The following is a 144,179-nucleotide window of genomic DNA, read 5'->3' on the forward strand; positions in this document are numbered from 1 at the left end:
CACAAGGCAATTCAAAGTGCTTCACACAATATGAAAAAAATGCATTCAAATCATAAAAAAATACAGAAATCACAAAACAGTTTAAGACATGAAAGAGAAGAGTGCAAAGAAAATCCTTTTAGTCACATGCACAGCTAAACAAAACTGTTTTTAGACTAGATTTGAACATTGTCTGAGTTGAAGCCTGTCTCACATCCTCAGGAAGAATGTTCCAGATTTTAGCTGCATAAAACTGAAATTCCCATGTTTAGTCCTGACTCTGGCACAGCAGGAGGCCGGTCCATGTTTAGTCCTGACTCTGGGCACCAGCAGGAGGCCGGTCCATGTTTAGTCCTGACTCTAGCACCAGCAGGAGGCCGGTCCATGTTTAGTCCTGACTCTGTCACCAGCAGGAGGCCGGTCCCTGAGGTCCTCAGAGTCCGAGATGGTTCATATGGCACTAACATGTCTGAGATGTACTTTGGTGCTAGGCCATGGAGATACTTGTACACAAGCAGAGCTGCTTTAAAGTCTCTTCTCTGAGCCACAGGGGGCAGTGCAGAGACCTGAGAACAGGACTAATGTGATCATACTTCCTGGTTCTAGTCAGGACCCGAGCAGCAGCGTTCTGGATGAACTGCAGCTGTTTTACATGTACCTCCTCTGGTGGTTTGGGAAAAACAGACATGTCAAAGAAGTGAAATGAGCAGTGAAATGATGGAGAAATGATCAGACAGAGCAGCATCGACCACATTGACATTTGAAATATTTACCCCCTTTGTAATTATGAGATCTAGTGTGTGCCCTCTGATGTGGGTGGGGCCAGTCTGCTGTGGGTGGGGCCAGTCTGCTGTGGGTGGGGCCAGTCTGCTGTGGGTGGGGCCAGTCTGCTGTGGGTGGGGCCTCTCACATGCTGAGTAAGACTGAAGGTTTCAAGGACAGCATCAAGCTCTTTAGCATTTCTGTTACAAATATTATCAACATGCACATTGAAATCACCTGTAATGACCAAATCATCAAGACTGTGCATATGACTGAAACATCTCAGTAAAATCATCAATAAAACGTTGGCAGTGCTGGAGAGGCTTGTATAAAACAATGAAGAGAATGGATGGAGACTGTTTTAGCTCCATTTTAAAGGACACATACTCAAATGATGAAAACAAACCAAAAGACAACCTGCGGGTGATTATTTAATATCTAAAAATTGCACAGACTCTGCCCCCTTTTTTGTTTTCTCGTGTTTCAGATTCAAACCTAAAGTTTGAATCTAGTTTTCTATTAGAACTACATTTCCTGTGTTTTTGTCAAGACATGTTTCCGTTAAAAACATAAAATCAAGAATATCAATCAAGAAGAAATAAAATTATTAATTAAGAGTGAGTTTGTTACATAAGGATCTGACATTTAGCACAGCAAGTTTCAGACTAGTTTCAGTGGGACTGGGCTTTATCTTTTCACAGAGATAATGAATCACATTTCTCAGATTGGGCAGCCTGACTCGCATTTTGTTTTCCCATCTGTGTGTTGTGACTACAGAAATGAAGCCTGCGTAAATTCAGCCTGGAAGACCTAACTCCTTCCTACATCAAGGCCACCATGGAAGGACCCTGCTCCCCAGCGCCATCATCGCACTCAAGCGGGCGCCCGCCTGTCCGTCTGTGAGAGTCAGATCCCTCCTTCACCATGGACTCTCCCAGGTTTCTGCGCTTATCCCAAAGAGGTTATGCAGTTTTTCCTGGCCAAAGAAGGAGGGTGAAAGGTCAGGGGGCGTCTGTACCATGGCCCTCGCACCTGCTCCTCATCCCCAATCAACGCTCCCAGTGACTCCTCCCTGCTCCCAATCAGCACCAGGCGGTGGCATTTAAGCCCTCAGGCAGATGGCTCGGCCGCTCAAACCGTACTGCGACCCACCACCTCCCCAGCTCCTCCTCTAAATTCCCCTCATCCTCTACCTCCTCTTCACATCTACCACCACCAGTCTCCAGGCTCCGGGGGGAGACATCTAATACAAATAGATCATGGAGTGCCCATGATTGCAACGTCTTCCGCCGGGGTCTGAGCGCCAAATAACTCGCAAATAAAGCTTGCTAAACAGTCCATTCTCGTGGTCTCTTTGTCTCTCCAGGGTGAAATAGAACTAGCTATTTTTACATAGGGCCCCGGGTTGGTTTGATTTTTAATATGACAATAAGTCCCAGCAATGCTGAGACACAGTGCATCCTATTTATGGGAGATATGGGTGGTGGGCCTTTTGATGATGTAGCAGGAGAAAAATTGATTTTGATATAACGCTTGATCTTGCTATATTGGGCCTGATTTGAGAAGACGTTCAAGGTGGCTGGGAGGGCTCCTGGGAGTGGATGGGATGGAGAGTGAGGAAGTGGGAGTGGATGTTGCATAGGGAACCATGGGCTGCTCTGAGGGCAGGGGCGATGACAGGGATGCTGTCCAAGGCCTTTGATGGGGACCCTGTGGGGAATGACTCCTGCGCTGGCCGCGGTGAAGATTGTTGTGGTGCTGTTGCTGATAAGTCCTGAGGCGGTGGAGGTAATTGTGGAGCAGCTGGAGCTGAATCCTTTTCTGGTGGTGGTGGAGCGGCTGCTGATGAATCCTTTGGTGGAGGCTTTGGTTGTGGTGCTTTTGATGTTGAAACATTGGCTCTGTCTCTGGCTGATGGAGCAGGAATTCTTCTCTCATTCCTCTCTTCTCTAACTATCTGCTCAGGACCCTGTCCAGGCCCAGTCCAATGCCTCAGAACGTGGAGCAGGTTCTCTGTCTGCACCCTCACTCCACCTCTGCACCCTCACTCCACCTCTGCACCCTCACTCCACCTCTGCACCCTCACTCCACCTCTGCACCCTCACTCCACCTCTGCACCCTCACTCCACCTCTGCACCCTCACTCCACCTCTGCACCCTCACTCCACCTCTGCACCCTCACTCCACCTCTGCACCCTCACTCCACCTCTGCACCCTCACTCCACCTCTGTAGTGCAGTCCTCTCGCTGCACACTCTTTGGACAGCCATGTGTTCAGCTGAAGCAGCCGGCTAAACTTGTTTCTCTTCCTGTCGATGTTTGGAAGAGGTCCACTTATGAATGTTTTGATTTCCATTTTATCAAGCACGTCGAATAACGTCAAGTCTCTTTTCAAAACTTCAGTCTGTTCTCGCTGCATGTCCACTGCACCCATGTGCACAATCAGCTGTTTAACTCCTCGACGTTTGGCCCAAACATTAGGAAGGACGTTATGTCAGAAACAGTGGCGCTGGGAAAAGAATTTGTGTTGATATTTACGTGCATCACATGACGTATTGCAGCATCTCCAATCAGGACAGCCATCTGCTGCCTTTTGGCAACGTCATGTCTTTTTTCCCATTAGTTCAGACTCTGAAAGTGATAGAATTTAGTTTGTAACCTGTATTTTAGGTGACTTTACGTTATCTTTGTTCCAAGATACAGCCTGGTCTTTCTGGTCTTTAAACAATTTTGTGAATGACACAGAGTCCCTCCGGTTTAGGTTGAAAGTAGCTGTTTTTCTTGTAAAACAAATGTGGACTTCTTACCACTGAATGACACTGAAATTGTATCCTGAAGTCCTTTTTCAGATTATAAAGGGAAAAAAAGTCATAACCAATAATGTTTGGAAGACAAAAACTGACAAAAAAGCAATATAAATAAGGAAAGTAGCAATAGCAAGCTGGAGCAAGCAAGAAAGCGTTTGCACTCTTCAGAAGCAGGAAGTGTATCATAAAGTTAGACACACTTTATTGATCCACAAGTGAAATGACCTGGACACAGCTCACACATTACAAAGGGCAATAAATAAATACTAACAAAACATTTCAAAATGATTGAAGACATGTGTCAACGTACAAATCTGTTTGTCCAGAAGCCTAACGCTCTCCACCACATGCTTTTGTTTTCCATTTCCTTATTTAAAGGTCACAATAGACCTTTTAAACTTTGAATTATATTTGATATAACTTTCAGTCTGCTTTAAGAAAAAACACAGTGATCACAATTGCTTTCCCTCTGGATGTGTCCAAGGGAGTACCTCTTTTAGGCCCAATTTTATTTTCCATTTATGATCCGTCCAATGTCATGTACCAGGTCTTTGTCTATGAGACAGAACTTTACTGTTGCTCAAGTGATATTATATACCACTGTATTGTTCCACTGCATCAGTCGAGCTCAACCTTTTTCCTGTACTTCTTGTGAAAGCCACATTTGTGTGGTTTCTGTGTTTGTCTGTGCACGGAAACCAGCAGTGGGACTGTGCAACATGATTCAATGAATCTCTGAACTTTACAGAGGAGGCAGGATTGTTTATGAGTTAAGACGTTTTGTTTGTCTAGTTAGCATTGTTTTGTTGTTTTATTTTTGGTCAAATCTATCAAGAACACAATAGCCTGTGCCTTATAACCAAGTAAAAGTACAACGTGGTCCCAGAAATTACTTAAATAAGAGAAAAATGTTTAGGGAAACTGCTTCTCAAGTAAGAGTGACTGAGAAACTGTCTGGACTAAATATCTGATTAAAAATGTCAAAGTTATTATAGTCAACATGAAGCTTCTGTCACTTAATAACAGTGGAGTTAAGTTACTTCAATAAAAAATGTTACTCAAGTAGGGTTAAAAGTAAGTAGCTGAAAAACTAAAAAGTAAAAGAAAACCTTTATTTTTAGCTGAGCAATTTCATATTTTTGCGAAAAATTGCCTTTATTAAATATACCTTTATTTATCAGCAAGATCACACACTTTTAATTACTGTCAAAAGCACAATTACTCGTCACAAATTCACCATAAAGTTAAATAAAACATTTGATTAATGAATTTTTTTAGTAAAATGTAAAGCAACAAAAAAGTAGACCTCTAATTGATAAAACTTTGAATTAATAGTAGCAATAAGAAAAGTAAAACAACTCAAAAATAGAAATTATGGTTGAAACATTTTTTTTTTAAATTAAGGCAAAAGTAGATTTACTTCAGAATCACATCACGGAAGTTGAAGTGAAAATACTTCACATCATTCATAAAAGCGTTTGGAGTCAAGTCTTCAAAATGTGATATAATCTGGTAAAAGAAAAAACTGCTTTACAGTGTATTTATTGCAATTTAAAGGGCAAAAAAGTACTGCAAAGACTGTGATGCAAATAAAAATGGAGGCACAGAAAATCACGGTGGAAATGATGTTCAGAGTGCGCGCGGTCGATCCGTACGAGCGGGCGCTTTCGATGTGCCCGCCACCTTCTTGTCCCGCGCCTGGACAGAGGAAACACTGCACATTAGGAGATGTCCTCCTCTTCTCTCTTCCTCTCCCCCTCTCCTCTCCTCCCCTCCTCTTCTCTCCTCTCTTCTCCTCTTCTCTCCGCTCCTCTCTTCTCCTCCTCTCCTCCCCTCCTCTTCTCCTCTCCTCCTCCTCTCTCCTCTTCTCTCCTCTCCCCTCCTCTTCTCTTCCCTCCCCTCCTCCTCTCTCCTCTTCTCTTCTCTCCCCTCCTCCTATTCTCTTCCCTCCCCTCCTCCTCTCTCCTTCTCTTCTCTCCTCCTCCTCTCTCCTCTTCTCTCCTCTCCCCTCCTCTTCTCTTCCCTCCCCTCCTCCTCTCTCCTCTTCTCTTCCCTCCCCTCCTCCTCTCTCCTCTCCTCTTCTCTCCCCTCCTCCTCTTCTCTTCCCTCCCCTCCTCCTCTCTCCTCTCCTCTTCTCTCCCCTCCTCCTCTTCTCTTCCCTCCCCTCCTCCTCTCTCCTCTTCTCTTCCCTCCCCTCCTCCTCTCCTCTCCTCTTCTCTCCCCTCCTCCTCTTCTCTTCCCTCCCCTCCTCCTCTCTCCTCTTCTCTCCCCTCCTCCTCTTCTCTTCCCTCCCCTCCTCCTCTCTCCTCTTCCCTCCCCTCCTCCTCTCTCCTCTCCTCTTCTCTCCCCTCCTCCTCTTCTCTTCCCTCCCCTCCTCCTCTCTCCTCTCCTCTTCTCTCCCCTCCTCCTCTTCTCTTCCCTCCCCTCCTCCTCTCTCCTCTTCTCTTCCCTCCCCTCCTCCTCTCCTCTTCTCTTCCCTCCCCTCCTCCTCTCTCCTCTTCTCTCCCCTCCTCCTCTTCTCTTCCCTCCCCTCCTCCTCTCTCCTCTTCCCTCCCCTCCTCCTCTCCTCTCCTCTTCTCTCCCCTCCTCCTCTTCTCTTCCCTCCCCTCCTCCTCTCTCCTCTTCTCTCCCCTCCTCCTCTTCTCTTCCCTCCCCTCCTCCTCTCTCCTCTTCCCTCCCCTCCTCCTCTCTCCTCTCCTCTTCTCTCCCCTCCTCCTCTTCTCTTCCCTCCCCTCCTCCTCTCTCCTCTTCTCTTCCCTCCCCTCCTCCTCTCCTCTTCTCTTCCCTCCCCTCCTCCTCTCTCCTCTTCTCTCCCCTCCTCCTCTTCTCTTCCCTCCCCTCCTCCTCTCTCCTCTTCCCTCCCCTCCTCCTCTCTCCTCTCCTCTTCTCTCCCCTCCTCCTCTTCTCTTCTCTCCTCCTCCTCTCTCCTCTCCTCTTCTCTCCCCTCCTCTTCTCTTCCCTCCCCTCCTCCTCTCTCCTCTTCTCTCCCCTCCTCCTCTTCTCTTCCCTCCCCTCCTCCTCTCTCCTCTTCTCTCCCCTCCTCCTCTTCTCTTCCTTCCCCTCCTCCTCTCTCCTCTCCTCTTCTCTCCCCTCCTCTTCTCTTCCCTCCCCTCCTCCTCTCTCCTCTTCTCTCCCCTCCTCCTCTTCTCTTCCCTCCCCTCCTCCTCTCTCCTCTTCTCTCCCCTCCTCCTCTTCTCTTCCCTCCCCTCCTCCTCTCTCCTCTCCTCTTCTCTCCCCTCCTCCTCATCTCTTCCCTCCCCTATTCTAGTTCTGACTTTTAGAGCTTTAAATGGTCAGGTGCCATTGTACATCAGCGATCTGTTCACATCGTACGCTCCCTCTCGCTCACTGAGGTCTTTGGATCAGAAACTGCTGTTGGTTCCTCGCACTCGTTTTCGGACCAGAGGAGACGGATCCTTCCAGGCTGTGAATGATCTTCCGCTCTCTCCACTGGACTCTGTTGTTGCATTTAAGGGTCAGCTCAAAACCTTTTTATTCAGTCGGACTGATTTGACTGTATATTGTTGTATGTGTATTGCTCACTGGAAGTTTTATGTGTTTTTTATTGTTTTATTCTGTGCTTTTGTGAAGCACTTTGTGACTTCTGTCTGTGAAAGGTGCTTTACAAATCAAATTTACTTACTTACTTAAAGTTTGACCTGAGGTGTGTTAGAGCTCTTTAAGTGTAACCTGAGGTGTGTTAGAGCTCTTTAAGTGTAACCTGAGGTGTGTTAGAGCTCTTTAAGTATTACCTGAGGTGTGTTAGAGCTCTTTAAGTGTTACCTGAGGTGTGTTAGAGCTCTTTAAGTGTAACCTGAGGTGTGTTAGAGCTCTTAGTTTACCTGAGGTGTGTTAGAGCTCTTTAAGTGTAACCTGAGGTGTGTTAGAGCTCTTTAAGTGTAACCTGAGGTGTGTTAGAGCTCTTTAAGTGTTACCTGAGGTGTGTTAGAGCTCTTTAAGTGTTACCTGAGGTGTGTTAGAGCTCTTTAAGTGTAACCTGAGGTGTGTTAGAGCTCTTTAAGTGTAACCTGAGGTGTGTTAGAGCTCTTTAAGTGTAACCTGAGGTGTGTTAGAGCTCTTTAAGTGTAACCTGAGGTGTGTTAGAGCTCTTTAAGTATTACCTGAGGTGTGTTAGAGCTCTTAGTTTACCTGAGGTGTGTTAGAGCTCTTTAAGTGTAACCTGAGGTGTGTTAGAGCTCTTTAAGTGTAACCTGAGGTGTGTTAGAGCTCTTTAAGTGTTACCTGAGGTGTGTTAGAGCTCTTTAAGTGTTACCTGAGGTGTGTTAGAGCTCTTTAAGTGTAACCTGAGGTGTGTTAGAGCTCTTTAAGTGTAACCTGAGGTGTGTTAGAGCTCTTTAAGTGTAACCTGAGGTGTGTTAGAGCTCTTTAAGTGTTACCTGAGGTGTGTTAGAGCTCTTTAAGTGTTACCTGAGGTGTGTTAGAGCTCTTTAAGTATTACCTGAGGTGTGTTAGAGCTCTTTAAGTGTAACCTGAGGTGTGTTAGAGCTCTTTAAGTGTAACCTGAGGTGTGTTAGAGCTCTTTAAGTGTAACCTGAGGTGTGTTAGAGCTCTTTAAGTGTAACCTGAGGTGTGTTAGAGCTCTTTAAGTGTAACCTGAGGTGTGTTAGAGCTCTTTAAGTGTAACCTGAGGTGTGTTAGAGCTCTTTAAGTGTTACCTGAGGTGTGTTAGAGCTCTTTAAGTGTAACCTGAGGTGTGTTAGAGCTCTTTAAGTGTTACCTGAGGTGTGTTAGAGCTCTTTAAGTGTTACCTGAGGTGTGTTAGAGCTCTTTAAGTGTAACCTGAGGTGTGTTAAAGCTCTTTAAGTGTTACCTGAGGTGTGTTAGAGCTCTTTAAGTGTTACCTGAGGTGTGTTAGAGCTCTTTAAGTGTAACCTGAGGTGTGTTAGAGCTCTTAGTTTACCTGAGGTGTGTTAGAGCTCTTTGTTTACCTGAGGTGTGTTAGAGCTCTTTGTTTACCTGAGGTGTGTTAGAGCTCTTTGTTTACCTGAGGTGTGTTAGAGCTCTTTAAGTGTAACCTGAGGTGTGTTAGAGCTCTTTAAGTGTAACCTGAGGTGTGTTAGAGCTCTTTGTTTACCTGAGCTGTGTTAGAACTCTTTGTTTACCTGAGGTGTGTTAGAACTCTTTGTTTACCTGAGGTGTGTTAGAGCTCTTTAAGTGTTACCTGAGGTGTGTTAGAGCTCTTTAAGTGTTACCTGAGGTGTGTTAGAGCTCTTTGTTTACCTGAGGTGTGTTAGAGCTCTTTAAGTGTAACCTGAGGTGTGTTACAGCTCTTTGTTTACCTGAGGTGTGTTAGAGCTCTTTGTTTACCTGAGGTGTGTTAGAGCTCTTTGTTTACCTGAGGTGTGTTAGAGCTCTTTGTTTACCTGAGGTGTGTTAGAGCTCTTTGTTTACCTGAGGTGTGTTAGAGCTCTTTGTTTACCTGAGGTGTGTTAGAGCTCTTTGTTTACCTGAGGTGTGTTAGAGCTCTTTGTTTACCTGAGGTGTGTGGGATAGAGCTCTGTTCCCATGACGTCCAGAGCGTTCCAGGCGATGACAGAGACTCCACTGAAGACACACGAGAGCAGAAGAGTGTGGCCTTTGGTCTTCACCAGGTAAATGAGGAACACACTGATGCTGGACAACACCAGGCTGAAGGCTGAAGGTGCAAGAAGAACCACAAAGAACCACAAAGAACCACAAAGAACCAGCGAGAACCACAAAGAACCAGCGAGAACCACAAAGAACAGTTATATCAACACCAGACCATGCAGGTGAACAGTTCTATAAACACCAGGCGATGCAGGTGAACAGTTCTATTATGATCAGACTCTGCAGGGGGAAAGTTCTATCAACACCAGCCCCCGCAGGTGAACAGTTCTATCTAGACCAGACCTTGCAGGTGAACAGTTCTATTAAGACCAGGCCCTGCAGGTTAACAGTTCTATCAAGACCGGACCCTGCAGGTGTTGGCGGGTCACTTTGTTGTAACGTCAAAACATGACTGGACTTGTGTTCAGCTTCAGTCACGCTCCTGTTTGCGAGCTCGTCTTCTCCGCTTCTTCTCTGAGCCTCGCAAAAAACACTCAGTTTCAAATTTCCCAGACTTGTGACGTCATAGGTAAAGATCTGGAGGTCTTTTGTGCTGTTTTTAAGTCCACAAATCATCTCCAGACTTGCTATGAGCATTTCTGGCTCGAATCACCTTCATTACAACTGTGTGCTTGCATTAGCATGTCGGGGCAAGCTAGCTTTTGTTTATTTCCTTCTGCTGCCAGTAGATGGAGCGCCTGACTCAGCTTTTCAATAGATTCAGTGTTTTAAGCTCTGAAATGGCCAAAGCAAAGGAACAAGAGCCGGTTTAAAGACCAAGAACAAATGATGAATAAGGTGTGGTTTGAAGGTAGCGTGAGAGCAGCCCGAGCTCTGTCTGTGGCAAAGACAAACTACAATCACAACTGAGATTCCAGCGCCTTAAACAACCTGCACAAAGGTCTCAACAAAACAGTCATTTTGGTCAATAAGACGAGCAGATGAACCCACATCTCCTCCTGAGACGCTCCTTCTCTGTGAGGAAAAGCTACAAAACCCAGTGGGAAAACGCAGAAACCTGGAGGACAAGCAGAGTGAAGAGAGCTTTCCTCCCACAGACTTCACATGTGACAGAGACCGTTTCATCAAACTCTTTCTCTTTGTGAACTCGGCTCTTCAAACGGCCAAGGTTTTAGATCAGATGAATGGAAATTAAACTTTATTTGCCGACGTGATTATAATCGTCAGTTTTGTTGGTTTATTACAGTAATACATAATAATAGTAAGTATACAACATGCACATGGGCCTGTGTTTTTCACCACAGACATCTTACTTTAGTCATTCATCGTTCAATTCATGAAGATTAGTTTCTTTGGCCCAAAAAGAACCAAAACTCTAATATTAGAATACAAACAACAACTTCCCAACGATTTGTAATTAAAATCCATATTTGGTCTTTGTTGTTGTTTGTCACTTCTAATGCAAATAATGAATTTTGTCTTTTTCTGTATAATTGTTCTGACGTAAATAAATAAATGAATAAATAAATAGACCTACTTCATATCTAGAGAAACAGATAAGTCATGATCTTTGGCATTTTTGAAGTAAGTAAATGTCGACAAAACTAGGCACCGACTTTTCTCGTTTCAGAGCAGATCAGAAACGCCCGATCGTCCGAAACGTTTTTCGAAATCGGTGGAAAACGAACAAAGTCGCGCAGCGTGGACACGATCTCTGCTGTGAATTAATTGCTTGCGTTTTCTTTGCGACCTTCAGGTTTTTAAGATTGACTACTTGGTGTATTTATACTTGTTGTACATATATATTTTAGTTTTACACCGATCGAGCAGGTATTTGTGGAGGAAACTTTGAAATATCTGTAGAAAATGACAGGAAGTGACATCACACCAGGGACACTCATTCCAGTCAAAGTTTATGCAGAATTTACACAAAGAAACAACTTTTTTGACTCTCTAAACATGAATTAAAGAAAATAAAGTCGCTCTCATATATATTTATTTGTCAAATTTAAAGAAATTGTGACATTAGATGATTTCCCAGTGTGATGTCATCAATTACAAACAGGAAGTGGAAGTATAAACCTAAAACATGTTCTATTCTGTGATAACATTTTAATCATTTTCGGCAACATTTTAAATACATAAAACGTAAGTGTATTTGAGTTCGATGAGTGGTCCGACCTGTAGGGGGCGCTTTAAACACCGGCTGTATTTACACGCAGGCAACAGAAGATCCTTGTCTGATTTCCGGCGTAATTGGATTATTGCGTTTCCACGTGAACAGCTGATGCGAGCGATTTGTCTGGATAAAATATGTGAAACAAAGTGTAAAAGACATAAATGTCAGAGAAAATGTTACAGATTGAAAAGGTTTTGTTAGAATCTGTTGTGCTTTGTCTTCTGCACAAAAGTCACTGGAAACGTCCACAAACGAGGCGTCGCCGAGCGCTTTGGATGATCACAAACCAGAGCAACTAACGACCAAACAAAGGTGCAAATATAAGGACTGAGGATTTACCTCAGTTATTGATGAAAAGTATCAATGCTTTAGTATTTTTTTGACATAATACCAATGTTTTTGTGATAAAATGGTCTTTTCATACGTGTTTATCAGAATCAGAAAAGGTTTATTGTCGTTGTCAATGAATTCACAAACATAGAACTTGTCTTGGTGATCGATGCAACATAAAACAATGAACAATGAATAAGTCAAAAGAGAAACAATTTAAATCTGTTATGGGACAAGAATAACAATAAGCTATAGATAAAAAATAAGAATAAAAATCGACTTAATAAAAAATAGTATTAATATTTACACAAATGTACAGTTGAATTTACAGATGTAGAGCAGAAAGTGACAGAGTTTAAGAAGTGTTCATGAGTCCAACATCAGAGGGAAAGAAACTGTTCTTGTGGAGGGAGGTTCTGGTCCTGCCTGAGGGGAGTGGCCTCCTGCCTGAGGGGAGTGGCCTCCTGCCTGAGGGGAGTGGCCTCCTGCCTGAGGGCGTAGCCTCCTGCCTGAGGGGAGTGGCCTCCTGCCTGAGGGGAGTGGCCTCCTGCCTGAGGGGAGTGGCCTCCTGCCTGAGGGGAGTGGCCTCCTGCCTGAGGGCGTAGCCTCCTGCCTGAGGGGAGTGGCCTCCTGTCTGAGGGGAGTGGCCTCCTGCCTGAGGGCGTAGCCTCCTGCCTGAGGGGAGTGGCCTCCTGCCTGAGGGAAGTGGCCTCCTGCCTGAGGGGAGTGGCTTCCTGCCTGAGGGGAGTGGCCTCTGGCCTGAGGGGAGCGGCCTCTTGCCTGAGGGGAGTGGCCTCCTGCCTGAGGGGAGTGGCCTCCTGCCTGAGGGGAGTGCGGCCTCCTGCCTGAGGGGAGTAGCCTCCTGCCTGAGGGGAGTGGCCTCCTGCCTGAGGGGAGTGCGGCCTCCTGCCTGAGGGGAGCAGCCTCCTGCCTGAGGGGAGTGGCCTCCTGCCTGAGGGGAGTGCGGCCTCCTGCCTGAGGGGAGCAGCCTCCTGCCTGAGGGGAGTGGCCTCCTGCCTGAGGGGAGTGGCCTCCTGCCTGAGGGGAGTGGCCTCCTGCCTGAGGGGAGTGGCTTCCTGCCTGAGGGGAGTGGCCTACTGCCTGAGGGGAGTGGCCTCCTGCCTGAGGGGAGTGGCTTCCTGCCTGAGGGGAGTGGCCTCCTGCCTGAGGGGAGTGGCCTCTCAGGTGACACTTTCAGAGCCGTTAGAGGTTTGTCAAGACGAGAGATTATTTACTGTGTTGCCATGGACACGACAGTTATTTTAGATGGAATAACTTCATTTGCACAAATAAATCTTTTAACCTTAAACAATATTCATCTTCAAATACACACATAGTCATGCAGTACTACAAAGTATTTGGCTTAACATTTGATTAAACTAATGATTATTGGTCTGAACACCAGAGTCACTTCTTCACTGTGGTGAGGACCAGAGGAGCAGAGTTTAGACCATTATAGTTATAATAGGGATTTAAAAATGGAAACAGTTTCTCTTTGAAGCAGCAGCCGGTGAAGGAGTAGATGAGATCTGCAGAATCAGCATCATAAAAGGAGACCAGACCTTTGTCATAGTCCACAAACACACCAACCTTCTGAGGACGAGACTTCAGAGACAGAAGGACTGGAGGATCAGTACAAGCCTTATACTTATCTGTGTTCTCCTTATGTAGGCACCAGTATCCATATTTACTGTTCAGAGCCTTTATGTTCTTTCTTTCTACAGACTCTTTGGCCACTCCTAAAATCCAGGAAGTTTTGCTTTTGACTTGAACCTCAAAATAGAACTTGCCTGAAGAAAAACTCTGTTTTGTTAAAACATTGCGCCATAAAAATCTCTGAGGACTGTCTGTGAAGATTCTGTCATCCGTGTGATGAACCTGCTTCAAATCTCTGGACACAAACAGTTCAACATGTGCAGTGTCTGGATCCAGAGTGAGATCCACAGCAAACTGTTTGAATGTCTTCAGTTTGGCCTCAGACACCTTCTCACGTTCTTGAGTGAAAGTCTCCTTTAGTCTCTTCTCCAGCTCAGACAGAGCTCGGGCTGCAGTTCCCTCATACGACTCGGTCTCCAGTGTCTCACTGCTCCAGTCCTTCAGGCCTGTAGGGGGCGTCAGTTTAGTGCAGTGCTGGAGGAAGTGCAGGTGGTCTTCAGAGCGTTGGAGCTGCTCTGCCTCAGTGCTTCTCTGCTCCAGCTCACAGATCTCCTGCTGCAGCTGGAGGACCAGAGCTTCAGGCTGTTTCTGGCTCTGTCTCTGTCTCTCCTGGAGCTCTTGTATGAAGCGCTCTCGGCTCCTCTGAACAGACTCTATCAGAGCGGTGAAGGCCTGCAGCCCTGTGGCCCTCTCTGTGTCGACTGCTCTCTGACTGAGCTGCACTGAGCTCTGGACCTCCTGGATCTTCAGCCTCCTCTGCTCCACCATGTTCCTGCTCTGCTCCTGAGTCTGCTGCAGCGAGGCCTTTCTCCGGTGGAACTCTTGCTTCAGAGACACAAACTTATGAGACTGGTGCTCTAAAGCTGCTGCAGAAGAGCTCCAGAGGTTTGTGGTGTTGGGGACACATCCTCTCCTCTATGTTCTCCACAGGCTGGGTCAGCTGGTGGCTCCTCAGCCCGGGCACGCTCAGATGAGGCTGAAGGTGCGTCTCACAGTACGAGGACAGACAGACCAGACAGGACTTCAGAGCCTTCAGTTTGGGACTGGTGCAGTAATCACAGGACACTTCTCCAGGTCTGGACTCTGGTTCAGACCTACTTCCTGCTTCCTGTTTGAACTGAGAGACCATCTCTGAGACGAGCGTGTTCACTTTGGGCTCTGGTTTGATGTAGAACAGCTCATTACACAGAGGACACCTGCAGGGGGCGCTGGTGTCCCAGTGCTGGGAGAGGCAGCGTTTGCAGAAGTTGTGTCCACATGGAGTGGTCACTGGTTCAGTGAAGAGATCCAGACAGATGGAGCACAGGAACTGGTCCTCAGACCTCAGAGCCGCCATTCTGACCCTGAGGACAGAGACATATTGGGTGAAAAAGTGTCTTTGCGTCATATGAAGCTGATAAACCTGTAAAATCCTACAGTCACTGTCTCGGAGCAGCTCAGATCATGAACAGAACGTAATGATGAGGGTTTGTAGTAAAAAGAAGGATGAATCCAAGAGCTTGATGATGGAACTCTCCACCTGTTTGTAGTCGGTTTGAGCTGACAGAGAAGTGGGCGGGGCCACGATTCTGACCCTGGAAAAGCCAAAGTTAAACTAAACTCAACATGTTTTATGGACTGAACAGAACTTTTGGTGCTGCCTGTGATTTACTCATTCAGTCAATACAGCGACACAAATGCATAACTCAGTAAAGAGTCGTGAGGGAAAAACCCATAAGATTTATTTGAAACATCTAAACATTTCTAACACAATTCTATCTTGGTGATTGAAAACGTCACTTTAAAACTCCTGCATGTTGTTTCCAGTGTCAGTGTGAAACTGGCAAAGTGACGAGACCAGCAGAGCCTTAAAGTGACAGCACCTGATATAAGAGAAAGAGAAAGGAAAGCTGTACTTTCAAAAGACTGACAAAAGAAGTATCATATTCTATCCTTGCATTGATCAAGTGGAGATACTTTTTACACCTGCATACAATATTTGTGAGTGTAAAGACAGTAGCCTCCTCCATGTTCATGCATGTTTGAGAATGTCCTGACACTGAAGTCTTAACCTAAGACAAGAATCATTTCAGAACGTGTTTGTGGAGGTTTGAACTAAACAGAAAGCAGTTTGATTTAGTATTTCATGGTTTTACACTAAAGGGCAGCGTTTCTTTCTCTAACGCTCATACGCACTAATGGATCAGAGAAATGTAGAAGAACGACATCATCTAAATACTTGTGTGACTTTCTCGTGCTCATTCATGTTGTGTCCATGACGACGGCTGTACTCACCACAGTCACTGCACTCGTTAGGGTCCAGTCTTTTCTGAGCCGCTCGTGTGTCACCCTCTTGAGCTAAAACGTCGTCTGTGTTTGAGGAAGTGTGAGGATCTAATGTCAAAGGAATGCAGTGTTTCCGGGTCAGAACTGCTCAGAGCCTCGGCCGACACAGGGTGTGGTGCAGTGGAAAGATCAAAGTTTAAAAAGCCAGAGCAAAGCTAGGTTCAAACCCAAACTAATCAGAATCAGATTCAGAAAAGGTTTATTGTCATTGTCAATGAACAAAATTCACAAACATAAGAACTTTCTTTGGTGATTCAGTGCAACATAAAACAATGAACAATAATAAAACAACATATATAAAATCAAAAAGCTCATGCATTAAAGAAGTCAAAGCTCCAGGTTCAAAAAGAGATTTACAAAGAGAAGCTGAACATGTACAACCTCCTTTTATGTAGAACAAGGGAAAGATATTTCTCTGAAATTATTGGAAGCTGCAGTAACAACTGGTGTGTCCTGTTTGCCACAGTAACAGATGAACAAACCCTCCAGCTCAGCTGCCGTTAGAACTCATTTAAGATATTCCTTTATTGTCCCACATGGGGAAATTTCATTGGTGCAAGTGTAATGAGTTTGCATTATTCTTTAATGACAAAGTTCAGAGCATTAAAAATGCAATAAATCCCACAATGCAAAAAATTACCCTAAAACCACCGAGACACTTAGAGCTAACTCACTTTGCACCTGTAACTGACAAAACTGTCCATGAGATCATCACCAGTCTGAGTTCATCTACAGCTGCCTCCATGTGTTACCCACCAGATTTCTAAAGTCTGTGCTGAACAGTTTGTTAGCACCACTCACTCCCATAGTAAACATGTCGCTTCAATCTGGAACATTCCCAATGTCTTTGAAAACTGCGGTCATAAAGCCTCTCCTAAAGAAGAGCAGTCTTGATGCTGCAGTCCTGAGTCATTACAGATCCATCTCTAATCTACCATTTTGGGGCAAAGTCCTTGAAAAGGTTGTTTACAACAGTCACAGATTTCCTCTTAATAAACAACTCATTTGATGTTTTTCAGTCAAGTTTAGACCTCATCACAGCACTGAGACTGTTGTTGTCAAGGTGACAAATGACATCCGCCTGAACACTGACACGGGCAAAGCCTGAGTCTTAATTCTGTTAGATCTGAGTGCTGCTTTTGACACTGTCGATCATGGGATCCTCTTACAGAGACTAGAGGACTGGGTGGGCATCACCGGCCCCGCCCTAAACTGGTTAAGGTCCTACCTGGAAGACAGCAAGTACTTTTTTGAAATTGGTAACTGTGTCTCAGACCACATGACCCTGACCTGTGGAGTGCCCCAAGGGTCAGTCCTGGGTCCCCTTCTGTTCAACCTCTACATGCTGCCGTTAGATCAGCTGATACGCAGTGAAAATGTGTCCTATCACAATTATGCAGACGAGTCAGATCTATGTTTCACTATCGGCAGGTGACTATGGACCAGTAGATTCACTCTGTCACTGCATCCAACAGATCAGTTTGTGGATGCAAAACAACTTTCTCCAGCTGAACTCAGACAAGACTGAAATCATTGTCTTTGTCACAAAAACAAAGAGAAAGTGTTAGCGGTCACCTCCAGAGTCTCGCTCTAAAACCTACAAACCAAGTCAGAAATTTGGGGGTAATAATGGACTCAGACTTGAACTTTAACAGCCACGTCAAATCAATAACATCAGCAGATTTTTACCATCTAAAAAACATTGTCAAAATCAAAAATATAGTGTCTAAACCAGATTTGGAGAGACTTTGTCTCTGGTAGATTAGACTACTAAAACGGCCGCTCACTGGCCTCTCCAAACGAGCTGTAAAACAGCTGCAGTACATCCAGAACGCTGCTGCTCGGGTCCTGACTAGAACCAGGAAGTACCATCACATTAGTCCTGTTCTCAGGTCTCTGCACTGCCCCCTGTGGCCCAGAGAAGAGACTTTAAAGCAGCTCTGTTTGTGTACAAGTCTCTCCATGGCCTAGCACCAAAGTACATCTCAGACATGTTAGTGCCATATGAACCATCTCGGACTCTGAGGACCTCAGGGACCGGCCTCCTGCTGGTGCCAGAGTCAGGACTAAACATGGACCGGCCTCCTGCTGGTGCTAGAGTCAGGACTAAACATGGACCGGCCTCCTGCTGGTGCCAGAGTCAGGACTAAACATGGACCGGCCTCCTGCTGGTGCCAGAGTCAGGACTAAACATGGACCGGCCTCCTGCAGGTGCCAGAGTCAGGACTAAACATGGACCGGCCTCCTGCTGGTGCCAGAGTCAGGACTAAACATGGGCCGGCCTCCTGCTGGTGCCAGAGTCAGGACTAAACATGGACCGGCCTCCTGCTGGTGCCAGAGTCAGGACTAAACATGGACCGGCCTCCTGCTGGTGCCAGAGTCAGGACTAAACATGGACCGGCCTCCTGCTGGTGCCAGAGTCAGGACTAAACATGGGCCGGCCTCCTGCTGGTGCCAGAGTCAGGACTAAACATGGACCGGCCTCCTGCTGGTGCCAGAGTCAGGACTAAACATGGGCCGACCTCCTGCTGGTGCGAGAGTCAGGACTAAACATGGACCGGCCTCCTGCTGGTGCCAGAGTCAGGACTAAACATGGACCGGCCTCCTGCTGGTGCCAGAGTCAGGACTAAAGATGGACCGGCCTCCTGCTGGTGCCAGAGTCAGGACTAAACATGGACCGGCCTCCTGCTGGTGCCAGAGTCAGGACTAAACATGGACCGGCCTCCTGCTGGTGCCAGAGTCAGGACTAAACATGGACCGGCCTCCTGCTGGTGCCAGAGTCAGGACTAAAGATGGACCGGCCTCCTGCTGGTGCCAGAGTCAGGACTAAACATGGACCGGCCTCCTGCTGGTGCCAGAGTCAGGACTAAACATGGACCGGCCTCCTGCTGGTGCCAGAGTCAGGACTAAACATGGACCGGCCTCCTGCTGGTGCCAGAGTCAGGACTAAACATGGACCGGCCTCCTGCTGGTGCCAGAGTCAGGACTAAACATGGACCGGCCTCCTGCTGGTGCCAGAGTCAGGACTAAACATGGACCGGCCTCCTGCTGGTGCCAGAGTCAGGACTAAACATGGACCGGCCTCCTGCTGGTGCCCAGAGTCAGGACTAAACATGGACCGGCCTCCTGCTGGTGCCAGAGTCAGGACTAAACATGGACCGGCCTCCTGCTGGTGCCAGAGTCAGGACTAAACATGGACCAGCCTCCTGCTGGTGCCAGAGTCAGGACTAAACATGGACCGGCCTCCTGCTGGTGCCAGAGTCAGGACTAAACATGGACCGGCCTCCTGCTGGTGCCAGAGTCAGGACTAAACATGGACCAGCCTCCTGCTGGTGCCAGAGTCAGGACTAAACATGGACCGGCCTCCTGCTGGTGCCAGAGTCAGGACTAAACATGGACCGGCCTCCTGCTGGTGCCAGAGTCAGGACTAAACATTTGGGAATAAGACACAAAAAATGACAAATGTAGAAAGAAAAACAAAGAGTTTATTTCAACCAAACTCTTAATTTGTCCAGTTGACGCTTGAACAAATGCAACAGGCTGAACAAAGACACATATTTTTGAACAAATATCATGTAATTTCCACAGAACAAACACAAATTTTACAGACTTTAGTCATATTTACTAAATGTTTGAACGGTCCACTGTGCAAATGTAATAAAGGAACATATAAAAGATAGAATTAAGTCTCTCTAGAGCACAAATACAAACTAAAACTATTGAGCCACATCACAACTAAACGTACAGTTTAGTCTAATTATACAGCAATAATGACTCTGTCAGAGATTATTTATTAAAGGTCAGATTTAAGTCATGTTTTATTACAACATTTGGCCTCGTTTTAATCTCGATTTGTAATTTGACACAAATTGACTGTAAAAAAAAAACACTGAATGTTTTTATTTAACTTATTTAACTGAACTTTCTGTGTAAAAAAAGGGAAAAAAGAAAGTTTATACATTTCATTTCAAGTCTAAATCGGACTCATTCAAACTCGAGGAAGTTTTAACCCAAAAAGAAAACTTGTAAAAATGTAAAGATACAGCAGTTTGTCACATGGACCACTAGAAAACTTCAAGTTCATAGGATTTACAATTTATTTTAAAAAAAATATGATTAGATTTATTTTTGGCTTGGTCCAGGCCATAAAAGAGCTAATTATAATAAAATGTATGAATGAGCTTCAGATGCAAGAAAGATGTAGATTTATTTAGAAAGTCCTCAATTTTGAGCTCCTTTAAAATCGTTTAAGTCCTTTTTAAAACTCTTCTCAGTATTTTTTTAATTGTGCGTCAGTTTTATATTGATTTAGTCCAGGTTTAAACCTGGTTTAGACCTGGTTTGGACCTGGTTTGGACCTGTTTTAGACCTTGTTTGGATCTGGTTTAGACCTGGTTTAGACCTGGTTTGGACCTTGTTTGGACCTTGTTTGGACCTGGTTTAGACCTGGTTCAGTCCTGGTTTAGACCTGGTTCAGTCCTGGTTTAGACCTGGTTCGGACCTGGTTTAGACCTGGTTTAGACCTTGTTTAGACCTGGTTCAGTCCTGGTTTAGACCTGGTTCAGACCTGGTTTAGACCTGGTTTAGACCTAGTTTGGGCCTGGTTTGGACCTGGTTTGGACCTGGTTTGGACCTGGTTTAGACCTTGTTTGGATCTGGTTTAGACCTGGTTTAGACCTGGTTTGGATCTGGGTTGGACCTTGTTTGGATCTGGTTTGGACCTGGTTTGGACCTGGTTTAAACCTGGTTTGGACCTGGTTTGGACCTGTTTTAGACCTTGTTTAGATCTGGTTTAGACCTGGTTTGGATCTGGTTTAGACCTTGTTTGGATCTGGTTTGGACCTGGTTTGGACCTGGTTTAAACCTGGTTTGGACCTGGTTTGGACCCGGTTTAGACCTGGTTTGGACCTGGTTTGGACCTGGTTTGGACCTGGTTTGGACCTTGTTTGGACCTTGTTTGGACCTTGTTTGGACCTGGTTTTGACCTGGTTTAGATCTGGTTTGGACCTGGTTTGGATCTGGTTTGGACCTGGTTTGGACCTGGTTTGGACCTGGTTTGGACCTGGTTTGGACCTTGTTTGGACCTTGTTTGGACCTGGTTTTGACCTGGTTTAGACCTGGGTTAGACCTGGGTTAGACCTTGTTTAGACCTGGTTCAGTCCTGGTTTAGACCTGGTTCGGACCTGGTTTAGACCTGGTTTAGACCTTGTTTAGACCTGGTTCAGTCCTGGTTTAGACCTGGTTCAGACCTGGTTTAGACCTGGTTTAGACCTAGTTTGGGCCTGGTTTGGACCTGGTTTGGACCTGGTTTGGACCTGGTTTAGACCTTGTTTGGATCTGGTTTAGACCTGGTTTAGACCTGGTTTGGATCTGGGTTGGACCTTGTTTGGATCTGGTTTGGACCTGGTTTGGACCTGGTTTAAACCTGGTTTGGACCTGGTTTGGACCTGGTTTAAACCTGGTTTGGATCTGGTTTGGACCTGGTTTGGACCTGGTTTGGACCTGGTTTGGACCTGGTTTGGATCTGGTTTAGACCTGGTTTGGACCTTGTTTGGACCTGGTTTGGACCTGGTTTGGACCTGGTTTGGACCTGGTTTAGACCTTGTTTGGATCTGGTTTAGACCTGGTTTAGACCTGGTTTGGATCTGGGTTGGACCTTGTTTGGATCTGGTTTGGACCTGGTTTGGACCTGGTTTAAACCTGGTTTGGACCTGGTTTGGACCTGGTTTAAACCTGGTTTGGATCTGGTTTGGACCTGGTTTGGACCTGGTTTGGACCTGGTTTGGACCTGGTTTGGATCTGGTTTAGACCTGGTTTGGACCTTGTTTGGACCTGGTTTGGACCTGGTTTAGACCTGGGTTAGACCTTGTTTAGACCTGGTTCAGTCCTGGTTTAGACCTGGTTCGGACCTGGTTTAGACCTGGTTTGGACCTGGTTTAGACCTGGTTTAGACCTTGTTTGGATCTGGTTTAGACCTGGTTTAGACCTGGTTTGGATCTGGGTTAGACCTTGTTTGGACCTGGTTTTGACCTGGTTTAGACCTGGGTTAGACCTGGGTTAGACCTTGTTTAGACCTGGTTCAGTCCTGGTTTAGACCTGGTTCGGACCTGGTTTAGACCTGGTTTAGACCTTGTTTAGACCTGGTTCAGTCCTGGTTTAGACCTGGTTCAGACCTGGTTTAGACCTGGTTTAGACCTAGTTTGGGCCTGGTTTGGACCTGGTTTGGACCTGGTTTGGACCTGGTTTAGACCTTGTTTGGATCTGGTTTAGACCTGGTTTAGACCTGGTTTGGATCTGGGTTGGACCTTGTTTGGATCTGGTTTGGACCTGGTTTGGACCTGGTTTAAACCTGGTTTGGACCTGGTTTGGACCTGGTTTAAACCTGGTTTGGATCTGGTTTGGACCTGGTTTGGACCTGGTTTGGACCTGGTTTGGACCTGGTTTGGATCTGGTTTAGACCTGGTTTGGACCTTGTTTGGACCTGGTTTGGACCTGGTTTGGACCTGGTTTGGACCTGGTTTAGACCTTGTTTGGATCTGGTTTAGACCTGGTTTAGACCTGGTTTGGATCTGGGTTGGACCTTGTTTGGATCTGGTTTGGACCTGGTTTGGACCTGGTTTAAACCTGGTTTGGACCTGGTTTGGACCTGGTTTAAACCTGGTTTGGATCTGGTTTGGACCTGGTTTGGACCTGGTTTGGACCTGGTTTGGACCTGGTTTGGATCTGGTTTAGACCTGGTTTGGACCTTGTTTGGACCTGGTTTGGACCTGGTTTAGACCTGGTTTGGACCTGGTTTAGACCTGGTTTAGACCTTGTTTGGATCTGGTTTGGACCTGGTTTGGACCTGGTTTAGACCTGGTTTAGACCTGGTTTAGACCTGGTTTGGACCTGGTTTGGACCTGGTTTGGACCTGGATTAGACCTGGTTTAGACCTGGTTTTGACCTGGTTTAGACCTGGTTTGGACCTGGTTTGGACCTGGTTTAGACCTGGTTTAGACCTAGTTTGGATCTGGTTTGGACCTGGTTTGGACCTGGTTTAGACCTGGTTTAGACCTGGTTTAGACCTGGTTTGGACCTGGTTTGGACCTGGTTTAGACCTGGTTTAGACCTGGTTTAGACCTGGTTTGGACCTGGTTTGGACCTGGTTTGGATCTTGTTTGGACCTGGTTTGGACCTGGTTTAGACCTGGTTTAGACCTGGTTTAGACCTGGTTTAGACCTGGTTTGGACCTGGTTTAGACCTGGTTTAGACCTGGTTTGGACCTGGTTTGGACCTGGTTTGGACCTTGTTTAGACCTGGTTCAGTCCTGGTTTAGACCTGGTTTAGACCTGGTTTAGACCTGGTTTGGACCTGGTTTAGAACTGGTTTGGACCTGGTTTGGACCTGGTTTAGACCTGGTTTGGACCTGGTTTGGACCTGGTTTGGACCTTGTTTAGACCTGGTTCAGTCCTGGTTTAGACCTGGTTTAGACCTGGTTTAGACCTGGTTTAGACCTGGTTTAGACCTGGTTTAGACCTGGGTTAGACCTTGTTTAGACCTGGTTCAGTCCTGGTTTAGACCTGGTTTGGACCTGGTTTAGACCTGGTTTAGACCTGGTTTAGACCTGGTTTGGACCTGGTTTGGACCTGGTTTGGACCTGGATTAGACCTGGTTTAGACCTGGTTTTGACCTGGTTTAGACCTGGTTTAGACCTGGTTTAGACCTGGTTTGGATCTGGTTTGGACCTTGTTTAGACCTGGTTCAGTCCTGGTTTAGACCTGGTTTAGACCTGGTTTAGACCTGGTTTGGACCTGGTTTAGAACTGGTTTGGACCTGGTTTGGACCTGGTTTAGACCTGGTTTGGACCTGGTTTGGACCTGGTTTGGACCTTGTTTAGACCTGGTTCAGTCCTGGTTTAGACCTGGTTTAGACCTGGTTTAGACCTGGTTTAGACCTGGTTTGGACCTGGTTTAGACCTGGTTTAGACCTGGTTAAGTCCTGGTTTAGACCTGGTTTGGACCTGGTTTGGACCTGGTTTGGACCTTGTTTAGACCTGGTTCAGTCCTGGTTTAGACCTGGTTTAGACCTGGTTTGGACCTGGTTTACACCTGGTTTGGACCTGGTTTGGACCTGGTTTGGACCTTGTTTAGACCTGGTTCAGTCCTGGTTTAGACCTGGTTTAGACCTGGTTTGGACCTGGTTTGGACCTGGTTTGGACCTGGTTTAGACCTGGTTTAGACCTGGTTTAGACCTGGTTTAGACCTGGTTTAGACCTGGTTTGGACCTGGTTTGGACCTGGTTTGGATCTTGTTTGGACCTGGTTTGGACCTGGTTTAGACATGGTTTAGACCTGGTTTAGACCTGGTTTGGACCTGGTTTGGACCTGGTTTGGACCTGGTTTAGATCTGGTTTGGACCTGGTTTAGATCTGGTTTGGACCTGGTTTAGACCTGGTTTTGACCTGGTTTAGACCTGGGTTAGACCTTGTTTAGACCTGGTTCAGTCCTGGTTTAGACCTGGTTTAGACCTGGTTTAGATCTGGTTTGGACCTGGTTTAGATCTGGTTTGGACCTGGTTTAGACCTGGTTTTGACCTGGTTTAGACCTGGGTTAGACCTTGTTTAGACCTGGTTCAGTCCTGGTTTAGACCTGGTTTGGACCTGGTTTAGACCTGGTTTGGACCTGGTTTAGATCTGGTTTGCACCTGGTTTGGACCTGGTTTGGACCTGGTTTGGACCTGGTTTGGATCTGGTTTGGACCTGGTTCAGACCTGGTTTAGACCTGGTTTGGACCTTGTTTGGACCTGGTTTGGACCTGGTTTAGACCTGGTTTAGACCTGGGTTAGACCTTGTTTAGACCTGGTTCAGTCCTGGTTTAGACCTGGTTCGGACCTGGTTTAGACCTGGTTTAGACCTGGTTTAGACCTGGTTTAGACCTGGTTTAGACCTGGTTTAGACCTTGTTTGGATCTGGTTTAGACCTGGTTTAGACCTGGTTTGGATCTGGGTTAGACCTGGTTTGGATCTGGTTTGGACCTGGTTTAAACCTGGTTTGGATCTGGTTTAAACCTGGTTTGGATCTGGGGTGGACCTGGTTTGGACCTGGTTTAGACCTGGTTTATACCTGGTTTGGACCTGGTTTGGACCTGGTTTGGACCTGGTTTAGACCTGGTTTAGACCTGGGTTAGACCTTGTTTAGACCTGGTTCAGTCCTGGTTTAGACCTGGTTTGGACCTGGTTTAGACCTGGTTTAGACCTGGTTTAGACCTGGTTTGGACCTGGTTTGGACCTGGTTTGGACCTGGATTAGACCTGGTTTAGACCTGGTTTAGACCTGGTTTTGACCTGGTTTAGACCTGGTTTAGACCTGGTTTAGACCTGGTTTGGACCTGGTTTAGACCTGGTTTGGACCTGGTTTGGACCTGGTTTGGACCTTGTTTAGACCTGGTTCAGTCCTGGTTTAGACCTGGTTTAGACCTGGTTTAGACCTGGTTTGGACCTGGTTTAGAACTGGTTTGGACCTGGTTTGGACCTGGTTTAGACCTGGTTTGGACCTGGTTTGGACCTGGTTTGGACCTTGTTTAGACCTGGTTCAGTCCTGGTTTAGACCTGGTTTAGACCTGGTTTGGACCTGGTTTACACCTGGTTTGGACCTGGTTTGGACCTGGTTTGGACCTTGTTTAGACCTGGTTCAGTCCTGGTTTAGACCTGGTTTAGACCTGGTTTGATCCTGGTTTAGACCTGGTTTAGACCAGGTTTAGACCTGGTTTGGACCTGGTTTAGACCTGGTTTAGACCTGGTTTAGACCTAGTTTGGATCTTGTTTAGACCTGGTTTGGACCTGGTTTGGACCTGGTTTGGACCTGGTTTGGACCTGGTTTAGACCTGGTTTAGACCTGGTTTGGACCTGGTTTGGACCTGGTTTGGATCTTGTTTGGACCTGGTTTGGACCTGGTTTAGACATGGTTTAGACCTGGTTTAGACCTGGTTTGGACCTTGTTTAGACCTGGTTTGGACCTGGTTTAGGCCTGGTTTAGACCTGGGTTAGACCTTGTTTAGACCTGGTTCAGTCCTGGTTTAGACCTGGTTTGGACCTGGTTTAGACCTGGTTTAGACCTGGTTTAGACCTGGTTTAGACCTGGTTTGGACCTGGTTTGGACCTGGTTTGGACCTGGTTTAGACCTGGTTTAGACCTGGTTTGGACCTGGTTTAGACCTGGTTTTGACCTGGTTTAGACCTGGGTTAGACCTTGTTTAGACCTGGTTTAGACCTGGTTTGGACCTGGTTTAGACCTGGTTTAGACCTGGTTTGGACCTGGTTTAGACCTGGCTTGGACCTGGTTTAGACCTGGTTTAGACCTGGTTCAGTCCTTGTTTAGACCTGGTTTAGACCTGGTTTGGACCTGGTTTAGACCTGGTTTAGACCTGGTTTAGACCTGGTTTAGACCTGGTTTGGACCTGGTTTGGACCTGGTTTAGACCTGGTTTAGACCTGGTTTAGACCTGGTTTGGACCTGGTTTAGACCTGGTTTAGACCTGGTTTAGACCTGGTTTAGACCTGGTTTAGACCTGGTTTGGACCTGGTTTGGACCTGGTTTAGACCTGGTTTAGACCTGGTTTAGACCTGGTTTGGACCTGGTTTAGACCTGGTTTGGACCTGGTTTAGACCTGGTTTAGACCTGGTTTAGGTTTAGACCTGGTTTAGACCTTTGGTCAGGACACTAAAGATAAACATGTTGGATATAAAAATAATCATAAAAGAGTTTAAAGAACGTGTTTCAAATCCAACAGTTCCATTATTTTAGCTGCAGCGTGACAGTTTTTCTGAAGAAAATTTAAATATATTTCCATTTACTGGGGAAATAATTCAGTCGGGAGTCAGTCCAGGACTCTGTAGATTTCAGCAAAAGTCCATCTGAATTTAAAGCAACATTTGTCTGCATTAATATTTAAAAGTAAATTAATAAAGTTTTGAGATGTTTAATTTCACTTTAAATCAAATCAAGGTTGAAACATGAATAAAAGGCTTCTAGATAGAGACAATTCATGATTTAAGTCCAATTTGGATGAAAACTAGACTTTTTAAATTGATTTGAGACATTTTAATTAAATAATGCCACTGTCTTTTTCATAAAAAGCTCTTTCCGTGTGTTTTAGAGCTCGTTTAGTCCAGAGAACGACTGCGATTGTCAAATGATTATTTTAATAGTCGACGAGTCACAATGGCAATTTAGAGTAAACAACAAACTGAAACAAACGATTTAAATAGTTCATGTAGTTTAAATCACAATTGAAGCATTTCACTGTTACAAGTAAAAATGCTTTGAACTCTTTAAGGCAAAGAAACTGTAAAAACTGGATTCACCAGGTGTTTTTTTTATTACCGAGGCACAAAATCACCTGAATATTTGAGGCATGGAAATGAAATCGCACACGTTTAAAGCAGAAAAACGTGAACGGCGTTTGGACCCGACTCGGCTCTTTCACGCCGCGATCACGTGAGCTCCGTCTGTTTGGTCTGAGGCAGGAGCAACGCGGCGAATCCTCCGCTCAGCAGCAGCACCGACACCAAGAGCACCGGCACCGCACAGTTTGTGTCCACCAGGCGCCCGAACACCACGTTACCCATGATCGCTGCCACCCGAGCCACGCCCGTGAAGAAGCCCAGAGCGGTCGACCTGGAGGAGCGAAATATACACCTTATTATGTGTTAGAGCTCTTTAAGTGTAACCTGAGGTGTGTTAGAGCTCTTTAAGTGTAACCTGAGGTGTGTTAGAGCTCTTTAAGTGTAACCTGAGGTGTGTTAGAGCTCTTTAAGTGTAACCTGAGGTGTGTTAGAGCTCTTTAAGTGTAACCTGAGGTGTGTTAGAGCTCTTTGTTTACCTGAGGTGTGTTAGAGCTCTTTAAGTGTAACCTGAGGTGTGTTAGAGCTCTTTGTTTACCTGAGGTGTGTTAGAGCTCTTTGTTTACCTGAGGTGTGTTAGAGCTCTTTAAGTGTAACCTGAGGTGTGTTAGAGCTCTTTAAGTGTAACCTGAGGTGTGTTAGAGCTCTTTAAGTGTCACCTGAGGTGTGTTAGAGCTCTTTAAGTGTAACCTGAGGTGTGTTAGAGCTCTTTGTTTACCTGAGGTGTGTTAGAGCTCTTTGTTTACCTGAGGTGTGTTAGAGCTCTTTAAGTGTAACCTGAGGTGTGTTAGAGCTCTTTAAGTGTAACCTGAGGTGTGTTAGAGCTCTTTAAGTGTAACCTGAGGTGTGTTAGAGCTATTTAAGTGTTACCTGAGGTGTGTTAGAGCTCTTTAAGTGTAACCTGAGGTGTGTTAGAGCTCTTTAAGTGTAACCTGAGGTGTGTTGGAGCTATTTAAGTGTTACCTGAGGTGTGTTAGAGCTCTTTAAGTGTAACCTGAGGTGTGTTAGAGCTCTTTAAGTGTAACCTGAGGTGTGTTAGAGCTCTTTAAGTGTTACCTGAGGTGTGTTAGAGCTCTTTAAGTGTAACCTAAGGTGTGTTAGAGCTCTTTGTTTACCTGAGGTGTGTTAGAGCTCTTTAAGTATTACCTGAGGTGTGTTAGAGCTCTTTGTTTACCTGAGGTGTGTTAGAGCTCTTTGTTTACCTGAGGTGTGTTAGAGCTCTTTAAGTGTTACCTGAGGTGTGTTAGAGCTCTTAGTTTACCTGAGGTGTGTTAGAACTCTTTGTTTACCTGAGGTGTGTTAGAACTCTTTGTTTACCTGAGGTGTGTTAGAACTCTTTGTTTACCTGAGGTGTGTTAGAGCTCTTTAAGTGTTACCTGAGGTGTGTTAGAGCTCTTTGTTTACCTGAGGTGTGTTAGAGCTCTTTAGGTGTTACCTGAGGTGTGTTAGAGCTCTTTGTTTACCTGAAGTGTGTTAGAGCTCTTTGTTTACCTGAGGTGTGTTAGAGCTCTTAGTTTACCTGAGGTGTGTTAGAGCTCTTTGTTTACCTGAGGTGTGTTAGAGCTCTTTGTTTACCTGAGGTGTGTTAGAGCTCTTTGTTTACCTGAGGTGTGTTAGAACTCTTTGTTTACCTGAGGTGTGTTAGAGCTATTTAAGTGTAACCCGAGATGTGTTAGAGCTCTTTGTTTACCTTAGGTGTGTGAGAGTTCTTTGTTTACCTGAAGTGTGTTAGAGCTCTTTGTTTACCTGAAGTGTGTTAGAGCTTTTTGTTTACCTGAAGTGTGTTAGAGCTTTTTGTTTACCTGAGGTGTGTTAGAGCACTTTGTTTACCTGAAGTGTGTTAGAGCTTTTTGTTTACCTGAGGTGTGTTAGAGCTCTTTGTTTACCTGAAGTGTGTGAGAGCTCTTTGTTTACCTGAAGTGTGTTGTGTGTTAGAGCTCTTTGTTTACCTGAGGTGTGTTAGAGCTCTTTGTTTACCTGAGGTTTGTTAGAGCTCTTTGTTTACCTGAGGTGTGTGAGAGCTCTTTGTTTACCTGAGGTGTGTTAGAGCTCTTTGTTTACCTGAGGTGTGTTAGAGCTCTTTGTTTACCTGAGGTGTGTTAGAGCTCTTTGTTTACCTGAGGTGTGTTAGAGCTCTTTGTTTACCTGAGGTGTGTTAGAGCTCTTTGTTTACCTGAGGTGTGTTAGAGCTCTTTGTTTACCTGAGGTGTGTGGGATAGAGCTCTGTTCCCATGACGTCCAGAGCGTTCCAGGCGATGACAGAGACTCCACTGAAGACACACGAGAGCAGAAGAGTGTGGCCTTTGGTCTTCACCAGGTAAATGAGGAACACACTGATGCTGGACAACACCAGGCTGAAGGCTGAAGGTGCAAGAAGAACCACAAAGAACCACAAAGAACCAGCGAGAACCACAAAGAACAGTTCTATCAACACCAGACCATGCAGGTGAAAAAGTTCTATCAACACCAGGCCATGCAGGTGAACAGTTCTATTATGATCAGACTCTGCAGGGGGAAAGTTCTATCAACACCAGCCCCCGCAGGTGAACAGTTCTATCTAGACCAGACCCTGCAGGTGAACAGTTCTATCTAGACCAGACCTTGCAGGTGAACAGTTCTATTAAGACCAGGCCCTGCAGGTTAACAGTTCTATCAAGACCGGACCCTGCAGGTGTTGGCGGGTCACTTTGTTGTAACGTTAAAACATGACTGGACTTGTGTTCAGCTTCAGTCACGCTCCTGTTTGCGAGCTCGTCTTCTCCGCTTCTTCTCTGAGCCTCGCAAAAAACACTCAGTTTCAAATTTCCCAGACTTGTGACGTCATAGGTAAAGATCTGGAGGTCTTTTGTGCTGTTTTTAAGTCCACAAATCATCTCCAGACTTGCTATGAGCATTTCTGGCTCGAATCACCTTCATTACAACTGTGTGCTTGCATTAGCATGTCGGGGCAAGCTAGCTTTTGTTTATTTCCCTCTGCTGCCAGTAGATGGAGCGCCTGACTCAGCTTTTCAATAGATTCAGTGTTTTAAGCTCTGAAATGGCCAAAGCAAAGGAACAAGAGCCGGTTTAAAGACCAAGAACAAATGATGAATAAGGTGTGGTTTGAAGGTAGCGTGAGAGCAGCCCGAGCTCTGTCTGTGGCAAAGACAAACTACAATCACAACTGAGATTCCAGCGCCTTAAACAACCTGCACAAAGGTCTCAACAAAACAGTCATTTTGGTCAATAAGACGAGCAGATGAACCCACATCTCCTCCTGAGACGCTCCTTCTCTGTGAGGAAAAGCTACAAAACCCAGTGGGAAAACGCAGAAACCTGGAGGACAAGCAGAGTGAAGAGAGCTTTCCTCCCACAGACTTCACATGTGACAGAGACCGTTTCATCAAACTCTTTCTCTTTGTGAACTCGGCTCTTCAAACGGCCAAGGTTTTAGATCAGATGAATGGAATTTAAACTTTATTTGCCGACGTGATTATAATGGTCAGTTTTGTTGGTTTATTACAGTAATACATAATAATAGTAAGTATACAACATGCACATGGGCCTGTGTTTTTCACCACAGACATCTTACTTTAGTCATTCATCGTTCAATTCATGAAGATTAGTTTCTTTGGCCCAAAAAGAACCAAAACTCTAATATTAGAATACAAACAACAACTTCCCAACGATTTGTAATTAAAATCCATATTTGGTCTTTGTTGTTGTTTGTCACTTCTAATGCAAATAATGAATTTTGTCTTTTTCTGTATAATTGTTCTGACGTAAATAAATAAATGAATAAATAAATAGACCTACTTCATATCTAGAGAAACAGATAAGTCATGATCTTTGGCATTTTTGAAGTAAGTAAATGTCGACAAAACTAGGCACCGACTTTTCTCGTTTCAGAGCAGATCAGAAACGCCCGATCGTCCGAAACGTTTTTCGAAATCGGTGGAAAACGAACAAAGTCGCGCAGCGTGGACACGATCTCTGCTGTGAATTAATTGCTTGCGTTTTCTTTGCGACCTTCAGGTTTTTAAGATTGACTACTTGGTGTATTTATACTTGTTGTACATATATATTTTAGTTTTACACCGATCGAGCAGGTATTTGTGGAGGAAACTTTGAAATATCTGTAGAAAATGACAGGAAGTGACATCACACCAGGGACACTCATTCCAGTCAAAGTTTATGCAGAATTTACACAAAGAAACAACTTTTTTGACTCTCTAAACATGAATTAAAGAAAATAAAGTCGCTCTCATATATATTTATTTGTCAAATTTAAAGAAATTGTGACATTAGATGATTTCCCAGTGTGATGTCATCAATTACAAACAGGAAGTGGAAGTATAAACCTAAAACATGTTCTATTCTGTGATAACATTTTAATCATTTTCGGCAACATTTTAAATACATAAAACGTAAGTGTATTTGAGTTCGATGAGTGGTCCGACCTGTAGGGGGCGCTTTAAACACCGGCTGTATTTACACGCAGGCAACAGAAGATCCTTGTCTGATTTCCGGCGTAATTGGATTATTGCGTTTCCACGTGAACAGCTGATGCGAGCGATTTGTCTGGATAAAATATGTGAAACAAAGTGTAAAAGACATAAATGTTAGAGAAAATGTTACAGATTGAAAAGGTTTTGTTAGAATCTGTTGTGCTTTGTCTTCTGCACAAAAGTCACTGGAAACGTCCACAAACGAGGCGTCGCCGAGCGCTTTGGATGATCACAAACCAGAGCAACTAACGACCAAACAAAGGTGCAAATATAAGGACTGAGGATTTACCTCAGTTATTGATGAAAAGTATCAATGCTTTAGTATTTTTTGGACATAATACCAATGTTTTTGTGATAAAATGGTCTTTTCGTACGTGTTTATCAGAATCAGAAAAGGTTTATTGTCGTTGTCAATGAATTCACAAACATAGAACTTGTCTTGGTGATCGATGCAACATAAAACAATGAACAATGAATAAGTCAAAAGAGAAACAATTTAAATGTGTTATGGGACAAGAATAACAATAAGCTATGGATAAAAAAAAGAATAAAAATGTAAAATAGGCTTAATATTTACACAAATGTACAGTTGAATTTACAGATGTAGAGCAGAAAGTGACAGAGTTTAAGAAGTGTTCATGAGTCCAACATCAGAGGGAAAGAAACTGTTCTTGTGGAGGGAGGTTCTGGTCCTGCCTGAGGGGAGTGGCCTCCTGCCTGAGGGGAGTGGCCTCCTGCCTGAGGGGAGTGGCCCCTGGCCTGAGGGGAGTGGCCTCCTGCCTGAGGGGAGTGGCCTCCTGCCTGAGGGGCGTAGCCTCCTGCCTGAGGGGCGTGGCCTCCTGCCTGAGGGGAGTGGCCTCCTGCCTGAGGGGAGTGGCCTCCTGCCTGAGGGGAGTGGCCTCCTGCCTGAGGGGAGTGGCCTCCTGCCTGAGGGGAGTGGCCTCCTGCCTGAGGGGAGTGGCCTCCTGCCTAAGAGGAGTGGCTCCTGCCTGAGGGGAGTGGCCTCCTGCCTGAGGGGAGTGGCCTCCTGCCTGATTGGTCTGAACACCAGAGTCACTTCTTCACTGTGGTGAGGACCAGAGGAGCAGAGTTTACACCATAAGAATTACTACCAGGATTTAAAAATGGAAACAGTTTCTCTTTGAAGCAGCAGCCGGTGAAGGAGTAGATGAGATCTTCAGAATCAGCATCATAAAAGGAGACCAGACCTTTGTCATAGTCCACAAACACACCAACCTTCTGAGGAGGAGACTTCAGAGACAGAAGGACTGGAGGATCAGTACAAGCCTTATACTTATCTGTGTTCTCCTTATGGATGCACCAGTATCCATATTTACTGTTCAGAGCCTCTTTGGCCACTCCTAAAGTCCAGGAAGTTTTGCTTTTGACTTGAACCTCAAAGTAGAACTTGCCTGAAGAAAAACTCTGCTTTGTTAAAACATTGTAGAATGAAAATCTCTGAGGACTGTCTGTGAACTTCTTCTCATCCGTGTGATGAACCTGCTTCAAATCTCTGGACACAAACAGTTTAACATTTGCAGTGTTTGGATCCAGAGTTAGATCCACAGCAAACTGTTTGATTGTCTTCAGTTTAGCCTCAGACACCTTACGTTCTTGAGTGAAAGTCTCCTTTAGACTCTCCTCCAGCTCAGACAGAACTCGGGCTGCAGTTCCCTCATACGTCTCTGTCTCCAGTGTCTCACTGCTCCAGTCCTTCAGGCTTGTAGGGGGCGTCAGTTTAGTGCAGTGCTGGAGGAAGTGCAGGTGGTCTTCAGAGCGTTGGAGCTGCTCTGCCTCAGTGCTTCTCTGCTCCAGCTCACAGATCTCCTGCTGCAGCTGGAGGACCAGAGCTTCAGCCTGTTTCTGGCTCTGTCTCTGTCTCTCCTGGAGCTCTTGTATGAAGCGCTCTCGGCTCCTCTGAACAGACTCTATCAGAGCGGTGAAGGCCTGCAGCCCTGTGGCCCTCTCTGTGTCGACTGCTCTCTGACTGAGCTGCACTGAGCTCTGGACCTCCTGGATCTTCAGCCTCCTCTGCTCCACCATGTTCCTGCTCTGCTCCTGAGTCTGCTGCAGCGAGGCCTTTCTCTGGGTGAACTCTTCCTTCAGAGACACAAACTTATGAGACTGGTGCTCTAAAGCAGTGCACATGGTACAGACGCAGCTGTGGTCGGTGCTGCAGAAGAGCTCCAGAGGTTTGTGGTGTTGGGGACACATCCTCTCCTCTATGTTCTCCACAGGCTGGGTCAGCTGGTGGCTCCTCAGCCCGGGCACGCTCAGATGAGGCTGAAGGTGCGTCTCACAGTACGAGGACAGACAGACCAGACAGGACTTCAGAGCCTTCAGTTTGGGACTGGTGCAGTAATCACAGGACACTTCTCCAGGTCTGGACTCTTGTTCAGACCTACTTCCTGCTTCCTGTTTGAACTGAGAGACCATCTCTGAGAAGAGCGTGTTCACTTTGAGCTCTGGTTTGATGTGGAACAGCTCTTTACACAGAGGACACCTGCAGGGGGCGCTGGTGTCCCAGTGCTGGGAGAGACAGCGTTTGCAGAAGTTGTGTCCACATGGAGTGGACACTGGTTCAGTGAAGAGATCCAGACAGATGGAGCACAGGAACTGGTCCTCAGACCTCAGAGCCGCCATTCTGACCCTGAGGACAGAGACATATTGGGTGAAAAAGTGTCTTTGTGTCATATGAAGCTGATAAACCTGTAAAATCCTACAGTCACTGTCTCGGAGCAGCTCAGATAATGAACAGAACGTAATGATGAGGGTTTGTAGTAAAAAGAAGGATGAATCCAAGAGCTCGATGATGGAACTCTCCACCTGTTTGTAGTCGGTTTGAGCCGACAGAGAAGTGGGCGGGGCCACGATTCTGACCCTGGAAAAGCCAAAGTGAAACTAAACTCAACATGTTTCATGGACTGAACAGAACTTTTGGTGCTGCCTGTGATTTACTCATTCAGTCAATACAGCGACACAAATGCATAACTCAGTAAAGAGTCGTGAGGGAAAAACCCATAAGATTTATTTGAAACATCTAAACATTTCTAACACAATTCTATCTTGGTGATTGAAAACGTCACTTTAAAACTCCTGCATGTTGTTTCCAGTGTCAGTGTGAAACTGGCAAAGTGACGAGACCAGCAGAGCCTTAAAGTGACAGCACCTGATATAAGAGAAAGAGAAAGGAAAGCTGTACTTTCAAAAGACTGACAAAAGAAGTATCATATTCTATCCTTGCATTGATCAAGTGGAGATACTTTTTACACCTGCATACAATATTTGTGAGAGTAAAGACAGTAGCCTCCTCCATGTTCATGCATGTTTGAGAATGTCCTGACACTGAAGTCTTAACCTAAGACAAGAATCATTTCAGAACGTGTTTGTGGAGGTTTGAACTAAACAGAAAGCAGTTTGATTTACTATTTCATGGTTTTACACTAAAGGGCAGCGTTTCTTTCTCTAACGCTCATACGCACTAATGGATCAGAGAAATGTAGAAGAACGACATCATCTAAATACTTTTGTGACTTTCTTGTGCTCATTCATGTTGTGTCCATGACGACGGCTGTACTCACCACAGTCACTGCACTCGTTAGGGTCCAGTCTTTTCTGAGCCGCTCGTGTGTCGACCTCTTGAGCTGAAACGTCGTCTGTGTTTGAGGAAGTGTGAATGTTAAAGGAATGCAGTGTTTCCGGGTCAGAACTGCTCAGAGCCTCGGCCGACACAGGGTGTGGTGCAGTGGAAAGATCAAAGTTTAAAAAGCCAGAGCAAAGCTAGGTTCAAACCCAAACTAATCAGAATCAGATTCAGAAAAGGTTTATTGTCATTGTCAATGAACAAAATTCACAAACATAAGAACTTTCTTTGGTGATTCAGTGCAACATAAAACAATGAACAATAATAAAACAACATATATAAAATCAAAAAGCTCATGCATTAAAGAAGTCAAAGCTCCAGGTTCAAAAAGAGATTTACAAAGAGAAGCTGAACATGTACAACCTCCTTTTATGTAGAACAAGGGAAAGATATTTCTCTGAAATTATTGGAAGCTGCAGTAACAACTGGTGTGTCCTGTTTGCCACAGTAACAGATGAACAAACCCTCCAGCTCAGCTGCCGTTAGAACTCATTTAAGATATTCCTTTATTGTCCCACATGGGGAAATTTCATTGGTGCAAGTGTAATGAGTTTGCATTATTCTTTAATGACAAAGTTCAGAGCATTAAAAATGCAATAAATCCCACAATGCAAAAAATTACCCTAAAACCACCGAGACACTTAGAGCTAACTCACTTTGCACCTGTAACTGACAAAACTGTCCATGAGATCATCACCAGTCTGAGTTCATCTACATGCTGCCTCCATGTGTGACCCTCCAGATTTCTAAAGTCTGTGCTGAACAGTTTGTTAGCACCACTCACTCCCATAGTAAACATGTCGCTTCAATCTGGAACATTCCCAATGTCTTTGAAAACTGCGGTCATAAAGCCTCTCCTAAAGAAGAGCAGTCTTGATGCCGCAGTACTGAGTCATTACCGGCCCATCTCTAATCTACCATTTTGGGGCAAAGTCCTTGAAAAGCTCACAGATTTCCTCTTAATAAACAACTCATTTGATGTTTTTCAGTCAAGTTTAGACCTCATCACACTGAGACTGCTCTTGTCAAGGTGACAAATGACATCCGCCTGAACACTGACACGGGCAAAGCCTCAGTCTTAATTCTGTTAGATCTGAGTGCTGCTTTTGACACTGTCGATCATGGGATCCTCTTACAGAGACTAGAGGACTGGGTGGGCATCACTGGCACTGCCCTAAACTGGTTAAGGTCCTATCTGGAAGACAGGAAGTACTTTGTTGAAATTGGGAGCTGTGTCTCAGACCACATGACCCTGACCTGTGGAGTGCCCCAAGGGTCAGTCCTGGGTCCCCTTCTGTTCAACCTCTACATGCCGTTAGATCAGCTGATACGCAGTGAAAATGTGTCCTATCACAATGATGCAGACGAGTCAGATCTATGTTTCACTGTCGGCAGGTGACTATGGCCTCCTGCTGGTGCCAGAGTCAGGACTAAACATGGACCGGCCTCCTGCTGGTGCCAGAGTCAGGACTAAACATGGACCGGCCTCCTGCTGGTGCCAGAGTCAGGACTAAACATGGACTGGCCTCCTGCTGGTGCCAGAGTCAGGACTAAACACGGACCGGCCTCCTGCTGGTGCCAGAGTCAGGACTAAACACGGACCGGCCTCCTGCTGGTGCCAGAGTCAGGACTAAACATGGACCGGCCTCCTGCTGGTGCCAGAGTCAGGACTAAACATGGACCGGCCTCCTGCTGGTGCCAGAGTCAGGACTAAACATGGACCGGCCTCCTGCTGGTGCCAGAGTCAGGACTAAACATGGACCGGCCTCCTGCTGGTGCCAGAGTCAGGACTAAACATGGACCGGCCTCCTGCTGGTGCCAGAGTCAGGACTAAACATGGACCGGCCTCCTGCTGGTGCCAGAGTCAGGACTAAACATGGACCGGCCTCCTGCTGGTGCCAGAGTCTGGACTAAACATGGACCGGCCTCCTGCTGGTGCCAGAGTCAGGACTAAACATGGACCGGCCTCCTGCTGGTGCCAGAGTCAGGACTAAACATGGACCGGCCTCCTGCTGGTGCCAGAGTCAGGACTAAACATGGACCGGCCTCCTGCTGGTGCCAGAGTCAGGACTAAACATGGACCGGCCTCCTGCTGGTGCCAGAGTCAGGACTAAACATGGACCGGCCTCCTGCTGGTGCCAGAGTCAGGACTAAACATGGACCGGCCTCCAACTGGTGCCAGAGTCAGGACTAAACATGGACCGGCCTCCTGCTGGTGTCAGAGTCAGGACTAAACATGGCCCGACCTCCTGCTGGTGCCAGAGTCAGGACTAAACATGGACCGGCCTCCTGCTGGTGCCAGAGTCAGGACTAAACATGGACCGGCCTCCTGCTGGTGCCAGAGTCAGGACTAAACATGGACCGGCCTCCTGCTGGTGCCAGAGTCAGGACTAAACATTTGGGAATAAGACACAAAAAATGACAAATGTACAAAGAAAAACAAAGAGTTTATTTCAACCAAACTCTTAATTTGTCCAGTTGACGCTTGAACAAATGCAACAGGCTGAACAAAGACACATATTTTTGAACAAATATCATGTAATTTCCACAGAACAAACACAAATTTTACAGACTTTAGTCATATTTACTAAATGTTTGAACGGTCCACTGTGCAAATGTAATAAAGGAACATATAAAAGATAGAATTAAGTCTCTCTAGAGCACAAATACAAACTAAACCTATTGAGCCACATCACAACTAAACGTACAGTTTAGTCTAATTATACAGCAATAATGACTCTGTCAGAGATTATTTATTAAAGGTCAGATTTAAGTCATGTTTTATTACAACATTTGGCCTCGTTTTAATCTCGATTTGTAATTTGACACAAATTGACTGTAAAAAAAAAACACTGAATGTTTTTATTTAACTTATTTAACTGAACTTTCTGTGTAAAAAAAGGGAAAAAAGAAAGTTTTCACATTTCATTTCAAGTCTAAATCGGACTCATTCAAACTCGAGGCAGTTTTAACCCAAAAAGAAAACTTGTAAAAATGTAAAGATACAGCAGTTTGTCACATGGACCACTAGAAAACTTCAAGTTCATAGGATTTACAATTTATTTAAAAAAAAATATGATTAGATTTATTTTTGGCTTGGTCCAGGCCATAAAAGAGCTAATTATAATAAAATGTATGAATGAGCTTCAGATGCAGGAAAGATGTAGATTTATTTAGAAAGTCCTCAATTTTGAGCTGCATTAAAGTCGTTTAAGTCCTTTTTAAAACTCTTCTCAGTATTTTTTTAATTGTGCTTCAGTTTTATAATGATTTAGACCAGGTTTAGACCTGGTTTAAACCTGGTTTGGACCTGGTTTGGACCTGGTTTGGACCTGGTTTGGACCTGGTTTGGACCTGGTTTGGACCTGGTTTGGACCTGGTTCGGACCTGGTTTAGATCTGGTTTAGACCTGGTTTGGACCTGGTAAGACCTGGTTTGGACCTGGTTTAGACCTGGTTTAGACCTGGTAAGACCTGGTTTGGACCTGGTTTGGACCTGGTTTAGACCTGGTTTAGACCTGGTTTGGACCTGGTTTAGACCTGGTTTGGACCTGGTTTGATCCTGGTTTAGACCTGGTTTAGACCTGGTTTGGACCTGGTTTGGACCTGGTTTAGACCTGGTTTGGACCTGGTTTGGACCTGGTTTAGACCTGGTTTAGACCTGGTTTAGACCTGGTTTGGACCTGGTTTAGACCTGGTTTAGACCTGGTTTGGACCTGGTTTAGACCTGGTTTAGACCTGGTTTAGACCTGGTTTAGACCTGGTTTTGACCTGGTTTAGACCTGGTTTAGACCTGGTTTAGACCTGGTTTGGACCTGGTTTAGACCTGGTTTGGACCTGGTTTGGACCTGGTTTGGACCTTGTTTAGACCTGGTTCAGTCCTGGTTTAGACCTGGTTTAGACCTGGTTTAGACCTGGTTTGGACCTGGTTTAGAACTGGTTTGGACCTGGTTTGGACCTGGTTTAGACCTGGTTTGGACCTGGTTTGGACCTGGTTTGGACCTTGTTTAGACCTGGTTCAGTCCTGGTTTAGACCTGGTTTAGACCTGGTTTGGACCTGGTTTACACCTGGTTTGGACCTGGTTTGGACCTGGTTTGGACCTTGTTTAGACCTGGTTCAGTCCTGGTTTAGACCTGGTTTAGACCTGGTTTGATCCTGGTTTAGACCTGGTTTAGACCAGGTTTAGACCTGGTTTAGACCTGGTTTAGACCTAGTTTGGATCTGGTTTAGACCTGGTTTGGACCTGGTTTGGACCTGGTTTGGACCTGGTTTGGACCTGGTTTGGACCTTGTTTAGACCTGGTTCAGTCCTGGTTTAGACCTGGTTTGGACCTGGTAAGACCTGGTTTGGACCTGGTTTAGACCTGGTTTAGACCTGGTAAGACCTGGTTTGGACCTGGTTTGGACCTGGTTTAGACCTGGTTTAGACCTGGTTTGGACCTGGTTTAGACCTGGTTTGGACCTGGTTTGATCCTGGTTTAGACCTGGTTTAGACCTGGTTTGGACCTGGTTTGGACCTGGTTTAGACCTGGTTTGGACCTGGTTTGGACCTGGTTTAGACCTGGTTTAGACCTGGTTTAGACCTGGTTTGGACCTGGTTTAGACCTGGTTTAGACCTGGTTTGGACCTGGTTTAGACCTGGTTTAGACCTGGTTTAGACCTGGTTTAGACCTGGTTTTGACCTGGTTTAGACCTGGTTTAGACCTGGTTTAGACCTGGTTTAGACCTGGTTTGGACCTGGTTTGGACCTGGTTTGGACCTTGTTTAGACCTGGTTCAGTCCTGGTTTAGACCTGGTTTAGACCTGGTTTAGACCTGGTTTGGACCTGGTTTAGAACTGGTTTGGACCTGGTTTGGACCTGGTTTAGACCTGGTTTGGACCTGGTTTGGACCTGGTTTGGACCTTGTTTAGACCTGGTTCAGTCCTGGTTTAGACCTGGTTTAGACCTGGTTTGGACCTGGTTTACACCTGGTTTGGACCTGGTTTGGACCTGGTTTGGACCTTGTTTAGACCTGGTTCAGTCCTGGTTTAGACCTGGTTTAGACCTGGTTTGATCCTGGTTTAGACCTGGTTTAGATCTGGTTTAGACCTGGTTTGATCCTGGTTTAGACCTGGTTTAGACCAGGTTTAGACCTGGTTTGGACCTGGTTTAGACCTGGTTTAGACCTGGTTTGATCCTGGTTTAGACCTGGTTTAGACCAGGTTTAGACCTGGTTTGGACCTGGTTTAGACCTGGTTTAGACCTGGTTTAGACCTAGTTTGGATCTGGTTTAGACCTGGTTTGGACCTGGTTTGGACCTGGTTTGGACCTGGTTTGGACCTGGTTTAGACCTGGTTTAGACCTGGTTTGGACCTGGTTTGGACCTGGTTTGGATCTTGTTTGGACCTGGTTTGGACCTGGTTTAGACATGGTTTAGACCTGGTTTAGACCTGGTTTGGACCTGGTTTGGACCTGGTTTGGACCTGGTTTAGGCCTGGTTTAGACCTGGGTTAGACCTTGTTTAGACCTGGTTCAGTCCTGGTTTAGACCTGGTTTGGACCTGGTTTAGACCTGGTTTAGACCTGGTTTAGACCTGGTTTAGACCTGGTTTAGACCTGGTTTGGACCTGGTTTGGACCTGGTTTGGACCTGGTTTAGACCTGGTTTAGACCTGGTTTGGACCTGGTTTAGACCTGGTTTTGACCTGGTTTAGACCTGGGTTAGACCTTGTTTAGACCTGGTTTAGACCTGGTTTGGACCTGGTTTAGACCTGGTTTAGACCTGGTTTGGACCTGGTTTAGACCTGGCTTGGACCTGGTTTAGACCTGGTTTAGACCTGGTTTGGACCTGGTTTGGACCTGGTTTGGACCTGGTTTGGACCTGGTTTAGACCTGGTTTAGACCTGGTTTAGACCTGGTTTAGACCTGGTTTGGACCTGGTTTGGACCTGGTTTAGACCTGGTTTAGACCTGGTTTAGACCTGGTTTGGACCTGGTTTAGACCTGGTTTGGACCTGGTTTAGACCTGGTTTAGACCTGGTTTAGGTTTAGACCTGGTTTAGACCTTTGGTCAGGACACTAAAGATAAACATGTTGGATATAAAAATAATCATAAAAGAGTTTAAAGAACGTGTTTCAAATCCAACAGTTCCATTATTTTAGCTGCAGCGTGACAGTTTTTCTGAAGAAAATTTAAATATATTTCCATTTACTGGGGAAATAATTCAGTCGGGAGTCAGTCCAGGACTCTGTAGATTTCAGCAAAAGTCCATCTGAATTTAAAGCAACATTTGTCTGCATTAATATTTAAAAGTAAATTAATAAAGTTTTGAGATGTTTAATTTCACTTTAAATCAAATCAAGGTTGAAACATGAATAAAAGGCTTCTAGATAGAGACAATTCATGATTTAAGTCCAATTTGGATGAAAACTAGACTTTTTAAATTGATTTGAGACATTTTAATTAAATAATGCCACTGTCTTTTTCATAAAAAGCTCTTTCCGTGTGTTTTAGAGCTCGTTTAGTCCAGAGAACGACTGCGATTGTCAAATGATTATTTTAATAGTCGACGAGTCACAATGGCAATTTAGAGTAAACAACAAACTGAAACAAACGATTTAAATAGTTCATGTAGTTTAAATCACAATTGAAGCATTTCACTGTTACAAGTAAAAATGCTTTGAACTCTTTAAGGCAAAGAAACTGTAAAAACTGGATTCACCAGGTGTTTTTTTTATTACCGAGGCACAAAATCACCTGAATATTTGAGGCATGGAAATGAAATCGCACACGTTTAAAGCAGAAAAACGTGAACGGCGTTTGGACCCGACTCGGCTCTTTCACGCCGCGATCACGTGAGCTCCGTCTGTTTGGTCTGAGGCAGGAGCAACGCGGCGAATCCTCCGCTCAGCAGCAGCACCGACACCAAGAGCACCGGCACCGCACAGTTTGTGTCCACCAGGCGCCCGAACACCACGTTACCCATGATCGCTGCCACCCGAGCCACGCCCGTGAAGAAGCCCAGAGCGGTCGACCTGGAGGAGCGAAATATACACCTTATTATGTGTTAGAGCTCTTTAAGTGTAACCTGAGGTGTGTTAGAGCTCTTTAAGTGTAACCTGAGGTGTGTTAGAGCTCTTTAAGTGTAACCTGAGGTGTGTTAGAGCTCTTTAAGTGTAACCTGAGGTGTGTTAGAGCTCTTTAAGTGTTACCTGAGGTGTGTTAGAGCTCTTTAAGTGTTACCTGAGGTGTGTTAGAGCTCTTTAAGTGTTACCTGAGGTGTGTTAGAGCTCTTTAAGTGTAACCTGAGGTGTGTTAGAGCTCTTTAAGTGTAACCTGAGGTGTGTTAGAGCTCTTTAAGTGTTACCTGAGGTGTGTTAGAGCTCTTTAAGTGTAACCTGAGGTGTGTTAGAGCTCTTTAAGTGTAACCTGAGGTGTGTTAGAGCTCTTTGTTTACCTGAGGTGTGTTAGAGCTCTTTAAGTGTAACCTGAGGTGTGTTAAAGCTCTTTAAGTGTAACCTGAGGTGTGTTAGAGCTCTTTAAGTGTTACCTGAGGTGTGTTAGAGCTCTTTAAGTGTAACCTGAGGTGTGTTAAAGCTCTTTAAGTGTAACCTGAGGTGTGTTAGAGCTCTTTAAGTGTAACCTGAGGTGTGTTAGAGCTCTTTAAGTGTAACCTGAGGTGTGTTAGAGCTCTTTAAGTGTTACCTGAGGTGTGTTTGAGCTCTTTGTTTACCTGAGGTGTGTTAGAGCTCTTTGTTTACCTGAGGTGTGTTAGAGCTCTTTGTTTACCTGAGGTGTGTTAGAGCTCTTTGTTTACCTGAGGTGTGTTAGAGCTCTTTGTTTACCTGAGGTGTGTGGGATAGAGCTCTGTTCCCATGACGTCCAGAGCGTTCCAGGCGATGACAGAGACTCCACTGAAGACACACGAGAGCAGAAGAGTGTGGCCTTTGGTCTTCACCAGGTAAATGAGGAACACACTGATGCTGGACAACACCAGGCTGAAGGCTGAAGGTGCAAGAAGAACCACAAAGAACAGTTCCATTAACACCAGACCATGCAGGTGAACAGTTCTATAAAGACCAGACCCTGCAGGTGTCCGATCTATCAAGGCCAGACCTTGCAGGTGGGGAGTTATGTCAATACCAGGCCATGCAGGTGAACAGTTCTATTAAGACCAGACCTTGCAGGTGAACACTTCTATTAAGACCAGACCCTGCAGGTGAACACTTCTATTAAGACCAGACCCTGCAGGTGAACACTTCTATCAAGGCTAGACCCCGCAGGTGACAGTTCTATCAAGACTAGACCCTGCAGGTGACAGTTCTATCAAGACTAGACCCCGCAGGTGACAGTTCTATCAAGACTAGACCCTGCAGGTGACAGTTCTATCAAGACTAGACCCTGCAGGTGAACAGTTCTATCAAGACTAGACCCTGCAGGTGACAGTTCTATCAAGACTAGACCCCGCAGGTGTACAGTTCTATCAAGACTAGACCCCGCAGGTGACAGTTCTATCAAGACTAGACCCTGCAGGTGACAGTTCTATCAAGACTAGACCCTGCAGGTGTACAGTTCTATCAAGACTAGACCCCGCAGGTGTACAGTTCTATCAAGACTAGACCCTGCAGGTGTACAGTTCTATCAAGACTAGACCCTGCAGGTGTACAGTTCTATCAAGACTAGACCCCGCAGGTGTACAGTTCTACCAAGACTAGACCCTGCAGGTAACAGTTCTATCAAGACTAGACCCTGCAGGTGACAGTTCTATCAAGACAAGACCCTGCAGGTAACAGTTCTATCAAGACTAGACCCCGCAGGTGTACAGTTCTATCAAGACTAGACCCTGCAGGTGACAGTTCTATCAAGACAAGACCCTGCAGGTAACAGTTCTATCAAGACTAGACCCCGCAGGTGACAGTTCTATCAAGACTAGACCCTGCAGGTGACAGTTTGGATCAGTGCTTTTGCCTTGTTACCATGATACGAAGTCAAATAAAACTCACACAGAAGTGCTTTCCCCCCGATGCTGTCCATCATCAAAATGGTGAAGATGTTTCCGGGTAAATTTGACGCCGCGATGAAGAATCCCTCCATGTAAACTGTTCAAAAAAGAGAACACGTTTCATCTTTTTTATCTTATTTTTCTTTCACATCTGGATGACTCGTTTTTCGAGCCATTATCGCTGCATCACCTGCCGTCTTCACTGGGTAGCAGCTCTGGTTGTCCTGGGAAACGGCGGGGGTCGCGTTGGCACAGGGCGAGCCGCCGGCCTCGACTCGCTTCAACAGCTCCGGAAACCACATCCACAAACCGTAGAATCTAGAGCGCGAAACATGAGCGGGAAAAACAAAAGGATCATTTCCAAAACGTCTGGTTTTTGTGCCTTCTCCTTAAAGCTGGACTGTTTTTGGTGTTTCCAGCAGTTCATGGTCAGTTTTCTCGCAAATTGCGCCCTCTGAAGTGAATTTAGGAGCAATTGCCCTTTTTAGAATGAATTTTCAAACATGTACTTGTTTAAAAATGTCAGCATATCTTTGTAATCGGTCACATTTAAAAACCCTGTAAGTGTAAAGTACATCCTCTCCTGCGCTGAGCTAAAGAAAATATGCAGAATGTTGGACGGCTGAATTCAGTTCAAAGTATCCATCCATCCATTTTCTACCGCTTGTTCCCTTTCGGGGTCGCGAGTGACTGGAGCCTATCCCAGTGACTTCGGGCCTTAGGCATTTCCCTTTAATTATTTTAATAAAATATAGATCCAAAATGCTGCCAAAACTGCATTAAAAATGTACTGGGTAGTATTTTTCATGTGTACTTTTTGGCAGCAGTACTTGTAATCGAGTACATTTTTAGCCATGTAACTGTACTTTTGACCGGAGTACACATATTCAGTATGTTTTCCATCGCCGCGGTTACGCTCAAACATGTGTCTGAACAGGCCGAGCCCAAAGTGCGACCGATGAAGTATTAAAAGAATAATAAAGGATTTTTCGCCGAGTTGAGAGCTCAAGCGACTGTTGGTCCCTTTTTTTTAAAATGCGTATGCGCACTCACCGCACTCACCGCGCTCACCGCACTCACCACACTCACCACACTCACAGCACTCACCACACTCACAACACTCACCACTCTCACAACACTCACCACACTCACCACTCTCACAACACTCACCACACTCACCGCACTCACCGCGCTCACCGCACTCACCACACTCACCACTCTCACAACACTCACCACACTCACCGCACTCACCGCACTCACCACACTCACCGCACTCACCACACTCACCACACTCACAGCACTCACCACACTCACAACACTCACCACTCTCACAACACTCACCACACTCACCACTCTCACAACACTCACCACACTCACCGCACTCACCGCGCTCACCGCACTCACCACACTCACCACTCTCACAACACTCACCACTCTCACAACACTCACCACACTCACCACTCTCACAACACTCACCACACTCACCGCACTCACAGCACTCACCGCGCTCACCGCACTCACCACACTCACCACTCTCACAACACTCACCACTCTCACAACACTCACCACACTCACCACTCTCACAACACTCACCACACTCACCGCACTCACCGCACTCACAGCACTCACCACACTCACCACTCTCACAACACTCACCACACTCACCGCACTCACCACACTCACCGCACTCACCGCACTCACAGCACTCACCACACTCACCACTCTCACAACACTCACCACACTCACCGCACTCACCACACTCACCGCACTCACCGCACTCACAGCACTCACCACACTCACCACTCTCACAACACTCACCGCACTCACAGCACTCACCACACTCACCACTCTCACAACACTCACCACACTCACAGCACTCACCACACTCACCACACTCACCGCACTCACAGCACTCACCACACTCACCGCACTCACCACTCTCACAACACTCACCGCACTCACCACACTCACCACTCTCACAACACTCACCACACTCACAGCACTCACAGCACTCACCACACTCACCACACTCACCGCACTCACAGCACTCACCACACTCACCGCACTCACCACTCTCACAACACTCACCGCACTCACCACACTCACAGCGCTCACCACACTCGCCGCACTCACCACACTCACCACACTCACCACACTCACAGCACTCACCACTCTCACAACACTCACCACACTCACAGCACTCACAGGACTCACAGCACTCACCACACTCACCACACTCACCACACTCACCGCACTCACCGCACTCACCACTCTCACAACACTCACCGCACTCACCGCACTCACAGCACTCACAGCACTCACAGCACTCACCACACTCACCGCACTCACCGCACTCACAGCACTCACCACACTCACCGCACTCACCGCACTCACCGCACTCACCGCACTCACAGCACTCACAGCACTCACCGCACTCACCGCACTCACCGCACTCACCGCACTCACCGCACTCACCGCACTCACCACTCTCACAACACTCACCGCACTCACCGCACTCACCGCACTCACCGCACTCACCGCACTCACCGCACTCACAGCACTCACCGCACTCACCGCACTCACAGCGCTCACAGCGCTCACAGCACTCACCACACTCACCACACTCACCGCACTCACCGCACTCACAGCACTCACCACACTCACCGCACTCACCGCACTCACCGCACTCACCGCACTCACAGCACTCACCGCACTCACCGCACTCACCGCACTCACCGCACTCACCGCACTCACCGCACTCACAGCACTCACCGCACTCACCGCACTCACCACACTCACCACACTCACCACACTCACCACTCTCACAACACTCACCGCACTCACCGCACTCACCGCACTCACCGCACTCACCGCACTCACCGCACTCACAGCACTCACCGCACTCACCGCACTCACCACACTCACCACACTCACCACACTCACCACTCTCACAACACTCACCGCACTCACCGCACTCACCGCACTCACCGCACTCACCGCACTCACCGCACTCACCGCACTCACCACTCTCACAACACTCACCGCACTCACCGCACTCACCGCACTCACCGCACTCACCGCACTCACCACTCTCACAACACTCACCGCACTCACCGCACTCACAGCACTCACAGCACTCACAGCACTCACCGCACTCACCGCACTCACCGCACTCACCGCACTCACCGCACTCACCGCACTCACCGCACTCACCGCACTCACCGCACTCACCGCACTCACCGCACTCACCACACTCACAACACTCACCACACTCACAGCACTCACAGCGCTCACAGCACTCACCACACTCACCACACTCACCGCACTCACCGCACTCACAGCACTCACCACACTCACCGCACTCACCGCACTCACCGCACTCACCGCACTCACAGCACTCACCACACTCACCGCACTCACCACACTCACCACACTCACCACTCTCACAACACTCACCGCACTCACCGCACTCACCGCACTCACCGCACTCACCGCACTCACCGCACTCACCGCACTCACCGCACTCACAGCACTCACCGCACTCACCACACTCACCACACTCACCACTCTCACAACACTCACCGCACTCACCGCACTCACCGCACTCACCGCACTCACCGCACTCACCGCACTCACCGCACTCACCGCACTCACCACTCTCACAACACTCACCACACTCACCGCACTCACCACACTCACCACACTCACCACACTCACCGCACTCACCACTCTCACAACACTCACCGCACTCACCGCACTCACAGCACTCACAGCACTCACAGCACTCACCACACTCACCACACTCACCGCACTCACCGCACTCACCGCACTCACAACACTCACCACACTCACCGCACTCACCACACTCACCACACTCACCACACTCACCGCACTCACCACTCTCACAACACTCACCGCACTCACCGCACTCACCACTCTCACAACACTCACCGCACTCACCGCACTCACAGCACTCACAGCACTCACAGCACTCACCACACTCACCGCACTCACCGCACTCACCGCACTCACCGCACTCACCGCACTCACCACTCTCACAACACTCACCACACTCACCACACTCACCGCACTCACCGCACTCACCGCACTCACCGCACTCACCGCACTCACCGCACTCACAGCACTCACAGCACTCACCACACTCACCGCACTCACCGCACTCACCGCACTCACCGCACTCACCGCACTCACCGCACTCACCGCACTCACCACTCTCACAACACTCACCACACTCACCGCACTCACCACACTCACCACACTCACCGCACTCACCGCACTCACCGCACTCACCGCACTCACAGCACTCACCACACTCACCGCACTCACCACACTCACCACACTCACCACTCTCACAACACTCACCGCACTCACCGCACTCACCGCACTCACCGCACTCACCGCACTCACCGCACTCACCGCACTCACCGCACTCACCGCACTCACCGCACTCACCGCACTCACCACTCTCACAACACTCACCACACTCACCGCACTCACCACACTCACCACACTCACCACACTCACCGCACTCACCGCACTCACAGCACTCACCACACTCACCGCACTCACCACACTCACCACACTCACCACTCTCACAACACTCACCGCACTCACCGCACTCACCACACTCACCGCACTCACCGCACTCACCGCACTCACCGCACTCACCGCACTCACCACTCTCACAACACTCACCACACTCACCGCACTCACCACACTCACCACACTCACCACACTCACCGCACTCACCGCACTCACCACTCTCACAACACTCACCACACTCACCACACTCACCGCACTCACCGCACTCACCGCACTCACCACACTCACCGCACTCACCGCACTCACCGCACTCACCACACTCACCGCACTCACCACACTCACAACACTCACCACACTCACAGCACTCACAGCGCTCACAGCACTCACAGCACAAGACTCGGCCTCCCATCAAACCTCGAGCAGAGGCGAGGCTGTTCCGTGCCTCTGCACTTGCGTTTGTTTATTAGTGCGAAGGATCGCATCATTTCTCATCTCTGCTGATTTCCGTCTCTTCTGAGCTCGAACACAATCTTTCTCTGTCGTCATTTTGTGCTGTAACTGAAGGAACTCACTAAACACACACCAGCATATCCACCACAGCCAGGGAAACGTGCTGCTTTGCTGGGAGAACCACTCTTCTGTCCACGCCACCAGGAAATCCTTCCTTTAAATATGAACGTCACGGATCAAAAGGCGTGTCTCACCCGAAGGAGATGCAGTAGAACACGACGAGTAAAGCGGCGCTCCTCGTCCTCAAACGGCCTCGGAACATCTCCTCGATGGGCGACAGGACCTGACACAGACACAATGAATGAATACTGTCCCGTTTGAACCTGACACGGACACAATGAATGAATACTGTCCCGTTTGAACCTGAAGCGGACACAATGAATGAATACTGTCCCGTTTGAACCTGGAGCAGACACAATGAATGAATACTGTCCCGTTTGAACCTGGAGCAGACACAATGAATGAATACTGTCCCGTTTGAACCTGGAGCGGACACAATGAATGAATACTGTCCCGTTTGAACCTGACACGGACACAATGAATGAATACTGTCCCGTTTGAACCTGACGCGGACACAATGAATGAATACTGTCCCGTTTGAACCTGGAGCAGACACAATGAATGAATACTGTCCCGTTTGAACCTGGAGCAGACACAATGAATGAATACTGTCCCGTTTGAACCTGGAGCGGACACAATGAATGAATACTGTCCCGTTTGAACCTGGAGCGAACACAATGAATGAATACTGTCCCGTTTGAACCTGACACAGACACAATGAATGAATACTGTCCCGTTTGAACCTGACGCGGACACAATGAATGAATACTGTCCCGTTTGAACCTGACACAGACACAATGAATGAATACTGTCCCGTTTGAACCTGGAGCGGACACAATGAATGAATACTGTCCCGTTTGAACCTGACGCGGACACAATGAATGAATACTGTCCCGTTTGAACCTGGAGCAGACACAATGAATGAATACTGTCCCGTTTGAACCTGGAGCAGACACAATGAATGAATACTGTCCCGTTTGAACCTGGAGCAGACACAATGAATGAATACTGTCCCGTTTGAACCTGACACAGACACAATGAATGAATACTGTCCCGTTTGAACCTGGAGCAGACACAATGAATGAATACTGTCCCGTTTGAACCTGGAGCGGACACAATGAATGAATACTGTCCCGTTTGAACCTGACGCAGACACAATGAATGAATACTGTCCCGTTTGAACCTGGAGCAGACACAATGAATGAATACTGTCCTGTTTGAACCTGGAGCGGACACAATGAATGAATACTGTCCCGTTTGAACCTGACACAGACACAATGAATGAATACTGTCCCGTTTGAACCTGACACAGACACAATGAATGAATACTGTCCTGTTTGAACCTGGAGCGAACACAATGAATGAATACTGTCCCGTTTGAACCTGACACAGACACAATGAATGAATACTGTCCCGTTTGAACCTGACGCGGACACAATGAATGAATACTGTCCCGTTTGAACCTGACACAGACACAATGAATGAATACTGTCCCGTTTGAACCTGACGCAGACACAATGAATGAATACTGTCCTGTTTGAACCTGGAGCGGACACAATGAATGAATACTGTCCCGTTTGAACCTGACACAGACACAATGAATGAATACTGTCCCGTTTGAACCTGGAGCGCGGAGGAGGAGTTACCTTTCTGTACGCCGCGAGACGCTGCTCGTTCTCCACGATCGCAGAGACGCGGCCGACGCGCAGGGGAAATGCCTGAGAAAGTACAAAAATACGAACTGAAATAATGGAAAATGAACGTAAACGCCGTGTGCCGAAACCGCTCGAATATCAGACGAGTTCTTTCTTTAGTGTTGTCTGAATACACGATAAAGAATGTAAAGATGAGATCAATAAAGTGTGACAATCGCTGAGATAACCAGATTATGGCTTCAGACATTTTCTCTCCTCTAAAGCAGGATATACGGGTTTTACAATGTTCTAATTTTGACTTTATTTGGTGTATTTATACCTGTTGTACATATAAATGATAGTTTAACACAAATTGAACAGGCATTTGTGGAGAAAATCTGTAGAAAATGACAGGAAATGACATGACACCAGGGACACTCCTTCTAGTTAAAGTTTATGCAGAATTTACACAAAGAAACTACTTTTTTTCATCTGTACCTTGTGCTTTCCTTTGCCCCACGTGTTGAACTTGAACATGAGCTGAAAAACACCAGCCGCCTCCGCCTCACGTCCCGCCTCCACCACAAAAACAAGAAGGAACAACGTCGACAATCGTGATTATTCAAGTCGCAACCAAAACAGAACAATCGAGACCATTTTAGACGCAAAAGGATTTTTTGTTCAATCTAGAGTAAAAAAAATGTACCCAAATGTAAAAAACTGTATTATATCTGGCCGTTTTTCACACATTTAACTTTATTTTAAGTTTGTCAGAAAAAAATACATTCTTCCTCTTCCTCTGGAGTTTGTGGAGTTGTTTAGAAGTGACACAGAGGAAGAAGAATTCAATGGATTTAGTGATTTGGGGTAAAACTGATGCTTTGCTAAACTTGTTAGCATGTTCTTTATGCTATAGTTATCTGAATAACTGTTTATATGTTACGTTAACATACCAGACACTTACCACAGTTCTGTCTGTGCCTCATGTAGCTGAAGGTGTTAGCGTTAGCATACGTCATGTAGCTGAAGGTGTTAGCGTTAGCATACGTACACCTATTCACCATGTTCTCTCATCTGTTATTATTTTAAACTGCATTTCAAGATGAAATGTCTGTTCTTGGTCTCTCTCCCAAAAATGCGACATATACTCCAGTGCCACTTATTCATGTTTTTGCATTTTTTGGCTGGTGCGACTTATACCTCCATGAGAAACTTTGGGCTTTCGGGCATCAGCGCCTTGAAGACGAGGGCCGAGCTGAGGCTGGGGACAGAGCAGAGGACCACGAACACTCTCCAGCTCTCGAAACGGGCCCATTTTTGAGGAATTACCGACCAGGCCAGACCTGCCGACACAAGACAAAAAGACGGTCCGGAGTTTAGGGTCGCAGGGCTTTACAGCGCCGTCAAAAAGGTTGTACGCAGGTGGAAAAGTCTCCGGTCGAGAGAATGCAGAAGGAACCGGGACGTTCGTAAATGATCTAGTTTCAAATTCGGCTACGGGAAAGATTTGTTTGTTCGGATTTTGCAAAACAAAAAACAGGCACAAAATTCCGCGTCTTCTCTGTCGGCACAAACAAAAACAAGTGAAATTATTGTTGCGCAAAAGCGTCAGAAAGTCGTGCCTTTATTCGACCCCAAAGACCTGATTGTGTCTTGTTGACAGGGACTTTAATCCGTTTTGTTTGGACGGATGAGAAATGGGAACATGTGTGCGCGCCCTAGTGGTGAAGCACGTAATCACACGTGTGGAGGGAAATCTGTTGGAAAAATGTGTCACGTTTCTTCATAACGCTGCGTTGTGATTTTATTAGTTTAGACAATCAGTTGGATTGATATTTTTTATTTAGTTAATTTTATTGTATTTCTGTTTCTGTAATTTCTTTGTGATTTTAATGCATTTTTCCTGCTGTGAAAGCACTTTGAATTGCCTTGTGTATGAAATGTGCTCTACAAACAAACTTGCCTTGCCTTTTGCGACTGTCCTGTTCAATAAGTTTTTATTTAATTATGCTGTGATTTTGTTTGTATTTATGTTTTGCTAATGCTTGTTATGATTTATACCATGGGCGGAGCCAGGCCCTGGCTTTGGGGCTTGAGCCCCGGATCTTTGACCAAAAGCCCCGGATCTTTTAATATTTTAAAAATGCATCATATCGTCAATATATGTCATAACGTCAATTCTCTTTACCCGTTTCATTGGTTATTTTTGTTGAACTGATGTATGATTGGCTGCATGTAGAAAGTGGGCGGGAGCGTAGAAAGTGCGCGGTGTTTACAGCACGTCACGCAATCTGACCAATTTGGCCTTTTCTATCATTTAACTGAGGTTTTGCAAAAAATGAAGGGCATAAATAAGAGCAGATCGACTGGAAAAAAGAGACGTTCAGAACATGTGCTGAAAAACAAAGTTTATCTAACGTAGAATAGACAACAACAGCACATGATCGTTCAAACCATGACTTCATTGTGGTTGTCGGTGTAGCAGTGGCATCGGTCTGTGGACATTAGAGTTGTGAGTTCGAGCCCTGTCAGGGGCATGTTTTTCATATTTGTTTTGTCACTGATTGTTTTAAAGAACACCAAGATGTACAATTTCTTTAATAACTAAATGTCACCTCTACTGTTCTGTTCAACGTTTTTTGGAGGGAGGAGCTCTCTCAGAAGGCAAAAAGTCTGTCTTTGCCTTTGGAGGGTTACTGTCTGTAACTGCACTAAAACCACATCATATTGTCCAGAATGAACCCCCTCCCCTCTCTGGTCTTTGTGTCTTTTTTGGTTGATTTGTTTATAAAATAATAATAAAAGAAAATTTACCTAGCGCACGTCTAAATAAATAAATAATTAATTAAATAATTGATTAAATAAATAATTTAATTAATTAATTAATTCCTAGCTTGTGAATCTTATTTTTATTCACTGAAAAAAAACAGTTCTGAGTCTGAAAATAAAATTGAAACTAGAACTACAGATATATATTTGGGCTTCAAAACTCCTGCCATGGACACAATAAATGGCTACTTCTGGGATCATTTCACAACAAGTACCACCAGGTCTAAACCAGGCCAATAATGGGACTATTCCAGGTAAATTAGGGCTAAAACTGATCTAAAATGGGACTAAACTGATGACAAAAACGACAAAAATATTTCTCTAAATTCAGCAAATATTCAAACTGTAGAGAACCCCGTGTTGCCGCCAGAAGGAGCTTCCATACCACAGTTTGAGAAACACCGGCTTGGTTTTAAAGTACAGTTTTACTCATACGAAACTATAATCACACATTTGTTAAAACACCATTAGCTAACGGCACGTGTCGCTCATTTAAAACCACATAAAAGTGTCACCTGCTGCCAGAATATTTCCCGCCATCCAGAAAGTGGCCAGAGCGCTGATCATCGCGCCTCGTCTCAAGCGCGGCATAAACTCGGAGAAGTACGAGAAGATGACAGGAATGGACCCGCCGACCCTGCGGAGAGGAACATAACAAGCTTTTCATTTATTAAACATTTGTGGCCGGTTGTTCAGCGTCGGCGCTCGATACTTATTGGATTCTCCCAGACTCAAATCTCCACAGGTTCGATGAGGTATTTATAGGTCAGTTGTTTTTCCTCGGCGCGAACGGTTATTCAGGGTCAGGGAAAAGGGAGCGTTAGCGTTAGCCTCCGAACATTAGAAACCGGGGCTGTTCTAGCGACAACTGACAGTGCTTTTATTTTTTATTTTTTTAAGACAACTTTTAAGTTGTTTCCAGCATTTATAAACAGAACGCTTGCGTGCTAAAGGCTGGTCCCATTCCGTGAGCTAGCTCTTTTGACAGGTAGTTAGCATTAGCCTCCGAACATGAGAAACCACGGCTGTTTTAGCGACTGACAAACACACATGACTAACAGAACCTTGTGAGAAAACATTACCACGTGTAGCAGAGTTTAGCATCGTTTATTGTTGTAGCGATTAGCGCCAAAATTAGCATACATTAGCGATGGCCTAATCAATACCAAATATTGATATGTCGATACAAAGGTGTGATAAAACAACAACTGCAAAACATCAAGTGCTATTTTTCACCACTTTTAAGTAGTTTCCAGCATTTGTAAACAGAACGCTTGCATGCTAAAGGCTGGTACTGTTCCGTGAGCTAGCTCTTTCGACGGGGAGTAGGCGTTAGCCTCAAAACATGAGAAACCAGGTCTGTTTTAGCGACTGACAAACACACGTGAGTAACAGAACCTTGTGAGAAAACAATACCACGTGTAGCAGTTTAGCTTGGTTTATTGACGTAGCAGTTAGCGCCGAATTTAGCATACATTAGCGGCGGCCGAATCGATACCAAATATTGAAGTCGATACTGACTAAGGTTCTCTATACATATATTTTTTTAATTTATATTTTAGTTTATCTGTACATACATTGTTTTCATTTTTAGATAAGCGGTGGCCTCTACACTCCAGGCTCAAATTGTTTATTGTAGATAAGTAACGCGTGGCATTACTAGCATACATGCTAACAACGAAAAGTCTTAAGTCTTTTGCAGGACAAAAAATGACCAGAAATATAGCGGAGAAAATAGAGATAGAAGTCAACGTTAAAATGCACGTTTTTATTTTGCTAATGAGACAGAACATTAGCAAAATAAAGCCGTGTGCGTAACGGTTCTGAACGCGTCGCTCGTGGGTTTATACTGACCCGATGCCACTGATGAACCGCAGCAGCAGGAAAAGCCAGAAGCTCGGAGCGACACTGGCCAGCGCTCCGAAAACACCGTTCACAGTGAGGGACACGACCAGGACCCTACAGCGCCCCCTCTGGTCCGCCAGGTAACCCCACGCGTAGCCTCCCACCATCATCCCTACAAAACAGAACATACGTTTACGGGCGTAACTTAACACAACCTGTGCTGTTTTTAAGTCCATAAATAATCTGTGTGCATTAGCAAGTCGGGGCAAGCTAGCTTTTGTTTATTTCTCCATGGTAATTCCCTTTGGTGCCAGCAGATGGAGCGCTAACACCAAATCCTGATGAAAAATGCCTGACTGAGAGAAAGTGATGAGGACTTTTAATTATTTCAATTTCTAAACATGAGAAAGTAAAAGGCAAGAGCATGTTTAAAGGACAACAACAAAACAAATATAAATATGTGTATATAAAATAATATGTATTTGAATAATAAAATGTACTTAAAGCTCGATACTTAATTTAGGGCTACCACAATTATTTTGAATAATTAAAATGATAATTGTATTTTGTCGTAATCGTTATCTGGACTAAACAGACTCATAAATACCGTATTTTCCGAACTATAAGTCGCACCCCGGCGATGTTATGTTTATACTTATATCTTATACTTATACTCTGGAGCGACTTATATGTGAAATTATTTGTTATTTTTCTTCTCAATTATGCATTTTTTGACTGGTGCGACTTATACTTTGGTGCGACTTATAGTCCGGAAAATACGGTATTCTGCAGGTTTTTACCCAGGAAGATGCTGGCAGTGAGGATGCCCATGTCGGAGGAGGAGAGGTTCAGGTCGCATCGCGCCGTCGGCAGCAGAAACGACACGCAGAGAATCTCCACGGCGTCGCTGGCATTGGCCCATCCGCAAACCACCAACAGCAGCCAGTGAAACGAGCCGAATCCTGCAGGGACAAGCTTTAGGGCCAGGCAACTTCATTCAGACTCAGACCGGAGGAAAATGACCAACAGCAGCCAGTGAAACGAGCCGAACCCTGCAGGGACAAGCTTTAGGGCCAGGCAACTTCATTCAGAAGTATACAGAAAAATGACCTCTATAATAATACGATTACGAGAAGTGTGTCGGTTAAGTGTAAACTGTCTTTGCATCGCACGTTGATGACATCACAGAGGGATTCAACTCTACTTCCTGTCATTTAAAACTCTTATTTTTCAAAACGTCTTCACAAACAGCAGCTTAACGGAAGTAAAACTGTGATGAATATTTAGCACAGGTTCTACACCACCAAACTAAGTCAGAATTAGAAAAACAGCACCACCTTCATGTGGAACTTTAAGTTATTTTAAGTTTGTCATGAATATGTGTCGTCCGTTTTACTAATAAATACATAAAATACAGAAGAAGAGAAGGTCCAGACTGAACCAAAGCATTTTAGGTTCAAAGCCTGAACCTAAAATGTTCTATACAGTCCAATTTGAGGATTTACGTATGCATTTAATTGAATCATCAGTGACGGCTCGCACATAGGGGGCGCCGCCCCACCTGACCTGACTGCCTGTTTTTATTTTATTTTTAAAATAGTCTCTCATTTTGAAAAAATAACCTGTTAATTAGATGCTATTGATGATTTTGCTTTATGGGTTTAGAACTCTCCAGAATTACATTTACTTTCACTTTCAAGTTCCACGTTTAAAACGTGAACGTTTATCATGTTTGGTGTAGGAGCCAATAGGCTGTCTTGCCGGGGCTCCTGTTCGATCAGCCCCATTGTGCTGTATTTGAGCCAATGGCTCTCCTGCTGCTAGGCAAAAAAGAATACACATCCGCCAATCATCGTTGAGGAATTTTATGGGTTTGGGGCGCTGAAGATTAGCGCCCCAAAGTACCAAGATGCACCGCTGCAGCTGCTTGTTTACAGGTGTTTTCATTCCAGCAGCGAAGTGTGTCAAATGGCGATGTTGGATGAATTTGCCCCAAATTCAGTCAAATCCTTACAACTTACAAACAACTCGGGCCTGACCACACCATGAGTGTGAACGACGTGAAAGATAGTGGATTGTCAATTAAAGTACTGGCTTAATTACGCACGGTCTGCTAAATATAGGTATATACCGTCAAGGCAAGGCAAGGCAAGTTTATTTGTAGAGCACATTTCATACACAAGGCAATTCAAAGTGCTTCACAGCAGGAAAAATGCATTCAAATCACAAAGAAATTACAGAAACAGAAATACAATAAAATTAACTAAATTAAAAATTATCAATCCAACTGATTTTCTAAACTAATAAAATCACAAACAAAAGAGAAGAGTGCAAAGAAAAAATCCTTTCAGTCATATGCGCAGCTAAACAAAACTGTTTTTAGCTTAGATTTGAACATTGTCAGAGTTGAAGCCTGTCTCACATCTTCAGGAAGACTGTTCCAGATTTTAGCTGCATAAAACTGAAACGCAGATTCCCCATGTTTTGTCCTGACTCTGGGCACCAGCAAGAGGCCGGTCCCTGAGGTCCTCAGAGTCCGAGATGGTTCATATGGCACTAAGATATCCAAGATGTACTTTGGTGCTAGGCCATGGAGAGACTTGTCCACAAGCAGAGCTGCTTTAAAGTCTATTCTCTGAGCCACAGGGAGCCAGTGCAGAGACCTGAGTACAGGACTAATGTGATCATACTTCCTGGTTCTGGTCAGGACCCGAGCAGCAGCGTTCTGGATGTACTGCAGCTGTTTTACAGCTCGTTTGGAGAGACCAGTGAGCAGGCCGTTACAGTAGTCTAATCTACTGGAGACAAACGCATGGATAAGTCTCTCTAAATCTGGTTTTGACACTATATTTTTGATTTTGGCAATGTTTTTTAGATGGTAAAAAGCTGCTGATGTTATTGATTTGACGTGGCTATTAAAGTTCAAGTCTGAGTCCATTATTACCCCCAGATTTCTAATTTGGTTTGTAGGTTTTAGAGCGAGACTCTGGAGGTGACGCTAACACTTTCTCTTTGTTTCTGTGCGCCAAAAACAATTATTTCAGTCTTGTCTGAGTTCAGCTGGAGAAAGTTGTTTTGCATCCACACACTGATCTGTTGGATGCAGTGACAGAGTGAATCTACTGGTCCATAGTCACCTGCCGATAGTGAAACATAGATCTGAGTGTCGTCTGCATAATTGTGATAGGACACATTTTCACTGCGTATCAACTGACCTAACGGCAGCATGTAGAGGTTGAACAGAAGGGGACCCAGGACTGACCCTTGGGGCACTCCACAGGTCAGGGTCATGTGGTCTGAGACACAGCTACCAATTTCAACAAAGTACTTCCTGTCTTCCAGATAGGACCTTAACCAGTTTAGGGCAGTGCCAGTGATGCCCACCCAGTCCTCTAGTCTCTGTAAGAGGATCCCATGATCGACAGTGTCAAAAGCAGCACTCAGATCTAACAGAATTAAGACTGAGGCTTTGCCCGTGTCAGTGTTCAGGCGGATGTCATTTGTCACCTTGACAAGAGCAGTCTCAGTGCTGTGATGAGGTCTAAAACCTGACTGAAAAACATCAAATGAGTTGTTTATTAAGAGGAAATCTGTGAGCTGTTGGTAAACAACCTTTTCAAGGACTTTGCCCAAAAATGGCAGATTAGAGATGGGCCGGTAATGACTCAGTACTGCGGCATCAAGACTGCTCTTCTTTAGGAGAGGCTTTATGACCGCAGTTTTCAAAGACATTGGGAATGTTCCAGATTGAAGCGACATGTTAATTATGTGAGTGAATGGTGCTAACAAACTGTTCAGCACAGACTTTAGAAATCTGGTGGGTAACACATCAAGGCAGCATGTAGATGAACTCAGACTGGTGATGATCTCATGGACAGTTTTGTCAGTTACTGGTGCAAAGTGAGTTAGCTCTAAGTGTCTTGGTGGTTTTAGGGTAATTTTTTGCATTGTGGGATTTATAGCATTTTTAATGCCCTGAACTTTGTCATTAAAGAATAATGCAAACTCATTACACTTGGATGTGGAAATGAGTTCTAACGGCAGCTGAGCTGGAGGGTTTGTTAATCTGTTTACTGTGGCAAACAGGACACGCGAGTTGTTACTGCAGCTTCCAATTATTTCAGAAAAATATCTTTCCCTAGTTCTACATAAGATTAGGTTGTACATGTTCAGCTTTTCTTTGTAAATCTCTTTTTGAACCTGGAGCTTTGACTTGCGCCATTTCCGTTCGGCCCTGCGGCACTCCCTTTTCTGTGCCCTGACCGAATCATCATTTCTCCACGGCGCCTTCTGCTTATTTTTAACCATTTTAGCCTTTATAGGGGCGATGGTGTCCAGAACATTCAAAACACTAGATGTAACAGAGTTCAACAAATCATTTACATTAGAACATGAGACATTTTCAAAGTTTATCATTTCCATAAACAGTGCACCTGTGCCATCACTTATGTGTCTCCTCTGAACAACTGCAGGACCAACCGGAGGTTGGGGAGAAACAGACAGGTCAAAGAAGACACAGAAATGATCAGACAGAGCAACATCGATCACATTAACATTTGAAATATTTACCCCCTTTGTAATTATGAGATCTAGAGTGTGTCCTTTGCTGTGGGTGGCGCCTCTCACATGCTGAGTAAGACTGAAGGTTTCAAGGACAGCATCAAGCTCTTTAGCGTTTCTGTCACAAATATTATCAACATGCACGTTGAAATCACCTGTAATGACCAAACCATCAAAGTCTGTGCATACGACTGAAAGCATCTCAGTAAAATCATCAATAAAACTTTGGCAGTGCTGGGGAGGCTTGTCAAGAGAGGAGTGAGACGGTTGTGTATCCCACAATTCATGCTGCATGACTCCCGGTACTTTAGTTCGTATTTACTTACTAATTTCTCATACTTTGAGAGAAATTGAAACCACCCGCTTTACTGTGCGTCATCTCCCCCTAGGGGAGAAAAATAGGTTGAGTAGTTTGCCCTAAAATGCATCAAAATGCAGGAAATCATATCTATGAAATTCAAATTATAAATAGCCCCACCTAAAAAAAGAATCACCAGCCGCCACTGTGAATCATTTATTACTTTAGAGCTCATATTTGCTTCATTACCTTTCATTTATTTCAAAAAGGTTAGATTTGGTCATATTTTAATAGGTGGTGATCCGTGGAATACTCTCAAACAAAACGTGTCAAAAAAGTTTGAAAAATGATACAGAATTGTTTGTTTTAAGGGTGCAACCGGCGCAAACACAGAAGGCATTGTTATTTTTCACCATTATGGCACAAACTGTTCCCCAAATGTCTCTCTAAACTTTGGTGTCAAATGAAGAAATATATTGTATCACATGCATTTTAATACCTGCTTCTTCCACGGCTTCCTCAAAGGTGAACTTTTTGGTGGCACGCTCGTCCTCTTCGTTCAGTGTTCGGTCAAAAATAACATCGCCTGGAGAAAAAAAACAAGCAATTGAGGTTATGGCAACTCATTAATGTAAGTGACATTCAGTATCGTCAATAATGTTCAATAAAAAAATTAATAAAAAGAGATTTGCGATGGATTTTAATTTAAATTAACATGAGCAATGTATCGTAATTCAAATAAATATAATTCAATGTATTGGTCTTTTCAGAGTTTAAATACATACATGCTAAATTGAATGACAAATACATTAACAGCATTTTAGCCAAGTTATTGTTTTTATTTTGAGTATATATAAAAATGTGGCTAAACATAATTCAATTGCAACTGAGTTTTTTACTCTTATGTTACTTCTGCATAAAACAAAACAAACTATTTAGACTTGTATTGGTTTTGTTAATATCATTTCACAAGCGCAGCTAAATTCAACCTATGAACAATCTGAACGGACGCAACAAGTAAATTGCTATTTTGTTTTAACAATGACAAATGGGTGAATATTGCACCCGGATGATTGATATTATGTCACAGTATTGCACATGATTATGACAGTATTGCACATGATTATGACAGTATTGCACATGATTATGACAGTATTGCACATGATTGACAGTATTGCACATGATTATGACAGTATTGCACATGATTATGACAGTATTGCACATGAATATGACAGTATTGCACATGATTATGACAGTATTGCACATGATTATGACAGACAGTATTGCACATGATTATAACAGTATTGCACATGAATATGACAGTATTGTACATGAATATGACAGTATTGCACATGATTATGACAGTATTGCACATGAATGACAGTATTGCACATGATTATGACAGTATTGCACATGATTATGACAGTATTGCACATGATTATGACAGTATTGTACATGAATATGACAGTATTGCGCATAATTATGACAGTATTGCGCATAATTATGACAGTATTGCACATGAATATGACAGTATTGCACATGATTGACAGTATTGCACATGAATATGACAGTATTGCACATGATTATGACAGTATTGCACATGAATATGACAGTATTGGACATGATTATGACAGTATTGCACATGAATATGACAGTATTGCACATGAATATGACAGTATTGTACATGAATATGACAGTATTGCACATGATTATGACAGTATTGCACATGAATGACAGTATTGTACATGATTATGACAGTATTGCACATGATTATGAAAGTATTGCACATGATTATGACAGTATTGCACATGATTATGACAGTATTGCACATGATTATGACAGTATTGCACATGATTATGACAGTATTGCACATGAATGACAGTATTGTACATGATTATGACAGTATTGCACATGATTATGACAGTATTGCATATGAATATGACAGTATTGCACATGATTATGACAGTATTGCACATGATTATGACAGTATTGCACATGAATATGACAGTATTGCACATGATTATGACAGTATTGCATATGAATATGACAGTATTGCACATGATTATGACAGTATTGCACATGAATATGAAGATGAATGACACATGTTGTAGTATATTATAAGTACATCTTATTTCACTTTGTCACTTTAACAATAATTAGTGCAAACATGAACCGCCATATGGCAAAGGTAAAAGTCCAGTTGTGCACATATGAATGTTACTATTAATGTTACTTATTAATAATCTAGTAGTAGTAAACAGTAGTAGTAAAAAATAAACAGTAGTGGTAAACAGTCGTAGTAAACAACAGTAGTAAACAGTAATAGAAGTTAACAGTAGTAAACAGCAGTAGTTAACAGCAGTAGTTAATAGTAGTGGTAAACAGTAGTAGTAAACAGTAGTAGTAAACAGCACTAGTTAACAGTAGTAGTAAACTGTAATAGTAGTTAACAGCAGTAGTAGTAAACTGCAGAAGTAAACAATAGTAAACTGTGGGTAACTTGCCATCGTCCGAGTCCAGGTTGGTCTCCACGAGGAGCGGCGTCTCGAGTTCAGCCTCTTCAGCAAAAACGTGACGCGCCATCACGATCACCGTAAACGAATCTTGTAAAGTTTCGCCTCTAAAACGCTCCACTGGCCATTTTTATTCGCCCCTCTCGCTCAGCTGACCGTCCCCATGACTGTTTACTGCTCGGGTCCAGGCATTTCGCACGGGGGCGGGGCTAAGGCGACACGTCACTCGCCTCGCGCCCACTACTGTAAAGGTAACACTAGAGGACGAGGTAACTGCGGAAAACACCTCAAGCCGCCATGTTGTGACTGTGAAATTTGACTCAACTCGTTCGTGACGCCGTAAAAGCGCGTAGTTTTATTTATTTCTCGTTCTTGTCGTTCTCTGTGTGAATTAGAAGAGTTTTGCTCAAAAAAGATCTGGCCACCGAGAGAGAGTTATTTTTTATTATTATTTTATTATTATTATACAAGTTGTTTTATAGGTTAATTACAATATTCGTTGTTGTTGTTGTTGTTGTTTTATGGCGTGTTACATTACCGCCAGACTTTATTTACTTCACTCTTTAGACTCCGGAAGACCTCATGTGCTTGGAACTTGTGGACTTTGAACGCCTATGATTCTGAAGACTAAAGTATAAAGAATAAAGAATAAAGTCTTAGACGTACAGCAAGAAGTCTAAAAAATAAAGCCGCTCGGAATCCGAAGAATATATTTTTTAATTTATTTTTTTAAATAAAGCCTAAAGAAAATAATAAAGTCTAAAGAATAAAGTCTGGTGGTAATGTAACACTTCACTTGGATACCAACCGCCATAAAACAACAACAACAACAACAACAACAACAACAACAGTTACAGCAGGTGGCGGTAACGTAACGCTTGGATACCAAACGTCATAAAACACCGAAGAAGAAGAGTCTTTATTGTTAGCATTAGCATATTCTCAACAGCAGGTGGCGGTAATGCGCTGTTTAAAGTTTGCCAACCGCAATAAAACTCCATTAGAAGAAGAAGAAGACGCAGCAGCAGTCGTCCTCTAGCTTTCCTCACACCCCTCCTGCCGGACACGCCCCCTCGGTCAACATGCCTCGGCTGTAGTTAGCACGTTCGGCTAACTCCGCAGCTAGCTCCGCGTTACCTGACAGCGGCGGCGGCGATCCAGGGAGAACCAGGAAGTAAAAGCAGCGCGAGGCGGATAGCGCACGTCCTCCTCCCGTCTTCCTGGCTCTCTTCTTTCCGGGGGACCGTTTCCCATAAAATCAGAAAACCTCCGCCGCGACAATAAATCGTGCACTTTAGCCGCGTTTGCCTCCGTTTGTTTACCGACCGCGCGGGGGGAAAACGGGAGCGCGCGGGGGTTGAAGTTGCCCTCGTCTCTTAATCTTTTAAACAAAAACAAGAGGGGGAAGGAAAAAAAAAAGATTTGCTGAAAGATGGCGACGAGCTCCGAGCGCAGTCCGCCGCCTTTCCCGGACTCCGAGGACCAAGACGCGCTGCTGGAGAGCGAGGAGACGCGGCGGCAGGACCGGGACAGCGACGACGGGGACGAGGACGCGGACGAGCTGTTCATGAGCACCATCGTGAGTTTTTTTGACGTCGCAAAAACATGAGGGAAAACAAAACAAAAACCGGGCTAATTTCACGTGCCCAAACGCGGTGAAAAGTTTGCATTTCGACCCCCGGTGGTTTTGCGTGTGAAATTGCACTACTATTGCGCGGATATTGCATTGTTGTTTACGCGTCGGTTGTTGCGCTAAAAAGTTGAAATGTCGTTGCGCGTTGTGCAATAATCGAACGGTTCGAAGCTGCTGCGACCGGAAACACCGATTTTTCATGTTTGCTAAACGCGTTGTTGCGGTTGTGATGCGATAAAACGCGAACAAAAATGTGTAAAATGACGATTGCCACCGTCTTCTAAACATTTATTTTGTGCATGCGTTGGAAGAAAACGCGTTAAATCACGTGCAAATGTAAGAAATGTGCGAAAACTGTCAAAAATCACGATTGTTTGACAGTTAAAGTGTTTTTTGTTTTTTTTGTTTCCTGAATGGACGTCAAAAAGGAGCCGCTGTCATGTGAGTGGGCCGTGGTCACGTGGGCAGAACCCCTGGTGGTCACGTGGGCAGAACCCGGATGTTTATCCTCAGGCAAAGTTCACAGGAAAGATTTGGGAATTTTGCTGCGTTTGGAGTTTCTGTCCTCGGAAACGTCCACTCAGCGTTTTTATACGTTTTTTACACACGACTAAAGCTGACGACGGCGATTGTTTACTGACCCAACTCTGTCGTAAAATGTCCTTAAATCCAACAGTCGGTCAGGAATCGGTCACAGGTTTATTACAGACTTGATGTTAACGTTACAGCGGTTGTTTTAGTGTCAAATGTCTGTTTTTCTGGCGCGTTTAGGTTTTTAAAGTAAGTTTTTAGCCATTATAAGGTGGAATTATTGTGATTGACGGCGTCTAGATGGAGAAAATGTGCAAATAAAAGTGTGTTATTGGAGGAAATCAATAACCGTTTGTTCTTTTTTGACATTTTGATTTAATAATGCCACCTTTTCATTCCAAAATACAAAAATAACCGTAAAATTCAAAAACATTTATTCCACCTGGACTTTTTAAACTTGATTACAAGTCCCTAAAACTAATTTGGATTAAATTAGCTTCAGCTTTTAAAGAGGAATTGTCAAAACCCAATAAATCTCGGTCGGTCCAAACCTCCAACACCATTTTTACTCATTCATGTATTTCACAAAGACAATCTCTCCCAGTTTAGGCCCAAAGTAGACCGAGTTTGGTCCAGTTTTTGGGACTAAAGCCAGGTCTGAACCAGGACTAAAGCCAGGTCTGAACCAGGACTGAACCAGGACTGAACCAGGACTGAACCAGGACTAAAGCCAGGTCTGAACCAGGTCTGAACCAGGTCCGAACCAGGACTGAACCAGGTCTAAACCCGGTCTGAACCCGGTCTGAACCAGGTCTGAACCAGGACTGAACCAGGACTGAACCAGGACTGAACCTGGACTAAACCTGGACTAAACCTGGACTGAACCGGGGCCGGACCGGAACCGGGACCTGATTTGCGATGAACATTTGAATCATTTAACACGTACTAAAATCTAGATTTTGTGATTTTAGCGCTAAAATGTTGTGCTGTTTTTTTTGTTTTTGTCTTTATTTTCCTCAACCCTAAATTGTCACCAGTTGGTTGTTGGTTGCCGTTGCTAACCAAACGCAGCTGCTGCTGATTCTGTCAGTTTAATCTTTGCGCCGACACACAGAGTCGACTGATGAGACTTTTATTGGCGTCGCTCCTGTTAAATTCAATTACGTCGGCTGGAAATAACACCTTTTTGTTTTAAGATTTTTTTTGAATGATTATTATTTTTCAATTATTTTTCTTTTTCCCCCAATTATTTATATATTATTTTTCCCATTTTTTTTTTTCAATTTTATGAATTTATTTTATGTTGTATTTGTGTTTGAGCTGGTTTTGTGTGCGTCCGGTCTTCACCTGTGAGATTTCAACACACTTTTGAATCATGATTTCACAACAGTTATTTGTCCATTTTTGAGTTTTGAAACGTCCGGTCAGAGCAGGACAATCCATGACCGAGCGGTTTCCAGTAAAGTCCATTAGTCCTTTTACTTTGTGGCGTCTTTGTCGACTAAAATGTCTATTATTAACTGTGAACTTACTTTGATTTCGAGGATTATTGTGGACAGCAGAAAAGAGCAGGCGCACGCTGGCAAAATGACATCGAAAACAGGAAAATGGGTTAAAAAGTACAGTTTTTATCTTGTTTTGTGGCACATTTTGACGACCTCAAAGTAAGATTGTCAAAGGAACGAGCTTAAACTGTGTTGTGTTTACTTAAAATAAGAGAGTGTGTTTTCTCACTACTGCACTTTAAATAAGAACAAAACGTACTTTTTGTTTTAAGAAAGTCAAAATGAACTAAAATCAAGATGAATGAGACTTAATTCAATCACTCATTGTCTTATTTAAAGTAGTACATTTTTAAGCTGCAGATATTTCATGTTCTTCAGGCCTTGAGCTGGAAATACTGACAAAAATTAATATCTTTATTGTATTTTTTTCCGAGTTTCCCGAGAACAATATTCAGACTGTTTTGATGTCAATCCAATGGAAATGTGTCCAAACGCGTCGTTAAACGTCTTAATCCAGGTTTAATTACAGACGAAAGTTAAATGAAAAGTGCAGAAACGTCACCTCATGTTTTTTATCTAAAAGTTTACCACGTGACATTTTCTCAGCCCCAATCGTCCCCGTTCATGCTCATTTCTCTGCTGCATCTGCTCGTTCTCCTTTAAACGCGCTCGACAAACACTCAAACTGCCCGGCCCCGCCCGCTCTGATGATCCTGAGACCAGAGAATGCACAGATTGTGGTTTAAAACAGTGGAATTAATCAAGTTTTGTCAAAAATATTGATCCAAAATGCTGCTAAAGTACACATATTTCCACCTCTGACCCTTTTAATGTAGTAGTTCAGTTTCCTCGCACTTGTCTCTGTAAATAGTTGTTTTTGCGGATGTGGTCAGAACGGTGCTAATCTCGGCGAACTGATGCATTTCATTTTTCACAAGGGGGAAGTAAAATTACTACTATTACCACCATTGAAATAGAAGTACCTTTATTTATTTAATGTATTTTAATTAAAATTTAATATATTTTGAGTATGAAATCCGGTTGCAAGTGTGAAAATAACAAATAATATCATTATAGTCTGGAAAATACAGTATTTTACTTTTTTCTCTGGTCATCTTCCTTGTTTTATGTTTCTATTTTTATTTAATTTTTAAACTGAGAAGGGAAAATTGCAGTACAGTCATTTTCTTCTTCTTTCTGACTCTTTACTTTTCTCTTGTTTGGTCAGAGTGATCCTCCCGACACCGACACGACGCCGCCGGCCACGAGCCAAAACACCGACCCGTCACTGGAGTCTCCCATCGACCTGAACGACCCGCTCGCCGACACCGCCAGCGACCCGTCCGACAGCAAGGCGGCGGGCGACGCCCTGAGCGAGCCCTCGGACGACTTCGAGGACCTGTCCAACACGGAGTCCGACAGCCCCGACGACGCTAAGAACGACGCCGCCGAAGACTTTTTCGACCTCTCGGGCGGCGAGGGCGAGACGAAGCGAGACGCGGCGCCGGTCGTGGACGTTCAGGTTGAAGGTGCGCAGCAGCTCGTGGACGTTCAAATCGAAGCAGCGCCGCTCGTAGACGTTCAAATCGAAGCAGCGCCGCTCGTAGATGTTCAGGTCGAAGCGGCGCTCCTCGTAGACGTTCAGGTCGAAGCGGCGCCGCTCGTAGACGTTCAGGTCGAAGCGGCGCCGCTCGTAGACGTTCAGGTCGAAGCGGCGCCGCTCGTAGACGTTCAGGTCGAAGCGGCTTCGCAGCTCGTGGACGTTCAAATCGAAGCGGCGCCGTTCGTAGACGTTCAAGTCGAAGCGGCGGAGGAGACGATCGACGTCGCTGGATTGGCTGAGAAAAGGGCGATCGAGGTGGAAAAAGAAGCACTGCCCGCTCTTGTCGACGTCACTAATTTTTTATCCACCGAAACGCAACCCGAGAAATTGGCGACGCCTTCACTCGATCTTCACGCCGCCGCGCCGCGAACGGCCGAAACAAAAAAGCCAAAGGTCGTCGATCTTTTTGCGGACGGCGACGACGAGGGCAGCGATCTCTTCGCCGCGCCAAAACTTTCCAAACCGTCCAAGCAGCAGCCTCACAAAAGTCTGTTTGAGGAAGTGGACGATGACTTGTTTCCTGAACCTTTGGGCGCCGCGGCGAAGAAACCAGCGCCGGCCGCGAGCGTCCTGGAACCGAAACCCATCGTGACCAAAGCAGAAGTGGAGGTCAGGAGTAAAGGAGCGGTTCTTATGGAGCCGGAGGATCTTTTCACACACGAGGCGGCGGCGCCCAAGATGCCGAGCGGAGCCTCCAAAACAAACGGAATTAATGACGAGGAGACGGACATATTTGCAGGTACAGACCATATTTCAATATAAAGTGCACTACGGAACCTTATGAATGTATGCATTTTATTATTATTTTATTTAAAAAAAAAATATATATTTTTATTATTTTTTAATAGTATTTTTTATTTTATTTTTGAATATATTGAATAATGTATTTTTTTCTTTTTTGTAATTTATCTCTATTTAAGCTTGACATTCTCGCTGATATTGGAAGTATTTGACCCTGGAAAGATCGTTTATCATGCTTTATTACGTGGGTTATGTGGCGCTCAGACCCCGGCGGAAGACATAGCGATTATGGCCACTCCATAATCTAATTGAATTCGATGTCAGAAAAATAACGGGAGGAGGAGCAGGGGGAGGAGCAAGAAGCGCACTAAATACAATAATCATAATATGAATAGTTTATAACACATTAGATACAAACGTTTCCACGTTCTCGTCCTGTGACTTCTGCTTTTCTCGTTTGTAGAAGCCACGGTGGAGCTTTCTCTGGACAGCCCCCGAAATGAGAGAAAGAGAGACGCGTCCAAACCTTCTGCTCAGCCCGCTCAGTCCGCCTCTTCCAGCCTCGCCAAGCCCGCCCCCGCTGCTCTGGAGGAGGTACTGCACTCATTACACTGGCAGATGATCAGATTCGACAGTTTGCATGTCTTATAAATAACCGTAAAGGTCCAGAAATGATGTTAATCAGACTTTTTTATTTCCTGGAAGCAGATAATAATATATCAACCAACAGTGCACAACAACGTCTCTTCCGTTTACACGCGGTTTTAGAAAGAGGATGTATTTCGCTTGATTGTAATCTGAGATCTGAAACACTCACGTCTTGCGGTGTAGCACTTTTCTTCAAACGGTTGTGGAGTAAATCGCTCGGGTCAGAGACGTGTTGGTGGTTTCTGGTCGGTTTTACACTATAATCTAAAGAGTGTCATCAGTTTAATGGACAATCGTGTTTATTCAGGTCAGTGTAATCGTAAGACCCAAAAACAAATACATTTTTACATTTTTAGAAGCAAAATTAAGTAGGTTCAATTTAGTGTCCAAAAATGTAAATAACTTTGTTTAACCGGCTGTTTTTTGTCAAATGAACAGATGAACCAAATCATCTTGACACCACTGACGTAGAATCATTTATTATGCTTTTTTAAAAAACATTTGTAGTGAATGTGTAACAGGAGTCACGCCGTACGACACGTTAAACTCTAAAGATCAATAAAATAGTCTATGATGGTCGTGAAAAGCCTTATTTACACATGTTATTGAACTGTTTTTTGTCTTTAAAGTCGTTCATATTTTGCTGTAAAGCTTCATCACACTGTAAAAACTAAAAACCCCAAAACGATTGAACATTTGTGACGATGGCGACGCATTTGCTGTGATTTTCTGCTGCTTTGACACTTTTGTGCTGCCGTCTGGATTTACGAGAAAGTTACTCATTGACACGGCGGAAACGGAGCGTCGCTAAAACCCCGACATCAGCACTTTTGTCTCTGTTGCAGTTGGAAGAAGAGGAAGAGGAAGAGGACGACAAGTTTGACATCCAAGTCTCTGTGAAAGAGCCCGAAAAAATAGGCAAGTGGCTTTCGAACGCGTTATTGATGATTATTTAAACATGATGAGGTAAAGGAGACGTAAGTATGATGCTTAGTGTTTATCTGTAACTTAAGTAGATCATCATTTTACATTTTTGTTCACTGCAAAATGTGTTTTAAACAGCTTTAAAATGGAGGAGATAATGACATTCAAGTGTTTTTTTCACAAAGTATCAGGAATGTGCTAAAAATGGGCTGTAAATGTCTTATTTGAGGTTCAAAACGTGACTAAACCATGAAATTAAGCACATAACCTGTTTGTGAGATTACTTTACACGTTTCTGTCTCTTTTTTTAGGTCATTTTTAAACGTTTTAATCAAAGACGAGGCACTTGATTGTCTATTTTGCAAGTGTGATATTATAATTTATTCCAAACTTCCAATCTACATAAACCCAACTACACTTTAAAAGCTTGTTTAAGGACAACCAAGTCACATTTTTACATTATTAAACGGCTTTATAAGTCCCTGAGATGGTTAAGTGTGTGTTTTTGTGAAGTTTGAAGTGCTCATCGTCGCCCCCTGCTGTCTCGGGGAGGAAAAGCAGCCTTGTAACGTCAACTCTCCTGAGAAACCCTGGCTCTTTTTTATATTCGACAACGATGAATGTTTTTCTTTGCTTTTGGTCTGTTCTGACGGTGTATTTTCACAAGCGAGCCACAGGGGGAGCTCTACCAAAGTTACTCTGTTCTGCTTTAACCGTAAAAGTCAGAGTTTGCGTGACATTGAGTGAATCTTTGATGTTTCTTTGTGGTTTTCTTTTAGGCGACCGGATGAACGCCTACATGGCCTACAAAGTCTTCACACAGGTAACGTCCAGCTGCGTTTTCTTAAGTAAATGAAAGAAAATGATCCACAAAATGTCACTTTACGCACTTTTTCTGGAGATATTCTGATTTCGCACGTCTCCAAAACGAGAATTGCGATTTCGATACTTGCCCGACGTCTTGAACCGCCCTGTCCGGCTTTAACTCTCACTTTGCCACTCGAATGACTGAAGCTGCAGAGTTCAGATGAGAGCGTCACGATTATTGAGAGAATAAACGTCACAATTTAAAGATTTTTCGCAATTATTGACAAAACCACAATAAAATCCTACATTTTCTTTCCTTCTCGTTTTCTTAACACGTCACTGCTGCTCAATACGTGACCTGCCTTAGGAAATTAAACTCTCTGAATGATAAATTTGACATGAACTGCAAGATAAAAAAAAAAAGCCCTTTACGCTTTTTTAAGAAAAGACTGAGCAGAACGGACTTGGTTTTGCTTCTAAAATCGTCACATTTCTTTTAATTTAACTGAAAAAAAGACCAAATTTAGTTCGAAAATCGTCACGTTTCTATAACTTGAATTCTAAAAAACGTTATTGTTCTTCTAAAATTATCACGATTATCATTTATTAGTTATTACGGTTATAATATGACCTGAATAATCACGATTATCGATGAATTTCATCATTTTAACTAGAGATGACTTAAAACTCCGTGTTCTTTGGACGTTCTGAACCGTTTGTGACCCTCCTTGTCGCAGACCTCCCTCGCCATGTTTCGCAGTCCCACGCTCTCGGTCAGACGCCGCTACAGCGACTTCCTGGGCCTCTACGAGAAACTGTCGGAGAAGCACGGCCCAAACGGATACATCGTTCCTCCTCCGCCGGAGAAGAACCTGCTGGGTGAGTTCCTCCTCTCGCTTAAAGGCCATTGCTCTTTAAACTGGCTCTAAAAATAATATCCTAAAGCACACGTGACCTCCTACTGGCGGCAGAGGGAATCGCCACGGGGAAATGGACAAAAGCTAGCTTGCCTTGACGTGCTAATGCAAACGCACAGATGTAATGAAGGTGATTTGAGTCAGAAATGTTCAGTCTGGAGAGGATTTATGGGACTTAAACGGCACAGGAGACTTCCAGATTTGTGACGTCAAAAATGTAGAGATCTGGGGGACGTTTTTAACTTACCTTAATCGTAAAGTCGTTCCTATAAACACCAAACTTTACATTCTTGGACTGAACAAGATTTTAACAGAGCGTACAGAAGGATTTGTCGATATCTAATTCTGAGCCGGATTTATTAACGTTTTAAGTGTAAAAAAATGTGACAAATTTTAAAAAATGTTGACGTCACAAATCTGGGAGATGTTTTTAGCTTAACTTACCTTTTTCTTTGGGGGGGGTAAATGTGCAGTATCGTTAAAAACACGAGCTGCAACAGATGTAAAGCGAACTGAAACACTTAAGTACTTTGTTAATATCTAAAATGAGTCATGAAAATTTGTTATTCTGCTCAAATCATAAAAAATTACAACAAAATTCACACGGTAAATAAATGTGAAGCCACAAAACAACACAAAGACGTAAAGATCCGGCCGTAAAGTCGCTCCTATAAACACCAAACTTTACATTCTTGGACTGAACAGGATTTTAACAGAGTGTGCAGAAGGATTTGTCGATATCTAATTCTGAGCCAAATTTATCAACGTTTTAAGTGTAAAAAAATTGTGACACAGGAAGAAGAATTCAATGGATTTAGTGATAAATTTCCCCCAAAAATGCGACTTATACTCCAGTGCGACTTATATACGTTTTTCTTCTCTATTGTGCTTTTTTTGGCTGGTGCGACTTATACTCTGGAAAATACGGTATTTGATTGCGCTTCGTGGTTTTGCAGGAATGACCAAAGTGAAGGTCGGGAAAGAAGACTCGTCATCTGCGGACTTCCTGGAACGAAGAAGAGGCGCTTTGGAAAGGTCAGAGGTCATAGAGGTTCTGTCATATCTGTGTTGCATAAATGCCATGCATCTGTCGCCCTGCACAGATCTGACACGTAACTTTGTCACGTCACATTCAACATGATCGAAAGTCCATTTGACAAACATGTTTTATCCTGGTTTAGTCTTAGTTTTTGATAAAAAAACATAAACACATGGTTAATTTATTAAATCCATAGTTTTTACTAGAAAAGTTGATATTTTTGTCAAATAAAGTACAAATAGTAATAAAAACTGAACATTAATGAATAAAAGTGAAAGCTGGAAACTAAATCCACTTCCTCGAACCAGAAACAAACTCCAAGAAACACGTTTATGTTCACGAAGCAACAATAATTTAAAATAAAAGTTCAAATTAACAGTTAAAAAAATATAAACATTGAGTATTTGGTTAGAGCTGGGTTTCGATTCAAATTTCAAGAATCGATTCGATTCCAATTTTTACGTTTCAAAATCGTTTTTTTTTTTTTCGATTTCTCAGATCCCATCCGATTAGATCTGATTTCCAATTCGATTCGATCCGGGGGTTAGGGTTATTAAAAATGAAAAATGTATTTGAACCGTTTCCTTCACTTCATGACTGTGTAGAGAAGCAACATATTAAAACTAGTATTATATCAATATTAAACAGAGTATTGGTAGTTACTGATGGAAGACTGATGAAAAGGTTAAGGGTCAATCTACCTTCAAGAAAGAGAATCCAGGACAATAAATGGATGACATCATTGAGGTGACGACATCTGCAACAGTGGATTCTACTGCGACACGAACCGTCTGCATTATTATTATTATGCTTGAAAATAATTAAGAATTCACCCAAAAGCGGTTGCTACCAAAAGCATTGTTATTTTAAAACTGCTCACACACTGTCAGTACTGAAACTGGAAGTATAAAATATAAACGTTGAGCATTTTTCAAAAAAAATTGTAATTTAATTATTATTTTTATTTTTTTTTAAACGGTCTTTGGACGTACGAATCGATAATTGGTCATTAATATGCAAATCTATGAATAATCGGAAAATTTATTTTTTCAACCCAGCTCTATATTTGGTCGACTAAGTTAACGTGACATTGTGTTGTGTACTTCTGACAGATACGTCCAGAGGGTGGTCCGTCACCCCACGCTCCTGCAAGACCCCGACGTGCGAGAGTTTCTGGAGAGAGAAGAGGTAAAACCGCCAATCTGGCAAAACGTCTCACCAAACGGCCAAAAGACTCAGAAAAGAGTGAAATGCAAGAGCGTTTGTCAGGCTCTGTATGAAACCACACGAGGCGACAGTCGGGCCGTTTACACAATATTTACAACAACAACAATATTATTTAACCGTTTGATCGTATTGGCGTTTGACGTGTTTGTCGCGATCGTATTGGCGTTTGACGTGTTTGTCGCGATCGTATTGGCGTTTGACGTGTTTGTCGCGATCGTATTGGCGTTTGACGTGTTTGTCGCGATCGTATTGGCGTTTGACGTGTTTCTCGCGATCGTATTGGTATTTGACGTGTTTCTTGTCGCCGCCGTTTCCCCGCAGTTGCCGAGGGCGGTGAACACGCAGGCTCTGAGCGGCGCCGGCTTCCTCAAGATGCTCAACAGGGCCACGGACGCCGTCAGCAAGATGACCATCAAGATGAACGAGTCAGACGTGGTGAGTGCGCGTCACCGCGGAAACGTCACGACAACGCATCGTTTCAGTCCTTAAAGAGCGTAAACCCTGGTGTAGACGTGCGGTGTCATGAAAAACACACGTGAAGCGAAATGAAACACTTCTAGTACTTTGTTGATGTCTAAAATGAGTCGTGAAAGTTGGTTATTCTGCTCAAATCTTATAAAATTACAATAAACATAAATAAATGTGACACAAAAACAACACAAAGACGTAAAGATCAGGCCGTAAAGTCGCTCTTACAAACACCAAACTTTACATTTTTGGACTGAACATGATTTTAACAGAAGGATTTGTTGATGTCTAATTCTGAGCCAGATTTTTTAACGTTTTAAGTGTAAAAAATGAGGTACGGTTAGAATTTTCACGCCAACGAGTTTACTCAAAAAATAAATTTAAAAAATGTAGAGTGGAATTTGAATTTCTTATTTATTTTTTATAGTCCATTTTTCAGATTCAAATGTCCCGAATATGTGCAAATTCAGCGGGTTTTTTACACATAAAATGACTTATTTCTGTATGAAAACATGACACGATGTAATACATTTTTTTCTTACATTTATGTGAGTGAACGACAGCAGAAGTTTCACATTGAAAGCTTTAAATTTAAGATTTTGTCCTATTCACCTGCAGCGACTGGACTTTTGTCTATTTGAGTTGATTTTTATGCATTTTAATTTTCTTTCTTTTTTTTTTAATTTAAAGATAAGTTTTTGTAATGGTTCAAAGAAAACAAAGTCTGTGTGAAGTTAGAGTGAAGTTCACATGTAAACAACATATTTTTTATTTCCATTTTTACTCGTTTTTACTGTTCAAAAAGACCTGATGAAGACGAGCGTGACACATTTACATCTGTGCAAACGTGACTTGTTTGTCGTTGCAGTGGTTTGAGGACAAACTGCAGGAAGTGGAGTCGGCAGATCAACAGTTCAGGAAACTTCACGCGCTCGTCGAGTCTTTGGTCCTTCACAGGAAAGGTCAGTGACGTTTTTACTGTTTTCAAACGTTAGAAAATGTGTGGCTAAACCAGGTCTAAAATGAGAATAAAAACTTTAAGGTAAATAATGCTAAATAACAGTTGGAGACGATGATTTTCTTAGATTTGTCTCTAAATTAAAAGAATAATAGAGGATTTTTCGCCGATTTGAGAACTCAAGCGACTGTTGGTCCTTTTTTTGAGCTGTCCACGCCCCCCGGAAATGAGACTCAGATTGTTCCTTTTAAACAAATCATCAAACTTGAGAAACGCGGTCCTAGTTAGAAGTTGTGGTGAGACTCTGGCCACTAGAGGTCACCAAAGTCGACAGAAACAAATCTAAATGTAGCGGTGAAAACCCAGTTAAGACGACAAAAACAACTTTGTACAATAGTAATAATATATGTAGAATAACAAAATAAAACAAACAGCAGAAAACTATTATTACCATTGATTTCAGTCCTTGTTGTTCATTAGATATTTTTACGTTCTGTTTTGGTCAGACAAACTGTGTAGTACACGTTAGCAGCCACATGAGGGCGCCTGCTCTATGTTTAATGGTGAACTTGTTGCCATCATTTTTTTTTAAATTGTTTTTAATTAAAAATCCAAGCCAACTCTATTGTATGAAAGACAAACAGTGATTGAAACATCACAGATGCAGCATGGGAAAATCATGCGTTTGGAAAGAGTTTGCTTTTCTTTGTGCTTTTTTGGGAACATTTTCAGAAATATTGGACTGAAGTCTATAAAGTGATACAGGCTGTTTTTGTCTGACTTCAAAACAATGTATTTGGACCTCAAAACTCCTGCCATGGACACAATCAACTGATTGAATTGATCGTCACAAAAAAATGGTGGACACAAAGTGATGAAAATGGATCTATTTGATTTGGACCAGATTTTTGTTTTAAATTTGCCGTGATTTTATTTCTTTCGACGTTCTGTGCTACTTGTGTTTTCACTTTGGTCTTGTTCTTTCTTACTACTTTTTGTGTAAATTAAACGTGACTTTCGGTGGAGCTAAAACGATGTCCTTCTGAACTTCCACACGCGTCTCGCTCGACTTCGTCCTCTTCATTCGAGCGGCGTCTTGTGTTTGTCCAGAGCTGTCCTTGAACACGGCGAGCTTTGCGAAGAGCGCGGCGATGCTGGGCAGCGCCGAGGACAACACGGCCCTGTCCCGCGCCCTGTCGCAGCTGTCGGAGGTCGAGGACAAGATGGAGCAGCTGCACCAGGACCAGGCCGCCAACGACGCCTTCGGATTGGCCGAGCACATCGCCGACTTCATCAGACTGCTGGGCGCGGTCAGGGTGAGGCTGCTGCACGGGGCGGGGCCACGGGGTCAGAGCTGCGCAACAGGGTCAGAGCTGTATCATGTTTACATTATATTTACATGTTTACATCTTAAAACATCATGTAAACATTGTGTAAACAGCGTGTAAACATCACGTAAACGTCACATAAACATCCTCATTTAGTTTTTATTTGAACTGACACGTTTGTGAATGAGCCTCGTGTTATTTACCGTCCTGAATCTGAGCGTCTGTGACTTTGTTTGTTTGTTTGTTTGTGTGTTTGTCCAGGGCTCGTTTGACCACAGGATGAAGGCGTGGCAGCGCTGGCAGGACGCTCAGTCGATGCTGCAGAAGAAGAGAGAAGCCGAGGCCAAACTTCTCTGGGCAAATAAACCCGACAAACTACAGCTCGCCAAAGAAGAGATCGCCGAGGTAACGACACGCCCACTTCTCTCCACGACACGCCCACTTCTCTCCACGACACGCCCACTTCTCTCCACGACACGCCCACTTCTCTCCACGACACGCCCACTTCTCTCTGTTATTAAGACGTTTTATCCTGGACTAGACCTGGACTAGACCTGGACTAGACCTGGACTAGACCTGGACTACACCTGGACTACACCTGGACTAGATCTGGACTAGACCTGGACTAGACCTGGACTAGACCTGGACTAGACCTGGACTAGACCTGGACTACACCTGGACTACACCTGGACTACACCTGGACTAGACCCGGACTAGACCTGGACTAGACCCGGACTAGACCCGGACTAAACCAAGTCAAAGTGTTCTATTACAGATGCAATTTTGAGTCATATTTTTCTTTACAAATCAAGTGTTTTTTTGTGAGTAAAATGGACAAAAATGAAAATATTTGACGTATAAATCTGAAAATATTTGTTTTTTTGCTGACAGATTAAATGCTAAAGATTCATATTTACAGAGGGAATTTGTGATATTTAATTTTAATAAACCAAATCATACTGAAAATTGGCATAACTGTCAAATTTTGCCTCTTTTTTCAGATTTTCAGCTGCGTCGTTAAAAATAAGAATAAAACTGATAAAAAACAGTTTGTTACACTTTATAAACCGTCTTTTCTTTCAGTGGGAGGCCAAAGTCACACAGTACGAGCGAGACTTCGAGCGCGTGTCGGCCACTGTGCGCAAAGAAGTCCTGCACTTTGAAGTAAAACACACTTCAAATGCATTCAAATGAGCCGGACGTTTCCATGGTTACACGTTTGTTTGTTTTTGTCCTGCAGAAAGAGAGAACGAAGAACTTTAAGAGACAAATAATCAACTATCTGGAATCTATGCTCCGGTCGCAGCAGCAGGTGAGAAGTCCAGCCTCCTTTATTACTCCTTCATTACTCCTTTATTACTCCTTCATTACTCCTGTATTACACCTGTATTACTCCTTCATTACTCCTTCATTACACCTGTATTACTCCTTCATTACTCCTTCATTACACCTGTATTACTCCTTCATTACTCCTTCATTACACCTGTATTACACCTTCATTACTCCTGTATTACACCTGTATTACTCCTTCATTACTCCTTCATTACTCCTTCATTACACCTGTATTACTCCTTCATTACTCCTTCATTACTCCTTCATTACTCCTTCATTACTCCTTCATTACACCTTCATTACTCCTGTATTACACCTTCATTACTCCTTCATTACTCCTTTATTACTCCTTCATTACACCTGTATTACTCCTTCATTACTCCTTCATTACTCCTTTATTACTCCTTCATTACTCCTTCATTACACCTGTATTACACCTTCATTACTCCTGTATTACACCTGTATTACTCCTTCATTACTCCTTCATTACTCCTTCATTACACCTTCATTACTCCTGTATTACGCCTTCATTACTCCTTCATTACTCCTTCATTACTCCTTCATTACTCCTTCATTACACCTGTATTACTCCTTCATTACTCCTTTATTACTCCTTCATTACTCCTTCATTACACCTTCATTACTCCTTCATTACACCTGTATTACACCTTCATTACTCCTTCATTACTCCTTCATTACACCTGTATTACACCTTCATTACACCTGTATTACACCTGTATTACACCTTCATTACTCCTGTATTACACCTTCATTACACCTTCATTACTCCTGTATTACTCCTTCATTACTCCTTCATTACACCTGTATTACTCCATTAAACCTGTATTACACCTTCATTACTCCTGTATTACTCCGTCATTACTCCTTCATTACACCTGTATTACTCCTTCATTACACCTGTATTACTCCTTCATTACACCTGTATTACTCCTTCATTACTCCTGTATTACACCTGTATTACTCCTTCATTACCCCTGTATTACACCTTCATTACTCCTGTATTACTCCGTCATTACTCCTTCATTACACCTGTATTACACCTTCATTACACCTTCATTACTCCTTCATTACACCTGTATTACTCCTTCATTACTCCTTCATTACACCTGTATTACTCCATTAAACCTGTATTACACCTTCATTACTCCTGTATTACTCCGTCATTACTCCTTCATTACACCTGTATTACTCCTTCATTACACCTGTATTACTCCTTCATTACTCCTGTATTACACCTGTATTACTCCTTCATTACTCCTGTATTACACCTGTATTACACCTTCATTACTCCTGTATTACACCTTCATTACTCCTGTATTACTCCTTCATTACTCCTGTATTACACCTTCATTACTCCTGTATTACTCCTTCATTACACCTGTATTACACCTTCATTACACCTTCATTACTCCTTCATTACACCTGTATTACTCCTTCATTACTCCTTCATTACTCCTTCATTACTCCTGTATTACTCCTGTATTACCCCTGTATTACACCTTCATTACTCCTTCATTACTCCTTCATTACTCCTTCATTACTCCTTCATTACTCCTGTATTACTCCTTCATTACTCCTGTATTACTCCTTCATTACTCCTTCATTACTCCTTCATTACTCCTGTATTACTCCTTCATTACTCCTGTATTACTCCTTCATTACTCCTGTATTACTCCTTCATTACTCCTTCATTACTCCTTCATTACTCCTGTATTACACCTTCATTACACCTGTATTACACCTTCATTACTCCTGTATTACTCCTTCATTACTCCTTCATTACTCCTTCATTACTCCTGTATTACTCCTTCATTACTCCTGTATTACTCCTTCATTACTCCTGTATTACTCCTGTATTACTCCTTCATTACTCCTGTATTACTCCTGTATTACACCTTCATTACTCCTGTATTACTCCTTCATTACACCTGTATTACACCTTCATTACTCCTTCATTACTCCTTCATTACTCCTCTATTACTCCTTCATTACTCCTTCATTACTCCTGTATTACACCTTCATTACTCCTGTATTACTCCTGTATTACTCCTTCATTACTCCTGTATTACTCCTGTATTACACCTTCATTACACCTGTATTACACCTTCATTACTCCTTCATTACTCCTTCATTACTCCTTCATTACTCCTTCATTACTCCTTCATTACTCCTGTATTACACCTTCATTACTCCTGTATTACTCCTTCATTACTCCTGTATTACTCCTTCATTACTCCTGTATTACTCCTGTATTACACCTTCATTACTCCTGTATTACTCCTGTATTACACCTTCATTACTCCTGTATTACACCTTCATTACACCTTCATTACACCTGTATTACACCTTCATTACTCCTGTATTACTCCTTCATTACTCCTTCATTACTCCTGTATTACTCCTTCATTACTCCTTCATTACTCCTGTATTACTCCTTCATTACACCTTCATTACTCCTGTATTACTCCTTCATTACTCCTTCATTACTCCTTCATTACTCCTGTATTACACCTTCATTACTCCTGTATTACTCCTGTATTACTCCTTCATTACTCCTTCATTACTCCTGTATTACTCCTGTATTACTCCTGTATTACTCCTTCATTACACCTTCATTACACCTTCATTACTCCTGTATTACTCCTTCATTACTCCTTCATTACTCCTTCATTACTCCTGTATTACTCCTTCATTACTCCTTCATTACTCCTGTATTACTCCTTCATTACTCCTGTATTACACCTTCATTACTCCTGTATTACTCCTGTATTACTCCTTCATTACACCTTCATTACTCCTGTATTACTCCTTCATTACTCCTGTATTACTCCTGTATTACTCCTTCATTACACCTTCATTACCCCTGTATTACACCTTCATTACTCCTTCATTACTCCTTCATTACACCTGCATTACTCCTTCATTACTCCTTCATTACACCTGCATTACTCCTTCATTACACCTGCATTACTCCTTCATTACTCCTGTATTACTCCTTCATTACTCCTTCATTACACCTTCATTACTCCTTCATTACACCTTCATTACCCCTGTATTACCCCTGTATTACACCTTCATTACTCCTTCATTACTCCTTCATTACACCTGTATTACTCCTGTATTACTCCTTCATTACTCCTGTATTACTCCTTCATTACTCCTGTATTACACCTTCATTACTCCTGTATTACTCCTGTATTACTCCTTCATTACTCCTGTATTACACCTTCATTACTCCTGTATTACTCCTTCATTACTCCTGTATTACTCCTTCATTACTCCTTCATTACACCTTCATTACACCTTCATTACTCCTTCATTACACCTTCATTACTCCTTCATTACTCCTTCATTACACCTTCATTACTCCTTCATTACACCTGCATTACTCCTTCATTACTCCTTCATTACTCCTGTATTACTCCTTCATTACTCCTTCATTACTCCTTCATTACTCCTGTATTACACCTTCATTACTCCTGTATTACTCCTGTATTACTCCTTCATTACTCCTGTATTACACCTTCATTACTCCTGTATTACTCCTTCATTACTCCTGTATTACTCCTGTATTACTCCTGTATTACACCTTCATTACTCCTGTATTACTCCTGTATTACTCCTTCATTACTCCTGTATTACCCCTGTATTACACCTTCATTACTCCTTCATTACTCCTTCATTACACCTGCATTACTCCTTCATTACTCCTTCATTACACCTGCATTACTCCTTCATTACTCCTTCATTACTCCTTCATTACTCCTGTATTACTCCTTCATTACTCCTTCATTACACCTGTATTACACCTTCATTACACCTGTATTACACCTTCATTACTCCTTCATTACTCCTTCATTACTCCTTCATTACTCCTTCATTACTCCTGTATTACTCCTTCATTACTCCTGTATTACACCTTCATTACTCCTGTATGACTCCTGTATGACTCCTTCATTACTCCTGTATTACTCCTGTATTACACCTTCATTACTCCTGTATTACTCCTGTATTACTCCTTCATTACACCTTCATTACTCCTGTATTACACCTTCATTACTCCTGTATTACTCCTGTATTACACCTTCATTACACCTTCATTACACCTTCATTACACCTGTATTACTCCTTCATTACTCCTTCATTACTCCTTCATTACTCCTTCATTACTCCTGTATTACTCCTTCATTACTCCTTCATTACTCCTGTATTACTCCTTCATTACTCCTTCATTACTCCTGTATTACTCCTTCATTACACCTTCATTACACCTGTATTACACCTTCATTACTCCTGTATTACTCCTGTATTACTCCTTCATTACTCCTTCATTACTCCTTCATTACTCCTGTATTACTCCTTCATTACTCCTTCATTACTCCTGTATTACTCCTTCATTACTCCTGTATTACTCCTTCATTACTCCTGTATTACACCTTCATTACTCCTGTATTACTCCTGTATTACTCCTTCATTACTCCTGTATTACACCTTCATTACTCCTGTATTACTCCTTCATTACTCCTGTATTACTCCTGTATTACACCTTCATTACTCCTGTATTACTCCTGTATTACTCCTTCATTACACCTTCATTACTCCTGTATTACCCCTGTATTACTCCTTCATTACTCCTTCATTACTCCTTCATTACACCTGCATTACTCCTTCATTACACCTGCATTACTCCTTCATTACTCCTGTATTACTCCTTCATTACTCCTTCATTACACCTGTATTACACCTTCATTACACCTGTATTACACCTTCATTACACCTGTATTACTCCTTCATTACTCCTTCATTACTCCTTCATTACTCCTGTATTACTCCTTCATTACTCCTTCATTACACCTGCATTACTCCTTCATTACTCCTTCATTACTCCTGTATTACTCCTTCATTACTCCTTCATTACACCTGTATTACACCTGTATTACACCTGTATTACACCTTCATTACTCCTTCATTACTCCTTCATTACTCCTTCATTACTCCTGTATTACACCTTCATTACTCCTGTATTACTCCTTCATTACTCCTTCATTACTCCTGTATTACACCTTCATTACTCCTGTATTACTCCTGTATTACTCCTTCATTACTCCTGTATTACTCCTGTATTACACCTTCATTACTCCTGTATTACTCCTTCATTACACCTTCATTACTCCTGTATTACACCTTCATTACTCCTGTATTACTCCTGTATTACACCTTCATTACACCTTCATTACTCCTGTATTACTCCTTCATTACTCCTTCATTACTCCTTCATTACTCCTTCATTACTCCTTCATTACACCTGTATTACACCTTCATTACACCTGTATTACACCTTCATTACTCCTTCATTACTCCTTCATTACTCCTTCATTACTCCTGTATTACACCTTCATTACTCCTGTATTACTCCTTCATTACTCCTTCATTACACCTGTATTACACCTTCATTACACCTGTATTACACCTTCATTACTCCTTCATTACTCCTTCATTACTCCTTCATTACTCCTGTATTACACCTTCATTACTCCTGTATTACTCCTTCATTACACCTTCATTACTCCTGTATTACTCCTGTATTACTCCTGTATTACTCCTGTATTACACCTTCATTACTCCTGTATTACTCCTTCATTACACCTTCATTACTCCTGTATTACACCTTCATTACTCCTGTATTACTCCTGTATTACACCTTCATTACACCTGTATTACACCTTCATTACTCCTGTATTACTCCTTCATTACTCCTTCATTACTCCTTCATTACACCTGTATTACACCTTCATTACTCCTGTATTACACCTTCATTACTCCTTCATTACTCCTGTATTACACCTTCATTACTCCTGTATTACTCCTGTATTACTCCTGTATTACTCCTGTATTACTCCTTCATTACTCCTGTATTACTCCTTCATTACTCCTTCATTACTCCTTCATTACTCCTTCATTACACCTTCATTACACCTTCATTACTCCTTCATTACTCCTGTATTACACCTTCATTACTCCTTCATTACTCCTTCATTACTCCTTCATTACACCTTCATTACTCCTTCATTACACCTGTATTACACCTTCATTACTCCTTCATTACTCCTTCATTACACCTTCATTACACCTTCATTACACCTTCATTACTCCTTCATTACACCTGTATTACACCTTCATTACTCCTGTATTACACCTTCATTACTCCTTCATTACTCCTTCATTACTCCTGTATTACACCTTCATTACTCCTGTATTACACCTTCATTACTCCTGTATTACTCCTGTATTACTCCTGTATTACTCCTTCATTACTCCTTCATTACTCCTTCATTACTCCTTCATTACACCTTCATTACTCCTTCATTACACCTTCATTACTCCTTCATTACACCTGTATTACACCTTCATTACTCCTGTATTACACCTTCATTACTCCTTCATTACTCCTTCATTACACCTTCATTACTCCTTCATTACACCTTCATTACTCCTTCATTACTCCTTCATTACACCTTCATTACTCCTTCATTACACCTTCATTACTCCTTCATTACACCTGTATTACACCTTCATTACACCTTCATTACTCCTTCATTACTCCTTCATTACTCCTGTATTACACCTTCATTACTCCTTCATTACTCCTTCATTACACCTTCATTACTCCTTCATTACTCCTTCATTACACCTTCATTACTCCTTCATTACACCTGTATTACACCTTCATTACACCTGTATTACACCTTCATTACTCCTTCATTACTCCTGTATTACACCTTCATTACTCCTTCATTACTCCTTCATTACACCTTCATTACTCCTTCATTACTCCTTCATTACACCTTCATTACTCCTTCATTACACCTGTATTACACCTTCATTACACCTTCATTACACCTTCATTACTCCTTCATTACACCTTCATTACTCCTTCATTACTCCTTCATTACACCTTCATTACTCCTTCATTACACCTTCATTACTCCTTCATTACACCTGTATTACACCTTCATTACTCCTTCATTACACCTGTATTACACCTTCATTACTCCTTCATTACTCCTTCATTACACCTTCATTACTCCTTCATTACACCTGTATTACACCTTCATTACTCCTTCATTACACCTTCATTACTCCTGTATTACACCTTCATTACTCCTGTATTACACCTGTCTTACGTCGTTTATCAATGTTTAGTCATTATTTATTCATTATTGTTTAATCACAATGTATTCATAATTTAATCATGATTTATTAATTATTATTTATCCTTTATTATTTATCCATTATTTATTTGTTCAAACCAAAATTCATTTTGATTTATTCATCATTATTCATTTATTTATTTATTGTTTTTTATTTATTCATTATTATTCATTTATTGATTTTTTTTTTTTAAATTCATTATTCATTTTCTTTGTTGTTTTGCTTGATCTTTAAGTCACATCTGACACAAACTTAAGACTGAACTGTGTTTGTTGCAGCTCATGTTTTTGCACATTTAGAAACACTGCTTTATTCTGTGTCTCTCCGTCGCCGCCGCCGCCGCGCCCCGTCGCCGCCGCGCCCCGTCGCCTGCGCTCCGCCCCCGCGCTCCGTCGCCCGCGCTAACTCTCTGTCTCTGTGTTTGCAGCTGATCAAATACTGGGACGCGTTCTTACCCGAGGCCAAAGCGATCGCCTGAAGCTCGGAGCCTTTTTCCTCTTCAACACTTTTACCTCTTTTGCCTTTTTCAAACCGAGGATGGAGCGTCGCCGCGGAAACGGGAGAAACAATCAACAACAAACACCCCTTTTTTTAATCACCTTTAACCTGCAGTAGCTCTCTTCTCTTCACTGTATATTGTCATTTAATCTTTCACAAATATTTTCTTATTAGATGATAAATACAAATAAAAAAATGAATATTTACGATGGACGAATATAAAAGATAAAGATGATTTGTTTCTGATTTGTAGAAGCTTTCCCCGCTTCTCAAAAGTTACACAGTGCAGCTTTAAAGAATTAAAAAAAAAAAAGACAAATTGGGCTCAGGCTTCGTTGTTGTTTACAGCAGATTCTTTTTTTTTAGCATTATAATAACGCGTTGAGCCACGATGAAGAAAGTTTCCAGTTTTCGTCTAAAAAAACACTATAAAAGGGATAAAACGGACAAACGATGAGTTAGAAAAGCACTTGTAAACAAACACCAGCTGTTTCTGCTTCGATTGTGTCAAAAATGAATGTGAGGTGGAAAAAAGTCGCTTTTTGTTTTGTTGTCGTGCAATAACCGACGTCGACCAGAAGAGGGCGTAAACTGCGCGATTCTGGTTCTGGAACTAAAAAAAGTTTAACATTTGATGTGGAGCCAATTGTAAAAGTAATTGTGTTTAAAATCTATTTCTGAAACTTTATACGCCGAAAAGTGACTACAGATATATTTTTTGCCCCTTATTAAAGTTTTCAACAAGCATTTTTTCTCTGCGTTAATTCATTTTCTACTGTTTTTAGTCCTTTTTTGGGGGGATATTTTAGTGCAATTTGAGGGCTAAAACTGAAAAAGAAAAAACGGTGTGTTGAAAACAAATCTAAAAAACGCTGCTAAATTTGTGCTAAAGTGAAAATAATTGTGTTGAGATTTTTATAGCGGTGACTTTTCAACTTTATTTTTTGTCTCTAACTTCGAATGCCCCTTAACAAATAAATCCACTTTATATTGTCAATTATTACTCTTTTTATTATAACTGTTTAAAAAAAAAAAAATAAACTCAAATTATCTTCATCCAATTTTATTTTTTTTGTACCGTCTTTAAAACATCTGAAAATCATTCTAAGTGTCTCATAAAAGTCAAACTTAAACTCTCAATATTCAAATTCCCCCAAAAAAATATCGGAAGAAAATTTTAAAAATTAGAAAAATTAATGGGAATTTGTTTTTTGGAACCAGAAAATCCCATTGATTTCATGTGATGGTTGTCTTATTTATTTTTGTGCAGTTTAACATAAATAAAATGATTATTGCAAAAGTTTATCATAAATGTAATGAATATTTTAGTATTAAGCAAATTTCTAAATTACTAAAAAATATGCGAGAAATCACTTTATTTAGCTTGAATTGTCCATAAAAGAATATTTTTTTAAAAACAAAGCAATTTTTTTAACTGAATTCAATACAGAATAAAATTTCCACTATTAGAAAAATAAAAGGAATTAGAATTATTTTGTCATTGCCACTTTAATGAACTTATTATACTTTATTAACCCTATGTCCAGAGTGTATTTCCTTTTAATTCTTTACAAAATCTTAACGACTTTGTTTTTTTAGGACGTGAGAAAAGTTCTGCCGACGCTTTTAAGTTTGGACAATTTAGTTTGTTTTAAATAAATGTTTTTCCAGTGCCTTTTCCAATCCAGACGTTTAAAAATTTTGTTTAAAGATCTGGAGATTGTGGAGGATTTACGTGTTTTTGATTCGATTCGGAACGCTTTTTTTAAACTCTTAACGCCAGAAAACGAGCGCGATTTGTCGTGAAACATTAAACTGAACAATTTTTAAGTTTACAAACATTTGGCCAATTTTAATTCAATTATTCAGCTTTTTTGTAACATTTCTTTAAATTTGTGTTTCATTGTAACTTTTAAATATTGTAAAACATGGCCATACGTTTAATTTTTTTAATAAATGTAAACTTTATTTTTTTTTTTAAACAAATTTAAAAAACTGCTAGTTTTGTTGAATATTTTTGTCATTGTTTTAGTCGGAAAAAAATGACACAAAAACTATGACTAAAAGTAGAAAATTGTCGACTAAAACCAATAAAACAAATAATAAAATATAAATAAATGAAACTAGAGCATAAAATAAACTTTTGTCAATGTCTCATGATGCAACAAAATAGTTCCATAATAACAAATTATTATGGATTTAATTGACATGACAAAATACAACAAAAAATAGTCTCAATTTTGACTTATAAATCTTATTTTTGTCCAAAAACAATCAAAATTAAACAAAAAAATGAAAACGCATCAGTTTTACGCTTAATAACATCATTTTAACTGCATAAACATTTCACCTTTTATTTGATTTAGTCGACTGAATTTGCATTTGTCAACTAAAAAGAAAAGTATTTTACTAAATGTTTAAATTAAGACTGTCAACAATTAGCACTATGTAAAAATACTAATAATTAAATATGTGCCAGTTTAAAACACTGTTTTTCTCCTGTAAAACATTTTGACTTTTCTGTTTTTGCTGTTTGAGAATAATTGTTGGTAAATAAACAAACACGCTCGTTAAAGTCATAACGAGTCAAATCCTTCCCACGATGCATTGCTGTACAGATCTCACCTCTGAGTTAAAGCTTTAACGTGGGACTTTTTTGCACACGTAACGCTCCGACACATCGTTCTGCACAAAGTGGAATTGTTTGTACCTGGGCCTCAAAATGATGTCAACAACATGCACTGTGTTGTCGAAACAATAAAGTTGCACTGTTTACACTTCAATCTGTGTTTTTATTGTTCACGCTTTTGTCTGTGGGACTGAGGCTAACGAGCACTTAAGTCTTAATCATCATGAAATAAAGGTTAATCATGAAATAAAAGTAAATCATTAATGGTTAATAATCATTAAATAAAATATATTGAACGTTATTGTCCATTAACCTGTAATAAAACGGCTCTTTGGAGACGAGATCCTCTTATTCATTTATTACAAACTATTTACACAAAGTTTCAGACAGTTTCATACATTATTTCGACACAAATCTAACGAGCGACGACGACTTTTTACAACGATACAGCATTTTCTTCTGCCATTTTCACTGTCACAAACCGAGAACTCCAGAAACGGACAAAAAGTGTGCAAAAAGCGCGTTCAACAGTTTAAATGACTCAGATTCAGAATATCAGCCTAAATGTCATGATTTTAGTCGTTTGGATACGTTTAGGAAAACGAGAAATGGATTTGAATGAATTCGAATATTTTTTTTACCGATACAAATCTCCAAAATGCAACGTTTTAAAAGGACAGACATTCAGCATTCTTTGTTTTATTTTGTCATCTCAGGGTTAAATGATGTAGATTTGGAGAACTACACATTATTTTCAAACTGAGGCGTTCCCGTGTTAGCGCTCCACCTACTGGCAGCAGAGGGAATTACCATGGAGAAATGCACAAAAGCTAACTTGTCCTGGCGAGCTAATGTAAACACACAGTTGTAACGAGATTCAAGGCAAAGAAAAGTACACTTTGCATAATATGTGTCCTTTAATATTACTGACAAGACCCGAGAATTGTAGTAAAATTCACAAATTCTCTTTTCACTTTCGTCAAAATAAACAAACTCTTTGAGATTGAATATAATTTGTTGTACTTTTTATGATGCTTTTGTAAATATAACACCTCCTTAGGTTCCAGAAATAAGATTTTTTGCAGAGAAATTTGGGTAAATTTTCTAAAACTTTCTAAAAAATAACAAAAAAATTGATATGAATTCAAGCACATTTTAACACAAAAAACTGACGGACAAACCAAAATAAAAAAAGTTTAAGGTTTCAGAATTGATAGTTTGAACCTCGACATGCAATTTAATACATTTAAGACGGAGAAAAGACAAGCCAAACGTGTTTAAACATACTCATGGTCAACATAATTTAACGAAGATGTAAAATATCTAAAAAGCACCAAAGAGCCAAAATATTAGGCCGTGGCTGCAGAGCCGCGGCTCCTGAAACAGCCCAGCAGTTTCAGGAGCCGCGGCTCTGCCATATAGCCTCATGGCTAACTAACCCTAACCCTAACCCTAACCCTAACCCTGACCCTGACCCTGACCCTGACCTTAACCCTAACCCTAACCCTGACCTTAACCCTGACCCTGACCCTGACCTTAACCCTGACCTTAACCCTAACCCTAACCCTGACCTTAACCCTGACCTTAACCCTAACCCTGACCTTAACCCTAACCCTAACCCTGACCTTAACCCTAACCCTGACCTTAACCCTAACCCTGACCTTAACCCTGACCTTAACCCTAACCCTGACCCTGACCTTAACCCTAACCCTGACCTTAACCCTAACCCTAACCCTGACCTTAACCCTAACCCTAACCCTGACCTTAACCCTAACCCTGACCTTAACCCTAACCCTGACCTTAACCCTAACCCTGACCTTAACCCTGACCTTAACCCTAACCCTGACCTTAACCCTAACCCTAACCCTGACCTTAACCCTAACCCTGACCTTAACCCTAACCCTAACCCTGACCGGGCGTGGTCAAATAGCCCTGCAGTTTCAGGAGCCGCTCTGTAGACACTCCCAAAATATAAATATGTTTTCAAAGTATTTTCATCTGAAATTGTTTAGAAATACCACAGCGGGATGTCTTTAAAGTTTCATTATGTGACTTTTCTCAATAATTCTCAAATATTCTTTCGCAATAAAAACACTTGCAACTGATTAAATACAAGTGCGTTTAATGCCGTACTGTGGATCATTCCAGGCAGACGGGAACAGCCGTCTTTAAAACGCCAGGGAAAGTCAGTCGATTGTATTTTCACATTTTAAATCCAATAAAGACAAAAAATACACAAGCTGTCGTTTTTGGCCATGTTTTACCAGAAAATGTGTCGATTCACATTTGTTGACGGCCCATTTAGAACAGTAGATTGTGGACGAGTGAAGTGGTTTACTTCTAATTATTAATGCATTTATCGTCTTGGTGCACTACGAGACTTATGCAATTGTGCCTCCATGTTTGTTTTCTTTTCTGCTGGTTCACGCCTCCATGTTTGTTTTCTTTTCCGCCATTCTCATCTCCATGTTTGTTTTCTTCCGTTTCGGTCGAGTCCCAAGCTGACATTACGAACGATTGGAAGTTAACCGCGGTGACCGCGCTCTGTTGCTAGGCGCGAGTCGACCGCACGATTTTGACCGTCGGCCATTAAACGTTTCTGATTGGGAGAAGAACATCGAGTCGTGGCTCAAAATCGCGCGTCGTCGGTCGTTCTGCAAGATTAATCGGTGGCCATTTTGGAAGCGCCGTCACGGGCCCTTTCCATTAAACTGAGCGGCTGGTTCTGGTCGTCGAGCCGACTTCCTGCTCCATTTCCTGCTCCACTTCCTGCTCATCCTCGTGGCGACTTAGCAGAGTCTCGCCAAAATAAACGAACGATGAACGAAGACGAAGTGGCGCGCGACTTCCGGACGGACGATCACGGCGCGTTCGGACCCGCACGTACCGTGTAAATACGTCACTTTTTCGCGACTCTCCAACGGTGGCGAGGAAACGGCACATGTGACAACGAATAAGTCACGTGACCGAGACGCACGGATACTTCGATGAGGAACGACATTCAATCAAGTCCCGACGCTTGCTCTGGACCCGTTCACCCGCTCGACTTGTATCGCAGCGTTATATTATAATAATAATAATAATAATAATAATAATAATAATAATAATAATAATAATAATAATGATTTACCTTTAGATTGAAATTGACTTCCAAATGGACATCTCGATTTGAAAAGGCGTTTGTTTAGTTGATTAATTGGTCGATGCCGTTGTAGTCGTTTATTTAGATGAAGAGGATTTGAAGAACGTGACGACGGAGCTCAACGATTTTGGCGCGAATAAAAGAGTTTATTAGAGCTCGCATGAGTCTAACATCGGCGCCGGGCGATGACGCGAAAGAACATCTCGATATTCTTTTCTAAGAGACGATCCACGATAACGATATCCGGACGAGGCGACGTCGCGCTAACGGGAAATGCGTCGAAAAGTCGTTTCATCCTCAGGTTTGCCACGTCGCGCGTTTCATTTGACACCTCTTTCTGTCGCATTTGTTTGACTGTAAACGTTGTACGAAACCTCGACTATTGCACATCTTCATTTCGTTGCGTTTTGTGTCTTTTGAGTGAAGTTTGGGTCATTTATTAAGGCCACAAATTATAGGACAACTTCATATTTTCACACCCAAATAAATCCTTAAAAACGTTAAATTATGAACACATTTATTGGACAGGATGAGAAACGGTTCGAGCGCGTCGCGTTTTGAGGCAGGATCGTTTTCTCTCGATGCGTTAAAAGGTCCTCGTCTTCCAGCAAACGGACGATCTCGCTCGAAATCGCCGAACGGATCGCCGTTTGCGTCGGTCGCCGTGGAAAACGTCGCCGATGACGATCGAGTGCACGTTCAGTGTTTGAGCGCTTTTGTCTTTTTTTAGAGAAACGTCCGAGCCACGAGTCTGAGCAGCCCGCCGTGTTTGAAGCAAAGAATGTCCGACTCGTCCTCGAAGAGCGCGTCGACGTGGAAACACGCTCCATCGCTGGTCTGAGGACGAGAACACAGAAAACACATGAGTTTTTATTTCTAACCAACGTTTGTTTACCTAAACATTTATCTGATTTTATTTTCTAGTATTAGTACTATTGTTTTATCAGGGACTTGTTCCGTTTTGTGGGACCCTGTGGTCTCAGGGACCCTGTGGTCTCAGGGACACTGTGGACCCTGTGGTCTCAGGGACACTGTGGACACTGTGGTCTCAGGGACCCTGTGGACCCTGTGGTGTAAGGGACACTGTGGACCCTGTGGTGTAAGGGACACTGTGGACCCTGTGGTCTCAGGGACACTGTGGTCTCAGGGACACTGTGGACCCTGTGGTCTCAGGGACACTGTGGTCTCAGGGACACTGTGGACCCTGTGGTCTCAGGGACACTGTGGACCCTGTGGTCTCAGGGACACTGTGGACCCTGTGGTCTCAGGGACACTGTGGACCCTGTGGTCTCAGGGACACTGTGGACCCTGTGGTCTCAGGGACACTGTGGACACTGTGGTCTCAGGGACACTGTGGACACTGTGGTCTCAGGGACACTGTGGACACTGTGGTCTCAGGGACACTGTGGACACTGTGGTCTCAGGAACCCTGTGGTCTCAGGGACACTGTGGTCTCAGGAACCCTGTGGTCTCAGGGACACTGGTCTCAGGGACACTGGTCTCAGGGACACTGGTCTCAGGGACACTGTGGTCTCAGGGACACTGTGGACCCTGTGGTCTCAGGGACACTGTGGACCCTGTGGTCTCAGGGACACTGTGGACCCTGTGGTCTCAGGGACACTGTGGACCCTGTGGTCTCAGGGACACTGGTCTCAGGGACACTGTGGACCCTGTGGTCCCAGGGACACTGTGGACCCTGTGGTCTCAGGGACACTGTGGTCTCAGGGACACTGTGGTCTCAGGGACACTGTGGTCTCAGGGACACTGTGGTCTCAGGGACACTGGTCTCAGGGACACTGTGGACCCTGTGGTCTCAGGGACCCTGTGGACCCTGTGGTCTCAGGGACCCTGTGGTCTCAGGGACACTGTGGACACTGTGGTCTCAGGGACCCTGTGGTCTCAGGGACACTGTGGACCCTGTGGTCTCAGGGACACTGTGGACACTGTGGTCTCAGGAACCCTGTGGTCTCAGGGACACTGTGGTCTCAGGAACCCTGTGGTCTCAGGGACACTGGTCTCAGGGACACTGGTCTCAGGGACACTGGTCTCAGGGACACTGTGGTCTCAGGGACACTGTGGACCCTGTGGTCTCAGGGACACTGTGGACCCTGTGGTCTCAGGGACACTGTGGACCCTGTGGTCTCAGGGACACTGTGGACCCTGTGGTCTCAGGGACACTGTGGACCCTGTGGTCTCAGGGACACTGGTCTCAGGGACACTGTGGACCCTGTGGTCTCAGGGACACTGTGGACCCTGTGGTCTCAGGGACACTGTGGACCCTGTGGTCTCAGGGACACTGTGGTCTCAGGGACACTGTGGTCTCAGGGACACTGTGGTCTCAGGGACACTGGTCTCAGGGACACTGTGGACCCTGTGGTCTCAGGGACCCTGTGGACCCTGTGGTCTCAGGGACCCTGTGGTCTCAGGGACACTGTGGACACTGTGGTCTCAGGGACCCTGTGGTCTCAGGGACACTGTGGACCCTGTGGTCTCAGGGACACTGTGGTCTCAGGGACACTGTGGTCTCAGTGGTCTCAGGGACCCTGTGGTCTCAGGGACACTGTGGTCTCAGGGACACTGTGGACACTGTGGTCTCAGCGACCCTGTGGTCTCAGGGACACTGTGGACACTGTGGTCTCAGCGACCCTGTGGTCTCAGGGACACTGTGGACACTGTGGTCTCAGCGACCCTGTGGTCTCAGGGACCCTGTGGTCCCTGTGGTCTCAGGGACACTGTGGACCCTGTGGTCTCAGGGACACTGTGGACACTGTGGTCTCAGGGACACTGTGGACACTGTGGTCTCAGGGACACTGTGGACACTGTGGTCTCAGGGACACTATTGGTAAACTACAGACCTATTTCAAATCTTCCCTTCGTCTCTAAAATCCTTGAAAAAGTTGTAGTAAAACAGCTTTGTCGCCACCTGCAGGACAATAACTTATTTGAAGTTTTCCAGTCAGGGTTCAGAGCCCACCACAGCACTGAAACTGCACTAGTTAAAGTCACAAATGATTTGTTATTAGCCGCTGACGATGCACTGGTCTCAATCCTGGTTCTGTTGGACCTCAGCGCAGCGTTTGACACCATCGACCACAACATTCTACTGCAGAGGTTAGAATGTGATGTAGGTGTTGGAGGAACAGCCCTCAGCTGGTTTAAATCCTATCTATCTGATAGGTTCCTATTTGTTAATGTAAACCAGAGCTCCTCACCAAGCTCTAAAGTAATTTACGGTGTGCCACAGGGTTCGGTACTCGGTCCAATTCTGTTTACTCTTTATATGCTGCCATTAGGCAACATTATCAGAAAGCATGGCATTAACTTCCACTGCTATGCAGATGACACTCAGCTGTATTTATCAATGAAACCTGATCAGAGTGATCAAGTAGACAGACTTAGTACTTGTGTGAAGGAGATAAAAACCTGGATGACACTAAACTACCTGCTTCTTAACCCTGAAAAAACCGAGGTCATTGTGCTTGGCCCTAAGCATCTACGAGACGCTCTATCTGAGCAGATAGTCACACTGGACAATGTCAGTGTAGCCTCCAGTTCTACTGTAAGAAACCTTGGAGTCTTATTTGACCAGGAGCTCTCATTTAAAGCTCATATAAATCAAGCTTGTAAAACAGCCTATTTCCATTTGCGCAACATCGCCAAAATCAGAAGAATCCTGCCTAAAAGTGATGCCGAAAAACTTATCCATGCATTTGTAACGACTAGATTAGACTACTGTAACTCCCTGCTTGCAGCGTGTCCTAAAAGCTCCATAAAAAGCTTTCAACTGGTTCAAAATGCAGCAGCAAGATTACTAACAGGAACAACAAGAAGAGAGCACATTACGCCAGTGCTGAAGTCTCTTCACTGGCTCCCCGTCGAGTCCAGAATCAAATTTAAAATTCTACTCTTGACCTACAAAGCCATAAATGACATGGCCCCATCCTACCTCAAAGATGCTATAGAACCATATCATCCAAACAGAGCTCTTCGCTCTCAGAATGCCGGCCTTCTGGTGGTGCCAAGAGTCTCTAAAAGTACTGTAGGAGGTAGAGCGTTTAGCTACCAAGCTCCTGTGTTATGGAATCAGCTCCCGACCCATGTTAAATATGCTGACACAGTCTCTTCATTTAAGTCCAGGCTTAAAACGTTCCTCTTCGAAATCGCTTATGGTCAGAGTAGTTAGGAACAGAAAGATAAACCCACAGCTTCAGCTACGCTGCCCTAGGAGTAACTGTGCTGGGGGAAGTATGACAGCTTGAGCACTATCCTCTTCTTCTTCTGACTACTTATGCTATCAAACAATATTTATTTTTTGATTCCACTTGCAAACTGTTCACCGCCTTCTTTTCTTTCTCTCACTCCTGAGGACCTGTGGACCCAGATGCCCCTCCCCTGGTGAAGTGGTCCCTGCCCTGTGTGGACGGTCCCTCATCTGCCTGAAGAGTGGGTCCAGCTCGACTCAGACGGTCCCTCTTCTGCCTGAAGAGTGGGTCCAGCTCGACTCAGACGGTCCCTCATCTGCCTGAAGAGTGGGTCCAGCTCGACTCAGTCGGTCCCTCATCTGCCTGAAGAGTGGGTCCAGCTCCAGTCTCCTCGTGTCCGTCTGTCCGTCTGTGAGAGTCGGATCTCTCCTTCACTGGAACTCCTCCAGGTTTCTACGCTTTTTTCCCAAAGAGGTTTTTTTTGTAGTTTTTCCTGGCCGAGAAGGAGAGTCTAAGGACAGAGGACCCTGGGACATCGTCCCTCGCCACCACAGACATTGTCTGACTTCATCGCCACCACAGACATTGTTGATTCATTTCTCCCTGTGGCCCTCAGAGGCAACTGTTGTTGTGATTTTGGGCCTTACAAAAATAAATTGATTTGATTTGATTTGATGACTGTGGACACTGTGGTCTCAGGGACACTGTGGACACTGTTGTCTCAGGGAGGTTTTCTTTTTTTTAAATCAACGACACCACAAAATTGTGATTATTCAGGACTCGTAATAATATCATTATTGTAAGAACTAAAATAAAATGATAATTGCTGCCATTTTAGAAGTAAAGGTATAAGCGGGGGTGGGCAAACTACGGCCCGCGGGCCACATGTGGCTTTATTTTGTCTCACACAATCATCGTGGGCCGGCCCTCCACTACCTGGATTCAAATATGGCCCTCGGAGGAAAACAATGCTGATATAAAACACCTCATGTTTTAGAACCTCCGCCATCTACTGGCCTCAGAGTGAATTACAGGTTGTAATAGATTGAAAGCTTCTGTTGGAGATGTGTGTCTGTACCTTCACGGTCAGTGGTCGGTTGTGTCTGTACCTTCACGGTCAGTGGTTGTGTCTGTACCTTCACGGTCAGTGGTCGGTTGTGTCTGTACCTTCACGGTCAGTGGTCGGTTGTGTCTGTACCTTCACGGTCAGTGGTCGGTTGTGTCTGTACCTTCACGGTCAGTGGTTGTGTCTGTACCTTCACGGTCAGTGGTCGGTTGTGTCTGTACCTTCACGGTCAGTGGTCGGTTGTGTCTGTACCTTCACGGTCAGTGGTCGGTTGTGTCTGTACCTTCACGGTCAGTGGTCGGTTGTGTCTGTACCTTCACGGTCAGTGGTCGGTTGTGTCTGTACCTTCACGGTCAGTGGTTGTGTCTGTACCTTCACGGTCAGTGGTTGGTTGTGTCTGTACCTTCACGGTCAGTGGTCGGTTGTGTCTGTACCTTCACGGTCAGTGGTTGGTTGTGTCTGTACCTTCACGGTCAGTGGTCGGTTGTGTCTGTACCTTCACGGTCAGTGGTCGGTTGTGTCTGTACCTTCACGGTCAGTGGTTGTGTCTGTACCTTCACGGTCAGTGGTCGGTTGTGTCTGTACCTTCACGGTCAGTGGTCGGTTGTGTCTGTACCTTCACGGTCAGTGGTCGGTTGTGTCTGTACCTTCACGGTCAGTGGTCGGTTGTGTCTGTACCTTCACGGTCAGTGGTCGGTTGTGTCTGTACCTTCACGGTCAGTGGTTGTGTCTGTACCTTCACGGTCAGTGGTTGGTTGTGTCTGTACCTTCACGGTCAGTGGTCGGTTGTGTCTGTACCTTCACGGTCAGTGGTTGGTTGTGTCTGTACCTTCACGGTCAGTGGTCGGTTGTGTCTGTACCTTCACGGTCAGTGGTTGGTTGTGTCTGTACCTTCACGGTCAGTGGTCGGTTGTGTCTGTACCTTCACGGTCAGTGGTCGGTTGTGTCTGTACCTTCACGGTCAGTGGTCGGTTGTGTCTGTACCTTCACGGTCAGTGGTCGGTTGTGTCTGTACCTTCACGGTCAGTGGTTGGTTGTGTCTGTACCTTCACGGTCAGTTGTTGTATCTGTACCTTCATGGTCAGTGGTCGGTTGTGTCTGTACCTTCATGGTCAGTGGTCGGTTGTGTCTGTACCTTCACGGTCAGTGGTCGGTTGTGTCTGTACCTTCACGGTCAGTGGTCGGTTGTGTCTGTACCTTCACGGTCAGTGGTTGGTTGTGTCTGTACCTTCACGGTCAGTTGTTGTATCTGTACCTTCATGGTCAGTGGTCGGTTGTGTCTGTACCTTCACGGTCAGTGGTTGGTTGTGTCTGTACCTTCACGGTCAGTTGTTGTATCTGTACCTTCATGGTCAGTGGTCGGTTGTGTCTGTACCTTCACGGTCAGTGGTTGGTTGTGTCTGTACCTTCACGGTCAGTGGTTGGTTGTGTCTGTACCTTCACGGTCAGTTGTTGTATCTGTACCTTCACGGTCAGTGGTCGGTTGTGTCTGTACCTTCACGGTCAGTTGTTGGTTGGGACAGAGTGTTTCGGGCAGCTCGATGCTGAACCTCTCTTTCCCGCTGAGCTCCAGGACGTCTGTGTTTTCTCCGTTCTGGAACTGCAGTGGTGCGATGCCCATTCCCAGCAGCTGGCGCCGGTGCAGCTTCTCAAAGCTCTCTGCGATCACGGCCCGGACGCCCTGAGGGTCACAAGGGTCACGAGGGTCACGAGGGGAAGAAAAGGTCACGTTCTGCACCTTCAACACACTCGCTCTCCCCTCTCTCTCCCTCCTTCTCTCACTCACTCCCAATCTCCCTCTTTCCCAAACAATCTCCCTTTTTCCCAATCTCCCTTTTTCCCAATTTCCCTCCCTCCTTCCCTCTCTCCCTTCCTCTCTCCCTCCCTCTCCCTCTCCCTCTCCCTCTCCCTCTCCCGCTCACATTTTCCACCTTCAAGACACTCAACACACCCACTGAGCTACTGTCGGCACAAGGAGCTCAACATTACGGCTAAAGTGTGGCTTACCATGAGATATGGTCCCTTGGCGACCCAGTCCCTGGAGTTCCCAGAACCGTAGTCTTTTCCCGCCAAAATGATGAGAGGAACTCCTTCTCTCTGATATCGTTCGGCCGCTTCAAACACATCCATCTGTGCAGAGAAAACACAGATTTAAACAAACGCATCAGTGCAAAGCCTTAGATAATGTCTGCATTTTATAACCTACAATCATGGCCAAATATAGTAAACACTCATTACTTTCCCTCGGCTGCTGGTGTATAAGCCTGTAGTCGGGTGATTTATGGAGTTAAAAACAGCACGGGAGAACTCCAGAGCATTGAACCTGAGTGTTTTCTGAGGCTCAGAGGGAGAGGACCTCGTAAACAGCATGAGTGAATGAGGCTAAATTAACTCAGTACGGCCCAATACCAGTGGTGGGGCCGAGTACCAGTGGTGGGGCCGAGTACCAGTGGTGGGGCCGAGTACCAGTGGTGGGGCAGAGTACCAGTGGTGGGGCAGAGTACCAGTGGTGGGGCAGAGTACCAGTGGTGGGGCAGAGTACCAGTGGTGGGGCCGAGTACCAGTGGTGGGGCCGAGTACCAGTGGTGGGGCAGAGTACCAGTGGTGGGGCCGAGTACCAGTGGTGGGGCCGAGTACCAGTGGTGGGGCAGAGTACCAGTGGTGGGGCAGAGTACCAGTGGTGGGGCCGAGTACCAGTGGTGGGGCCGAGTACCAGTGGTGGGGCCGAGTACCAGTGGTGGGGCAGAGTACCAGTGGTGGGGCCGAGTACCAGTGGTGGGGCCGAGTACCAGTGGTGGGGCAGAGTACCAGTGGTGGGGCAGAGTACCAGTGGTGGGGCCGAGTACCAGTGGTGGGGCAGAGTACCAGTGGTGGGGCCGAGTACCAGTGGTGGGGCCGAGTACCAGTGGTGGGGCAGAGTACCAGTGGTGGGGCAGAGTACCAGTGGTGGGGCCGAGTACCAGTGGTGGGGCCGAGTACCAGTGGTGGGGCAGAGTACCAGTGGTGGGGCCGAGTACCGTAAAGTTACCACCAGATCGTAAACACCGGTCAAAGTCCATTTAAATCACACAATCGCTATGATTTGTCAAATACTTACACCTGACGACGCCTTTATTTTGGTAAATGATTGTTTAAACTGACAAAAAAACGGTGTAAGTTGCGTGTAAATGTTCTACTTCCTGTAATCTTCAACTTGTGTCAGATTTTCTTCACAAACTGAAACTCTATATATAAATATAGATAGTTCCCACGGGGACTAAACCGCCAAACAACGTCATAATTAGCTAAACCCATCACGTGGACTTGAAGTACGGTCCCGCCCTCCGCACGCCCACCGCACGCCCTCCGCACGCCCTCCGCACGCCCTCCGCACGCCCTCCGCACGCCCTCCGCACGCCCTCCGCACGCCCTCCGCACGCCCAGTGGACTCACGCTTTGTCCTGAAGGAACGTGCAGCGTCTTGGGGCCCGTTTTCCCGAGCAGGCGGTTGTGGAGCTTCATGCTGGCGAATGTCCCTCGCGTCATCACGGCGTCGTTTCCTCTTCGAGCGCCGTACGAGTTGAAGTCCCGAGGAGTCAGTCTGGAAAAACACACGGAGCGTTACAGCGCCCCCATCAGGCCGGACGGCTCGTTGAACTAAGATGCAGTTCAGATAAAGATATTTTGAAATTTGCTAAAAACTATAACATTTTAATCACCGAATAGCAAATGTTTTTAGGTTTATAATTTCACTTCCTGTTTGTAATTGATGACATCACAGTAGGAAATTACCCAGCAACCACTGGGCAAAAACTCATCTAATGTCACAATTTTTTTTTATTGAATTAATGTTTGGAGTCTTTAGAGTTTCTTTGTGTTAATTCTGCATAAACTTTGACTGGAGTGAGTGTCCCTGGTGTGATGTCATTTTTCACAGATTTTTCAACGTTTTCTCCACAAATACCTGCTCGATTGGTGTAAAACTATCATTTATATGTACAACAGGTATAAATACACCAAATAAAGTCAGAAAATAGGAAATCGTAAAAACCTGTCATAGGCACTTTAATGCCAGACCGGTCCTCTCAAGTTAGTCCATCTCTCTAATCCGGGTCGTTTATTTAACGAAAGTCTGATCGTTATCGAAATGTCATGTAAACAGCTACGTCAGTCGATTTATTTCAGATTTTTTCACACCGCTCGAGAACAGACCAACATTGCAAAGACAAAAATCAAAGCAAAAATGTCAAAGATGAAAGAGTTTTCGTAAAAGTCATTGCACTTTGTCTTCCAAATACAAACGTTACTCCAAAAATTCACCAACTCATGACGCATTTGACGATTAGATTTAACAATTAACTTCTAATCTAATTATTGGGTTATTTGATTATTCTAGTTCTAGTGCAGTTTTAGTCATGTTAATTCAACTTTCTGGTCTTGGAAACATTCACAGTGACACGGGAAACGGTGGCGCGGTTTACGTGATGTTTTGCCGGCCATCCGGAAGTCGAATTCAATCTAAAGGTACCGGTTTGAGACTCTACTCAGATCTTTTACTCGCAAAGAGTCATATTTTATCAGTTTTTACCACTTTTTGCATCTTAAATCTGATAAGAAATACCTTGAATAAAGTTATGTATATTTATAATACCATATTTTCCGGTATATAAGTCTCATCTTTTTTCATAGTTTTGGCCGGGGTGCAACTTGTACTTCAGAGCAACTTATATGTGATATTATTCGTTATTTTCACACTGGCAACCACAAGAGGGCGCTCTAGGCTTTAGAAGTGACACAGAGAAAGAAGAATTCAGTGGATTTAGTGATTTGGGGTCAAACTGATGCTTTGGTAAACTTGTTAGCATGTTCTTTATGCTATAGTTATCTGAATAACTGTTCATATGTTACGTTAACATACCAGACACTTACCACAGTTCTGCCTGTGCGTCATGTAGCTGACGGTGTTAGCGTTAGCATACGTCATGTAGCTGAAGGTGTTAGCGTTAGCATACGTACACCTATTCACCATGTTCTCTCATCTGTTATTTTAAACAAGATGAAATGTCTGTTCTTTGTCTTGGATTTTATCAAGTAAATTTACCCCAAAAATGCGACTTATACTCCAGTGCGACTTATATATGTTTTTTCTTCTCTATTATACATTTTTTTGGCTGGAGCTGAACTTATACTCAGGAACATACAGTAGTTGTATATTGTATTTATCGTTGTACGTCTCTGTTCGGCTGCCGCTCTCTCATCGTTCATCAGTCCTGGACAGAAGTGGCGCTCACCGTTTGCTCTGCAGATATTTGGCGGCGGCGCTGGTCCTGGAGATGCTTCCGGCCGGAGAGATGTGGTCCGTCGTCACGCGGTCGCCGAGGAACAGCAGGACGTGAGCGTTGTCCACCGACGAAGGCCGCGACACCTCTTTAGTCTGACACACAGAAGACGTACGGTGAACGGGCTGGATTATAATGCACGTTAACGGCGGTCGTTACGAATATACGACGTTCAGACGCACCAGTTTAGTGAAGAACGCGGGCGAGCGGATGTACGTGGACTTGTGATCCCAGGGGAAGAGCACCGAGTCGGGGCAGTCCACCTGCTTCCAGAACGAGTTCCCCTTCTGTGAACAAACAACATCTTCAACCTTCTAAATACCGTTTTTTCATAGTTTTGGCCGAGGTGCGATTTATATATTATATATATATATATTATATTTATACTTGTATACTTATACTCCGGAGCGACTTATATGTGATATTATTTGTTATTTTCACAATTGCAGCCGCATTTCATACTCCAGTGCAACTTATATATGTTTTTTCTTCTCTATTATGCATTTTTTGACTGGTGCAACTTATACTCCGGTGCGACTTATACTCCAGAAAATACGGTAAACAAGAGGGTGGCTATTTACGGTCTAATAAACTGCAGTTAATATGCAAAATTAGGCTAAAGAGTTTGTATGTTGTGATATAAACAAAGTAAAAGAAGCTGCTACAAATAACAGAAAAATAGCCGTATTTTGATCATCGTAATTTCGATTAAACGCAACAAAAAATATATATTTCATAAACAAAAGCAGTGGCCTTATTAAATCAAAATGTCAAAAAAATGTCAAAAAATACACACTTTATTCGTGAATATTCTGTGGCCATGTTTCAACCTTTATTTGGTTAAAACTGTATTTAAAAGTCTAATTCGTCAACTATATAATAACAATAATAACCTTGTGTCATATAAAAAGTGTTTCTTTAGCACTTAAACATGAAAATATTTAGTTTTTTGGGCAGTTTCGCTCACAACTGCAACTTTATTTATAACGCACACACACAAAAAAAACTAATAATTTTACCAAAGCGCCACAAGGTTAAAAACAAGTGAACAAAGGAATAATAAACGAGGAAAATCAAATTGAAAACGGAAAAAAATCAAACAAATCAAACGTGTTAAAAGCCAAAGGGAACGAGTGCGTTTTCAGAGGCGTTTTAAAAAGACTATTAATTTAGTTTATTAATATAGTTTCAAGTCTATTTAATGAATTGTTATCTGGAGCGTACAGACTCTAAAGCGCGTGCAGAAGAGAACAAGTGTGTAATTTTTACTCAATAATTCACTTTTCTTGTAAATATTGTTAAAAATACTCCATTAGAAGTCTTCAGTCAGCAAATGTTCAACTTAACATGGTCAAAACGCATTGTCAAATAAATAATGGTTTGACAAACAATTCATTTACAAGTCAAACCATTATTTCCTTTGCACATTGAGACTTTTGTAATACATTATCAGTTGAAATGTTATTCATAAAAAACACGTGTTATTTATTCTGTTTAGTTGTTCTGATTTAACGATGCCACTGTCCAGAAAACACTGACCGTGATCAAAACACGGTACATTTCATGGTCTATAGTCCCGTTCGGTCACTGGATCTGACCTGCATTCTGCTCCGGAGCTCCTTAAAGACGGAGGAGATGACCGTGTCCTCCTCCGTCTGCTGGACCTCTTCTCTGGACGGCCAAATGTCACGCAGGTAAACCTCTTTCCCCTCGGACGTCACGCCTGAGGAAGAGCACGTCCAGTCAAATAAATATACGTTGGTCAATATAAAAAACCTGCAAAATTATTCATAGTTTTTGTCTTTATTAATGTAATTTTTTTTAAGATTTTTTCCTCATTTTTAAAAAATATTTTTTGCCACATATGACAAAAATACAAACACATTTTTCATCCTTTGTTTTGATTATAAACTGTGACACATTGACCTTAAAAACCTCCTTTTCTCCCCTGAAGCGTAAAAAAAACCAGGAAAATCAATGATAGTTTTTGTCTTCATTAATGTTAATTCTTTGCTTTGTTTAAAACACTAAGGCACACATTTGTTTTAACACTTGATTGAAGGAAAAATCCAGATTTTGTTTTGTTTTATTGGACAAATATTTTATGCTTTGCGGCAAATGACAAAAATGCACACATTTTTCATCCTTTGTATTAGAAAAGAAAACTGCAGATTGTTTTTGACATCATCAGATTCAACGTCGACATAAAAACTTTCTGAAGCGTAAAAAACCCCAGGAAAATTAATCATAGTTTTTGTCTTTATTAATGTAAATTTTCAAATTTTTTGCTCAGTTTTTTACATATTTTTTGTCAAATAAAAAACACTCAGTCACACATTTGTTTCAACACTTGATTGAAGGAAAAATCCAGATTTTGTGGGTTTTATTGGACAAATATGTTATGCTTTGCTTTTCTAATTCTAAGGAAGAAAAATGTTTTTGTCATTTTGTCATTTGCGGTAAACTAGCAAAGCTCTGCAGATTGTTTTTGAAATCATCATCACATTCTAGTGGGCGTGTCTAGATTATAAACTGTGACACATAGACCTTAAAAACCTGCTTTTCTCCCTGAAGCGTCGACATATTCATCAGTTAAAAAAGGAACTAAACAAAACGCCCTCTGACTCAGGTAAAGCTCAAATCCCATCATCGCCGCAGGACTGACTCAAACCTCTGCAGTTCTTACCCAGCGGCTCCTTTTCAAAGTCGATTCTCACGGTGCCTGCGATGGCGTAGGCCACGACCAGCGGCGGCGACGCCAGGTAGTTCGCCCGCACGCAGTCGCAGAGACGCCCCTCGAAATGTCTGTTCCCCGACAGAACGCCGCACGCCACCAGCTCGCCCTGAACGCAGACAACCATCAAGAGCTCAGAGCAAGTACACACCACGAGAACACACGCCACGAGTACACACGCCACGAGTACACACGCCACGAGTACACACGCACCACGTACACACGCCGCCACGAGTACACACGCCGCCACGAGTACACACGCCGCCACGAGTACACACGCCGCCACGAGTACACACGCCGCCACGAGTACACACGCCGCCACGAGTACACACGCCGCCACGAGTACACACACCACGAGTACACACACCACGAGTACACGCCACGTACACACACACGCCGCCACGTACACACACACGCCGCCACGTACACACACACGCCGCCACGTACACACACACGGCGCCACGTACACACACGGCGCCACGTACACACACGGCGCCACGTACACACACTGCGCCACGTAAACACACGGCGCCACGTAAACACACGGCGCCACGTAAACACACGCCGCCACGTAAACACACGCCGCCACGTACACACACACGCCGCCACGTACACACACACGCCGCCACGTACACACACACGCCGCCACGTACACACACACGCCGCCACGTACACACACACGGCGCCACGTACACACACGGCGCCACGTACACACACGGCGCCACGTACACACACGGCGCCACGTAAACACACGGCGCCACGTAAACACACGGCGCCACGTAAACACACGGCGCCACGTAAACACACGCCGCCACGTACACACACACGCCGCCACGTACACACACACGCCGCCACGTACACACACACTCCGCCACGTACACACACACTCCGCCACGTACACACACGCCGCCACGTAAACACACGCTGCCACGTACACACACACGCCGCCACGTACACACACGCCGCCACGTACACACACGCCGCCACGTACACACACGCCACGTGTACACACACGCCACGTGTACACACGCCACGTGTACACACGCCACGAGTACACACGCCACGAGTACACACGCCACGAGTACACACGCCACGAGTACACTGAACTTTATGAAAGACAAAATAATGTCAAAAGTGACAAAAACAGCCCGATAATATAAAAAAGTTATCTACATTTAAATCTATTTTCTGGACAATAGATTGAACTCAAAATACTTAAATTTGCTTCTAAAACAATGGTGACAAGAGCGAGGATGTCAAGATTATTAGATTTATCAATAATTGTGATTATTCAAGTCACTATATAATCTCAAAGACCAAAAAATTATCATTATGACATTTTCTGAAGATTTTTTAAATAAATAGAATTAATTTATAGAAAAAATGTTTAGTTCAGTTTACGATTTTAGAAGCAAAAGTCCGTTCTGCTCAGCCTTTCCTCAGAAAAGTAAAGCTAAATATAAAGGGATTTTTTGTGAAACTCATCATTCAGAAAGTTTGATTTCATAAAACAGGTCATGTAACGAGGAGCGGAAAATTTTAAGAAAATAAGAAGGAAAGAAAATGTAGGATTTGATTGTCGTTTTGCTTGTGATGTCAATAAATCGCAAACAATTGTTAAATAACAAGGTTTATTCTCACATTAATCGTTACCATGTTCCATATTGTGGAAAAAGACATCAAAGTTGAGCCATTATTCATGAAACTGTGACTAAACAACAGCGAAATCTTTAATTTTCTGTCCTTCTCGTGCTCTGACATGAGACTGTTTCTCGAGTTTGTGACCGACTTTACCAAAACTTGAACTTTATGAAAGACAAAATAAAGTTAAATGTGACAAAAAAAACAACCAGATTATTACTACATTATTATTTACATTCAAGTCTATTTTTTGACGAGAAATTGAACAGAAACATTTGAATTTTGCTTCTAAAATTGTCACGATCATCATCTTTTTGATTGTCACGATTATATTGTGACCTGAATCCAGAGCGACGATACAATACCGATACCGATACCTGAAAACGTGCGGTATCGGGAACAACCAAAGCAATAAAAATCAGGTACAGCGCATTTAATTGATGAGCAAAACAATCGTTAGCTGAAGAACTGCGCCATTTACCAGTGGATTTGTGTAGAAAGTGTGAGTGTTGTGGTCACTGCTGGTCAGACTTTAGAGACGATTCCTTTTGACCGCACAACGTTCTCACCTGTTTAATGGCGTCGACCACCGCGTCGGGCAAAGGCGCCGTGTTCCCGACACATGTGGCACAGCCGTAACCTATGACCTCGAATCTGCCAAAGAAACACAAACGAATCAGAAATATGACAATTATAATAAATCGTGAAGAATCAAATGTATCGTCGCCTTGTGGTTTTTATTCACGATTGTCGTACGCTGATATCACGTGTGAGGATATGATTTAAAATACATAATATATCACAATCAAACTCCATTTTGAACTGGACACATTTAACAGACGTTGGGCCACTTTTTTTGTTTAATTTGTCGAGATTTGATTTCTGTCTCGAGCTTTCTGAGTTCTTTTATTTATTTATTTGTATTTATTTATTTGTCTGTTCTTGTTCTATGTTCTATTTCAAATATATCACATACAAAAAAACACTTGCAACCGCATTTCATACTCCAGTGCAACTTTTTCTTCTCTATCATGTATTTTTTGGCTGGTGCGACTTATACGCTGGTGCGACTTATAGTCCAGAAAATACGGTAAATTGTTCTAGATCAGGGGCCAAAAAATAACATTCATAATATTGAATACATAAAAATACCGATTGACAAAATGAAACTTTTTTTTGGTCTAGTTTGGAAAAAAAGGTCACTTGTTTGCCAAACATTTGAACACAGGTAATGACAGAGATAATTACAGAGATAATTACAGATATAATTACAGAGATAATTACAGATATTGTGTGTGGTCTGGTTCAACCCTGAAGAAGCCGCTTTGTCCATAAACAACACTTAAGTCATTTTCTCCTTTAACTCCACATTTCACGTTTGGTGAAGACAAAAGAGGAATTACAAACTTTCCTCAGCACAAACATTATTACCGCGGTAACTTTGGCCTTGTATCATTTCTGCTTGTGAATAGGAGAGAACAATATTTGACCAGAAATGTGTCTCTAAATAACGAACGTGTCGGTAAAATGGACCATAAAAAACGTATTTTCCGGACTATATTGACACTAGCCAAAAAATGCATAATAGATGCAGTTGCAAGTGTGAAAATAACCAATAATATCACATATAAGTCACTCCGGACTATAAGTGTAAGTATAATAATATAAATATAAGGTGCGATTTATAGTCCGGAAAATACGGTAAGCAGAAATATAAGATTAAACACATTTTAAAGCTAATTTTTAAAATAAACAATACACTTAATATTCACATTTTCACAACATTAATCGGGATATTATATATATTTTTGTAATATCTCATGGGAAATGTGCACAGTCCGATTCCCATCCACAAACACACCTCAATTAATAAAAGAGTTCAGTTTGAGGCTTTTGCAGTGCGATTATCATTCCTCTGAGTTAACGCTTTCCTCCCCCTGCAGCAGAAGTCGTTTTACAGTAAAGTTAAGAGGAAGTTTCCCCTTTTTGAGCCTCGAGAGCCGGGATTATTCCAGGTCAGCGCTTCTCTGAGAACAGCGAGTTTCACACGCTTTAATCTCCCGAGTGGGAATTTGTACTTGTATTTGACATGTATCATTTCTGACACAGCATCACTTGACGTCGAGGAATCCGAGTGTCAAACCACAAAAGGATGAAGTAGATATTTAAATCAGTCTACCATATTTTCCGGACTATAAGTCGCACCAGCCAAAAAATGCGAAGAAAATAAAATTGTGAAGAAAAAAAAGTTGCACTGGAGTATGAAATGCGGTTGCAAGTGTGAAAATAACAAATAATATCACATATAAGTCGCTCTGGAGTATAAGTATACAAGTATAAATATAAGTATAAATCGCAACCCGGCCAAAACTATGGAAAAAGGTGAAACTTATAGTCCAGAAAATAGGTTAATTAGTTTCCAAATTTCAGGGGCGGCTTGAGAAGTGAACCCGTCATAATAATAATAATAATAATAATAATCATAAAAATAGTAAATAGTAAATTAATAATAAATAAATAGTGCAGTTTTTTTCCGTTCATATCATCATCATAGATTCACTAGATCAAAATTGGGACTAAACACAACTAAACACGGGCTCGATCAGGACAAAAATTGGTATTAACGTAGGACCAAAAAAATCGAGTGTGAACGCAGCATAAAAGCTTTATCTATTTCAGACTCCAGGCCCACAAAAAACAAACACAACATAATCATTATTCACCACCATAAGTTTATAAAAGCTCAACATGCTGAGCCCAGAGCGAGTTTGACCATCAGGGCAAAGCTAACGGTAATTAGCATGCTAACAGCGCGCGTCCGGCTTCGCGGAGGATAAAACGCTCTATAATTAAGATGCGGACAGCACACGGCAGTCTCTTTTTCACCCACCGCTCCTGAACTCACCCGAGTCGGTTGAAGTAAGGCAGGACTCCGCTGGTGTTGAGGTAGTGCGTGACCATTCCACTGCCCGGAGCCAAACTGGTGCGAATGTAAGGCTTCACCGCAAGCCCCGCCTCCACCGCCTTTTTGGCAAGTAAACCTGAACCACAGAAACGCAACGTGTCTTAATGGAAAATCATAATAATCATAAAACACGTACTGTACTTGAGCTGTGCAGCGCTCCTGAATAAAAGCTACGCCGACGAAATTTACAAAGAAGTAGTAGTACATGTACGAAACCGCACACATGAATATAGTACACGGTAGTGATCCGGTCGTCTTTTGAACCAGTCGTCTTCTTCTACAGTGTGTCAAACGCTTGCGCTTCCTGCTAGAGTGCCCCCGATAGCCGGTAAAAATCTATTAATTAGACGCACTGTTGTAATGACCGCAGGGTTCAAAGCGTGTGGGGAAAGTAGCGGCTTAAAGTACAAAAAGTATGGTATGTTATTCCTTAATAACCATATGTAACGTGCACTCTTACTGGTTTAAAAAGGAACTACAATCACATGCTTTCCCCCATTGTTTTTTTTTCCCTCATTGTTTTTTTTCTCCCTCATCGTTTCGCCATGTTGGCGCGTGCATCTTACCGGCGGTGAGCATGACGGACGGGTTGCAGTTGTTGGTGCAGCTGATGACGGCGGCGATGAGCACCGAGCCGTGGCACAGGCTGTACTCCTGCCCGTCGTGGGTGAAGGGCACCGAGGTCTGCTGCTTCTCCTTCGCCACGTGGAAGCCCTTGAACCCGACCTGAGAAACAACAACGATCACAACGTAACGTGCCGTCGCCGTGACCCGAGCTTACCAGACCCTGCCCAGATATTACAGCTGATGATGCGTTATGGCCTCTAGAGCTCCCCCTGCAGCTCCCTTTTTATCATAATCAGAATAAGTCAGAATAATCACACAAAAACAGAAAATTCCCAAATATAAAAATAGAACGAGGGTTTCTCAGGAGAGTTGACTTCGGGCGATGTCAGTAAATGTTACAAGGCCGTTTTTTCCGCTCAGAGACAGCAGGGGGCGACAAAAAACACGTCAAATGCCCGAGAATCGACTTTTTGGTGCTTATGACCTTCTATTGGTGTTAGTTGTGCCGCAAAGCAAGCTCCGAAGTAGTTTACTCTTTCATCTGTGCATTTATTATTAGCTTTTATATCCTTTGAAATATGGGCGAGGGGTTTTCTGACCACAGACTCCGCCTCCTCGAGGAAGTGTTCCAGCCTCTGCACAGATATTATACTTCCACGGTCTGTACAAGCAAGATTTACATCCGAAATGCACTTGTGTTTTTGAGAGTTTTGACAATCTTTATGCAGTAATAAAATAAGTTTAAAAGAAGTCTATTCAAAATACACGCAAGTTGTTTTCGGAGATGGTATTATGACGTTTTCTGTGATTAATGTTTCACAACGTTGTCCTTAGGGTAGACTATTAAACGGGAAATGTAACAAAATATAGTTCCTTTCTCCACTTTTCAGTTTTCATTCTGCTGCGAGGGCAAATTCAATTACGCTTGTACCTTTTCGTCGAGGCAGCTCTGGAAGTCCTCCCTCATGTTGCTAACGGCGACGCGGTCCTGAGGTCGTTTGGGTCCGCTCACATAAGGAACCATGGTGCTCAGGTTCACCTCGATCACCTGAACACACGGGGATCGTTACACGTGCAAGAACATCAGGAACAATACAAGTCAAAAAAATCATGAACAAATCAGAGTCGCTCTAGAACAGTGTTTAATGGAGAGAACCAGTGAGTTTTGTTGCCATTAGCATTTCCAAAGCTAAACGTGAGTAAGTTATTCGTTTTGGAAAGCATCCTACCATCATTACTTTAGCTAGCAAACGTTACATATTTATTTAAAAGTAGTGTTGGGTCTTGTGCAAATCAGTTGCTCTTATCTACGGACACGACTGTAAACTCTTTAACACCGTAACGTTTAGTCAGCTTTTGACCCGAGTTCAAGAGTTCTTTTCCCAACTTCTGAGAGCGTTCATGTGCTTTTTTCAACCTGGAAACACATTTTCCCCAAGTTCCTGAAGACCACACGAACGCAGCATTTAATACAAGGAAAGCCCATGTTTCAATAACAAAAATCCACATAAAGTGACAGAAACTATGTTAAGAACCGGTATTTATTCTCTACATTTTTTGAGCTAAAACCACTTTTATCAGTACATGGCATGTGCTAGTTTGTCGTTTATAATCTAGATACAAATTATTGATACTCAAGTAGTCATCAATAAAGTAAATTATGGATTAGGCAGTTAATTTGATTAAGAGTTAAAGAGTAAAATACGGATAAAAGAACGCTCTTAAACACTAGAAAACAAAAGAGATCCACATTTCTCAGTAAAATGTTGATTACAATATACTTTTAATAAAATCAACCACTGTACAAAACCTACCTCTGAATATTCCGGATCTTGTGACGAGTCTTCATAACTTCTGAAGAGTTTAACCGCCTTTAAGTAAGACTCCAACAATTCAAGTTTTTCTGGGCTAATCTCTGTTCAAACACAAACACAACACACATCGTTTAGTTGAATCCCTTGACGCTCTTTGGCACCGCGACACACACGGTACTCACTCGTCTTGGTAAAGTGCTTGAGCGTGACGTGGTCGACGGGGAAGAAGCTGACGGTGGCGCTGTACTCCTGGCACATGTTCGCGATGGTCGTCCGATCGGGGACGGAAAGCTGACACACTCCAGGTCCGAAGAACTCCACAAAATTCCCGTCGATCGCGGCCTGTCGTAAGTGCTGCCGACGCAACGCAAGAAAAGGTTCATTTACCGTATTTTCCGGACTATAAGTCACTTTTTTCATAGTTTTGGCCGGGGTGCGACTTATACTCCAGAGCGACTTATATGTGATATTATTCGTTATTTCCACACTGACAACCACAAGAGGGCGCTCTAAGCGACGCAGAAGAAGAATCTGCACTTCCTCTTCCTCTGGAGTTTGTGGAGATGTTTGGAAGTGACACAGAGGAAGAATAATTCAATGGATTTAGTGATTTGGGGTAAAAGTGATGCTTTGGTAAACTTGTTAGCATGTTCTTTATGCTATAGTTATCTGAATAACTGTTGATATGTTACGTTAACATACCAGACACTTATCACAGTTCTGTCTGTGCGTCATGTAGCTGGTGTTAGCGTTAGCATACATACACCTATTCACCATGTTCTCTAATCTGTTATTATTTTAAACTGCATTTCAAGATTAAATGTCTGTTCTTGGATTTTATCCAAAAAAAATCCCCAAAAATGCGACTTTTATATGTTTTTTCTTCTTTATTATGCATTTTTTGCTAGTGTGAAAATACGGTAATAAGGCAAATGAAGGATCTCTCAATAATATCCTTAAGTTTATCGCATTCCCTTTGCGGCGGGTGCGAGTATAATAAGTGGCTTGCAGTAAGTACATGTCGTTTTTGTCTAGATTCCGTGATAATCTTTGGCGAACGTAAAAAAGGTGGTTTACCTTTGTGATGCCGAGGACGATGTCTATGGAGGTGGCGAGGGGATGGATGGAGCCCACCAGTTTGCAGCCCACGACCCGAGGGAGCGTCAAGGTCACGGGCTGCCCCAGCATCACCGCCTCGGACTCGATGCCGCCGACTCCTGAGGAAAAGAGTCGAGAGAGCGGGACGTTTCACCGGGTTGAAGAATTCTTATTAAGAATATTAAGAAAGCTTATTAATCTAAATTATTTAGCATTTATTTAGTGGAAATGACTTCAAATGGTCTAGATTTAAGTGAATAAATCTTTGTTAAGATGCATGAAATTTGCAGTGATGTGGTTTTGTTAGAACTCTGCTAAAACCAGCGCATTTTTGTCTACAATAATCTGGATATTGGCGTTTTTCTCGTAAAAAGACTGAGCATTTCACATTTACGGAAGCGCTAACCACTCTGCCGCCTCCGAACAGCGACGTGAACTCACCCCAGCCTAAGATGCCCAGGCCGTTGATCACGGTGGTGTGCGAGTCGGTGCCCACCACGCTGTCGGGGTAAACCATGCCCCCGACCAGCTGCACCACCTGCGACAGGTACTCCAGATTCACCTGGTGCACCGCGCCCACGTCCGGAGGAACCACGTTCACGTTCTTGAAGGCCTTCGAGCACCACTGCACGCAACAGACAATAACGAGAGACTTTGAGGTTAAGGGCGGACAATGTCGACAAGAACTGGTTCTCATTGTTTTTGGGACGGTTAATAATGACAAACTGGCTAAAATGCTAGTGCTAAAACGCTTAAATTCAAATGCTAAAATGCCAATGCTGAAATGATAAAATGGTAATGCTAAAATGGTAATGCTGAAATGCTAGTGCTGAAATGCAAATGATAAAATAATAAAATGCTAATAATAAAATGCTAATTTTAAAATGTTCAAGTAGGACACGAAGTTGAACAGACTGGAAAATAAACCATAAAAGTGTATAAATAATAATGCATTTTACTTTACTGAAAAACAACACTGTAGGCGATTAATTGTCTACCAATTTAAACTGCTAAGCAACCATTTCTTTAGCTCAGACAAGATAAAATAAATCATTGAATAAACAACACTCCTGCCTGAGCAACAGAAACAGTTGCTCAACACTGTAGGTTTCTTTTTTGCAGATTTTTCTTGTATTTGGACGATAAAATCTGCCATTACGACATGATCTTGTTGAGCCTTTATTCCACAGACTAGTATTTATTTGTCCCTTTTGTACCTTAAAAAACTGAAGCCTCTCTTTGTTTCTGTTGAGCTCCATCTCCTGGTTTTTCAGAGCCGTTTCAGGCCTGCAAAGAAAGTCGTTATCATTAGTCGATGTTTGACCCCCAAGTGTTTTAGCACAATCACAGTGACAAATAAAAAAACGCAAAACACAGATCTTAACTGTAAACTGTGAAGCGGACCTTTTTACAACTGTTTTATTGTACAGTTGTTATCGTTTGTTTCTTGAAAATCACATTGTTCTTTCTTTACGTTCCCATGTGGTCTGAAAACGCTTCTAGAAAAGGTCAAATTTCGTCCCGTTTGTGATTTATTTTAGTAACGATACTTGCTGTTGTTTTGATAAAAGTTCAAAGCGCCCCCTACAGGTTCAACGACTAAAATCCAGTGAAGATAAATATATTTAGAATTTTGCTAAACACATTTTTATCACAGAATAGCACTTTTTGTTTGTTTATAATTTCACTTCCCGTTTGTAATTGATGACATCTCACTGGGAAATTACCCAGCAAACACTGGGACAAAACTCATCTAATGTCACACTTTTTTTTAAATTTGACAAATAAAAATATATGAGAGCGACTTTATTTTGTTGAATTCATGTTTAGAGAGTCAAAAATTGTGCTTGTTTGTGTAAATCACGCACAAAGTTTGACAAGAAATAGTAGTGTGATGTCACTTCCTGTAATTTTCAACGTTTTCTCCACAAATACCTGCTTGATTGGTGTAAAACTATCATTCATATTTACAACAGGTACAAATACACCAAATAAAGTCAAAATTAGAAAATCGTAAAAACCTGTCATAGGCACTTTAATTATTGATCGTGGGAAACGGACCGCTTAACGCACACTTTATCGAGTAAACTCCCACTTACTCAGAGACGGGTTTGAGGTGGATGGGGCAGAGCAGAGGCGTGTTTTCGATCTGCTGGGCGGAGACTGGAGGTCGTCCCGGAGAGGAGGCGGAGGAAGGGGCGTCGCTGCAAGAGGCTTTCCCGCAGGAGCCCTTCTGCCCCCCGCAGTGCGAGCCGGGCCGGGGCGGGGCTCTGTACGGCCGAGAGGAAGCGTCGCCTCCACCCGGGTTCGGAGCGTTCTGTGTCGCGCTGGAGGAACAGACAACGCGTTTCAAAATCACAGGTTTTGAATTGTAGCGCAGCGATTATTGTGGAAATAAATGTCGCGATTTAAACAACAATAAAATCCTATATTTTCTTTCCATCTTGTTTTCTTAACACATTACCGCTTACATTTAGGTTTACTTTTCTGAGGAAAGGAGTGTCTAAAATTGTCACATCTATTTGAATTGAATAAAAAAATACCTAATTTAGTTGGAAAATTTTCCCTTTTCTGTAACTTGAATAAAATATAAAATTATTCTAAAAATGTCACGCTTACAATTTTTTTGTCTTTACGATTAAATTGTGACCTAAAAATACACGATTATCAATTAACCTAATAATCTTGACTTTCCTATCACAGGTTTTATGCAACATTTTGAGAACTTTTCTATGTACAAAATATATAGAATTAAAATTTAAATAGAGTTTTAAATGTTTTTTTTTTTTTAATTTGTTCTACTTGGCAGCGATTATATGAATTTCCTCATTCTGAAACTAATGGACGGGAAAGATATGCACTTTTCACTTTAAATTTTGCATCTATATTAAAACCCTCGAAACGTCATAGAAATTGTGTAAAAGTGTATTAAAGGAAAAATATTATGCATTATTTGTGTTGTCATCAGCCTTTACACGTGCTCGAGGGCCTTTAGTTTGGCATTTCATGATTTAGAACAAAAAATATTATATCTTTATCAACATTTCTGTGCATTTCAAGCTGGCCTCTCACTTCCTGGTCTCGGCACACAGTCGTTCTGATCATGTTTAGACGGGGGGGCGGCTCAGAACGAGTCCGGAGATGATTTACGGACTTAAAAACAGCCGGAGATTCTCAGTGCCACGTCACAGGTCAAGAAAATGCAGAAAATGAATTTGAATGAGTTTTATCACCCACACGTTATGAAAAATGTACTTATTTTTTAAAGCATTTAACCACTATATAACATCGTTCTCTCATCGAAAACACATGTGGAGTTGTATTTTGCTTCATTCAAACTCGTTTTCATTCAGCCCTTCTTACGAGTTCTTTTCCCTCCCGAGCCGCACACAACACTCCGTTTATATTTTCCTAGATTTGTGACCTTTTAAAGTCCATTAAATCATCACCGGTCTCGTTCTGGAGTTATAACACAAATCTTGATGAGGGAACGCCTGACTGAGAGAAAGTCATAGGAAGTTTTTTATTACATACTATACGTTATTTTTAAATCGCCAAAGAGAAGGAACCAGAGCAAGTTTAAAGGCCAAGGACAATGCGATGATGCATAATGCGTGTCCTTTAACCGACCTAAATTCTTGTGCAAACAACAAAATATCCCGTTTTACTAAACCACAAAGCCTGCTGATCCTGTAGCGTAGACTTCGTACAAATGCGTTTCGAAATGCACACGAGCATCGTTGGCGTTTTGCAGTTTGGTCTTTGAACCCAAACCCGCGAGACGCAGACCTGACACGGGCTCACCATTTGCTAAAGTCTATCTGCAGCGAGTGGTCCACGATGAGGTCGGTCGGACACTTGGGGTTGACGAGGAGCGGGTCCACGCCGTGTTTGGCCACGGCGTCTCTCATGGCGGCAAAGTCCACCATGGCGGGGATGCCACTGTCGGGAAGAAAGAGACACGAAAGACGGCGTTAAACCGTTATAAACCTTACGTTATAAACCAGGTTCAACGACTCATTGAACTAAAATGCAGTTAAGATAAATATATTTTTAATTTTGCTAAAAAAAATGTTTTTGAATGATATCACAGAATAGCAAATTTTTTTAGGTTTACATTTTCACGTCCTGTTTGTAATTGATAACATTACAGTAGGAAATTACCCAGCAAACACTGGGAATTTTTATTTGACAAATAAAAATATATGAGAGCGACTTAATTTTGTTGAATTAATGTTTAGAGAGTCAAAAAAGTTGTTTCTTTTGTGTAAATTATGCATAAACTTGTGTGTGATGTCACTTCCTGTCATTTTCTACAAATTTTTCAACGTTTTCTCCAGAAATACCTGCTCGATAAAGTCAAAATTAGAAACCGCAAAACCCATCATACGTCACTTGAATGTGACATGTGACTTTATTGAATCGTCTGTGAACGTTAATCCTTTTTGCGTCCCCCCTAATTGTGTTCTGCCTCGGTACGCACTTCCGGGTGAACGTGATGACTCATGACTCACGTGAAGTCCTGCAGGAGGACTCTGGCGGGGGAGAAGGGCACCTCGGCCTCGCTCTGCCGCCGCCGCCAGTCCAAGATGTTCTGGACGTCGTCTTCTTTCGTGTAGAATCCATCGCAGTTTCGAATGGCGGACTCCAACAAGACGCGGATGGAGAGCGGCAGCTTGTCTGAGGGATTTTAAAGGAGGAATTTTATTTTTAAGCGTGTAAATTTGGTGGGCGGGCCTCGTGCGTTTGTGCGGGTTCAACAAACTCACCGTATCTTGCGTCGTTTAATTTCCCGGGGTTGAAGAACTTGACGGTGCCATCGTTTATCGTGTCGATCAGATGACAATATGGATGTTCTGCGAGAAGAAACGCCATTTCAGCACAAGGAAAGAATGACAAGATAGCACACAATCACTATTACCGTATTTTCCGGACTATAAGTCGCACAATTTTTCATAGTTTTGGGCCGGGGGGCGACTTATACTTATATACTTATACTCCGGAGCGACTTATATATGATATTATTTATTATTTTCACACTTGCAACCGCATTTCAGACTCCAGTGCGACTTATATATGTTTTTTTCTTCTCTATTATGCATTTTTGGACTGGTGCGACTTGTACTCCGGAAAACACGGTAAATTACCAAGTTTGAAAAGCTACGGTCTTTAACATAACAAACTAAAGAGTCCAGATGATACAATTGAATCTTTTACTACAATGGAACCCTGCTGGACGAATGAGGACACAGACATAATATGTAGTGTCAAGTTTCCATAATTATGTATTTTATAAAGACAATAAAGCGGAGAAAAGTACCACGCCTTATGATTTAGGTCAGTAATGATTCCCCAAAACTGAACTGCTAAACTTTTCAGAACACGGCTGTAGAAATGTTTTTCCACCATAAAACCAGGTATTGTTGTTTTTAAAATGATTATGTAGTTTACATCTGTATAAACATGTTCTGTAGTTTGTCACTTCATAAGCTCATTTCAGGTGTCGTCAATTCTCCAGGACGTGTTTAAAATGTGAATTTCGGACAGAATTGATTGCCTGATTGGTTTATTCTGAGCTATAGCGTAGAGCAGGACACGTAAGGTTTACAATAATTACACATTTGCATAAACCAACAAACACATGTGCAACAACGAGTTCATTTGAATGTCCAGCGTGTGTCCAGGATTCAAGCGAACGAGAAAAATACTAATAATAGACAATGAGACACCCCATTGTTCATCACTATAAGTTGTGTGGTTGCAATAATTTCACAAAGTTACACGGTACCAAGTCCCCTGGTCCCAAGCCCCCCTGGTTCTCCGGCCCTGCACACCGACCCACAGTGCAGAGGCGAGTCAGGCCATCAACCCAACAACTCTCCGCACGACTCCCCATCAGCCGTTACCGCACGACTTCTTAAATTAGCTCAATAACGGCATGATTTTTTAACGAACCATTTGTAATTTAGGTTTCAATATGGATTCATGTAATGTCCCCGGGTCAGAGACAGGTCAGATTAAGTGTCATCGTTCTGTCTGCGGACATAAGGAGACAGCTTTTTGTTTGAGACGCAACAGCAAATGGACCACGTTCCACGATTTCTCCTTTTGTAAACGATCAAACTTCGTGGTGGCGTCGGGCGACCCTCCCTCCACACAACCAGCCGCTACAACAGCACACGCGCCCAAGATCAGCCGGAGAATTGTTTATTAAACCACAAACTGCACATTTAATTGCAAATGTGCATATTTTGCTAAACTGTGCAGCCCTAATATAAATATACACTGTTATATAATGTTGCTATGACATTTTCTAACCCTACAAGCATGATTTACATTATTTTTAACAACAAATACGTGCGGAGAAGTGGGCGGGGATAGGGGGCCGGTGAAAACAAACGATTTACCGACTTCCACTCGAGCCTCGAAGACAGGACAGTATTAGTTGAACTCAAACGCGCATGAATCAGTCGAAACACGAGTCTTGACCGCGGCAGTGACCGGAGGACACCCGCCGTGACGTAGTTAAAACCTCGCAGACGTGACTTTAGCGGAATAATGTCTCCTTTAAAACGGCGTCTTATCGATGCTAGCAGCAGCAGCAGCCGCGGCGCTAACTCCGCTTATCTCCCGAAGACAGCGCCGCGATAAGGCTCGTTACGCACTCAAAACGCAAAGATCGGGGGCCCTCGGTGCGGCGCAGACGGCGACAGCCAGCGGGGGGGCCGTTAACGCCCGTTTCACCCGCAATTGTTCGCGTTTAAAGGGCGAACCGGGGAGAAGCTAGCCTGTGTTAGCTCCGATATATCAAAGTGATGCACTCGCGTGACGCAAACGTGAGGCGATGCGACAGCGGTTTTCACAAATATCGAGGCGTTTCACGGTCGCTATCTCAGCCTAAACGTGTCCGTGAGCGTGTGTGGTGAATCCGCGGAGTCTAAACCGGCATAAAACGTCTTTTTGTCTTACCTTTTCCAGGGGACGAGTGCGCCATGATGACTTCTACAACCAACACGATCCGATCCTGACGAGTGCGAAGCGGAGAGCCGGAATTGACCAATCAGACGCCGGAGATCTGTGCGGTCCCGCCTCCTTCTGGGAAAGTGGCCAATCGCACGCGAGAGAACGCCCCGGATTCAGGTGGTCTAGAAAAATCTGCAAAAGTAAATATTTATTGATTTAAGTATTTTACAAATGCGCTGCAACAAACTGTGTGTTGTTTGAAGGCGTCACAGACAAAATGAAATTAAATATAGAAGTTTCTGTTTAACTGAACACCTATTGTATGCCTTCATATTCAAATATGGCATAGATATTTCACATCTGTGTTGATGTATAATAAACCCTTTAATTCCTTACGTTGTTCTGTCCTGATCTGGTCAAATATTACTCCAATACCACGTTACTCTAATTATTAAAATACAGAAGTATTTGCTGTAGAAAGTATTGAAAGGAATTTTTAAAACAAATTATTTGAAATGTTTTTTACTTTTAAATTTCTGATCCTGTTCAGTTCACCACATTGAACTACTTAAGATGTTGTTGTAAAAGATTAGATTATAAAGACAAGAGACATATTTGCTTTTAAGAGATGTCTATATTTTGCATTTATTACTACATCAAAAGCAAGGATAAGTCACTCAAACGCTTTTTGAGATCAGTATCATTCATCATTATTTATATTTCTTTATTTGCCCATTACCTGTTTGTGTTGTCACATTATTACATTTAAAACTTGATCAGGTCCTAAAAAAAATACTCGCAATGTTATGTTACGTTATGTACAATACTAATATCGCAAAATGTGAGTGACTACAAGGTTCATTAATGTAATTTTATATCCTTATTTGCAAGAGATAAGCTCCCATTAGCCTGACCAGGCAGCTTGGACTGAGTGACATAATAGGCTATTTTTGCAGCGGCTGCACTGTTCCTTTTGCAATTAAACAGGCATCTCAGTGGCATAGTCTATCTTTAGTTCTTTATTAATTCACATTTGTACTCGAGCGTGGCCTCTCACTCTGAAGTTTTAAATGTGCTCGGGAAAATACACACGCCAGTTTAAACAGACACAGACAGATCAGGGCGGATTCAGTGAACCACAAGGAGCAAAACAGTCTTTAGATGATGAAAACGTGGCTCATATTCAATTAGAAAGCGTGAAAAAGAGAGAATGGAACAAGACGTGAAGACTGACGCGGCTCTGTGGTGCTGACACTGCAGCGTGAGCAAAGCCAAACTGGTTCAACTTCTTACAAATGTCTAAATCATGTTTCAATAAATGCAACAGAAAGTGTCAATAGTTTGGAGCCTGTAGTGTTTCTGTCCAACTACATAGTCTACGAAATAGTTTAGGATTATGTAGTGACAGGTCAGAGGACGAGTGTGGACATTCGGACGAAGCCAGAGACAATTTACACTCAACTGACATACTTTTCTGACAGTTTAAATGATCATTGAACAAAATAAAGGTGTTTTATGGTATTATTGTTTGTCAAATCATAACTGATGTCATTTATATGGATTTTGGCTCTTGTTTACAGTCTGGTTGCTAGGTAACAGCTCCCACTACCACCGACCACTGCCTATGTCATATTTGTGCTCACGTCCAACCAGGAAGTACATCATAAACTTTACAAAAATGATCAAACTGGGGACAAATAGGCAATAATATTTAGCAAAATCTTCAATTATAATTGCGTTCACTACGTTTTAGTGAAATGTGAAGTTAAATCTGTCATATAGACTTTAAATTAAAATTATTATTATTTTGTGTGTGTGTGTCTAAATTACTATTATAACGGCGTGCGACACTTTTACGCATCAATTTGAAGTTATTTGATTTTATTTGAACAATTCCGCGTCTCCGTTGTTATTGTGTACCTCTACTTCCGGGTTGACCTTTCACCTCTCGTGTTGTTTTCTCGCTCGCACAGATCCGCGCTCTGTGATGGACGACGCGACACGCCGAGCGGAGCAGGCCGCGACCAGGAGCCCGAACCCGGCCATGCCCAGCGGCGCACGTCGGTGACCTCCAGAGACGGGCCCGGCTCTCCTCGGGAGGTGCGTCCGAAAACACCCCCGCGAGGAGCCGCAGAAGCCCCCCGCGGGGTCCTTTTGCGCCCGTTATTTACGCGGTTAGCTTCCGGGGAGCTAGGCGGCTAACCCCACAGCAGCCCGTGACATTACACGTGTTTCCTGCGCGTCGCACGCTCGGGACAAACGCGCAGTGTCTTGTATTGTCTTTATTATTCGTGCGGGATTGTAAATGTGTCTCGTGCGGGGTTTGTAGTGCGGTTTAACGGCTATAACACGGGGAGGACGCGTGTGCGTTAGCCTCGCGTCCGCGCTAACCGAACCTGCGTGACATTTCCTCATTTTGCAAAGTTAAAGCTGCGTCGATTTGTTTTGCAACTTTGTCCTTTTGTGCAACGAGAGACGAGCAGCGATCTGCATATAAATCATCTTAAATATGTACTGTATTGTTCAAAGGTTACGGTAACGTTTCCTTATGCAAAAGTACACGGTGTCCTTGAAACATATAGTGCATTATTCCGTACAAACACTCCTGTTAAATGTTATTATTATGTCCTATTAAAACTGTAAACCGTGTGATTTTGTTCAGAATCCTTTTGGACAATGTCAAAATCCTATTGCACAATACAAACCATTTCAATGTCAATAATATTCCACCATAATATACAACATTTTTTGATAGTGTTGTATCTTATAGTTTAAATTATATTGGATTCTTTAAAAAAAATCTTCTGGAATTGGTTACAAATAATAGATAATTTGTTAAAAATAATATATATATAATAATTATCCTCGTTGACCACACGTTAGACAAAATGGGGCAATTAAGCTGAACTAAATGTTTAGAACGTTCTGCGTCTTGTACAGTGTTTTTGTTTTGTAAAATTAAATAAGATGATTATCCTTTCAGAATTCTACCCGTGGGTTTCAGAATGATGACAAATTTCCACACTATTTCCACAGCGATGAACAATTATTATGTTTTGAACGGGAAAAAGTCCTCAAAATGTTGCATAAAACAGGAAGCTGAAACCCATGAATTTAATTGTTTGACTAGTGTCTGACACTTTCCTCATTAAAAACGATTTAAAGTCACATTATACGAAGTGGAAAAAAACATTGATCAATAAAAAACATTGGATATTCTCAATAAATGGTTAAATATGCTGCATTGCGAGAGGAATTTGGCCTTGGTAATTGTTGACACGCATTAATACATACCCGGATAGATATTTATACGCGGATAAAACGTAAAAATCAAATGTAAATTCGTGTTTAATGTGGACGTTGTTGTTGTGCTCACTGGTTATGCAGAGTCAGTCATTAACAGTGTCGGAGGATGAAACGTCTTGCGACACTTTGACCTCACGTGCTTCCTGTGTTTTCTGAAAACAAACCAGTTCTCTGCTTTAACACGCTGTGCGCGGGAAAATCTATGGCTGTCTGCTGCTTTATTCAGGTTTGGGACTGGCACAAAGCTTAAAGTGATGTATGACGGGTTTCTACGATTTTCTATTCTTCACTTTATTTGGTGTGTGTACCTGTTGTACATACAAATTATAGTTTTACACCGAGCGACCAGGTATTTGTGGAGAAAACGTTTAAAAATCTGTAGAAAATGACAGGAAGTGACATCACACTCATTCTAATTGAAGTTTATGCAAAATTCACACAAAGAAACAACATTTTTTGACGCTCTAAACATGAAGTCAACAAAATAAAGTAGCTCTCATGTATTTGTATTTGTCAAATAAAAAATAAAGTGACATTAGATGATTTCCCCGTGTGATGTCATCAATTACAAACAGGAAGTGAAATGATAAACCTAAAAAAAATTGCTATTCTGTAAGATTTCTATTTTTCTGTTTTTTGGACGTAACCAATTGGTGTCAGTCTCTTTTTTGGTGTTTTATTGCGGTTGTATCCAAGTGTTACATTAGCGCCACCTACTGTAGTTGGACAGTAGACTTTGTTCTTTATACTTTAGTCTTAACTCTTGTCTAAAGTCTAAATAATAAAGTAGATGGCGGTAAATGCACCTTTGCAGTGCGTTTCCAGCCGCCATTAAAAGCAACAACACCAGCAACTCTTTAGACTTCTTCTTCTTTACTTCTTTCCCGTAGTACCAGTTACCATGGCGATTAGAGATTTCTAGTCGCCATGCTGTGTCATAAAAAGCTTTAGTGCCGTACTCGACGGTGGAACTGTTTTGGTTGCGTCCGCTCACAGGGGCCTGTAGCGTTCAATCATAATTCAGTCTAAGGAATAAAGTCTGGCGGTGATGCAACACTTGGATACCAACCGCCATAAAACAACAACAACCACATAATTCTGATCTCTTTTCGCGTTTTCCCAAAACTATGTAACGTTCGAGGTAAGTTTGCTGAAGTGGGGTCAATTCTACAAATGAACATCTATCCATTCATCTACTTTATGGTACTTTTATGATGCCTAGAGGTGGTACTTTTTGTGAACTTTAGTGTGGAGTGACCCCTTTACAATCTGTCAGTGAAATACATGCGTTCGCGGTGACGTCATGCATCCGGAACTTCCCCATAGCAACCCGAGCGGCCATTTTGAAAGGGTCACGCGAAATACTAGCAACCGCTGACATCATTGTACTACCACGACTGCATCCGTTTCTACGGGAGGAGCTACGAATACTTTGATTCTTTAGACGATAACGGCAAACTAAGAGTATTGCATCCAAAAACAACGCAGGTTTTTGGCATTTTGGCCTCATTCATTCTGGATATTGTATGTAGTAGACGTGCGGTTGTCAAGTACTAGCGTGCCCCTTTCAAAATGGCGGACTCGGTTGCTACGGTACAAGTTCCCGGATGTACTGGTAATTGCCCGAATGTGCAAACGTATGTTATGTGGTTTGGAGGAAGACATTTTACTATTTTCTTGCGTTAAATGGCGCTGACACTGCGGAATTGGCTTATTGAAGATTTAGTGATTGAAAGTGTTGACAAAAGTAGTTTGCTCCTTCGACCTAAACGTCTCTTAGGTTGATTTTGCTCAGAATATGGACACAGTTCGACTTTCCAGTGTGTCGTTGGCAGATGTTTTGTGGATAAATCGAGGGACAAGCCGGGTCATGTTTGTCTGGTGCGTAAACAAGGAAAAGGGTTTACCCTGTAATAAACTCGCACCATAAACGCACACGGTCATGATCGGTGTGTGAAATTTCAGTAATATCACGTAGCCATTACAAAAGGGACTTAGAAAATTATATAAAAGTTTTTCCATGTTTGTCACTTGAGGATTTGACACAAATTTGCGCCAATTAAGCTTCTTCGTAAGCCCGACTATATTTGCATTTGTTTACTAGCTAGAAACACTTACCATGGAGCTTTTAACCCTGTTCTAACATTGTTCCTGATCAAAAACACAGCCGGAGCACATTTAACTTCATTCACACTAGTTTGAATCCTGGTTAGAAAGTCCTCTCCCTGCGAGCCTCAAAAACACCCACTAGATGGAGCCATAGCTCAGTAACTTTGGCATCTCCCGAGGAAGTGACAAACTAATCATGTCTTTTTGTTCTAGAACGTGAAAGGCCAAAGTAAAAGGTACGCAAGAGCGAGTTTAAACTTCAATAAAAATATAATTAATGCATAATAGTTGTCCTTTAAAATGTGCCGGTTGTAGCCATAGTTCAATGTAAACTAGCACACAGATTTAATATTTCAAGTCGATTGACCTTGATGCTTGCTCCGGTTTATTTTAAATGTTTTCACAAACGTTCAGCTCAGTCATATTTAACTTTAAATAAACCTGTTTAAAGACTTTACATTCATAGAAAATTAAAATGTTTGTTTGTTTTTGCCTTAGTAAGTGGCCAGCGTTTGTCTGAGTGGGCGTTATTGCCTTGAAATGTTCCTCAGTGCGTCATTAAACTTATCTTTACGGTCGACTTATCAGGCCAAGTCACATCTGTGGAGAGATGACCTCGCTCACAGTGTAAATTAATGTTTTTCAAGGTTTGTTGTTTTGTTGATATAAAAGATGGATTCAAGTTTAATGCGATACTGTGGAACATTCCAGGCAAAGCATCATCGTGAGTCCTGATTGGTCGACCGCTAGAAAACAATGGTATTTTGAGACTCTAAAACGTGTAGGACTATACCTTTTTTTAAATGTAACAAACACAGCAACATTATTACATCAAAAAGTGTTTAAAAAAAGACACTTCAGATTTTTTTTTCTATAATACATTCAATTTGTAAATATTGACGCTTTCAGTCCCCATATTTCAAACGTTATTTCATTTCTGATGTATTTAATTCTCCATGGAAACAAACGTACACAGTGCATCTATAGCACCTCTAACCGTCGTTTTTTCGTCACAGGTACAATGGCAGTTGGAGACTTGCTCCCACAAACCGTTAGAAGTTTGGATGTGACAGTTTGAGTGGCGCGGCGCTGCTTTCGCACGGCACAATGCAGCAAAAGGGCGCCCTCACCATCATCGAATGGGAGGACCTGGACAAGCGCAAGTTCTACTCCCTGGGCGTGTTCATGACGCTGACCACGCGGGCCACCGTCTACCCCTTCAGCCTGATCCGAACGCGCCTCCAGGTCCAGAAGGGCAAGTCCCTCTACACGGGCACGCTCGACGCCTTCTGCAAGATCCTGCGCGGCGAGGGCGTGTGCGGGCTCTACCGCGGCTTCATGGTCAACACGCTCACGCTCGTTTCCGGCCAGGCCTACATCACCACGTACGAGCTGGTGCGGAAGTACGTCTCCGGCCACACGCAGAGCAACACGGTCAAGTCGGTGATTGCCGGGGGGGCGGCGTCGCTGGTGGCGCAGACCATCACCATACCCATAGACATCGTGTCGCAGCACCTGATGATGCAGGGCCAGGGCGAGCACCTGAGCCGCTTCAAGATCAAGCCCAAGGCCATGCTGGCGACGGCCAAGGGCGGCATGACGTTCGGGCAGACGCGGGACATCACCGTGCAGATATTCGCCGAGGACGGCTTCCGGGGGTTTTACCGGGGCTACGTGGCGTCGCTCCTCACCTACATCCCCAACAGCGCGCTCTGGTGGCCTTTTTATCATTTTTATGCAGGTAAATATGCCGCCGTCTCAATAACGATCACGAATGTTTAACCTGCTTTGTCTTTGCGAGTCCCTGTGATGGTTAAATATGTCGTTTTGCGGTGTGCCCGTTGCCCCCTGCTGTCTCTGAGCGGAAAACCAGCCGACATCGGACTGAAGACGACTCTCCTGAGAAACCCTGACTCTTTATGTTTGGCAGCGTGGAAAAACATTAAAATCGTGTCGATATCCCAATATTTATGGATATTTTTGTATATTGTCGTGATAATATTGTCCCAGATGATCAGGCTTTGGATAATCAACCATTAAAACCCCACAAACGAGCAGTAACTGATCCAATTGTTTTATGTTATCTGTATTTTTCTTTCTAAACGGGGACATAACTATAATTGAACATCTGTAATTTAAGTGCAGTTCTTTATATGTTCCCACTTTTGCCGAATTTTGCTGCGGATTTGCATTTTTGTTCTGGCATTTTCGGTCGAGTGTGAAATTCCGTTCACTTGAGTGGAGAAGGAGGAAAAAAAACACAATATAAAGTAGATTGATTTGTGTAAAATGTCGTACGTTCAAGTGCAACAACAAGTCAACACTGCTCCGTTTCCCTGGGCAACCGGAAACCGCTGTTGCGTCTGTTTGGATCGTATTTAAGATTCTGACCTCTGACCTTGTCCGTGTGGCTTTGCGTCCACAGAGCAGCTGTCCAACATGGCGCCCTCTAGCTGTCCACACCTGCTGCTGCAGGCGATCGCGGGACCAATGGCGGCGGCCACGGCCTCCACCATCACAAACCCCATGGACGTGGTGCGAGCGCGAGTCCAGGTAAACGTCTTTACAGCAAAGGTTATGGGTCATTCCTGTGCCAGTGATTAGACTGAGGCAGTATTCAAAGTTTAAAAGTATATATCCAAAAGTATATGTTTAAAAGCAGGTTTAACGTTTGAGAGAAGAACTGACTCATGCTTAAACTTCAGCTGCACAGGATTTCATAAAAACAGGATATTTGGATAAATAAGTGCAGCCTTTTGAGATTTGATATTTGCACAGACTCAAATTATATTTATTATACTTTGCAGAGGTGAGTCTTTGTAAGTCTCAAGTCATGTGCATCAAGTAGTTTTTAAATATATAACACAAGATAACGTGTAGTATGTATGCGTATATATAAATATTTAAAAGGTACATGTTTCTATAATAAATGTATTTAGTCCAAAGTCAATCTGTATGTTCTGGTCACATTTAGAGAACAGTTTGATCTATTTTAAGATTACGTTCAACTGCCCCTATTAATCGACTATTATTATTATTAGTTTATTTGAACTGGGACAGCGCACTTTAATCAACGTTTCTGTAAAAAGGTCTAATAGTCGTCTGATTTTCCTCATCGTACTTGTTTAGCTGGACTGTACAGACTCTAAAACACAAACAAACCTTTTAATTAATTATTCTCTATCTAGAACCTTCAGTCCCCATTTCAACGTTTATTTGTGGTTGATAAAGTATTTAAAAGGTCTTGTTGTACAATAATGGTTGGGACTTGGCGCCCCCTAGTGGCGATGTGTCAAACTGAGCCGCGTCTCTTTGCCCCTCAGGTCGGGGGTCACCCGTCAGTCACCGGGACGTTCAAGCTGCTGATGGCGGAGGAAGGCGTCTGGGGCCTGACCAAAGGGCTCTCCGCTCGGGTTGTCTCGTCCACGCCCACCTCGGTCCTCATCGTCGTGGGATACGAGTCCCTGAAGAGGCTGAGTTTGAGGGCGGAGCTGAGCCACATGAGACACTGGTGAAACTTCTGAGAAACACTGGACGCGGGGTCGACGGCCGAGCGAACGGGAAGGTTTTGGGTTCGATTCAAGCGACTGTCCGATGTCGTGTCCAAGGCCTCTTTCTCACCGGACTGGAGAAAATGACATAAATGCGACCGCACGATATCGGAAATGATACCGATATCGACATTCGTGCGATTTCTAGATGTATTTCTTTTGATCATTTCCGTTCTCTTCGTCCGTCAGCGCGTCAATCGAACTCTGTCCAAATGAAAACGTAACGGAGACGAAAAGGAGACCAATTCAAGGCCAAAATGGAGACAGACGGGGGACCTCGGCGTTACTGCGGCGCCGTTCGGTCCGTTGATGGAGGGGGAAAAAGTTCACGGATTATGATTTGGTTTTGAGTATTTCCAGGGTGTTATTTTAAATCATGGGATCAATGGATTTGGTTCTCGCTTGACATTTTTAGCTCCTCCTCCGCTCGGGCTCGTCCTTCTGCTGTGGCTATTTATTAAATGAGAAAATATGCAAAAAGTGAAGATGCTGGCCAGGTTTTTATCCTTGGGTTGGTAGAGGAAGAAGTATTTAAGAGTTTTCGGGCCCGTGCCGAGCTTCAGAGTGGCTTTTTCAGACGGCACAAGAGCGTAGATGCCGACTTCTTCCAGGTTTGTGATGTTGGTAATGTTTTAGGCTTTGGTGCAGCGGTCTGATTAGCTCACAAAGTGCAGTTTTTACAGTATGTTTTACAGTATCTATGGGCGAAAAGGAAGTGTACGATCGTTATCTACAAGAATAAAGACCAGCGCCACAGTCAGGTCTGCGCAGTGTTCGAAATGATGGCGAAATGTCTTTTTGGACTCGATAAATAACGTTCAAGCTTTAATGTTTTAGTCAAAGTGTCAAAATTAAAACGTAAAAGAGACAAAACCGAGACTAGATCAAAGCTAATTACGACTGAATATGGAAATGGCCACTTTTTCAACATTTTCATTTTAAAAACAGTGCATTTCTGCCTTGGTGCAATTTAAATCGTTGCAATATTGAACCAGCTTTAATTCCGAGACCATGAAATCAATATTTTGACTCTTGTTTGAGTCCGAAGATTATTATTCATTTGACCAAATTCCACGACAAACACATTTTGACCTAGTAAATGTAAACTGGGAACGGTTTTGCTAGTGGATTATAAACTATGATTTATTATTATTATTCTCTAGATTGACCTTTTAACTAGAGTGCTTTTATTTTCTGCACACAAATCAAGCGCTCAAAGTTAAATTTGATCTCTAAAAGTTAAATTATGTCGTCAAATTACTGCCGCCTTTTTATTTATTAAAAAGAAATCATTCCATAATTGTGCAGTTTTAGGCCTTCATTCAAAGCTACTGAAGTGTAAAAAGTTGAGGCACCAAAGGTCTGTAATGTGATCATAATTAACAGAAATTGCTTTTGATGGAAGAAAATCCAGTTTTGCAATTTTGTGAAATGTCAATGATGCAAATTGTGACTCTTTCATGTGCCAAGATGTCAATTCTATCAGGGTTTTTTTGAGATTCACGAAGAAAAAACACATTTCAGTCGAGTAAAATCACATTAAAGGATTCAATTTCACGTGAGCCGCTAATTCCAGTTTTACCAGCAATTTGAGGAAAATATGGCAAACAAACCAGCAACGTGTTCATAGTCAACCATTTCACACATAAATAACTGCATTGGGTTTGTGAAGACGAGACGGATCCTGAAAAAGGTCAAAATCACACTTAAAGGGCACATATTAAGCACTTTTCTGAGCTTTTAACCCTGTTCTAACATCCGAAACAAACCTGGCGTAGCCTTTAGCTTCAGTCACGCTAGTTTCATCAACCCTGCGTGTGAGCTTCTCTTGCTCCGAGCCTCAAAACACTCAGCTTCAACTTTCCCGGATGTCTGACCTCGACGGTGGAGATCTGTCGCTGTTTTTAAGTCCATAAACTGATTTGTTCTGGGCGCTTCTGCCTCAAATCACGTTCAGGAAGGGCAAAGCTAACCGGTAATTCTTTCTGCTACCAGTAGATGGAGCGCCAACACAAATCCTAATGAGTGATTGATGGAAAGTAATGTAATCTGTCAGTAAATACAAATTCTAAAACATGAGATGTCAAAGCAAAGTTGGTCAAGAGCAGGTTTAAAGGCCGAGAACCAAACAAATACTGCATAATATTTGTTCTTTAAAAAACAGCGCGATAGTCGGTTTGGATAAAGTGCCTTGCTCGGGGACACAAGGACAGTTCATGCTCCAGTTGTGGTTTTGGATATGGCAGATGAAGACTTTAAATGAGCCTCTCATCAAAACGCAAACGCGACACAGAATTTGAACTCGATTCCGCGGACGTTTTTTGTGCTCAGTTTGTCTTGAATGGCAAAAGGTTTTCGCGCCGTTTTATTTGCGCTGCCAATGAAACGCAGCATTTGAACCTCGCTGGGTGTAATCCAGCAGCACTGCCACAGGGCTGGGTACTTGAATATCTGGTTTTCGCCGCGTTCTTTAAGTTATCCGAATGTGGCGCTTGAACCCGTTTTTGTCGGCCCAAACTTCCACGAGCAGCGCGTTTTTTTTATGATGGGTCGTTTGTCTACCGTCACGGCCCCTTTACGACGTGTTCAAGCGATTTAGAGTGTTCATAAAGCACTGAATATAAGTTCTTTTGGGGGAAAACTACACTTTTCAGAGGTGGAAAGTGGTTAAGTACAAAACTAAAAGTACCACGCTGCAGGTGAAGAGGAAAAACAATCTTAAATTTAAAGACGGCGATTTGAAACTTCTGTCATTTACTCGTCTGAATGTAAGAAAAAAATGTATTACACGTTTTTCATCGTGTCAAGTCTTTACCAAGAAATCAGGCGTTTTGTGTAAAAACGGACAAAATTGCACCTATTTGACATTTGAATCTGTAAAATGGACAGAGCAAGTTTACATTTCTTGCTTAATTTTGTTGTATTAGATAATGACAAAAATGAAAAATCCTCATTGACTGAAAATTGGCCAAAAAATTCTAATTTGGCCTCATTTTTTAGACTTAAAACTTGAGTAAACCAGGCTCAGAATGAGAGATCAAATCCTTTTGTACGTTCTATCAGAATGTATTCAAGTCTGTTCAGTTTGGTGTTTGTAGGAGCGACTTTAAGGCCTGGTCTTTGTCTCTGTGGGAGGAAAACGACCTTTGAACTAACGAATAATAAAACTAATAATATTCAACAGTTTAGTTGTTTCCAAGTGAACGTTTATTTGGTCAGAGCGCAAACAATAAAATAAATGAGTTTATTTTAGTACAATTTTAAAAGGTAGCTGTACTTTTACTTTATACTTCACTACATTGTACTTTCCCACGCCACAACATTTTTTTACTACACTGAAAATAAAGTTGTTTTTCTTAGTTTGAGATCTGCTGAAACGTTCCCAGCTTTGAGCAAAGAAAGACGGAACGATACAAAACTTCGAGATCACGTTTTAGTTTTCAAATCGTTCTCAATCTGCGCGATACTTTCTCGTCTTCGCTCTAAAAGTACACGTCAGAGAGAGTACTCGGACACTGGCTTACTCTGCCTCGTCACTTTGAAAGCCCGTTCTCGTACCCAGCCTGACTTCCACGTTTCCAGCCGGTTCCACAAGCACAGCGACCGCAGATCGTTAGAGGGTTTGTAAATAAACGAAACGAACTTTAAATGTCACTCGACCTGGTAAATGTACAGTTGTGTGTATTATACGCCTGGACTTTGAGATGGAATAAAAGACTCAACCTTAAAACTGTGGACTCTAAACGATTTATTGGCTCGTTTGTAAATGATGCTTGGTTCAATGTTTGCAGTGATTCCATTTAGTGCCACCAGAGGGAGCACAAGGCTGTAATGGTCTTAAGTCTCGGAGAAACTGTAGTTTTGTCCATTTCTGTCCCGTTTATGTATAAATCTGTTCTTCGGTGGCGATTAGGGCTGAAACCAGTTATTCGATTAATCGCATCTGATCGATAATCGACATTTCATACTTTACTCTGACTTACGCCGTGTGCTGAAAGAAAAGGTTTTATGACTCAAACCAGCCACAATTTACTCCAAAATGACACGTGAAACACATTTTTGTGTGTTTTGGAGTTGGGGAAAAAAACAACGGTCTGCAGGTGTAATCTTGCAGTCAATTAATCGGTCGGCGGCGTCTCAGTCCAGGGGGATATTCTCCATCTTTTCAGGCCGGGACCCCCAAAATGACCGTGAAAACCCCACAGCAAATTGAAGTAGGTTTCTGTAATGACTTCTACGTTTTAAAGCGTTGAAAATTGGGTTTAATTGTGCGGGTTTCAGTGTCGTACTGTTTAAATTGCGTCTTTAAATTGTGTCCCGACCCCCACTTTGGGAACCGCCGTCGTGGTCACCCAACATTCTGATGAGGATTTCAATGGGACGACAGGAAGTTAATTGTACGGCGTGATTTAGCTGAAGATGTAGGAGTAAATCATGAGGCAGAGCATTCTTTCAGCACATTTAAACAGTTTCTGACAAGTTCTAAACGTCGTTTTTACCTTAAACTTACCTTTGTCTTTATAAAGTACCAAACAAAAGACGATGGAAGACACGGACAGCGGTGTGTCTTGGAGGGGCCTCAGTGTAGCCCGCTCTTGAAGGGTCCGACGTGTCAAAGTGTGCCACCGTTTGGATGGTTCATGCCCCACACGCCTGGGACTTGACGCTTCAGAGGAAACGTGACGCTCGGCGAAACACGGCCAGGTAAAAACGACCCATCTTTCTCTTTTATACACGAAGACAAACACAAGTGTCGTCCTTTTGCGTGCAGTTTGGGTCACGTGCGCGGGCAGATCGCAGAGATGCTGAAAGGTTTCCAGAGCATTGAGAACCACAGCGTACGCCATCATTTTAGCCTCATCTGGGTCCAATTTAGTTTAAAAAATGGCCTTTACACGATCTAAAATAACAAATCGTTGGTGTCAGACTCGTCGAAAAGCCCTCGTAAACTGTAGATACTTCAAAAAGTGTTGATGGTTTTTGCCAGTTTTGAGCCACTGCGTACGTCTTTGAGAACCTCTTGCTCAGAGCTGTAGTCGACCAAATGCCATCATTTTAGCTTCATCTGGGTCAAATTTTGTTGCCACCAAATGTAGTTTAGCCATTCACGATCTAAAACAACAATTCGTTCTTGCTAGACTCGTTGAAAAGCCCTCGTAAACTGTATAAACTTCAAAAAGTGTTAACAGTTAAATGTTAAAGTCCAGCCTGAGCCATATGTCAGTTTTGAGCCACTGCGTACGTCTTTGAGAACCTCTTAATCAGGGTTTTGGTCGACCAAACGTTATCGTGTTGCTTCATCTGGGTCGAATTTAGTTAAAAAAAATGGCCATTCACGATCTAAAAAAAACATTGTTCTCGCTAGATTTGTAGAAAAGCCTTTGCAAACTGTAGCTTCTTGTTCAAAAAACCTGAAATGCACTTCTTTTACACATTTCCTCATTAGCAAATGCCAAATTGTACAGTTTTCAAACGACGAAACGGCAAAAATGTACAAAAACAAACTTTATTGGACCGAACGTGGCCAGTGCAAAAACAACCCGACACTTGGCTCTCCCCCTCCCCCGCGACTCGAGAGGTCAAACCTCCGGAAAGCCTCTCGCTCGGCATCACACGGGGCAGTCGTAGATGTGGATGGCGCGGTCGTCTCCCGCAGAGATGATTTTGGAGCCCGTGCTGTTGTACTTCACGCTCCACACCTGAGGGAGCAAGCGCAGTGGTTGGTGCGGCGGGCGCGGGCCAGTTCTGCCGGGGTTTGGCGCGTTCTACGAAACGCCGTAGAAGCTCGTCTAACTCTGCACGTGTCTCAGTTTGAGTCTGAACTGTCGTAACGTCACGAAGTGAAGCTGTTTACGAAAGAAAACTACTCGAGCAAGATGTTGGGCCAAGTTTAACTCCCTCTGACGCTCGTCTTTAAACTTAAAGCGCCCCCTACAGGTTGCACCAATCACTAAAATGAAGTTCAGGTAAATATATTTAGAATTTAGCTAAAAACTACACATTTTATCCCAGAATAGCTCATTTTCTTGGTTCATAATTTAACTTCCTGGTTGTAATTGATGACATCACAGTAGGAAATTACCCTGCAAACACTGGGCCAAAACTCATCTAATGTCTATATTTTTATTTATCTTGTCTTTATTTGACGAATAAAAATATATGAGAGCGAATTTATTTTGTTGAATTAACGTTTAAAGAGTCAAAAAAGTCGTTTCTTTGTGTAAATCCTGTATAAACTTTGACTGGAATGAGTGTCCCTGGTGTGATGTCACTTCCTGTCATTTTCTACAGATTTTTCAACATTTTCTCCACAAATACCTACTTACTTGGTGTAAAACTATAATTTATATGTACAACAGGTATAATACATCGAATTAAGTCAAAATTGGATCATTCAAACCCGCCATATGTCACTTTAAGCGTAATTCTCAGTGTGATTCATGATGTTTTTAGACTCTCCTGTTTCTAGACACTCTCCTGACGACATAAGTGAAAGGTCCAGCCTGAGCTTCATCCTTCATATGTTGCGTTGTGTGTAACGCTTTTCACCTTTTATATATATATATATAGTTTTTGTAATAAATGTCACGTTGTGGTTCGGGGTTTCTGACTCTGGCGTTTTGTTCTGACCTGGTCCTGATGGTCGAAGAACGTGTTGATGCAGGCCCTGGAGGTGGCGTCCCACACTTTCACACTTTTATCCGAGGAGCTGAAGGACACAAACGGGACATTGTATTACACACGGGGCCGTTCCAAACACGTGCAGTCAAGGGCGCTCTATCCAGAGTGCGTTCTGGAGCGGTGAACCTCGAAAGAGGGAAATATCGAACCCGGCAGCCACCACAGAGCGGGTTTGTGTATAATCATGCGTTTCTATGGAGACTAAGGCTGTACTCGAAACATGTACACAAGATTCTGTATGGCAAAGCTGTGAAAGTGCATTAATTCAATGTAAATAGTTGAGTTATAAGATTTAAACGACCTAAACAATGTGTCCCGGTGTTAAAGCGCCCCCTGCAGGTCGCACCACTCATTGAACTGGAATGCACTCAAGTTTTATGTATTTAAAATGTGGCTAAAAATTATACAAATGTTATCACAGAATAGCTCATTGTTTAGATGTATAATTTCACTTCCTGTTTGTACTTCACAGTAGGAAATTACCCAGCAAACACTGGGCCAAAACTCATCTAATGTCACCATTTCCTTTTTTTGACGAATAAAAATATATGAGATCGACTTTATTTTGTTGATTTAGTGTTCAAAGAGTCAAAAAAGTAGTTTATTTTGTGTAAATGCTGCATAAACTTTATCTGGAGCGAGTGTGTGATGTCACTTCCTGTCATTTTCTACACATTTTTCCACATTTCCTCCACAAATACCTGCTCGACTGGTGTAAAACTATCATTGATACGTACAACAGCTACAAATACATTAAATAAAGTCAAAATTAAACAATCGTAAAAACCCGTCATACATTAAGTTCTGAGGTGTTTTGTAGTCAAGTATCCACATTTGAGTGATATATGTGTATTGTCTGTATTGTATCGTGAGGTTGTCCCGAATGAATACACGGGGATATCTCAGTGTTATTTGAATGATCGTTAGTGATTGTTGTCGTGACCATTCATAATGTCAACGTCTCAATTCAAACGGCTCGGATCCATACGTCGCGCTGAAGTGTTTTACCTGGAGACGAAGTGGCGGTCGTCGGGCGAAAAGGCGACGTTCAGGACCCACGAGCCGTGTCCGCTGAGCGTGCCGGCCAGGTTGGCGTGTTGTCTGCGAACGATGGATGAACAGAAGATCGATTCAGAGGAGAACGGGAATATTTTAGAAGCAAAATGAAGTATTTTTAGTTCAATCTGTCGTGCAGGAAATGGGCCTAATGTAAAGCACTTTTTATTCTGGCTGGTTTTGTCAGTTTCATTCTTTTCTCTTTCAGAAAGTCTGTAACGCTGGTCAATGGGACTGAGAGAAAGTTAAAGACATGCTGCTGTTTGGTCATGTGATCTGTAATCACCTTTTAAGAGTTTGAAAACATTGCCATTTCAAAAAGTGCAGTGGATTTTGAATCAGATTTTATTCTTCTAAAACATTTGAACCTTTTTGTGTGAAGCACTTTGGAACTTGTTCAGAAAAGCACTGTAAAAATAAAGATCTATTAGGATTATTCTGATATTATGGTTATGATTTCTATTCTGATTTGTTATTATTGCTATGATTGTTATTGTTATTATGGCTATGATGATAGTTTTGATTATAATTATTGTGATTATTATTATTATAATTCTTGTTATGACAATTGTGCTGTGGTGGGACCCCGCCCAGGCTTTATGGTACGGGCCTGGGACCCCGCCCAGGCTTTATGGGGGTTTGATATGAGCCTGGGACCGGCTCAAACTTAAACCCGTTGCGCAGCCGAAGTCGCTGAACTCACACGTCGTAGATTTTGATGTAGCCGTCGTCTGAAGCCGTGACCAGGAGCTGAGAGTCTGGAGAGAAGGTGAGCGAGCGGATGGGCATGGCGTGACCTACAAACCACACAGACAAAGGTCAAGCCGCTGTGACCACACCTTTACACACACGACCACACGCACACACGACCACACGCACACACGCGCACACACGCACACACGACCACACGCGCACGACCACACGCGCACGACCACACGCGCACGACCACACGCACACACGACCACACGCACACACGACCACACGCACACACGACCACACGCACACACGACCACACGCACACACGACCACACGCACACACGACCACACGCACACACGACCACATGCACACACGACCACACGCACACACGACCACACGCACACACGACCACACGACCACACGACCACACGCACACACGACCACACGCACACACGACCACACGCACACACGACCACACGCACATACGACCACACGCGCACGACCACACAACCACACGCACACACGACCACACCCGCACGACCACACGCACACGACCACACGCACACGACCACACGCACACGACCACACGCACACACGACCACACGCACACACGACCACACGCACACACGACCACACGACCACACGCACACACGACCACACGCACACACGACCGCACGACCACACGCACACACGACCACACGCACACACGACCACACCCACACACGACCATGACCACACGCGCACGACCACACGCGCACGACCACACGCACACACGACCACACGCACACACGACCACACGCACACACGACCACACGCGCACGACCACACGCACACACGACCACCCGCACACGACCACACGCACACACGACCACACGCACACACGACCACACGCACACACGACCACCCGCACACACGACCACCCGCACACACGACCACCCGCACACGACCACACGCACACACGACCACACGCACACACGACCACACGCACGCACGACCACACGACCACCCGCACACGACCACACGACCACACGCACACACGACCGCACGCACACACGCACACACGACCACACGCACACACGACCACACGCACACACACGTTTGCTGTGGACGCAAACGTCACGAGATGGAAAGATTTGTTCTACATTTGACCCGAGTGAAGCTGGAGTGAAGCTGTTTGAGGATCCACATTTATTAAAAGAGTTTTCATCAAATACACTTTACATTTCCCACATTTTCCACATCCTTTTCATGCAGTTGTGTCTCAATTTCAGTTATAAATTTTACTAAACGTTTTGCTTGTTTTTCCCCAGTTTGACCATTAAAATATGACACAGATAGGTCATTCCACAGCTGTTACCTAGCAACCAGACTGTAAACAAGAGCCAAACGCCACATAAATGTTCACAGTTCTGATCTGACACACAATAATACCATAAAACACCTTTTAGCCCCACCATGGTTTAAACTCAGAAAAGTGTGTCAGTGTAAACTGTCTCTGTGTCGCACACTGATGACATCACAGAGGGATTCAGCTCCACTTCATACCACTTTAAACTATTCACCACAATATTCACCACAGGTTCTACACCATTAAACTAAGTCAGAATTAGAGAAACAGCAGAACCTTCATGTGGGACTTTAAATAATCGATTAATCGATTAACTTGTTGCAGCCCTCTCGTACAGGACTGCGACGTCGCCTCTCCACAGATCTCACCAATCACTCCAGAATGTATGTATTTATTTACCATTGAGCTCGAGAGTACACGTGATATTGAAGTTTTGTTTCGACGCTTCTCTTTTTAGCTGCACATTTCTTTGTGTTTTACCTTCCAGCGTGTGGAGCAGTTTCCCCGTGGCGATGTCGAAAATGTTGATGATCCCGTCGATGGCGCCGCTGGCCAAGTATTTCCCGTCCGGACTCTGCAAAACGGCACAAACGCACACTTGAGTGAGACGTGGACGGAGACGCGGCGCGTACTCGGCGGGGGCAGGACTTACGTATGCGATGCTGAGGATGAACTTCCCCCTCGTGTCCAGCGAATACTCTTTCTTGCCGCTCTCCACGCCGAAAATGTTGACCTTCCCGTGGTGACTTCCTGTGGCGATGTATTTGGAGTCGGGCGAGAAGGCGACGGACCACGAATCCACTGAGAACGAGAAACGACGGTCATGTGACTGTGCAGGGTTTAAGGTGTGGTCAGTGGTCTGATGAGGCCCAAATTAAATATGAATAAAAATAATTATAATAATACATTAAAATTAATTAAAGAGAATAAATACATTAAATTAGAATTAAGAAATAATTAAATTAATTAAAATAAATAATAACATTAAATAGAATTAATAAAAAAATAAAATAATTTATTAATAAAAAAAAAACATGAAATAAATCAAAGTAAATTCAATTCAATTTAAATGTTGAGTCTAGTCCAGGTCAACTCATGTTTTTCCATTCTAGTTTCCTCATAAAATTGTGTTTTTCAGCTTGCAGGACATTATAAACCTGTAGTTTTGTGGGAATATTGTCTTAAATGTTTGGTATGGTGCTGTGGGGAAATATACCTGGTCATACCGGTAAAGTCGTCTATACAGACAACTTTACAATGAAATGAATGATAATTAACATGCTTAGAGCGATTACGATCTGTGGTCAAAGGGAAGGTAAAACGGGGGGGGTTCAAGGTTATTATGTAAATCGAATTGTCAGGTCACAATATAATCTTAAAAGCCAAATAATAATAATAATAGTGACAATTTTAGAAGTAAAAAAACAGCCACAAAAAATGGGCTCTATTTTTTGAGCTTTTTTTGCTTCTACAATGGTCACGATTATTAATTTTGGTCCTTATGATTGTATTGTTGCCTGAATAATCATAATTATTGATTAATCTGAATAATCTTGACGTCCCAAGTCAAATGTAAAGCTTTTTAACGCCGCATTTCAACGTCTTTATTGCCATAAACTGACGTCAAACAAAGAAAACATTTATTACGGAGCTAGTTTACGGCACACAGCGTTAAAAGAGCTGCTTTATTTTGTAAAAGTGTCAGAAAATACGCCGCTCCCAAATGGCCAATATGAGTGTGATCATATTGGCTTTCCATAACAATCGCGAGCTGCACATTTTTAAAGTACTTTTTATTACAACTCAAGCCTATGGGGTACCCACTCAAGCCTATGGGGCACCCACTCAAGCCTATGGGGCACCCACTCAAGCCTATGGGGCACCCACTCAAGCCTATGGGGCACCCACTCAAGCCTATGGGGCACCCACTCAAGCCTATGGGGCACCCACTCAAGCCTATGGGGCACCCACTCAAGCCTATGGGCGCCTTTATGAATGGGAAACGCTGTAATGATCATATCTTTTTGCGCTGGCGTCACTCTGTCCCCTTTTCTATCAAACGTGGACAATAAGTGGCCAATCTGAACCTGGTCCGGCGTCCATGGACTTGATCTGTTTGCCCGACTCCAGGTCCCAGAGGCGGATGTGGGCGTCCAACGAGCTGGAGGCGGCGATGGCCCCGTTCTGGCTGATGTCGACGGAGACGACGCCGAGCTGGTGCCCTTCAAGGGTCCACTGCAGCTCCAGCTTTTCGTCACACCTGCAACAACGACAACGCGTTCAACTGCAGCACCCTGTTAGGCCACGCCCAAAACCTCTGACAGAAACATCAGGGGCTTGGTCAAACGTACAAAGTATTTATTTAAGCATGTATTTATTCAAGCATTAATTTAAGTATTTATTTATTTAAGCATTAATTTAAGTATTTAAGCATTTATTTCTTTAAGCATTTCTTTATTTATTTAAGCATTTATTTATTTATTTAAGCATTTATTTAAGTATTTAAGCATTTATTTATTTAAGCATTTCTTTAAGTATTTATTTAAGCATTTCTTTAAGTATTTATTTAAGCATGTATTTATTGAAGCATTAATTTAAGTATTTATTTATTTAAGCATTAATTTAAGTATTTAAGCATTTATTTATTTAATCATTTATTTAAGTAGTTAATCTTTTTTTAAGTATTTAATCATTTATTTAAGCATATATCCAATAAAAAGCAGAAATATCCCTATAGACCCTTGTTTGAGATGTTTCTTTTTCTTTAAGGTAATTTTTAATAGTTTAATTAGGCCAAGAAGAAATAATTGTGTGTCTCAGGTAACCCGCCCGAGCTGGATTTCAAAATAAAGAAAACTCGACCTTAAACATTTTATCGCATTTACTGGCTGTACATTTCGAGGATGTGAAATTGTGAGAGCGAATCCAAAAGCTGCGGGGAAAAAAAAATCACCTGTGGAGATGTATATATATACGACCTACCGACCTGGATTTTTTTCAATGTTACCGTAAACACATGGCCTTATAGGTCTTTCCTTCCTGCTGCTGTCAGACTGTATAACAAACACTGTTAGCCCTGAACATGTGCAATACTGACTTAACCATGTGCAATACTGACTTAACCATGTGCAATACTGACTTAATCATGTGCAATACTGACTTAATCATGTGCAATACTGACTTAAACATGTGCAATACTGACTTAAACATGTGCAATACTGACTTAAACATGTGCAATACTGACTTAACCATGTGCAATACAGACTTAACCATGTGCAATACTGACTTAACCATGTGCAATACTGACTTAACCATGTGCAATACTGACTTAACCATGTGCAATACTGACTTAACCATGTGCAATACTGACTTAACCATGTGCAATACTGACTTAACCATGTGCAATACTGACTTAAACATGTGCAATACAGACTTAACCATGTGCAATACTGACTTAAACATGTGCAATACAGACTTAACCATGTGCAATACTGACTTAACCATGTGCAATACTGACTTAACCATGTGCAATACTGACTTAACCATGTGCAATACTGACTTAACCATGTGCAATACTGACTTAACCATGTGCAATTACTGTCATACACACAAGCAATAGTGTCATAGTATTGTCTTAGGCTAGTTGTTTTTTATTTTATTTTATTTTAATCTTTATTTATTTTCCCCCTCCATTCCTTAGTAGGAAATGAGGTTTTGTCTATAGGAGTTTTTGTTTATAAGAGTTTTGTTTATAAGAGTTTTGTTTATAAGAGTTTTGTTTATAAGAGTTCTGCTATTAAGAGAGATATACAGTAGTTACTTTATTAGATAAGATAAGATAAGATATTCCTTTATTGTCCCACATGGGGAAATTTCATTGGTGCAACGCAGGTAGATACAGAGTTTCAAACCTTTTTTGACGATTAAGTGACATATTTAGTCTGTAAATTGTCAGTATTCAAAACAATTATTCAAATATCGTCTGGTATAATCCTGCGGGAAACACAAATCCTCTTTCTCTTTGCATCAGGGACAGACTTACCATTTCCAGACTTTGACCATGTCGTCCAGCGATCCCGTGACGATGGTCTCGGACACGTCGGCGCCGCTCTTGCCCCACGCCGCCGTCCATATCGCGTCGTCGTGCGCTGAGGGAGAGTGACACGTTTTAGAGTCGTTCGTTCTTCCGCTAAGGTAAAATCCTGCGCCCAGAAAATCGGGAAATGAAAACCGCTCACCGTGTTCTTGTTTGAAAAGTATGCTGTACTGAAACGGGGAAGAAAGAAACGCAGTTAGAAAATGGTTCACGCTGCACATGTCATCGTTATAGAGTGCCTTATTTGACATATTTTGCTTCGTTATTGTATTCCTAGCCTGTAAATTTTGTTCCCGGACGACGGCATTAAACCTTTTTCTGATTCTGATTCAGCAGAAAGGAGAAAACACACCGAGTTAGCTGGAGTTTTTGGAGAAACTGACAATTTTTTCCAGCTTTATTTGGAAGTTTATTGTTATTTTCCAGTATGAAAAGCTGTGACTGACTGAACGTAAGCATTTTTCTGATCTTTTGTGTGTATTTTGGGTCAGATATGTGAACAAAAGTTCTGAAAGCTCTTATAGAACTACGCCCTGCTCGCTTTTAGTCGACTAATCTAAACACACTTAGTCAACCAAGAATTTCTTTGGTCAAATACAGCCCTTTAAGTTTAATTATTCTTCTTTCTTTTATTATGGAAACGGTAAATATGCAAAAATGTACTGCATTTTGAACTTCTGTCTTGGCACGTTCTAACCTAGTGTCTCTTTTCTGTTTAATCTACACGTTTACAATATTTATACTGTTTTTTAGAGGGTGAACTGAACAGGATTAGACCAACACACAAATTGCATCTCGTCTTTCGAAGTAAAGCTACAGTATTTTAATTGTTTTTAAATTCCCCAAAGGCTTATTTAAAATGAAAAATAGAAAAGTTATTTCAATACTTACGCAAATCCTACAGCAAATACTTCAGTATTTCA

General features: G+C 43.2%; 6 protein-coding genes and 1 pseudogene across 6 annotated transcripts in view; 2 read left to right on the forward strand and 5 right to left on the reverse strand.

Annotated features, from left to right (window-relative positions):
- Positions 1 to 12,680: 12,680 nt before the first annotated feature.
- Positions 12,681 to 14,603, reverse strand: LOC140348995 (E3 ubiquitin-protein ligase TRIM21-like; annotated as a pseudogene).
- A 17,889-nt stretch (positions 14,604 to 32,492) lies between these two features.
- On the reverse strand, positions 32,493 to 35,113 carry LOC140348879 (E3 ubiquitin-protein ligase TRIM21-like). Its single transcript, XM_072435006.1, has 2 exons — positions 35,030 to 35,113; positions 32,493 to 34,098 (listed from the first exon to the last, which is right to left on the reverse strand). Exon 2 carries the CDS (start codon positions 34,089 to 34,091, stop codon positions 32,502 to 32,504), a length of 1,590 nt encoding a protein of 529 aa, XP_072291107.1. The 5' UTR covers positions 34,092 to 34,098; positions 35,030 to 35,113; the 3' UTR covers positions 32,493 to 32,501.
- A 6,801-nt stretch (positions 35,114 to 41,914) lies between these two features.
- Positions 41,915 to 63,071, reverse strand: sv2 (synaptic vesicle glycoprotein 2). Its single transcript, XM_072435753.1, has 13 exons — positions 62,873 to 63,071; positions 60,868 to 60,954; positions 56,311 to 56,472; positions 55,520 to 55,682; positions 54,181 to 54,302; positions 52,037 to 52,179; positions 51,335 to 51,412; positions 50,849 to 50,920; positions 49,337 to 49,425; positions 44,260 to 44,387; positions 44,071 to 44,166; positions 42,913 to 43,072; positions 41,915 to 42,102 (listed from the first exon to the last, which is right to left on the reverse strand). Exons 1-13 carry the CDS (start codon positions 62,949 to 62,951, stop codon positions 41,919 to 41,921), a joined length of 1,563 nt encoding a protein of 520 aa, XP_072291854.1. The 5' UTR covers positions 62,952 to 63,071; the 3' UTR covers positions 41,915 to 41,918.
- Positions 63,072 to 64,098: 1,027 nt separating this feature from the next.
- Positions 64,099 to 89,056, forward strand: LOC140348826 (sorting nexin-1-like). Its single transcript, XM_072434928.1, has 16 exons — positions 64,099 to 64,460; positions 67,779 to 68,057; positions 68,304 to 68,892; positions 69,358 to 69,488; positions 70,388 to 70,460; positions 71,246 to 71,289; positions 72,011 to 72,152; positions 73,147 to 73,225; positions 74,342 to 74,417; positions 74,778 to 74,891; positions 75,793 to 75,886; positions 76,993 to 77,198; positions 77,472 to 77,615; positions 78,294 to 78,374; positions 78,451 to 78,522; positions 86,203 to 89,056. Exons 1-16 carry the CDS (start codon positions 64,314 to 64,316, stop codon positions 86,251 to 86,253), a joined length of 2,322 nt encoding a protein of 773 aa, XP_072291029.1. The 5' UTR covers positions 64,099 to 64,313; the 3' UTR covers positions 86,254 to 89,056.
- A 3,702-nt stretch (positions 89,057 to 92,758) lies between these two features.
- On the reverse strand, positions 92,759 to 120,482 carry ireb2 (iron-responsive element binding protein 2). The gene is made up of 22 exons (XM_072434775.1): positions 120,419 to 120,482; positions 118,219 to 118,305; positions 117,964 to 118,129; positions 117,254 to 117,391; positions 115,549 to 115,776; positions 114,667 to 114,736; positions 113,891 to 114,074; positions 113,429 to 113,568; positions 112,534 to 112,705; positions 112,352 to 112,452; positions 111,469 to 111,585; positions 110,537 to 110,696; positions 109,911 to 110,046; positions 107,575 to 107,659; positions 105,317 to 105,473; positions 104,229 to 104,353; positions 102,813 to 102,917; positions 102,583 to 102,725; positions 100,745 to 100,892; positions 99,320 to 99,442; positions 98,808 to 98,993; positions 92,759 to 92,881 (listed from the first exon to the last, which is right to left on the reverse strand). Exons 1-22 carry the CDS (start codon positions 120,441 to 120,443, stop codon positions 92,771 to 92,773), a joined length of 2,907 nt encoding a protein of 968 aa, XP_072290876.1. The 5' UTR covers positions 120,444 to 120,482; the 3' UTR covers positions 92,759 to 92,770.
- Positions 120,483 to 122,376: 1,894 nt separating this feature from the next.
- slc25a44a (solute carrier family 25 member 44a) lies at positions 122,377 to 129,892 on the forward strand. The gene is made up of 4 exons (XM_072435522.1): positions 122,377 to 122,512; positions 126,844 to 127,568; positions 128,253 to 128,380; positions 129,151 to 129,892. Exons 2-4 carry the CDS (start codon positions 126,935 to 126,937, stop codon positions 129,340 to 129,342), a joined length of 954 nt encoding a protein of 317 aa, XP_072291623.1. The 5' UTR covers positions 122,377 to 122,512; positions 126,844 to 126,934; the 3' UTR covers positions 129,343 to 129,892.
- A 4,978-nt stretch (positions 129,893 to 134,870) lies between these two features.
- The window catches only part of skic8 (SKI8 subunit of superkiller complex), a 9,461-nt gene continuing 152 nt past the window's right edge, over positions 134,871 to 144,179 (reverse strand). The window contains exons 2-10 of the mRNA XM_072434795.1: positions 143,399 to 143,426; positions 143,203 to 143,308; positions 141,248 to 141,420; positions 139,813 to 139,961; positions 139,641 to 139,734; positions 137,819 to 137,912; positions 137,068 to 137,160; positions 136,009 to 136,087; positions 134,871 to 135,077 (exon numbers count right to left, since the gene is read on the reverse strand). Of these exons, the coding sequence (XP_072290896.1) occupies positions 134,988 to 135,077; positions 136,009 to 136,087; positions 137,068 to 137,160; positions 137,819 to 137,912; positions 139,641 to 139,734; positions 139,813 to 139,961; positions 141,248 to 141,420; positions 143,203 to 143,308; positions 143,399 to 143,426 (906 nt within the window). The 3' untranslated portion in view covers positions 134,871 to 134,987. The remainder of the gene's footprint in view (positions 135,078 to 136,008; positions 136,088 to 137,067; positions 137,161 to 137,818; positions 137,913 to 139,640; positions 139,735 to 139,812; positions 139,962 to 141,247; positions 141,421 to 143,202; positions 143,309 to 143,398; positions 143,427 to 144,179) is intronic.

This window comes from Eucyclogobius newberryi, unplaced genomic scaffold (assembly GCF_026437365.1).
Source record: "Eucyclogobius newberryi isolate DKJ021-1_F unplaced genomic scaffold, fEucNew1.0.hap1 SCAF_7, whole genome shotgun sequence".
NCBI lineage: Eukaryota > Metazoa > Chordata > Actinopteri > Gobiiformes > Gobiidae > Eucyclogobius > Eucyclogobius newberryi.

Coding starts and splice junctions, on each gene's coding strand:
- LOC140348879 (XM_072435006.1), bottom strand. CDS start 34,091: ATGGCGGCTCTGAGGTCTGAGGACCAGTTCCTGTGCTCCATCTGTCTG.
- sv2 (XM_072435753.1), bottom strand. CDS start 62,951: ATGGCGCGTCACGTTTTTGCTGAAGAGGCTGAACTCGAGACGCCGCTC. Junction 49,426..50,848: donor GTCTCGCGGCGTACAGAAAG/GTAACTCCTCCT, acceptor TGTCTGTGTCAG/GTCCTGTCGCCCATCGAGGA. Junction 44,388..49,336: donor TTCTACTGCATCTCCTTCGG/GTGAGACACGCC, acceptor TTCGCGCTCTAG/ATTCTACGGTTTGTGGATGT.
- LOC140348826 (XM_072434928.1), top strand. CDS start 64,314: ATGGCGACGAGCTCCGAGCGCAGTCCGCCGCCTTTCCCGGACTCCGAG. Junction 64,461..67,778: donor AGCTGTTCATGAGCACCATC/GTGAGTTTTTTT, acceptor TTGTTTGGTCAG/AGTGATCCTCCCGACACCGA. Junction 78,375..78,450: donor AAGAAGTCCTGCACTTTGAA/GTAAAACACACT, acceptor TTTGTCCTGCAG/AAAGAGAGAACGAAGAACTT.
- ireb2 (XM_072434775.1), bottom strand. CDS start 120,443: ATGGCGCACTCGTCCCCTGGAAAAG. Junction 115,777..117,253: donor CAGATAGACTTTAGCAAATG/GTGAGCCCGTGT, acceptor CTGTTCCTCCAG/CGCGACACAGAACGCTCCGA. Junction 100,893..102,582: donor AAATATCTGCAGAGCAAACG/GTGAGCGCCACT, acceptor GTGTTTTTCCAG/ACTGACTCCTCGGGACTTCA.
- slc25a44a (XM_072435522.1), top strand. CDS start 126,935: ATGCAGCAAAAGGGCGCCCTCACCATCATCGAATGGGAGGACCTGGAC. Junction 127,569..128,252: donor TTTTTATCATTTTTATGCAG/GTAAATATGCCG, acceptor TTGCGTCCACAG/AGCAGCTGTCCAACATGGCG. Junction 128,381..129,150: donor TGGTGCGAGCGCGAGTCCAG/GTAAACGTCTTT, acceptor TTTGCCCCTCAG/GTCGGGGGTCACCCGTCAGT.